General features: G+C 51.8%; 4 protein-coding genes and 3 long non-coding RNA genes across 7 annotated transcripts; 4 read left to right on the top strand and 3 right to left on the bottom strand.

Moving 5' to 3' along the window:
- Positions 1–257: 257 nt before the first annotated feature.
- Hpd (4-hydroxyphenylpyruvate dioxygenase) lies at positions 258–10,828 on the top strand. Its single transcript, XM_059249649.1, has 11 exons — positions 258–353; positions 836–878; positions 1,011–1,093; positions 2,311–2,400; positions 3,655–3,758; positions 4,592–4,669; positions 5,336–5,498; positions 5,600–5,671; positions 7,253–7,375; positions 10,376–10,492; positions 10,567–10,828. Exons 1-11 carry the CDS (start codon positions 273–275, stop codon positions 10,675–10,677), a joined length of 1,065 nt encoding a protein of 354 aa, XP_059105632.1. The 5' UTR covers positions 258–272; the 3' UTR covers positions 10,678–10,828.
- Positions 10,829–16,528: 5,700 nt separating this feature from the next.
- Setd1b (SET domain containing 1B, histone lysine methyltransferase) lies at positions 16,529–38,658 on the bottom strand. The gene is made up of 16 exons (XM_059249477.1): positions 38,418–38,658; positions 38,088–38,186; positions 37,194–37,464; positions 34,809–34,921; positions 32,726–33,958; positions 28,433–29,257; positions 24,693–24,954; positions 24,243–24,592; positions 24,040–24,139; positions 22,773–23,306; positions 20,248–21,531; positions 19,327–19,493; positions 18,319–18,450; positions 18,084–18,203; positions 17,858–17,995; positions 16,529–16,820 (listed from the first exon to the last, which is right to left on the bottom strand). Exons 1-16 carry the CDS (start codon positions 38,586–38,588, stop codon positions 16,647–16,649), a joined length of 5,973 nt encoding a protein of 1,990 aa, XP_059105460.1. The 5' UTR covers positions 38,589–38,658; the 3' UTR covers positions 16,529–16,646.
- Positions 38,659–40,019: 1,361 nt separating this feature from the next.
- On the top strand, positions 40,020–48,045 carry LOC131898370 (uncharacterized). Its single transcript, XR_009375910.1, has 4 exons — positions 40,020–41,179; positions 41,610–41,715; positions 43,599–43,709; positions 47,418–48,045. It is a non-coding gene; the product is annotated as an uncharacterized LOC131898370 (long non-coding RNA).
- A 1,558-nt stretch (positions 48,046–49,603) lies between these two features.
- Positions 49,604–65,956, top strand: Rhof (ras homolog family member F, filopodia associated). Its single transcript, XM_059249172.1, has 5 exons — positions 49,604–49,744; positions 50,024–50,111; positions 62,975–63,084; positions 63,168–63,302; positions 64,302–65,956. Exons 1-5 carry the CDS (start codon positions 49,607–49,609, stop codon positions 64,464–64,466), a joined length of 636 nt encoding a protein of 211 aa, XP_059105155.1. The 5' UTR covers positions 49,604–49,606; the 3' UTR covers positions 64,467–65,956.
- A 700-nt stretch (positions 65,957–66,656) lies between these two features.
- On the bottom strand, positions 66,657–109,178 carry Tmem120b (transmembrane protein 120B). Its single transcript, XM_059249173.1, has 12 exons — positions 109,079–109,178; positions 88,601–88,719; positions 86,878–86,994; positions 82,969–83,028; positions 82,284–82,379; positions 79,735–79,824; positions 70,604–70,669; positions 70,067–70,128; positions 69,387–69,479; positions 68,350–68,414; positions 67,775–67,843; positions 66,657–67,336 (listed from the first exon to the last, which is right to left on the bottom strand). Exons 1-12 carry the CDS (start codon positions 109,145–109,147, stop codon positions 67,223–67,225), a joined length of 1,020 nt encoding a protein of 339 aa, XP_059105156.1. The 5' UTR covers positions 109,148–109,178; the 3' UTR covers positions 66,657–67,222.
- Positions 103,059–104,127, top strand: LOC131898097 (uncharacterized). Its single transcript, XR_009375845.1, has 3 exons — positions 103,059–103,132; positions 103,602–103,621; positions 103,682–104,127. It is a non-coding gene; the product is annotated as an uncharacterized LOC131898097 (long non-coding RNA).
- Positions 109,179–116,319: 7,141 nt separating the features above from the next.
- LOC131898396 (uncharacterized) lies at positions 116,320–129,245 on the bottom strand. The gene is made up of 4 exons (XR_009375920.1): positions 129,160–129,245; positions 120,426–120,554; positions 116,910–117,022; positions 116,320–116,413 (listed from the first exon to the last, which is right to left on the bottom strand). It is a non-coding gene; the product is annotated as an uncharacterized LOC131898396 (long non-coding RNA).
- Between the last annotated feature and the right edge of the window lie 236 nt (positions 129,246–129,481).

Below are 129,481 nucleotides of genomic sequence, written 5' to 3'. Positions count from 1 at the left end.
TGGCTACTGCGAGGGGAGGATCCGGGCCAGGCTAGGACTGGCACTTTGGATCCTCATTACACAATCAGGGCCACAGACCCCAGCAGGGACCTTTCAAAGGGAGGTGGGGGGGGACGGGGGTAGCCTTTCTTCCTAGGAGGGTCCACAAATGAGGAACGAGAGGGCAGACAGAGGACTGGGGCTCCCTTCTAGGGATCTCCGGGGTGGTCCCCACACCCCTCTGAGCCCCTTGCCACTCTATCATCCAGGCTGCCTCCTTCTACTGCAACAAGATGGGCTTCGAACCGCTGGCCTACAAGGGCCTGGAGACGGGCTCCCGGGAGGTGGTCAGCCACGTCATCAAGCAAGGCAAAGTGAGTAAACGCCGAGGTGCTTTAGTGTCGGGGGCTCCAGTGTGGTCCTGCGTGGGGGACGCTGTCATTTCAGGACACACCCCCAGCCGGTCCCAAGATGCATGGCAAAGCTGCCCCTGACTTTCGGCCCAGGCAATGGCATCTTCCTGGTTTCACGCCCTTCTCAAACTGGTCTAGCACTGGGTCCACAGAGGCTCTAGAAACCCAGGATGTCAGAGAAGGGTGTTTAAGGGGTCTCTGGTCCGTGGGATCCTTACAGGCACGGACCACTGAGGACCCAGTGCATGGCTACGACAGGGGAAATCTCCCATCTCTGAGGACCAGTGGGGGAAACTGAGGCAAAAAAAGGAGCTGGAACACATGCTCCAGGGATCCCGTATGGTGGAACCTTGTGTCCCACCAGGAGCGCCATAGGGAAGTGGGAGGGCACACACTTCACCCTCTCCTGGCCACCAATTCCACCCCCTTGTCCACTTTTTTAGATTGTGTTTGTTCTCTCTTCTGCTCTCAACCCCTGGAATAAAGGTGAGGGGCATCACAGGGGCTGGCAGCGTGGCTCTGACAGTTGGCTCAGAGCATGGGTGGGGGTAAGGGTGAGGCTGGGGCCGGGATAGGGGCTAGGAACTCCACTGCCTGTGTTTCTCCTGCTGGCCACAGAGATGGGCGACCACTTGGTGAAGCATGGTGACGGGGTGAAGGATATCGCGTTCGAGGTGGAAGACTGTGAGCACATTGTGCAGGTGAGAAGCACCTGGGCGGACAGAGCAAGCCTCTGCCACTTGGACCCCACCCGTCAGGCTGGATGCTAGTGGGACCAGCAGTGACACGCACCCCATCCTTTCCTGTGTGCCTGCTCTCTGTGTCTCTTGTCCACATCTACAAAATGGGGATGATCATAGCCTCGCTGAAAGGTTGGAAAGAAAATGGATTGAAAGCCAGGCGGTGGTGGCACATGCCTTTAATCCCAGCACTCGGGAGGCAGAGCCAGGCGGATCTCTGTGAGTTCAAGACCAGCCTGGGCTACAGAGTGAGTTCCAGGACAGCCAGAGCTGTAACACAGAGAAACCCTGTCTCGAAACAACAACAATAATAACTACAAAGAATTGAAATGATCATGTCTGGAGCATGGAGTTCTTAAGAGGCAGTCTAGAGCCAGCCTGGTGATACACTCCCTGAGCCTCAGAGGGGAGATAGAAGTTCGAAGTTATCCTCAGCTACATAGAGAGGTTGAGGCTAGCCTAAGCTACATGACACTCTCCTTGAAAAAGTTTCCTTGTTTGTGGGTTGGGCTCAGTGGTAGAGCACTTGCCGAGTAAGCATCCCTAATAAGGCACCGAACGAAAAAAAAAATGGGAGCTTAGAGGTTCAGTGAGCAGCTGTGTGACTTTGAACTCGTGACTTAATTTCTCTGTCCTTGTTTCCTCGGCTACAGAATGGAGGTGGCAATACCACCTCTGTATAATGTTACAGTCAGAACTGGAGAGGTTAACCCCTAGAATAGTGTCTGGCCTGTGATATGAGCATATCATGCAGCCCATGAGCTCCTTCTGCTAAGAAAATGTGCGAGCCCGGGTGTTCAGAGCGCTGGGCACAGGGTCTCTCTGACACACTAAGTGCTCAGTTAACGGCAGTTCATGGTTTGCTATGTGACCACTCCTCTTTTAGGAGGGGAAACTGAGGACTGGAGAGAGGGCTGGTCCAAAGAGTCAGTTGGCAGCGGCAGGGCAGACAAGCGCGCTCGCCTGTTTTGCCTCCAATCAGCACAACCCCGAGCTTGGACCTGTTTCTCTACCTGCCAGCTGGGCGTGAGGCATGGTTCCAGAGGATCCAGCTGGAAGCAGCTGGCTAGGTGTCCTGCTTACGTCAGGACCACGCAGAAGCCCACAGCGGGAGCAAGGCAAGATGTCTCTGCGAGGCTCCAGCCCTTACCGTTCTCCCAACTTGGTCCCCCATACAGAAAGCCCGGGAACGGGGAGCCAAAATTGTGAGGGAGCCCTGGGTGGAGCAAGACAAGTTTGGGAAGGTGAAGTTCGCGGTGCTACAGACGGTGAGTGAACTCTGATGCTCCATTCCCACTGTTGTTGGGACCCACCGGGACACCAGGACACTCCCTCCCAACTTACCCATTCATTATACCATCCTATCCTCCTGCCTCAGAGTACAGCCTTCCTCTAGACTGACCTCTGGTAATGCTTGGCCAATGTTCAGAGGCTGCTGGGAGCCACCAGACATCCTCCCCAGTGAGAAGCGACAGCTTGGGGGGGGTGTCTAAGCTTCAGCAGAGGTGGGGGCTTTAAACAAGAGGGGAGCTGTGGCGTCTGAGGAAGCCATACCCCACCCTAGCAGGGCATCTCTGAGCAAACCTCCCCCTCTGGGGCATGGCTGAAATGAGCAAGAACTGGAGTGGGGACCCCGCCCCGCCCTCCCCCCCCCCCCGTCATACCGAGCCTCCTCCCATCTGTCTCTTGGGCTACGACCCCTCCTATGTCTGGAAAGCACCTAGGGGGTCAATGTCCAGCCTACGGTCCCCTCTCCACAAGGATGGCGAGCCTGTGACGCACTCCTGTTACCGGGAGACTGAGGCAGCCACGAGTCCCGCTTCCTCAAAGTCATATTCAAGATGGCTAAAATTGATGAGGAAGCCCTGTGATCTCAGCATCTGGGAGGCTGAGGCAGGAGGATGACCAATCCCAGGCGCTTAGGCTCACATCCAGCCTGAGCAACTCAAAATCTGAGAAGTGAAAGGGGGGCTGAGGGGGATGAGGAGACAGCGGCGCTGTGGGGAAAGGGTCCGCTGTGTAAACAGGAGGACCTGGGTTCAGATCTCTAGCACCTATATACAAAGCCAGGCACAGTGGGGGCTGGGGATGTAGCTCGGTGGTAGAGCACTTGCCTAGCATATGTAAGGACCCAGGTTCAATCCCCAGCACTGGGGGTAGGGGTGAGGAAAGGCAGGCACAGCCAATACGCACCCTGTCACGACAGCCTTTGGGGTGAGGGGCAGACACAGGGAAATCCCTGGAACTTGGTGACCAGTAAGCCTAGACTCAATCTCAAACATAAAGCCATGAAGAAGGAAACTGAATCCCCATGTCATAGTTTCTGGACCTACAGGCAGGCTGACGAAGACACTACCCAACATGGCAGGTAGCCATGCATTCCAGGAAGGATCGCCCACGGAGTCAGGGGCAGATTCATGGTGGAACTCAGGAGTTCGGCTGGTGCCTTGAAAACACCGGGACCTTGATAGGGTTGGGAGGGTAGGGGCTTCTCCCTGACTCCAGCCGCTTCCCACCCCCAGTATGGAGACACCACACACACCCTGGTGGAGAAGATCAATTACACTGGCCGTTTCTTACCCGGATTCGAGGCCCCAACGCACAAGGACACCCTGCTTTCAAAACTGTGAGTGCCCTTCGCCGGGGGAGTGGTAGAAAGCTAGGTCCCCTCCCCACTCTGTGGAGTGGGCTTCTCTGGGAGGTTGGAACATCTGGAGGCATCTGCCGAGGAACTTTTGAAGGTGGGACAGGCACCGAGCAGTGGCATAGAAGAGGAAGGCCTGGACCGCTCCCCCACCCCGCACCCCTGCGCACCAGACTGTCCGCGTTCACATGCCAGCTCTATCACTTCCTAGTCAGCCGCTTAACCTCATGCAAGAATTCTATTTCATGTCTATGTTTCTTCCTCATAAGATGGGGATGGGGAGAGCTGGGCAGTGTTGGCGCACACCTTTAATCCCAGCACTCAGGGAGGCAGAGGCAGGCGGATCTCTGTGAGTTTGAGGCCAGCCTGGTCTACAGAGCGAGATCCAGGACAGGCACCAAAACTACACAGAGAAACACTGTCTCGAAAAAATAAATAAATAAAATAAAATAGGGGCTGGAGAGATGGCTCAGTGGTTAAGAGCACCGACTGCTCTTCCAGAGGTCCTGAGTTCAATTCCCAGCAACCACATGGTGGCTGACAACCACTGGTGCCCTCTTCTGGCCTGCAAGGACACATTGCAGGCAGAATACTGTATACATAATAAATGAAATAAATCTTTAAAAAAAAAAATAAATAAAATAAAATAAAATAAAATGGAGATGTTAACAGCTGTTGAGTTAATTGTGCCTAATACACAGCAGGGATGGCCACCCAAATGTGGGCTACTAGTGTTGTTGAAGGGTTTGTGGCAATGGAGAGGTTTGGGGGGGAGGGGCTAGTCTTTTCATCTTCCAACCCCTTCCCTCTTCTAGGCCCAGCTGCAACCTCCAGGTGATCGACCATATTGTAGGCAACCAACCTGACCAGGAAATGCTGTCTGCCTCAGAGTGGTGAGTCCCTGGCCTACCCCTCTCTGTGACAGGAGACAAGCCCCCTCGCCAAATCTACTTATTTAATATTTTTATTTTTTACATGCGCTTCATGCGTGGGGACACACACGTCCCACGGCACAGAGAGGCCAGAGAACAATGGGCGAGAGCTGACTCTCTGCTTCCGTCACCCAGGTCCCACGGGTGGAGCCCATCAGACCTGGTGGCGCAAACGCCTTTATCCACTGAGTGCTCTCAGCAGCCCCCACCTCCCCAGTTCTTTAACGGAAGTGGAAATAGGGTACAAGGTAGTGGAAGGCTGAGCTAAGGTTACAGATTCACTGTGAAACGCTCACCTTCATCAAGGAGTGTCGCTACCGACCTGAGCCTGTTTATATATTTGTTTGTTTGCTTGTTTTTTTGGTTTTTCGAGATAGGGTTTCTCTGTGTAGCTTTGCGCCTTTCCTGGATCTCGCTCTGTAGACCAGGCTGGCCTCGAACTCACAGAGATCCGCCTGCCTCTGCCTCCTGAGTGCTGGGATTAAAGGCATGTGCCACCACTGCCCAGCTGTGATGTCACTTTTTGTAGAGACTGCTTAATGGACATACGTTCCACGGTGGAAATAAAAAGACAGCAAGGGGGTCTGGGCAGGCACTCAAGGGGTATGTCTCCTGGCCACTCTGCAGGTACCTGAAAAATCTGCAGTTCCACCGTTTCTGGTCCGTGGATGACACTCAGGTGCACACGGAATACAGCTCTCTGCGCTCCATCGTGGTGGCCAACTACGAGGAGTCTATCAAGATGCCCATTAATGAGCCAGCTCCGGGCAAGAAGAAGTCCCAGATTCAGGTAGGAGAGAACAGGGAGGGAGGTGTGAGGGCTCCTACGGGGCACAGGACTGAGTGACGGGACAAACAGCTGTGGTCTCCTCCCCTTTTCCCCTCCCCTAGGAATATGTGGACTATAATGGGGGTGCTGGGGTGCAGCACATCGCTCTCAAGACAGAAGACATCATCACAACGGTTAGAACCCTGTTCCTGGGCCACGTGCCCTCTCTATCCACTGCTGGGACAATCTCTGCCAAGTAGAGTAGGAGGGGGTGGTGGCAGTCCCTCTGGAGGGATGACAGGGCTTTCCTTCCAGATCATGTAACTCACAAAGTTTCCATCCCCCACCCCCACCCCCAACACACACACACACACACACACACACACACACACACACACACACACTAGAATGGAACAGTTCATTCTGCAGAAAAATCCAGTCCCAAGTATAAGGAAGCCTCCTGGGCTCTAATCCCAGCCCTACTGGTACTTTGCTATGTGCCCCAGGGGATTCAGTGCGCTCTCTGGGCCTCAGTGTGCCTCACTCTAAAAATAAGACTATTAGACTATAAGACCACTTATGTCCTTTTAGCCAAATTAAACAGGCTTTGCCTATGGATGCAGCCTTTGAGAAGGCCAGGTCCTGTCTAGCCATAAGCAGCACCCCTCCATGGCCTCTGCATCAGCTCCTGCCTCTAGGTTCCTGCCCTGCCTGAATTCCCGTCTTGGCTTCCTTCAGTGATGAACTGTGATGTGGAAGTGTAAGCCGAATAAACCCTTTCCTCCCCAAGTTGCTTTGGTCATGGTGTTCCGTCACAGCAATGGAGACCCTGAGTAGGACAGCCTCCTTGATTACCCTATTTAGATGGGCCGTGCCTTATCTTCCACCCTCTCTCACTTCCCAGCTTTTTTTCCCACAGCTCTTACACCGACCAGTTGTCCATCCTTTGGGCCAGGACTGAACTCAGGCAGGGCAGGAACCTGGAGGCAGGAGCTGATGCAGAGGCCATGGAGGGGTGCCGCTTACTGACTTGCTCCCCTGTGGTTTTCTCAGCCTGCTTTCTTATAGAACCCAGGGGATAGCACCACCCACCATGGGCCGGGCCCTCCCCCATCAATCACTAATTAGGAAAATGTCCTACAGGCTTGCCTACAGCCTGATCTTGTGGAAGGCATTTTCTCAGCTGAGGTTCCCTCTTCTCTGATGACTCCAGTCTATGTCAAGTTGACGTAAAACTAGCCAGGACAGAGGGCCACGTGGAGGAGGGGGCATTTGAGAAGTGATGTCTACAGAATTGGGGAGAGTACTCCAGACAGGAAGGACCACCAAGACAAAGATGAGAAGCAGCGAGGAGAAGTGTGTGGCTAGGACAGAATGAGGGAGGGAGACAGGAAGACGTGGATGGGGGGCAGGTGGTAGAGGCCATGGATGGGACCTTGAATTGTGACTCTGACATGGGGCATCATCGTGGGTTCAGATGAAGTGACATGCTTGGTTTCTATCTACCTAAATCATCCAGCTGCGGTGCTGAGACAGATACAGATATCTTCTGCCTCAGTTTCCCTAGCAACGCATAGAGAGGCAGGCACAGAGTGCATATTCTGTGAGAGCAATCACTGCTATCCTGTGGAGCTCAGACGTAGGGAGGGAGTCACATGGCATCCTGACAGAGGAGCTTGGACGGGGACCCTGCCGCCTCCCGCCCTGTCAGCTCCCCCTGGCCATGGTAGTTGAGCCTAGACAAACAGGCTGACCTGGACCCTGCTCCGTGACAGATCCGCCACTTGAGGGAGCGAGGCATGGAGTTCTTGGCCGTCCCATCTTCCTACTACAAGCTGCTGCGGGAGAATCTCAAGACAGCCAAGATCCAGGTGAAGGAGAGCATGGACGTGCTGGAGGTGAGGCCTGGCCCATGCTTAGCTGGGAGAACATGAACCCTGAGTCCCCTGGGCCACACACACAATGAAAACCCAGACCAGATCCCGCCCAGCATGGGAGTTACGGACTGGGGTGAGGGAATGAGGGTGTCAGGGACAAGCGAGGGAGTTGGCATCATGCAGAAAGTGAAAACAGACCACTTGAGGCTGCTTCGCAGAGAATAGCCGGGAAAGGCCTCTCTGAATTGGCGACTTTAACTGAAATCTATCTATATGAGAAGGTTCTGGCCACGTGAAGGGCTGGGCAAAGAGCAGTCTTGGCAGAGAGAGTAATACACACAAAGGTCCTGGAGCAGGCGCTGTCTCCAAGTGTGTGAGGGACAGAAAGAAGGCTACGTTTGAATTGGGATGGAGGCCACGCAAGTTAGTAGGGGACAGTTCTAATGTCTATTTGTGATTTGGGGTTTTTCTCTTCTTTGGCTAGAAACTATTGGGAGGTTTTGTCATTTTGCCTTTATTTTTTTTGTTGTGTTTGTTTGTTTGTTTGTTTGTTTTTTCTGTGTAGCCCTGGCTGTCCTGGAACTTGCTCTGTAGACCAGGCTGGCCTCAAACTCACAGAGATCCGCCTGCCTCTGCCTCCCTAGTGATAGGATTAAAGGCGTGCACCACCACTGCCCAGCTTGTTTTTTTTTTTTTTTTTCTTTCCGAGACAGGGTTTCTCTGTGTAACTTTGCGCCTTTCCTGGGACTCACTTGGTAGTCCAGGCTGGCCTCGAACTCACAGAGATCCGCCTGGCTCTGCCTCCCGAGTGCTGGGATTAAAGGCGTGCGCCACCACCGCCCGGCCCTTGTTTTTATTTTTATAACTTTAAAATTTTTCATTCCTCCCCCCCCCCCCCCCCCCCGTGTGTGTGTATGTGTGTGTTATATACATGTATGTGCATACTTGCCTGTATGAGCCATACATGTGGAGGCCTGAGTTTGATGTTGGAAACCATCCTTATCACTCTTCTACCTTATTCACTGAGGCAGGGTCTCTCAATCAAACCCAGAGCTTACTGATGTGACTAGTCTGCTGTCTTTTCTTTCTTTCTTTTTTTTAAGATTTTTTGGGGGGTTGGGGGTGGGGTTGTTGTTGTTTGTTTTTGTTTTGTTTCCTGAGACAGGGCCTCTCTGTATAACAGCTCTGGCTGTCCTGGAACTTGCTCTGTAGACCAGGCATGTGCCACCAACTTGGGGGCTGGAGAGATGGCTCAGAGGTTAAGAGCATTATCAGCTCTTCCCGAGGTCCTGAGTTCGATTCCCACCAACTGCATGGTGGCTCACAGCCATCTATAATGAGATCTGATGTCCTCTTTTTGGGTACAAGTGTACATCCAGATAGAGCACCGTATATATACATAAAATAAATAAATCTTAAGAAATTATTAAAAGGGCTGGGGAGATGGCTCCATGGTTAAGAGCAATGGCTGCTCTTCCAGAGGACCAGGGTTCAATTCCCAGCACCCACATGATAGCTCACAACTGTCTGTAACTCAAGTTCCAGAGGATCTGATACCCTCATATAGACAGGCAGGCAAAACACCAAAGCACATAAAATAAATCTTTAAAAAAAAGCTATTAAAAAAAAAGTATCACACAGCTGGCCCACACCTTTAATCCACACCTTTAATCTCGGGAGGCAGAGGCAGGTGGATCTCTGTGAGTTCAAGGCCAGCCTGGTCTACAGAGCGAGATCCAGGACAGGCACCAAAACTACACAGAGAAACCCTGTCTTGAAAAAACAAAACAAAACAAAAACACAAAACAAAACAACCCTCCCAAAACCAAATAAAAGACAAAAACAAACAAACAAAAAACATTTGTTTGTTTGTTTTTATTTGTTTGTTTTTATGTGTGGGTGTGTGTCTGTCTGCATGTGAGTGTGCTCATGAAGGTGGCCGCAGAGGTCGGGGCATCAGATCCCCTGGAGTTGGAATTGCAGGTGGTTATAAGCTGCCTGATGTGAGTGTTGGGAACTGAGCTTGAGTCCTCTGGAAGAGCAGCAAGTGTTCTTAACTGCTGGGCCTTCTCTCCAGCCCCCTAGGCCAGGCCTATGCAGCATTGGATCCTTTTCACGAATGAATAACATCCCGTTGCGTGGGTAAATCACACTTTGGTTATCCCTGCATCGCTGGGTGGCTGTGAGTTGGGTCTATTGTTTGGCTATCATGGCTAACGCTTCTGTGGACTTTGGTGTACAAGGTTCTGCAAGGACATTCCCTCTCAAGTCTCTTGTGTATACAGGAGTCTAACCATCCAGCACACGCGAATATGTTTAAGAAATTCTCTTTGTGTTTATTTGTTGTGTGCGTGGGCATGCATGGCATAAACGTGGGAGTCCTGTTCTCTCCTTCCACCCTGTGGATTCCTGGGACCGAGCGATCTCAGGTGGTCAGGCTCGGTAGCAAGTGTTCTGACCCACTGAGCCATTTCCGGGGCAGAAGACATGGTTAACGTTCCGAGACACTCCCAGGTTCTTTTTCCAAAGTGGATGCAGCATTTTACATTCGCGTCAGCAACACGGAAGAGAGTCCCAGTGACATCTGATGGGGGCTATGAGGGAATGGGATGGAAGGAAGCCGGATCCCCCAAGCAGGAGTTAGCACCGGGGTGGCTCAGGCGGGATAGATTGCAGACACATCTGGAGGAAGATGAAACTGGAGGGGCTGGAGAGATGGCTCAGCGGTAAAGAGCGCTGACTGCTCTTCCAGAGGTCTTGAGTTCAATTCCCAGCAACCACATGGTGGCTCACAACCACCTGTAATGAGATCTGGCACCCTTTTCTGGCCTGCAGGCAAACATGCTGTATACATAATAGATAAATAAATCTTAAAAAAAAAAAAAAAAAAAAAAAAAAAAAAGATGAAACTGGAGCCAGGGGTCTTTTATTGGCTTTGGTGGTGCAGGAACCTTCCAGGTTTCTGAGGATCCCACAAGGGCGGTTGGGCCTTCCTCTAACGGAGTCTGCTCTCCCTCCCAGGAGCTGAAAATCCTGGTAGACTATGATGAGAAAGGCTACCTCCTGCAGATCTTCACCAAGCCCATGCAGGACCGGCCCACACTCTTCCTGGAAGTCATCCAGCGCCACAACCACCAGGTAAGGCCGTACCCAATGGGTAGCACCCGCTACTTGCTAGGTCCCCACCTCATTTTTGCCTTCCATCGCCACAGGGCTTCGGAGCGGGCAACTTCAACTCCCTGTTCAAGGCTTTCGAGGAAGAGCAAGCCCTACGGGGCAACCTCACCGACCTGGAGACCAACGGGGTGAGGTCTGGAATGTAGGTCCCGCTCACACCCAGACCACTGCAAGGTGCCGGGTACATCAATCATCTCCAGCCGGCTGCGGGACAACCCCGGGGTTCCACCCACATCATGGCCACGCCCCCTCAATGGCAAGGGTCCCTCCTTGCTGAGTAAAGCGACCCTCCAAAGCTGTGTCTTGTGTTTGTGCCCGGCAAGGAAGTAGTGGCATCATTTCGCCGCCAGGGGGAGACCAAGACCGCTGAGCTGCCTGAGGCCTCAGTGGGGGGAGCCCCAGGTGCAGGGTGCAAAAACTTAACCGGGACCCTAGTGGTAGGACGAACTTGTGAAACTAGGCACAAGGAACATACATTCCAGAGGCAAAGAGATAATACCGTTTCAAAGAGCGATAAATGCCACTAAGACAATAAGGCGGGTGGTGGAATTGAGTCCAGTGAACATCTGATCCACGAAAAAGTCCCAGAAAGAGGAAACAGACAAGGTCCAGAGGGCTTTAAAACCTTTAAAGATGAGCCCTCCTTAATGTCCTCACTCGGAAAAACATGAAGGGGATCAAGGGACTTTAGGGGGGGATCCTTTCTCAGCAATCGCAGGACATGGTTCCTGGTCTGTGAGAGAGTCCAGACCGAAGCGATCTGAATCCCTCAGCTCCTGCCCTGCACCCTGAGCGTGGCAGTCACCAGTGCCCCAAACCCCGGGGCAGCTGCATTTCCTCAACACTGTGAAACAACGAGGCAGTTGGGAACCGAGCTAATGGTCCAAAAGCTAGGGGATCATTATTTCTTCAAAACCCTAGGGGTGCAGCTCAGAGGCAGAGCATACCCCCTACCCTTAAGAGTTTCTATCCCCAGTGCTGGAAAACAAACAAAAAACAGAGTGGGGTGGACTTTGGTTTCTTTTCTTTTTGCTTTACTCTGATAACCTTCTTGAGCACAAATGAACTTAAAATTAGGCTCACTTTATTTTATTATTATTATTACTATTATTATTAGTTTTTTTTTTTTTTTCAAGACAGGGTTTTTCTCTGTAGCTTTGGTGCCTGTCCTGGAACTCGCTCTGTAGACCAGGCTGGCCTCGAACTCACAGAGATCCGCCTGCCTCTGCCTCCCAAGTGCTGGGATTAAAGGCATCCTGCGCCACCACCGCCCTGTGGTTCACTTTATTTTGAGATGGGGGGGTGGTGTCTCGCTATGTAGCCCAGCTGACCTGGAACTTGCTATGTAGACCAGGCTAGCCTGTAACTTGAGTTCAGCTTGCCTCTGCCTCCACCTCCCCAAAGGGTTGGGAACCAAACGTGTGTGGCACCACGTCAAACTAGAAACACTTTGATCTCTCTAACAAAAAAAAAAAAAAAAAAAAAAAATCTAAGACGGTATCGGTATCATGGGGGAGAATTTCAATAGCTTCTATTTTTGTTTTTTTGCTTTTTCCAATGATAGGAAAAATCAGGGCTTCTAAGATCATGAACTAAGAAGTGGAAAGACTAAGTTGGATGTGGTGGCGTACGCTTGTAATCCCAGCACTCCAGAGACTGAGGCAGGAGGATCAGAAGTTTGAGGGCAGTCTCCATGATGTACTGAGACTCCCAAAGCAAAACAAAAACAAAAGACCAGGAGAAAATGAAGAGGAGCAGGACTGTAGCCAATGCAAAAATTCTCCCTGTTTCCATGGCTCATGCAAAAAAAAGAAATTCTCTAGCCCGGGAGGGTGCAAAGCTATTGCTTGTGGGCCACATCTGGGCGTATTTTGATTGCGGGACTTCAAACAAGTCATTTTTGTTTGTTTGTTTTTTGTTTTTTTTTTTTTTTTGGTTTTTCGAGACAGGGTTTCTCTGTGTAGCTTTGCGCCTTTCCTGGGACTCACTTGGTAGTCCAGGCTGGCCTCGAACTCACAGAGATCCGCCTGGCTCTGCCTCCCGAGTGCTGGGATTAAAGGCGTGCGCCACCACCGCCCGGCCCGTACATGGGTTTTTTTGTTTGTTTTTTTCAGACAGGGTTAGTATGTAGCCCAGGCTGACCTTGACCTCAGAATCTTCCTGCCTCCCCAGTGCTGGGATTACAGGCCTGAATCACCTTGCTTGGCTTTACACCCAGGTTTGTTTTTTTAATTTTTATTATTATTGTATGGGCCATGCATGGGTGAGTGTAGGCCTGCACATGCCACTGCGCATGTGAAATCAGAGGACAGCTCTCAGGAGTCAGCTCTCTCCTTCCACTATAGGTTCTGAGGGCTGCATTCAAGTTATACCCCGCTCAGGTGTCTTGACATCCTGAGCCGTCTCGCTAGCCCTGTTTTGTGTGCAGCAGGATTTTAACACTGGCGGGCCTAGAGCTCTTAGCCATCCCTCTGCCTGCGTCCCAAGTGCTGGCATTACTGAGTGTGGGTTGCCGCTATGCCCAGCCTCGTTCAGGGCTTGAGTCTTTCCTTCTCAGAACCACCTGGAGGCTCATCCCATGACCAGCCACCAGAGCAGGCCACACGTGTCGGTCAGAGGACAATTTCAGCTATCCATTCTTTCCTCCCACCTTGTGGGTTGTAGGGAATCAAGGTCAAGCCACCAGGCTCGGCAGGAAGCCTCTTTAAGTGCTGAGCCCTCTTGCCAGCCTCCCAGACCCTTCTTATACTGTTTATCTTGAGGCAGGGTCTTGCTACGTTGCCTAGGCTGGGCTTGAACTCACTCCATAGCCCAGGCTTTGAGCTTCTGATCTTCCTGCCTCAGCCTCTGGAGTAACTGGTATGATAGGCCTATGGCATTGATTTTTGCTTAATTACAGATCATTAGCAGCTCTAGATACCTAAGGTCTTAAGAAAAATAGCTAGGGAAAAAAAAAAAATCCTAACTGGGCGGTGGTGGCGCACGCCTTTAATCCCAGTACTCGGGAGGTAGAGCCAGGTGGATCTATCTCCGTGAGTTCGTAAGCCAGCCTGGGCTACAGAGTGAGTTCCAGGAAAGGCGCAAAGCTACACAGAGAAACCCTGTCTTGAAAAACCAAAAACAAACCAAAAACAAACCAAAAGGTTAGCTTGACTACAGACGGACCCAGTTCAGAACCCACTGGCAGGCTCAGAATTTAGAACCAATCACTGAACCCGAGCCTTAAGATCAAGTGGAAATGAAACATGGACAGCCTGACCTAGTAGCTCCCGATTACAAGCCCAGCATTTCAGGAGGCTGAGGCTGGAGGACAGCTATAAATTCTTGGCCCAGCCTGGGCCACAGAGTAAAACAATCTCAAATACAAACAAACCCACCACGCCCTCCAGGTACCTGGGCCTGGCCAGCCCTCCCTCTTTGTGAACAGGGCACACTTTCAACAGGGAGGGGAAAAAAAAGGGGGTGTGGAGGGGGGGGGGGAGAGCAAGAGAGACGGCGAATCTGTAAGAAAAGTCAGTATATTTATGGTTTGCTTTATAAAAGTTACTATAATACAATGGTACATAGTATTGAATTCACAAAAATATGAACAAATATTTACAGCAAGACACACCCACAACGAAAACACTTCTCTTCAAAAACAAGTTACATACGGATGACAGAGTCGATACGAACAGACAACCCTAAAGTTGATTGGTTCTCTTCTTTGCAAGGGCAGGGAGAGGGAGGGAAAAAAAGAAAAAAAAAAGACAAAAATCAGAAACCCCCGACCCTTCAAAAGCAGAGAGATCTATTCAATGATAAGAAAAGCTTTCAAAGAAAAATGGGCCCACATATCAGGATTATTGCAAACCATTCTGGGGGTGGGCCAGGGGTTTGGAGAGGGCGGCAGCCTCAACACCTCACCCACCATCAAGGTCAGCCAAGGTTAGTGCGCTCGGATCCCATGATGGGGCTCAATGAGGCACCGCCTGGGACCTGGCAGCTCTTCCCTGGCTTCTGGGCGTCTTCATCCTTACCCTTTTGTGGTAGATGGAAGTAGGTAAAATGAAAACTGCCCCCTAGCGGGGGACTGGGGGTGGGGTGGGAGGTGGGGTGGGGTGGGGTGGGGGCTGCACAAGTAACTCAAATTAGCCATCTCTACACACTACACATTTCTTCTTGTGAAAAATAAATATTTTTTTTTTCCTCATCTGCACCGTTATGCAGAACACTGTAAATGGAAGAGAAGTCGATGCTGTGCCCAGGTTACCCCCCCCTGTGTCTTAATGCCACTGATCTTGACCTTCAGACCTGTGGGCACAGTCTCAAACACAGAGGGCCTGTGGAGAATTCAAAAAGGGCACAAAAAAAAAAAAATCCACAACAAAACCACCAACGACAGAGAGAGAGAGAGAGAGAGAGAGAGAGAGAGAGAGAGAAGTAACAATTCTTTGTACAGAATTTACATATAAGCTTGACACAAGCTGAGATACCACTGAGATACCAGAGGCTCGCCCTGGTCCACGGGTGGGGTCAGCCCCACCAGGAACCCTTCCACCTCGGTGAGGACTCCGGGTCACAACAGTCACGGTCCAGAAGTATTTACATGCCTGCTCTGCTTTCTGGGGGGGGGGACAGGGGACTTGCTGTTTGTGTGTGTCACTTTTTTGTTGTTGTTGTTGGTGGTGGTGGTGGTGGTTGGTTTGCTTTTTTTGGAAGTACAAAGAAATAAGGAAAAAAAAAAAAAAAAAGTCTTCCCACGTTTCTACAAGAAACAGAGTTCCCGAGAAAAAGTCCGTTATGGCAGTCTATCTACAGGGATTGGTTCTGAACGCCCAAAGAAAAATTCTTTTCTTCCCTTCGTTTTGATTTTATACACAAGAAAACAAATTCATGGAAATCAATCCTGAAGAGGGTGGGGACGGAGGCTGGGGTGGGGGTGGGGGACAGGAGCTGTCTTCTAAGACTTAGATTTGAGGTTTAAAATCATTTCCAAGACCATTTTCCTTTCTCTGGAAGGAAAAAAAAAAAAAAAAAACACCTGCTCACTATGGAAATAAATAAGCTCTGGCCTCCCAGGTGGGGGCCGCCAGCAGGGTGACATGGGTGTGGGGACTGAGGCAAAGCTTATCAACAACAAAAAATGTCACGTGCGAACGGTCGGACAACCCGTAATGGCAGAGCTGCGGGGGGGGGGGGGGGGGGGGGTCCCCCCCAGGGCCCTGGCACCCCTTACACCCAGGCAGAGTAGAGGCAGCAGGGAGTGGAGACACCCTGCCCGGTGCCCCCCACCGCACTGGGGATACCCTGGGAGGCTCCATCGTTGCTGGCATCCGAATGAGAAAGTAAACATTGAACCCAAGGACTTGGGGGGCGGGTAGGGCAGCTGGGAGCACCCAGAAAGGAAGTTCCTGTCTGGGACCAGCTTGGCTCCCCCAGGGTCTACCTCAGGGAAAGGCCACCCTCAACCACAGGGGAAGGGACAGACCGGGGGACAGGCCAGGAGAAACTGTGGGGTCTGCTCACTGCATCCGCAGGCAGAGAGGGGGGCCTCTGGGGTATGTAGTGTTCTTGAGGTGGACACCGATGGAGCCCCCTCCTCCTGCAGCACCTGGGCCGGAGTCAGCCTGGACCCTGGGCCCACACACAGTTTCACTGAGGCCGGCCTCCAGGCCCCCACGGGGTTCCTCCTCTGATTCTGCCTTCACATTTTCAACGGTTAAAATGTCTTTTCTTAGGACAAGGAAGAAAAGTAAAGAGAGGACATCGCAACAGAGCAGCATTCACTGGAAAGAGGCCGAAGACAGCGAGAGAGAAGACGAGGAGGATGGGGGGTGAGGTGGGGGATGGGACGATGGGAAGCTAGATACAGATGATGGTAGAAAGCCTGCAAAGAGCATCTTTAAAACGGAAAGACACGGGTGAGACAGAGAAGCCCTTTCCCGCTGCGGGGCTGGGGCTGCGGGTGGGTCCTGGGGTAGTGTTGGGGGGTAAAGGGGGGGGGCGCCAGGCCCTAGCGTGGCTGCTGGGGGGGAAAGGGACAGCACCTGAAATGGGTGGGAGGTGGAGCCTGGCCCAGGGCGAGGGTCCTCCCGGGCTACAGCTGACATCCTTGGCCTTTGGCACCTGGGGACTAGTTGAGGGTCCCCCGGCAGTTCTCGGAGCCACAGAGGCAGGGGATCTTGACGTCCTCAATAGGGAACTTGTAGTCGTACGTGATCTCCTCGTTGACGTTGATGTGCTGCTTGGAGTAGATGACGATCTTCTTCTGCGACTCCACCGTGATCACCTTGGCGTAGCAGTTGGGCTGCAGGGGGGAAGCGATAATGTGGTGAGCCAGGGACCAGGACCCTACCCAGTCCTTACCATCCAACTACCCAAACCCAACTGAGCCTGACTCTGGTCATCTGCTCCAGGCTCAGCTCTCCAGTTAGCGCCTCCCATGCCTGACATTAAATAAAAATGGTGAAGGGCTAGAGAGCTGGCCCGGTGGTTAAGAACACTTACGACCCCTGCAGAGGACTTACAATCGGTTCTTAGCCACCAGGCACGGTTAACTCGTCCTCGCTCACCTGGGGAGCCGAGGTAGTTTCCCACTAGTCTGGAGCTCACCCAATTAGCTATGCCGGCTGACCAGTGAGTTCTAGGAATTCCGTCTCCACCTCCCCAGCACTGGGATTACACCAAACCTTTTTTTTTTTTTTTTTTTTTTGGTTTTTCGAGACAGGATTTCTCTGTGTAGCTTTGCGCCTTTCCTGGAACTCACTCTGTAGTCCAGGCTGGCCTCGAACTCACAGAGATCCGTCTGGCTCTGCCTCCCCTGAGTGCTGAGATTAAAGGCGTGCGCCACCACCGCTGCCCGGCCTACACCAAACCTTTTAACGTGGGTTCTGGGGAACGAACTCCGGTCTCTGTGCTTGCAAGGCAACCAATCTACCAACTAATGAGATCGGGTCCCACTTGTGTAGTCCTGGCTGGCCCAGAATTCACAGAACTCACTTCCTAGACCAGGCTGGCCTCGAACTCACAGAAACCCACCTGCCTCGGCTTCCCGAGTGCTGGGTTTAAAGGTGTGAGCCACCACACCTGGCCCTCAGCCCACCTCTTACACGCTTTCAGTCTTTCACCTGACTCTAGAATTCCCACTGCGCCCATTGTATAGAAGCAACAACTGAGGTCAGGACGAAAGCGCCTTGTCCAGGCTTCTTATCCCCTCCCTCCCTGTCACCTTTGGCCCAGCTGGGGCCTGGAAAGGACGCTGAACATCACGATTGTTGTGCCTAGGAGCGCCTGGGTCCCTGGTACAGAGGTGGGGGTCATCTCGGCCCCTCACCGGACACTCACATTGCAGCTGTGGTTTATGAAGCGTGCAAAGTTGCCGCACTTGGTGGCGTCGATGATGGTGTCGTGGTCGACCCTGAACATGTAGCTGCTTCCGATGCCTTCGTCTTCATACCGTTTCTCCCTCATGTCCGCAATCACCTGGCCGCAAAACAAACAAACAAACATGAGACTGGGCCTGCTCCGCGGCCCCGCCACCCCTCGCCAGTCCCCCGGGGGCGGCACCTACCTGGCGGATGTTCTGGCCCACATATTCGATGACCATCTCATCAGCAGCAATGGGCTCCATAGCAAACAGGCCCCAGTCGTGAATGTGGCTCTTACAGAATTTGAGCTTCTTCTTCCGAAACTGGGGGAGGGAAGGACGGGGGGGGGGGGGGGGGGGGGGGGGGGTTGGGTGAGTACGCTTTCGCTTTCGGATCCCACGGCTGACTCGGCTGGCCCCAGAGAAGGTCTAGCCTCACCTTGAGCTGGTTGAACTTGAGCAGGTCGCTGTCACAGCTGCCAGTGAAGGAGGACAGTAGACGCCGTTGCTCAGATCGCCGCTCTGAGCCCGCCCGAGTGGAGGCGTGGGGCTGCGCCGGGATGCTCATACCCTGCTGACAAAACGGGGTGACCGATCAGAAAGGGGACAGACTCGGCCCCATCACGGCCTCCCCGGCTCTGTCGTCCACGCTGCCTGGCTCTGAGCATCTCTGACTTTCCATCTCGTCAATGGTTTTTCAAGACAGGGTTTCTCTCTGCGTAGCCCTGGCTGACCTGGATCTCGCTCTGTAGACCAGGCTGGCCTCGAACTCAGAGATCCTCCTGCCTCTGCCTCCCGAGTGCTGCCAGGCTCCTATCAGCATTTTGAAATGCTTTTTCTTTCTCTCACAGCTGAGCCTCTCCCTGCCTGACGGAAACCCTTTCCTGTTCTCAGGGGTCACTTCCGACATTGTAGGTGGCTTCCTCCCTCCTCCTCCCTCAGATCCAACATGACCTTCTCCGGCCCTCGGACTGGCCAGCCCGCCCTCTTATCCATGGCATTTGCTCATGATTATTTTTGTTCACGTGAATGTTCATCCCACACCATGAGGCAAAAAAAACAAAAACAAAAAACAAAAAACTTGGTTCTGTCCACTGATGCTGCTTCTCAGCAATGACTAGTACATAAGAGGTACTCAATAGGTATATACCGAATAAAAAAGGGGGGAAAAGGCAACTTTTTGGAAATGCATGTATGTCCAAGGTTAGAACCATCTGGGGCTCTCCACGATCCACAGAATAAAAAGCAGTATTTGTTTGCTTTGTTTTGAATTCTCAGACAGAGTCTACCTATGTAACCAGACTATTCTAGAACTGCTGAGCCTTTTACCTCCCACAGCCCAACTGTGGGATGGAAGGATGCTGTCTGAGCCCCTGCCCGGACCCTCCTCTGGGAATGCTCCTTCGTGACGCTGAGCCCCGGCTCATCCAGGCCCTCCTCACGGTACCTGGGTATCCATGGGGGGCTCGTCGGTGCTGGCGCGGCTGCTGTTGAGGTATCTCAGCTTGTCTTTCTTGTCGATGGTGTAGAAGCCCTCGCTTCGGGCACAGCCTGTCACGTGCTCGCGGATGCCATCGTCTCGTTTCTTCTTCTTTGCTGACGAGAGGCTGGTGGGTGGGTGGGGGTCAAGGGCCACAACAAGAACATTCTCAGAGGTCCTCCCTCCTGATCCCTCTGTCTGGCTTCCCCAGCCTCAGACCCACCTCTTGGGGCAACGATGCCCGGGTCCACCACCCGCTTCAGTACCACCTCTGCTAGCTCCACTGGCCATGTTTATTACTACCTGCTGCCCGTTTCTCACCTGAAAATAGGGGTAACGAGGCATCTATGGATAGTTAAATACATTCAGAGAACTCTAGCAGAGTTCTTGAGGCAGCAAATGATCAAATCAGTGCAGAGACCGGGGAATCATGACAGGTCTGTTCTTACAGTGGCATGGGGACAAACTGGCTTCGGGCCAGCCCTCACAGCAAAGACCTGGCTTCCACAGCCAGCTTTGTCTTCAAACCTCAGCGCTGCCGCCTGGTAGCTGTGTGACTTTGGGCAGGTCACTTAGCCTCTCTGAGCCTCAGTTTCTTCCCGTGAAAGATGGGACCACTCACTGGGCCGCTTGGGATTCAATGCAAGCCAGGCAGAGAAAGGCTGAGGGAGCCCAGGCCGGTATCCTCTACAATTATCGAGTTCTACAATCCTCAACCTACGTTTGGTCCTGAGACTCACTCTGCTGCCTCTGGGAGTGAGACAGGCCGGGCCTGACCGCCACCTGATAGGCGACAGTGACTGTACTACTGCCTCCCTGGTACTGGGATTGCCTGGGGGGGGGGACTCCTGCTTCTGAAGGATGTGGGCCCCACGTCTGGCAGGATATAGGGATGGTAGACCCAGAGCGTATCGTTCAGCCAGTCCATGCCGTTGTCCTGCTGCAAGAGGCGCTCGTAGGTGACGCACAGGAAGCGGATGTCCTCCTCGTCAATGCCACCGTTCCAGATGTCATACAGGATGGTCATCTCCTCAAACTCTGAGCGGGGCCGGAACAGGGGCTGGGGCGGCGAGGGCTCGGGGGAGGCCGATGAGGCCACCAGGTCCTCGTGGCGCTTCTTGGGCGGCCGCCGCCACGGTCCTCCGCGCGCCTTGGCCAGGTCCATGTACTCCTCGGTGACTTCATCGCCGCGGCGAGGTCCCGGGGGGATGGCCTCCGACGGCCACTGGTTGTCCAGCTCCTTGAAGGGCAGCTTGGTGGGCTCCACGGGGGGCGGGGGCGGGGGCGGAGGGGGCTGGGGCGGGAGGGGCGGCGGGGGGGCCGGGAGCCCCGTGTTCCGGAAGTCCAAAGTCACGGCCCGAGGGTCATGTGCGCCGGGGAAGATGGGGGCCTGGGGCTGGCCTGACAGGAGCAGCAGGTCCCTCCCGAGGGCGGGCCCTGGTGGTGGCCGGACCAAAGGTCCATCCAAGGACAGCATAGACGGCGGGGATCGCCGGGGCCGGCCGGGCTTCCTCTTCATGGGGGGTGGGCACGGGGCCAGGGAGGCAGGGAGCAGGGGTGGCAGCTGGGTCGGGGGCCGGGGCTGGGCCCTTAGGACGGGGACCGGGACGGGGACGGGGACGGGCAATGTCAGAGGCAAGGGCAGAGGCAGGGACAGTGGGAGAGGCAGGCCGGTCTCCAGGAGCACCGGGGAGGCCAGGGGGCCAGAGCGCTCGTCGCGTCGACCGGCTGGCAGGGGACAGACGGGGAGAAGCAAGGGTCCGCTGGGCTCCGGGAACGTGGGCGTGAAGGTGAAGTCCCGGCCAGGCGTCCGCGGGAGGCCCCCGCTGCTCAAGCCCGGGGACGGGGACGGATAGGAGAAGGGGCTGCCAGGCACCTGCGGCGAGCTCAGGGACAGGCCACTGCTGCCCCCCGACAGTGGGGGCTCCCCGCCTGGGGTGGCTGGCACCGTCTCTGTGCTCTGTGACTTGGCCAGGGTGCCACAGAGACCCGGAGTACGCGGAGGCTGGTCCTCGGGGGGAGGTTCCAGGGGGATGGGAGGTTTGGGGGGCTCCGGGGTTTCGGGCTCGGGTGGTGGGCTGGGTGGCCGGAGCGACCGAGGGGGCGGCAATGGTGGCTGCAGGGGCAAGGAGAGCATGGGAAGAGGCTCAGGCTCCGCTTCCAGGTCTTCCTCTGTAGAGAGGTAGGGCAAAAACCGGGGCATTGTTACTTGATTGGAGCATCTCTCCAAGCCTGATTATACTCTTACTATCCTGCTAGGCGCATCACATACAGACACTAACTACCCAGTTAAACCACGCAAGGCATCTCGGGAACCAGCCCAGGGTCAGGCACCTAGAAGGGGCTTCCTAAGTGTCAGGAGGAACAGCGCCAGCGTTTCCCCCAGCACTGTAGAAAACAAGACACTCCCTCGTTCCTACAGCCCAAGAAAACCCGCTCCATGGTGGAACAACACTCAAGTCTCATCTGCGCCGAACTGGTCCGTCTTTATATTCTCCTGGCATTTATTATCTCTACTCTCTTGTGCATTTTTCTCGTGCACATGATGCAACCTGTCACTCTGACCTAAAAAATCCGTGCTTCAGGAGGGCAGACATCTCCACCCATTTGATCCACCATTGTATTGGCAATGCCTAAGACAGTGCCGGGGACCAAAAGAACCTTCTTACTGAGGTACTGTTTGTTCACAGTTCACTGTGGTCTGGACCCAGTAAAATGAGATACATTAAAACAATAGCAACAGTTTCCTCTCCTGGATTTCAAAAAGGGACATACTAACCAGGTGCGGCTAGGTTAAATATTCTGAGACGTTAACACGAATTATAATTAAGTAAGAGTACCGAGTCCCAGGAGCTCAGTAGCAACACTGTGTCTAGCAGCTCAAGTTCAGAGAAACCATCTCTGCCACTGCCCGGCATGCCCACACCAAGGCCCCAGCAACGAGCTTTTCACATGCTTTGCCCCACTCTGTCAAGGTGGTGGAGGGTGCAGAACACACTGTCTCCTCACCTGACCTGGTACCCACAGGCTGCCCTACTCACCTGCCACTAAACCGATCACAGGTTTCCACTGAGTGTGTGTATGGGGGCACCTCAGGGACACACAGACTGAGGAATAACCCTTGGGGAAGGGTTTTTTGTTTTTTGGTTTTTTTTGGCAGGGGGTGGGGTGTTCAAGACAGGGTCTCACTATGTAGTTCTGGCTGTCCTAGAACTCACAGAGATCCACCTGCCTCAGCCTCCTAAGCGCTGGCCCGGCGGGAATCTTGTTATTGAATAGTGAGCCCAGCAGTGACCCAGGGGAGTCTGCTGAGGCCCTTCCAGAGGACCTGCGCTGGTTCCATTGGCAAAGACACTACCCAGCTTTCTGCCTCATGCCCCGCCCAACTCTCACCCTGGAGGCTACAGGATTACCTGGACAGTGTTCAGGAGGTGATGGGAGCTGTGCCTCTGTCTCCCTGGCAGGGAGCTCTGGAGACAGCAACATGTCCTCTTGTGTGTTTGGGACTGGCTCTTCCGGGGGCTCTTTGCTCCCTTCCAGCTCCTGAGCACCCACGGGCAAGGGAGGCTCCTCCAGCATGGGAGTCTGCATCTTGGGGACTTCGTCCGCAGCCTCAATGTCCACTTCCTCTTCCGTGCCCAAGGACTCCGCCATGGGGGCTCCTGGGCCCAGAGGCACTTCTGCCCTCTCTTGCTCAAAGTCCTGGCCACCTGCCGGAGGCATGTTCTCATCGGCCATTGCCACCACCATCGCCGTGGCCATTGCGGTCTCCTTTTCCTCCTCCTCTTCCTCTTCCTCCCCAGGTTCGGCCATGTCCTCTTCATCCTCTGAGGATGAAGATGAGGATGAAGACGACTCCGAACTGGATTCATACTCGGAAGACTCAGAACTTTCACTGGATGACGACTCAGCTACTGCCTTCGAGGTGGCGATGCTCTCTGTCTCCTCTGGGTGAGGGACACAGGTTGGGAGGGTTATTTCACGGCCCCTCCCTGCCCCGTGCCAGATATTCCCCCCCCCCTCCCACCCCGCGAAGACCTTGAACGGGATGCCTCCTGAACACAGCCCTCAGACACTGAAGGGGAGGAGCCAGTCCTCAATATAAAAAGAGCACAGTGAAATGAACGTAACACTCTTCCCTTTGAAGCGAACAATCCCAGCACCGCTCAGTATGTTCGTTCCCAATGTGACGGCCACCACCTCCGCTTAGTTCCCAAGGGCTGCCATTGCCACAGTCAGATGCCACCCGCTTCGGAAGCACCCACTTTCTTCCTAACCCCCTCGCCCCCAGCCTTAAGAACCCACTGATCTATGTTCTGGGTCTATGGACTTGTCCATTCTGCCATTCGATGTAGCTGGGATCCTAACACACGAGGTACGTGCTTTAATGAATACACTTCCCAAAAGCACTAATATTGCTGGGGGACGGTGGCGTACAGCTTCAATCCCAGCACTTGGGAGGCAGAGCCAGGTGGATCTCTCTGAGTTCGAGGCCAGCCTGGTCTACAGAGCGAGAGCCAGGACAGGCTCCAAAACTACACAGAGAAACCCTGTCTCAAAAAAACAAAACAAACAAACAAACGCACGCCCTAATATCGGTCCCAGAGTATCAGTAACTGATAACTCCACCTCTACCCTTGGAGGACGGGCTTGGGGCAGGCTGCCCACCTCCCTGCTTACCTTCCTCAGAGTCTCCATTGTCCTTCTCACTCGCCTCTGACAGGGCTATGTCTTGGTCATCGTTATCAGAATCAATCTGGTCGTCACTGTCATCATCATCCTGGGGCACAGGGGTCAAAGGGTACAGGGTCAGAGGGTCAGAGGTGAGCTGAAGGTCCATGTCTCCCCACCCAGCGGCACCCAGGAATCTCCCTGAGCCAAACCTTATCAGAGGTGGACGAGGATGAGGGTGAGGGTGAGGATATATGGCTCCTGGGGCCTTCTTCCTCCTCTTCCTCCTCCTCTGCTTCCTCCTCTTCCTCCTCAGTGCTTTCCTGCTCCTCCTCCTCCTTGTCTGAGGCCGAGGATGAGGGCGAGGTGGAGGAAGATCCCGAGGATGAGGACGCTGATGAAGAGGAGGACACGGACAAGGACTCCTTCTCATCCTCTTCCCCACCACTGTCCAGCTCCAGGGGCCGCGCTGGCCGGCGCCGCACGCCCACGCTTTTGGGGTCTCGCTTGGCGAGTTCGCAGGGGGCATCGGTCATGTCCCGGTCACGCTCCCGTTCCGACTCTGTGGGAACAGCAGGAGTCAGAGCTGAGACTCGGAGATGGGAAGAAGAATAAGAAGAAGAAGAGGGACGGACGGTCGGCCAGCAGCCGAGAGCACAAACCTTCGTCATCCTCGTCCACCGACGTTGAGGGCCGCAGCCGCTTCTGGTCACCAGAGGAGGCTGTGTCTGGCGGCTCCTTCCTCTTGACCTTGAAGGAGGGCAGGCGGATGGCGCCTCGCAGTCCAATGCCAAGGCCCAGGCCCTCGTAACCCAGGCCTTCGCCCTTGCCCCACGACTCCAGCAGACACGAGGCGATTCGGTCTTTAGGCTTTGGCCTATCCTCATCCTTGTGCTCGCCGGACTTCACGGGCGTCAGCGAGGCCTAGGATGGGAGAGAAGGGAACAGTGACCACAATCAGAGGCACTGCGGTCAACCCCTGCAGGTAGCCCCAGGTCACGGTACACTTTCCTCCCACACACCTGGCCACACTGCACTGCCTTCCTGGGGTTCCAGAACCCTGCAATGCCCCTCCATCACGGTCTCCCTAGCAATGCACTACTTATAGCCCAAGTTCTTGGAGTAGCAGTCACCACATGTGGGAGGTGAGACTGTGTGCCCTAAGGTCACGTCTGCACCACTATCACATGGACCAAGGTCCACACTCAATGAACCTTTACTTTACTATGTTTTAATTCCCTGTGCCCTGTAGGTCCTGCATATTACAAATAGTCCACAGTGTTTAAGCAGCTGACTCGATATACCCATAAGAGGAGGGATGGAGCGTTAGGGGTTCCCATTCAGAAATTACTTGGGATCAATTTTATTTCTTGAACTAGTGCTGGCAGTGGTGGCGCACACCTTTAAATCCCAGCCACTTGGAGGTAGAGCCAGGCGGATCTCTGTGAGTTCGAGGCCAGCCTGGCCTACAGAGCGAGATCCAGGACAGGCACCAAAACTACACAGAGAAACCCTGTCTCGAAAAACCAAAAAAAAAAAAAAAGGGACGGAGGGAAGGGGACCAGAGAGATGGCTCAGTGGTTTGTTAAGGGCAATGCCTGTCTTTGCAGAGGACCTGGGTCCCATTCCCAGCACCCATGTGGCGGCTCACAACCACCTGTAACTCTAGTTCCAGGGCCTCCGATGCCATCCTTGGTGGCCATCAGGCAGACACCCGCTTCACTTGCATGGATACAGACCAAACACCCCCACACACATCAAACAGTACCAATAAACAAACAACAGGTGAGGGCTGGGTGTGGTGGCACACACTTGCTATCCTTACCACTTGGGAACACTTAAAGCCAACTCTGTTTACCTTCATAGCAAGTTTTGAGGCCAGCCTGGCTTACCTGAGACCCTATCTCACAATAACGTCAAATAAACATAAAGCATGAAACCAGACCCAAGTTACCGATCTTCTGAATTTGTTATATAATTTCTTTTAAATGTGGTTGTATTTTATGCGTATGGGTGCTTTTTGTCTTTGTGTATGTCTGGTGCCTGGGGAGACGGGAGGAGGGAGTCAGATCCCCAGGACTGGATTTACAGATCAGTAATCCTACTACTATGTAGGTGCTGGGAACTGATTTCTACAAGAGCTGCCCGTGCTTTTCACTGTTGAGACATCTCTCTAACCCCTGCTTTTGTTATTTTAGAGGATAGCATGGAGCTGTGTAGCTGAGGCTGGCCCTAAACTCCTGATATCCTCGACCCCGCCTCCCTCATGCCAGGATTACAGGTATGCTTCACATCTGGCTCAGACACCATCAACAGCTTGAAGAATTTATTGGGAGCTGGGGATGGAGCTCAGCTGGAGGAGTGCTTGCCTAGCATTCTCAGCATCTGCTAATCGGGGTGTGGTGGGGCATACTTGTAATCCCAATACCCAGAGGTGGAAGCAGGAAAATCCTAAATTCAAAATCATTCTCTGTTACATAGGGCATTTGAGGTTAGCCTGCATTAGAGACCCTGATGGTTTTGTTTTGTTTTGGCTGCTTTTGCTTTTTTGAGACAGGGTCTCTCTATGTAGCCCTGGGTGTCCTGGAAATTGCTATGTAGCCCAGGCTGGCCTTGAACTCAGAGAGATCCACCTGCCTCTGTCTCCTGAGGGCTGAAATGAAAGGTGTGCACCACCTGGCTTCAATAAGTATTTTATTTAAACCTAAACCAGATTCAGCTTTAATAAAAAACAAGCCTCTCTACAACACTCATGAAGGCCAGGTGAAGTATTGCATGCCTCTAAAGCTAGGTAGAAGCAGGTGGATCTAGCCGGGCGGTGGTGGCGCACGCCTTTAATCCCAGCACTCGGGAGGCAGAGCCAGGAGGATCTCTGTGAGTTCGAGGCCAGCCTGGGCTACCAAGTGAGTTCCAGGAGAGGCGCAAAGCTACACAGAGAAACCCTGTCTCGAAAAACCAAAAAAAAAAAGAAGCAGGTGGATCTGAGTTGGAGGCTAGCCTGGGCTGCAGAGCAAGTCCCAGACAGCCAGGGCAACACAGTGAAACCTTGTCTCAAAAACAACAGCAAAAAAAAAGCAAAAAATACAGAACATGTCTGCAAAGAGGTTCCTTCACTGTTTGCCCACAGGTGGCCACTCAAGGCTCTGAAATACGGGCTTCAACGGACGGCACGAGAATTGGACAAAATGAGCTGTCTTCGGGGCACGGACACTTTTAAGTTATTGATGGCACAGCTTTAGTTAGCTGTGACTGTTACTCATCCCTGGGGGACAACACAAGCCAAGCGAACTATAAAGAACTGTGTGGTAGAGCTTCTTTCTGGTTTATGACCCCATAATATGGATGAGAAGCGGCCGTGACAGGACTCGCTTACCCAGAGAGCAAAGAGCAGGTTCCTAGTCACAGGAGTTCCCTAAAGTGTAGTGTAGGGACAGCAAAATGGACCGGTGGCCTCCTTCCCTCTGGGGTCGGGGTGAGGAGCAGAGGGGACCAGAGTGAAGGTTTTTCTTGTAATTATTATTACCATTATTAATATTATTTGCTTTTTTGAGACAAGGGTCTTACTATGTAGACCAGGCTAGCCGCAAACTCTTTTTTGTTTGTTTGAGACAGGGTTTCTCTGTGTAGTTTTGGTGCCTTTCCTGGAACTCACTCTGTAGACCAGGCTGGCCTTGAACTCACAGAGATCCGCCTGCCTCTGCCTCCCCAGTGCTGGGATTAAAGGTGTGCGCCACTATTCGTAGCCTAACTGAGAGGATTTCAAAATATTCATTGCAGCTTAAGGGCAAAGAAGCAGGAACATCCTTGAGCCTGGACCACAGGCTGAGACTCCTCCTCTTAAAGAAAAAGAACTCGAGAGAACTTTCTCTCTGAAGTAGAGATAAGGCAGTTAGGGATCACTTCTGAGGGTCTGGATAGGCAAGCCCTCCAGGAAAAGTAGATGTAAAATAAATACATACATTTATAATAATAGTTTAAAAAAAGAAAAAAAAAAGTAAAAGTCCCCACAAGGTCAGACTTTGCGCCAAAGACCTCAGATGGGAAAGGGAAGGCGAGTCAGGTCCCAGGGGCCTAGGCTGTGTGGCCACCTGAGCGGGCAGCCGCTGGACAGGAAGCCACTGAGCTCCTGAAACTCGGCATGGGCAAATGAGGAACTGGGATGGATTTGGACTTTCATTTTACCTTCTCTTATTTCAATGGAAGGAGCTGCACACAGCCAGCCATGCACGGGTCCAGGCTGCTCAGTAAGCCGTGTAAAGGAGCCTCATGCTGGGGGCCTGGGGGCCGAGGCAACCAACCACGCATCCGGTAACACACGTGGGGAGAAAGGGATACCTAGTCTGGTCCTTGCCCCGCCGCCTCTTGTGGCTCTAGGATGCTCCCTGCCCATCCACCCACATACCTTGGCCATCCGCTCCTTCTTGTCCCACCACTCGTCGAAGGCCCGGAAGGCCACCACCTCCACCATCTTGCGGTTGAGATCTCGCTTCATGATGGCCTTGAGCTCCTTGAGGACCACCAGCAGGACCCCATCCACCGTGGCCTTGTGCGGGTCCTCCTGGCGGGGCACGTAGCCCGGCGGCGGCACGGAGGGGTCGAACTTGGGCAGGGGCGGCCAGTGCTGCCCACGGCCTGGGCCGCTGTTGCTCAGCGAGAAGGGACTCCGGTAAGGGGGCAGGTTGACAAACTGCAGGCCAGCCGAGGCGGCGGCGGCCGCGGCGGCCATGAAGGGCGGGTAGGGGCAGGCACCCTGGCCTGTCATCAGCCGGCTTAGCATCTGTGTTTGCATCTGGAAGGACATGGGCATGCCACCCCACTGGCCACCCAGTACGTGGCTCATGTCCACCTGCATCACAGGAAACAGTCCCGGCGGGAAGGGGGGCAGGGGAGGCAGGATGGGTGGCGGGGGGACGCCCGGTGGCGCTGGCAAGGGTGGCGGGGGCACTGTCACTGCGGGATGGGACGGCGGGGGCGGGGGCGGGGGAGGAGGCAGAGGTGGGGGCATGGGGAAGCCAGGCTGTGGGGGTGGGGGCGGCGGGGGCGGGGGCAGTGGAGGGAAACCAGGGGGCGGGGGTAGGGGCAGGTTTGGCGCCAGCACGTTGGGGGCCGCCACGGCCCCCGCCCCTGGGGTCACCACCATGGGCTTGGGGCAGTCAGCGCTGGTGATGGGGGCCGAGGGCATCTCGTCATCTGAGATTTCCATGTCCTCTCCTGAGGACTGCTGGCCCTGGAAGAGAGCAGCGAGGGTGAGAAGCTCACAAGCACTTTCCAAGCACCAGGAAGCTGGGGACTTGGGATCAGCACTAGCGATTCCCAGCTGCGGGACAGGGCCTTGTGCAAACCAATCAACAACCCCCCCCCCAAAAAAAAACAAACCATACTTTCCCCTTTTGTATAAGGGGCATCCAAACAGACATTCATTCAACAAACATCTGTTCAGCACCCGTGTGCCAGGCACTGTTCCAGGCGTTGAGAACGGGAAAGTGGTGAAGACAGACACCAGTCTTGCTTTGTATGGAGCGGAACTTGTAAACGGTGGAGTCGAAGCATAACTAGACCAATAGTGTATCGTGGAGAAATGGAAAGTGGGGGCGGGGAGGGGGAGATGGGACGAGACACATGGGACAACACTCCTTAAACTGAGAGAGAACACAGACAGACACAGGAAAGTTAAAAGTTAACAATGGTGTAGCATTTCCCACACGCCAGGAAAATTTACATCCATTAGGTAGTTCTTAGAACAACCCTTGCAAAGTAGGTTTCTGATCCCCACTTTTACCAATGAGGAAATGCGGACACAGGAAAGGCTGAAGCAACTTCCCTGAGGCCACACAACCAATAAGAGGCACAGCCTGGATTTCAAACAGGAAGTGGCTCCCCAACCTGGCCTCAGTCAGCCAGTGGTCCTCTCTGTGGCCCGGCAGGGCCTGGTACAAAAGGTGACAAGTGCTGGCTGGGTGGCTGAGGGCAGCAGCAGCCTTTCGACTCATAGGGGATTTGGGTTTGCTTGTTTTGAAGTGCTAGGGACTGAGCCCAGAGCCTTGAGCATGCTAGGTAGGTGCTCCGCACAGCCCTAGAGCTGGGCAAGCATGCTCCCACTGAACCTTTTATTTTTGGTTTTACAAGACAGGGTTTCCCTGTGTAGCTTTGCGCCTTTCCTGGAACTCGCCTTGTAGACCAGGCTGGCCTCTAACTCACAGAGATCCGCCTGCCTCTGCCTCCCAAGTGCTGGGATTAAAGGCGTGCGCCACCACCGCCTGGCCTGAACCTTTTTAATCTTTGCTCATGCTCTTTTCACTTAGGTCTCTCTCCTGGGGTCTTAGCAAGGGCTGGCAAGTGGCTGCGAGCGACAGATGTCAATGGTCTGGTTCTTTAACTGCAGGGAAACCTCCCACGGAAACCTCACAGTGGGGCTCCACGTGGGTCCCTTTTGACAGATGAGGAAGTGAACCAGAGAGCCACAGCTGACAGTGAGAACCAGGGCTGGGACACATGCTCCAGACGCCTGCCCCATGAAGAGCTGCTGTCAGAACATGAGGAGGTGGAGGGGGGTAGAAGTCAAGGTCAACTTGGGCCAAAAAAAAAAAAAAAAAAAAAAAAAAAGCGCCACAGTGAGGAGGGCTCTTTACTTTGACATTAGCGTCAGAGGCTGGGAACTGGAGAGAGGCACTGAGCTCCTTTGGTACAGCTGGAGCTGGGAACAGGAGGTAAGGTAAGGCAAGATGAGTTCCAGTCCCACACCAGACCCTGAGTGTGGGTCAGTCCCTACCCGGGGTGAAACCGGTAAGAAAACCAGGCTGGACAGACAGCAAGTACTCTGGAAGGCTGAGAGGGCGCTGTGAGGTCAGAGGTCACACCACCTGGTGGGGAGGGTCTCCGAGGGGACATCGGTGGGGGAAGGAGCATCTGGTCTCTCATCCCCCACGCCTCTACACTCACTCACTCACTCTCGGGTACCCGTATGAGGGAGGGCCAGGCAAGCTCAGCAAGAAGAGACAGGACAGATGCCCCACCGTCAGCTCTGGACAGCACCTAGCACTGTGGCGCAGCGCACAGAGGGTTAACCCAGGCCGCTCCAGTCAGCCAATCACAGGAGCACCAGGCGAGCTCTGGCTCTGCCCGCCCCCCCTCCCTGGGCACAGCGGGTAGGAACCAGCTGGCTGCAGTTCCTGTAGGGCTAGGTGAAGGACGCTTGGACTTCCCAGGCAACGCCACTGTTTCCATGGCGATGGTGAAGCCGGGCCTCTTATTGACCCACTCAACAGATGATGAAACTGAGCCTAGAAGGGGCACATGCCTTCCTCTAGGTCACGTAGGCAATGCGACAAGGCCGCTAAGGCCCTGGGGCTGGAACGTTTGTGCTTTTTTTAATCACCAGCCTCTGCCTTTCCCGTCCCTCCCCACCGGTCCCCTCCAGGCTCGCCTCAACCTCAGCCTGGTGCAGGCAGAGCTCTTTTTTTTATCATAAACAGACACCATACACTACCAGACACAGAACCTAGTACTGCTCTCCCGGCGGCCAGCAGGGGGCGCCAGAGGGCTGGCCTGGTGCTCAGCTCTACTTCCAAAGCATCCCTGGGCTTCTATCCTGGGGCGCCCCAGACTCCGGCCTCAGTTTCCTCTTCTCCTCCTACACCCAGGGAGTGAGCGTGGGGGTGGGGGGGAGAGGCCCATTCCCTCGAGCTACCCCTGAGCTCCTGAGCCCTGGACCAGGTGGCTGGCATGATAAACATCCGCCAAACCTAGGCTGCCTAGAAGGGATGGGGGAGGGCCCACAGCCCCGCTAGTTCTAGTACACCTGTCACCTCCCTCTGCCTGGACCCTTGAAGCCAGAAACCACATCCCCAGAACTGCTGGCAGGCTCCCAGGAGCCTCTGCCACCTGTGGCCCCCCGGACAGCCAAAGTTCTCTGTTCCTTTCCAGGCAGCCAGAGGGGCTTAATGCCAGGGGCCAGGGGAGGGAGAACCTCATCTCTGTGCCCACAGGGGCAGAGGGGCTGTATCGCAGCTTCTACTTGTTCAATGCCTGCTGGACCCAGTGATGCCAGGGGCCTGACCCATGGTGAGGAGTGAGTGGAAACCAGGGGGATGACATAACCCTTCTCTCCTCTCCCCCCCCAAGACCTGGACATTAGCACCTTCACCTTCCCAGCTCCGAACGAAACTTCTGATATTGGTGGTCTGAGTAACGAGATGGGAGTGAAGAGGGAGGGCGAGGGGAAATTATGCCTGATTTACACTATGTTCCCTCTCCAAAGCTAACCTGAACGCCTTCCCTCTGACCGCCTTCCCTCTGAACGTCTGAAGCGGAAGGAAAAGGAAGCCGACTACACCACTTGCATGCATGCTTCCTCATCGCCTCAGAGCACTAGATTCCGTGAGCGCTTGCTTGCTGGGCCAGCTCCACACGGCACCCTGGCCAGCCTCCAATACTCCTGAGCAACAGGACTGATATCACTCCTAAGCCACTAACAGAAAATGGACCTGGAACGGTGACCACAGCTCACACTCCTTCAGGTCTCCGAAAACTCCGCTCCAACTCCAACTCAACCACGTTGAAGAGTCTGGGCTCTACGTCCAATCGAGGACAGCAGAACTGTCCCCTGGTCCCATTGCGCCCCCCGTGTCTTAGCTAGTGAAATGTATCAAGGAGTGGAACACAGACAAGACAGACAGAACAGACATGGTGGTGGTACCTCATCCATCCTCTCTGAGGTCGGGGTCCTGTCTCCTGCCAGGTCCAAAGCCGCCTCAGCTGTCTGGCCTACAAGACCCATAGGGTCTGGGGGGCCCGGCTCAGGGGGGGGCCGAGGCCCCAGGCCCAGGCCCAGGTCATCATCCTCATCAGAATCAGGCAGTGGCGTTGGGCTGATGTCCTCTAGACCCGTGCTGGAGGGCCGGGAGGAGGGCGGTGAGGGACCACGGAAGCCAGGCTGCGAGTTAGTGCCGAAGTGGGTGAGGGGGGAGAGCTGGGAGGAGGAGGAGGAGATGGGACTGCCCTCCATCTGCAGCTCAGTGTCCGAGTCCTGCTCACGCAGGAAGGGCAGCTTGGTGCGCTGCTCTTTCAACAGCATCTCGATGCGGGAGTCCAGGCTGTCGTGGGGCTTCTCCGGCCCTGCAGGAGATGACTCCAGAGTCGGGGTGCCCGGGCTGTCACAGGGCTCAGGACTCCAGCCGAAGGTCGGCCTACCACCCAGCTCCATGCTGTTGTGGTCAGGGGGCGGGGGACCAGGAGGGGTGCCTGGCTTCTCCTTGGCTGGAGGTTCAGAAGGTGGGAGGGGTGGGGGTGCAGGTGCCCTCCGGAACTCCCCGCTGTCACGGGTCCCAAAGGCTGCGGTGGCGGCAGCGGCAGCGGGCTCCTCAGGGGGCGGGGGGAACGGGGGTGCTGGAGTCTGATACGGAGAGAAAGCTGACTTGAATCCCGGTGCAGGGGCTGCTTGGGCAGGAGGTGGAGTGTGGGCAAAGGAGGCCGAATCCTGTGACTGGGTCTTGAAGGGGGGGCCGCCGCTGCCTCCGCCGCCGCTGCCAAAGGGAAGGTCTGAGGAGCCTCGGAAAGTAGTTGTGGCTCCAGCCACGGCAGCCACAGCCGAATTGTGGACGTAATGGTGCTCGTGGCGGCGGTTGTAGGCGTCGGTGAACTTGCTCTCATGCCGCCGAGCCTTGAAGGTCGCCGTGGGGTCCTGGCTGAAGAGGTAGGAGGGCGTGGGCTGGCGACTGGAATAGCTGGAATCTTGGGAGAAAGGGGTGCCCAGGCGAGGCGTGAGCGGGGTGCCTTGTCCGTAGGAGTTGGGCGTGTCCAGGCGGCAGCTGGAGTAAGCCGTGTCCTGGGAGAAGGGGGTCCCGCCGCTATTGGGGGTGACAGAGGAGGAGCCAGAGCCACAGCCTGCCGATAGGCTGCCATCCTTGAGGCGCTTCAGAGCATCTGACAGCTAGAAAGAGAAAGAAAAGAAGTCCAGGAGTGGAGGGAGGGCAGATCCATGCAAGGAAATACAGCGTTCTCCCACTAAAACTCTGGCTGCTGGGGAGCTTGGAGCCCACGACTTTCCAGCAGAAGGAAAGAAGTGTTAGGAAGCTCTTAAGTTTTTCTCTCTCCCTAGGTATAGATGTTTACCCTCTGGACACTTTGAGGGCTTTCTCTAATCCCCCAGGCAGAAAGAGAAGACCCTGTCAGCCTGGTAAAAGCTGGCATTTCCTTCCCACCTCAGGCTATCTGACATAAAGGGCGTTGGGACAGAGGTGTAACCAAAAACTGTGGTCTTGGGCTTGATGGACTGTCCTGAAAAGTTCTAGAGATTTAAACAGCGTGACATAGGACGAGTGCCTCCTGCCTGGCAGGTAAACAGACTTTAATAACCCTCTGAGGGGTCCCCAGAGCAGGCTGAAACTGTGGCTGACTGGAATTGGCCAAGTGAGTGTCCTGGTAGGCAGGGGGGCTGAGAAAGAGGCAGTCTGTTCTGGAAGAGGCTCTGAACTCTGCTTCCTGGAGACAGGAGTACAGGGAAGCCAGACACCAGACGCTAAGACCGGAACACAGCAATGGTTTGACATTCATATGGAAAAGCAACCCCAGGTCTGTGGGAATCCCAGTGTAGGTGCAGGGTAGAATGGGAAGAAGGACTCCCTGTGGACTGAACGCTACAGAGAGCAGAACCAACCCCAGGGGAGACATGTTGTAGCAGATCTTGGGAAAACAGGGTTTTTAGACCCGACACCTACAGGTGTACTCAGGCCTCTAAAGCCAGAGGTGCTGAGCCAGAGAAGCAACCATGATAAGCCTACCTGCAGGGTCTCGTTCACAATTGGAGAAACAGCATCCAGCTCACCCACCGGGAGGGTCTGGGGGGTGTACCGGCCGGTGACCAACAGATCATAGAAGCGCATGCGAGTTTCCCCTGTAACAGGCAGGGGAGAGGGGTATTCCATGGAGGCTCCAACAGGAGACATAACCCATGGGGATTCCAACTTGCTTATTAGCATCTTCATGGGTCCCCTGTGCCTGAGACCACAAGCTTGGGGACACTGCATGTCCCCTTGCTTAGGTTCCTACCCTCTCTTGTACTTCATTCAAGATTCTCATCTGTCCAACAAAGCTACAACCCTGGTTGTTCTGACCCTGAGACTCTAAGGTTAACACCTTATTGAGTAGAGACTCCCCAAAACCCAAAAATGCCATCCTCGGTGCAAAGTCCTTTTCATTACCTAGACCATAGTTCCCAAAGAGCCATTATAACCCCCCATCTCCCCACAATTCAGTCTTTCACCAAGCAATAGTGCTCATAGCAAGGACAGAGGAAGTCAGGTGACACACACAGATGACTGTCAACTATCTGGGGCCAGAAGACCAGCAAAGTTGGTCAAACACACATATTCCTGTGAATCAACTGCACAGTGCTTTTCACCAGCTGAAGCCTCCAGAGGGCCCCAGGTCTGCCTGGGGGACTACCTGGGGCCCACATGGTCCCAGTGAGCCCTAAGTTTAACTCCCTACCCATCAGAGAAAGATTTTTTACCAACCAGGCCCCAGATCATTGGTATTTATAGCCTTAGAGGTGGTTGCTTACATATGCAAAGGAGGTACATTCCTTGAGCTACACTTTACACTTTGCTGGTCTCTTTCTCGAAATACAATCTCAAACTTAGGTGGTAGTATCTGAGGGTTGGTGTTTTTTGGTTTTTTTTTTTTTTTTCCAGAAATGAAATTGTGGTAAGACTTAGGTGCTCTTTAAGATGTGGGCAGGTGATGGGGGAGGGGACTGCACGCTTCAGTCTTGGGGGAAATTAGACTTCAGCTTATTGTAAGAACGGGGAGTAGATTTAAAAGCCTGTTCACACATACACACACACCACACACACACACACACACACACACACACACACACACACACACACACACGAGCTTTATTAGAGAGTGAGGAAATGGGAAAAAGGAGAGCAAGAGAGCTGTAGATCGGACAAACATAACAAGCTTCTGACATACGACTAGGCCCCCCACCCAGGCTCTGCAAGCCGGCTAACCGAATTCACTCAGAACTACGACAATCCTTTGCAACACCCAGAGACGTTTGCAACACAACATCTTACAGATGTGGCCACCACATAGCCATCACGGAAAGCAAAACAAAACAGATTAAGTTTTCCTCTCTTGCCTTTGCTGTGCTCAGGTACTCACAAACCTGTGTACAAAACACTCCTGGAGCTGGTCCTAAATCCTCTCAGGCAGGGTTCACCGGTCTGCCACCGCCTCCCACACCCCCACAACTCTGGACTTAACCTTAGGACCACGGGACTAGGGACTCTCTGGTTCCAGAGCACCCTGTACTTCCCTTCAGATCGGAAGGAATCTCTCAGAAAAGACACAGGCAAACAAATTTAGGGGGAAGGCTCTCTAGAGTCTTTGCCAGGGCTTTCTACCTGAGTCTTGAGCCAGGACTGAGGCTGAGGGGAGAGCCAGCAAACCCTGGAGGTAGGAGGTGTGGCTCCCCAGCCCGGCTCAGCACACCAAGGTGCTGCGGTCTCTTTAAGAGAGAGAGGAGGGAAGACAAGTGTCAACCCTTGAGCACCCAGAGCAGCCCGCCCCCAAGATCCACTATCAGCGCTATCAGAACATTATCAATGAAACACTCCACGGCTCAGATTGGTTCAAGGAAGGGGCACCGGGAGGGACAGGGGCTAGGGGGAGGGGGGCATAGCACCCTAGATCCTGAAGGAATGACTTTTACGAATTTAAAGGCACATGGTTCTTCCTCTGCCCCCTAACAAATAAACAAATACTTCCTTCTCCCCGAACGCAGGCAGTAACACTAGGGGCTGTCTAACCCCAGGCCACTGGGGCTCAGGGAGAGGGGGCCCACGGGGCTGTCATAGGTAGGGAAACCTCTGGGTGGTCCCTAAGGGTGCCGTGGCCAAGGACTGGCACATTTGGTAAATTATAGCCTGTCTCCTAGCAACAGACAACACATTTGGCTCCATGTGACTTTGCCCTCCGGAGGGGACAAAAAATAAATAAGGTGATGGGGCGGGGGTGGGGGAATCCCAAGGAAGAGGGGACAGTAGGAAGGTTCTCCTAACTCTGAAGGGAGGAGGAGATTTCAAAGGAAGGGGGGTCAGGCTGACAGGTGGCCTTCCATCTCCTCCCCCATGGGCGGCCTACAGGCCTGTACTAACCTTTGGTGTCCAGCTCCACGTGGATAATGTTGCCCATGACAGAAGTACTATGCAGGTGCTGGACCGCCTCCTTGGCGCCCCTGACCGTGGCAAAGACCACCTTGGCAATACCCAGGTGTTTCTTGGTCTTCGGGTTATACAAAATCTCCACCTCTTCCACCTCCCCATACTTTTTGCACATGTCCCTTAGGAAGTTTTCGCGGATGTTGTCATTCAGCTTGGCAAATGTCACCTGCTTTGGAGGCACAGGGCCCACGTAGAACTCATCGATCTGGCAGGGGCCGCGGGGGAAGGGAGTTTGGAAAACATTAAAACCAAAGAGAAAACACGACACTCCTCTCACTTGCCCAGCGGTTAAAAAACAATAAAGGGTGAATTTTTTTTTTTTTTTTTTTTGAAAAAAGAAAAAAAGCATGCGGGCGGGCCTGGGAAGCGGAGGATTAAATCGTTTGGAACCTGGAAGTCCTCTGGGTTCTAAAGGAAAGGGGAAAAAGAAACAGTTTCTCCTTCCCCACCCCCTATTCTGGCCTCCTGTCCTTGCTGCTGGTTCCGGGACGACCCCCTGGTCTAGGAAGTTGTCCCCTTAAAACCCAAAGGGATGGGAAAGGGGGCGGGTCCCTGAACCAGGCCCCTGGGCGCACAGGACCCAGGTGGGGACCCAGAGCCCCCCGGCTCCGCCAACAGGAGACTGTATCAGCGCCCTCGTTACAATTTCTCCCAGTGTTATTTTGTTTACAGTGGCCGGGAGGGGACACCACTCTCCCCCTCCCCGCCAAAACTTCCCAGTCCTGGACGGCGGGAACTCAGAATCCGGCTGGGCTTGGTCAGGACTGGCGTTATTTTCGAACTCGGGGAAGGGGGGAGGGACCAAAAGACCGAGAGGAGGGGTCTTACCTTGAATTTGGGCACCGACAGCTCCAGCTCCTTGGTTTTGGTCCAGATTCCGACCACCCGGGGATCTTCCACGATTTCCACCGGGCGGTTGCTGGACATCTGTGGGCAGGGACAGGGGGGCTCAGCATGGAAGGCTGGCACCCTCCCCAGGGGCAGGGGCAGATAGATCCCCCCCTCTCCAGGCACCAGTCCCACTCCAGGCTGAGGGGGGGGAGCCCTGGCTGACAGTTGGCCAGGTGGCTGGGAGAGGGGTCTCCCTTCCATTCGCCTCTGTCTGGGGGCTCCACCGGAGATGGGTGGGGGTGGCGGGAAGGCGCGTCGGCCACTCACCGCCAGGCTGAAATGCTGCCCATCGTAGCGGTACAGTTTATGGTGCCCCTTTTTCAGCGCCGGGTCAATCATCAACTTGTAACTTCTCCAATGGTGGTTCCTCCTCTCGCCCGACGGGCCGGGCTGCGGCGGGGGCTGCTGGTGGTGGTGGTGGGGGTGACTGTTCTCCATGCCGTTAACCCAACCTGAAAACCATCAAGTTGTTGTCCCTCTCCGCCGCTTCTACACATTCGCCAAAGAATCCAATCGGCTGGCCCCCACCCCCTCCCACCTTACCAGCGCGCCCCGAAAGCTTGTCTCGCTGGCTCTTTCTCCCCCCCCCCTCCCCCGTAGGAAAAAAAAAAAAATAAGAATGGAGCGAGAGAATAAACCCTTTCCGGAGAAATTTACGCGCCCGCCCGCTCGGCCACCGTCTCCGGCTGCCAGCGAGGGGCTGCCCGGGGCCCCCGCTGCGGGCTGGCGCGGTCCGGGGCGCACGGAGGACGCGGGCTCCGGCCCATGGTGCTGCCGGCTGCCCGGCGTGGCGCTCGGCCCGGCTCGGGCTCGGGGCGCGCGGCAGGCCTGGCGTCGCCCGCCGGGGCGGGGGCCGGGGGCTCGGGCCGCCCGGCTGTTGTAGCCTCGGCCTCTCTCCCTCCCCAGCCGTGCTTACATCCCCGCCGGGCGCCGGCCTCCCTGCGCCGCCAGCCAGTACATGGTGTCCCCCGCGGGAGCCGAGGCCGGGGCGGCCGGACCGGGGGCCGGGATGGGGGGGACGCCGCCTTAGCGGCTGCCGGGCCCCGGGCTGCCGCTGCCCTTGCTGCCGCTGCTGCTGCTGCTGCTGCCGCCGCCGCCGCCGCCGCTGCTGCTGCTGCTGCTGCTGCTGCCCGGGAGGCGGCTGGCGGCGGAGGCTCGGCTCCCAGTAGCCGCACATCCCACAATACACCGCTAAGGAGCCCGACCCGAGCGCTCACCCTCCTCCTCTTCCTCCTCCTCCTCCTCTTCCTCCTCCCCTCGCCTTCCTCGCCGCTTCCCCAGGCACTCTCCCGGCGGCGGCAGCTGCACCGCCAAAGCCCCGGGCCCCAGCGGCCCCCCACCCCTCACTCGCGCGCTCCCACACTGCCTCCCCCCCCCCTTCCCCGGGGGGAAGGCCTTTTAATTTATTTATTCTGCTGGGACTGAGGTGGGGGGCTTGGCTGGCGGGGGGGGGGGAGGAGAAGGGGGTCTCCTCGGTCTCTACCTCCCGCGGCTGGGGCTACCCTTCCAGCTACCGGGCACTCCACGGCGTGCGCCCCCGGGGCCTCCCAAACTGTTTCCAAACTGCCCAGACCGGAGGTGGGCGCGGGGAGACTCGGCAAAAGGGCTGGGTTTGGAGGGGGGGGTGATTGTGTGCTTGACTACTAGGAGCCTGGGGGAGGCAGACGTCGACCCCAAAACGAGTTGCAATCGAGGTATCTCGGATCCCGCTTCCTCTTCGGCCCGCACACCCCCTTCCTCCCTCCCTGGAGCTGTACTGGGGAGGGGAAACCAAGACTGGGAACCACATTAGCCTTCACATTCCTGGGAGGATACAGCCCTCGCCTGGACATGGAAGATAGCTCCCTTTTTTTTTTTTTAATTTTTTTTTTCCTTTCTGTTTTTTTTTTTATTTTTGGAGGGGAGCGCCCAGTAATTGTCCTGAACACATGCTTCTTCCTCCCTCCTTCCTCCAGCCACCAGCGACAGAGAGTCCCCTTTTTTGCATTTATCATTTTCCTTCCCCTTTCTTTATTAAAGGTCCGGGAGTGGCGGCGGCCAATCAGCGCTCGGCTTCCATTTTGTGAGTTCAACTCGGAGGCTTCCCCGGCTTCGCGTGGAGCTGTTTGCAGACCCCTCGCTCTCTCTTCTCGGGCTGCCGAGGCGAAGCAGCCGCCTGGCTGGGGCTTCGTGGTGGTGTATTTCATATTGGGGCTCTTTTCGGGGTTTGTAATTTGGCCGTGGGTAGGTAATTGGCTGGAGCAGGGCGGCAGGGCGCGGCAGCCAATCAGCACGCGGCTTCTATAGGGCTTGAGTTATTAGACGCTGATCTCAAAACATCCTTCATCAGACTCCAAGGAGAGGCCAACAGATGAGGGGAGCCATTTTTCTGCAATGGAATTAAATGGCCAAGTGGGTTTTTCCTTTGTTGCAAATGGGGAATGCTTTTCCTTTGACTCCACCATCCAGTTCAGGACGCCTGAATGTGTTTAACATTTGCCAAAGGACTCACACTTGGAAGAATGAAGAAGACCTTTTAAAAAGATCTGGATTTTTCCTTATGACTTGGAATCCATCTTTGTCTTGTATAACTAGGTCATGGCACACTATTAATGTCAGCAGTTAACAGTTTTGAATTCAAAAAAACCTAAGTAAATGACATATTTAATTTTTTTCCTCTTTTTTTTTTTCTTGGGTGGGGTGGAGGGGGGAAGAGCTTGGAGCTGTCTTAATCTGTATTCTCTTGACTGAACAATAAATTTTTAAATATACTTTCCTCTATTAAACACTTAACCTGGGCCATCTTATTAACTACTCTTTTTTAACAAGGTAATGTTTTAAATGTATACTTAATAGGAATAGCGAAATGGCAGCAACAACCAAACATCGTGAGCTGTTGTTACTGTTAAATTTTCTTAAAAAAACCTTTTTTACATTGTAAGTACCCAATCCATTCTGTCCTTACTGCACTGCAGTTATGTTAATGTCGCCTGAGATGTCCTGAATTTTCGGAACCTTCATCTGCATGTCCGTCTCTGTCTCTGTCCGATGTAAGTCAGTTAAAATGCTCTTAAGACGTTTGCTTTTATGAAGCTACGGTGTTGAGTGCAAGCTTTTGAGAAAATGTTTACAGCAGTAGATGCTGCTCAGACTCCTTCCCAGTGACTCGTACACTTTCTTTGAAAATCGATCTATTTTGAAGAATAACAGCTGTTTTTCTCGACTTGGGTGGAGTGGGGGGGGGGGGTGAGAGAAAGGAAGATTTTCTTGACAAAAGACTAAAAGCCGCCACTGAAAACTAGATTAAAACGGGAAAACAAGCCCTAGCTGGTTCAAGCCAAGCACCTCCATGAACTCGGTGGTATTTCCTATGGTGGTTGGGAAGGGCTTGGTGAGCTCTTTTCGCCTTTTCTTTTGTTTGACTTGACCGTGTTTTTGCCTTTTGTTTCTTAATGACGATCACGCCATGGCTAAATCCAGAGCGGTAAACAGTCCACAGCGAAGCCGCCTTTTTGCCAGCCCAACCCTGGAAAGTTTGCAGGTCGTGGAAGGAGCAGAAAATACCACGAGTGTAACTTACAAAAAGGTAACAACAAAAGAACACCATAGCCCCAGATCTTTTTTTTTCCCCCAACTAAACAACCAAAACAACAACAACAAAAAAAGTTGTTTTTTATCGTAACATCTCCAAAAACACCGCCCAGCTTTTTCTTCTAGACTCCATGGCACCGGGCTGAGCGGGTAAGTAAAAGACTAAAATAAAAAAGAAAAATTTTTAAGTGCTTTTTGCCCCCTTCGAGGAACTCTCGATCGAGCAGGCCATGGGCTGCAGATGATGGGAGCTGAGGTTTCTTGGAGCTTGAGTTTGGCAACCGGTGACAGTGGGCGGGTGAGGGGACAAAGGCTCTCCAGACCCCTTTGCCTCTTCTGCCCCAAAGGCGGAGAGAGCATCTCCCCCAGTATTCTGGGGGGGGGGGGGGCCTCCATAGAGCTGTCTGCGCTAGTCCCTTTGGCTGGCCTCGGGGTCTGAACCTCGGTGGCAGGGAAGCCATTGAAGTGCTTTGGAGACGGAGGGGCTGAAAAGGCGAGGAAACCTCCCCACCCGTCCTAAGGTCTCGTCCCCCTTCGATTGTGGGGTTTCTGCCCCCTTTAAGTCAGCTTTTCGGGGCTTCGGGGCTCCGGGGCTCGCCTGCTCTTGCAAAGAGAAAGAGGACAAAAGGCCGGCGTCCATGTTGGCACCATGACGCAGCATCTCTCCCGCCTGCAGCCCGGCGCTGCCTGTCCTTCTCTCCCGGCCGCGCGGGCTCCTCCCTCCCAAACATGAGTTTTATTTTCAGATTTTTGAGCCGAGCCCCGGGCTGGGCCCGGTTGGGGCCAAAGGCTGGAGCCGCCCGGCGGTTCAATACTGCGGTGGCTAATGGCGGCCGGCTCTCCTCCTCCTCCTCCTTCCTTCCGCCATCCTGCTTTTCCCCGGTTGTCGCTGGGAGCCCGGGAGGCAGTCCCGGGTCCTAGGAGCCTGCAAAGCACGGCACCCGGGATCCTGGTGACGGGTCTCGGGGGAGTGGGGGTCCTTAGGCCTCGGGGGCGTCGCGCATCACAGTTCCTGCACTCGCTCCCCCCCCCGCACCCCCCTGCGCCCTGGGCGCGGCGTGCGGCTCCAGCACTGGCGATCGCGATCGCGGGAGGAGCCGGGGCCGGGCAGGGCGAGCCGCTGGAAGCGGGTTGGAGACCCTGATCTCCTCTGCAGCCCCGGACTCCCAAGGCCCAGGCGGGCACGAGGCCTCGCTCTGGCTGCAGTGTCCTGCTTGCTTGTTCTGCCTCGGAACAGGAGCCAAAGAAGCCAAGGGCTAAGAGGCTGCCCAAGGCTCCCTCCACTGCCCACTCGGCTTCGGGAGACCCACCCCTGCCTCCCCCGGTCGTCCTTTGATAGCCGAGCCGGAGGGGCGGGTCTCTCCTTTTGTCCCCACTTTGGTTTAGAGGCCCTCGCAGTGCCTGAGTCCCTTCACTTGGAAGCCAAGGGGCACAGCCTCCAACCCAGCTCTGCTGGTTGGAGGTGTGTGTTGGGGTGGGGTGGGGGGGCGGTCGGGGCCTGGGAAAGCCGAGTGGGGCCTCCCCCTCGGGATCTCCCCCCCTACACCCCCCCCCCGCCGCGATAAGTGCCGGAGGGTTAAAGCCTTAGATCTCGGCCTTCCTGGGGGAGGGGATGCGGACAGGGCGGGCCTTTGGAAATGCAGATGAGTCGTCTCCTGCTGCTTGTCGCCCGGGCTGAACCTTAGTGACTCAGCCACCCCCACCCCACCCCCATCCATTCCAGAGTGAGGGCCGCCTTGTCAGCTGGGAAAGGGGGGGGGGGACAGCATTTCTGAGGCTCCCTTTCGATCAAGTAGACCCTGTCGGTTTGCATTTGGCCAGTCCATTCTCTGACCTACAAACTGAGGGACTGCCCTAACAGATCGTCCGAATTCACAGGTCTTGGCCGGAGACCGGAGCAATGTCTGGGTTATCCCCACAGTAGACAGCCCTTGCTTCCTCTGGACATCTGGAGCAGGCCTAATTTGGCTTGACACCTTTCCCACTAAGGTAGGTTAAGAGCCCTTTCCCCAAGTTCACAGAGAACTGTACCAGGGGGCTTTGGCCTGCGGCCTTCGAAGGGCGGGTTGGGATCCCCAAACTCGCTGGGCTGGTTCTGCAGCCCCTCCCCCACGCTGATGTGGCGGTTGTGTGTGTGTGTGTGTGAAATGGGCGGCCTGCTGGGTCCATCCAGCCCCGCCTGTCAACCTCTGTTGTCAGGCGTTTAAGGGCGGGCGATTCTCTGCCGAATTTAGCTGCGTACTAGAGCAGGACTACGAAGTATTTCCCAATGGTGTGTTTTATGGTGGGTGGGAGGGCCTTGGAAGCTTCTGAAGGCATTGCCGTGCTGGCAGGCTTGCCGATGGCGCTTCAGCCATTCCTCCTGAGCCCCATTAGGAGCACCAAATGAGCCACCCTCTGAGGGTCTGGCGGCTTGCTGGGTAGACAAAGAACCAAGAGACCTAAGTCGTCGGCAGCTTGCCCAGAGCAAAGGCTTCCTTGACTTCTCCGTTTCCTGGATTCTCACAGTGGCCTCCGTGTCCCAACCAGGCCAGGTTGTGAGAGCCTGGCTTCCAGAACATGCAAGTAGGCTGGCCCTTTCTTTACGTGTGATGGTGACCTTGCATAGTCTGCACAGAGTCGCTGAGCCGGGCTCCCTGTCTGTAAAAACTAGACAGCACAGGCATCCGAAGTCAGTTAGGGGAACTCATTAAACCTGGCTATGCCCGTCTCTTGAGTTTCTCACTCAGGAGTTGCATCTGAGAATTTGCACTCCGTGCAAGGTCCCAGGCGCTGCCAGTTTTCCTGACTCTGCCTGCTAAGTGACACCTGAGATATTCCCTGGTTGGGTAGCCAGCAAGTTGGCTTGCCCTCCGGCCCAGGAAGCTTCACAGCTGAAGGTGGTGTGGCCCTTGATCTCTGACCCCCTGCCCTCCCCCACCCCAGTGTGTTCCTAGTTATATGTTACTTTGATAAGCCATTTGGCTGCAGGTGCCACGGATCACGCTGCTTCCCTTATTTTGCCCCGGAGCGTCCAGCTTCTTGTCTTCCCCCTTGTTCCTCACCCCTGCAGTGGAGTGCTGGAAGGGTGCCTTGGGGAGCCTAGTAGGCTTCACGGAGGTGGTGTTGGAGGCACGTCGGTGCCTGGTCAGGGATCTTCAAGTCTGGCAGCTGTGGGCTAGTGACCTTGGACCAGTGTTTCCCCTGTTTAAAAAAAAAAAAATCATAATAACTGCTGGAAAAAGGTTGGTGGGAGGATTAATGGAGATTAAGGGGGCCGCACTCCTTCCTGCTCTGGGCTCGGCAACCAGTTGGCCTCCATTATGATAGGGATTGTTGCTGGGAGTGGCTGCGGGGGTGGGGGCTGGGCTGTGTCCTGGGCTCCTCCCCGCCAGCCCACTTCCTGAAGCACGTGCTGGAGCCTCCAGGCAAAGGAGAGAGAAAAGTAGCTCTGCTTGGGAAGGAGGCCAGCTGTTTTTCTTCCCGTGCAGTTTTGAGTCCAGGCTGTTCCGGGGCTGAATGGGCTGTTTTGGGGTGGGGGTGGTGGTGGGGGTCATGATTTTTAAGGGTTGTCCCACCAAAGGCTCCAAGAGAAGAAATCTCTCACCCTAGGTTACGAGGCCACCCCCCCCACCCCACCCCACCCCCGGCAGAGCCTGGACAGGGTTCTAGGTATCTTGATTTTCGGCCCATAAGCCTGGGCCCCTGACACCCCCTTGCCCAGCTGTCTGGGTTATTTTAGGCACCCTCCGGTGCCAGCTGTCTGTTTTCCTCGCCGCCAGAGAGCGAGCTGTCTGGTAGCCTGGGAATCTCAGAATGGCCCCTGTGGCTCCCGCTGGGTGCCGGAGGGCCAGGCGTCCGGTTGAGCTGGCTTGGTGCTGGGGAGAGAGGACTGAACCCCTCACCTCAAGTGGGAAGAGCCCGGAAAAGCATGTTACTAAGTGCATTCGGTTCATACTGTCGATATATATACACCCTGTAAGCCTCGGAACCTACTTGGTCGGCCTAAGCGCTCTGCTTCTCTGGTTCCAGGCTTCGGGTCTGCGGGTCTCTTATCTCCTCCGGCCTCAGACTAAATAATTGACAAGTCGCGCGCGCTGTGTCAGCTGTACCCTGGAGGGCTACAGCCTTTGGGGGACAATTAGGTGCTAAACTGTGTGGTGTGATGTTTGAAAGGGAAAGATGGACGTGACAGGCGAACTTGTGACTGTCCCCACTCCAGGCTCTTTCACCTCCCCCCCCCCCTTTTTTTTTTTTTGCCCTCTTATCACCTCCTGGGCAGTAGGGTGGGGCAGTTTGTCCCTCTGTCGTCCCTGGCCCTGAGGGGTGCCCCGCCCACTGGTCACCCACTAAGCTTGGGGCGGGGCCGCTTTGGGCTGCTGAGAGAGGGCCACGCCAGCGGAAGGACTGCCTGAGCCGGGAGGTGGCCGGGGAGGTGGCCGGACTAGCTTCTCTACCGATTCTGGCGTTCCCCGCCCCTTCCGTCTGCTCCACCTGGCCTGGAGCCCTCCTTTGGAACTTGACCTTTTGGAACGCTCCAGGTGGAGACAGCAGCCAGGATGGGTAGCGATACCCCCCACTCTCCCCAGCCCCCAGTGTTTTTCTCCGATGTGCCCTGGGCCCTCAAGCAAGTTCCTGCCGACGGGAACCAGGAGGGGAAAAGTCGACGCAACCATTGTTTGGGGCTATTTCTAACATTTTGGTTTGACAGAGGAGGGTCTTGCCCCGTCCAGGCCAGTCCTCTTGACAGGCTGGGACCGTAAGTACACTCTCTTTGCGCCCAGGTTTTAGCGGGTTTTTTTCCAGCCCGGCTTCTAGAAATGACCTGCCTGCCCATTCCCCACTTGTTCCCTAGAGCTGTTAGGTAGCTGAGACCTGGGAGGGAGATGGCCTAGCCAGGTGGATAAGATAGCACCCCCAGGCACCCTGGTTCCCCCCCCCCCCTTTATCTGTTAAGGCTCTAGCTGGAGTCTTATCTCTGGCTGCTATCCATACCATCTGCATTTGGATAGCTAAATAATTGATTTATGGTGCCTCAGTGTTAGGGGAGTGCTATCTCCCCTTCCAAATTTGTACTTTGTCCTGAAAGACTGAAGGCATTCTGTCTCTGCTCTCCTGGGTTCACGGTCCCTGTTGGCCTCTGGGGCATAGTCTTCCCTGAGACCATCCTGCGGCTCCCTGAGAGGTTTTGTGGCAAGAACCAGCCGAAGGAATCTCTCACTTTCTTAGCTTTCCAGGAATTCCTGGAGAATCAGAGAGTGACCCAGGGGCCCCCCAGAACATCTTGCAGGTGAGGGAATCAGCCACCCCGGGGTGGGAGAGTGTGTCTTATCTCCTCAGCGGGGCCGGCCTGGCCTGACCTCACCTCTGAGGAGGCTCTCCACGGCAGCTGGCTAGATTCCTGGGTATTTTTAGCTACCCAGATCCAGCCCCACCATCACCATGAGAGCTGGCTCCAAGTCCAACACTCCAGGCCTGATAGTGCTGGGGTTCTGCCAGTCTCCTGGTGCGGCTGGGGTGGGTGGGGAGGCAGGCTGGAACCAGTTAGCAGCCTGAACCCACCTGAGCCAGAATTAATTCGCTTTTGGTGATTTCCTTCAGACTTGCTCAGTCACTGGAGATGGAGAGTGCAGACACAGGTCTGGGGCATTTGTGGAAAGTCCGGAGCCCTCTCTTGGCTGTATATAGTAGAGCAAGTATTTTTTTTTTCCTTCTAAGTGAATTTTCTCCTAGCACATGCAGCCAGCCAGCCTCCTGGGCCCAGGACCAAGCCCAAAGCAGCCCCAGAGAAGAAACCTGGAATCCCTGCAAAGGTAAGTGGGTCCCAGCGCCCTCCCAAACTCCCCCTCTTTGTGCGATTTTGACTCCACGCTGGAGTGGCCTGCTCTGCCTTCTCTGGGGACTCGTGCCTCTGGCACGCCATCTTTCCTTTTTTTTTTGCCGTCCCCAAAGAGCAGCCACTGAGCTCCAGCCCCAGTGCCTCCTCCTCTGCCTGGTTTTGACAGCACGCCCTTCTCGACTCAACCAGCAGTCAGGCCCGCCCTGATTTAGCCGGTTACCTTGACAACCATTTGGGCCCCGGCTCCCTCCCTCCCTCCTCACCACTGAAAACCTGAAGAGGGTTTTCCAGCTGCGGTACATTGGTACATTTGCCCAGGTTGGGCACCCCTCCCCCGCTTCCATTGCCCCCGCCCCTCTGCCCAGCTGTACCCAGTACAACAAACACCGCCTTCCCTGGTCCCTCTGCTGTCGCCTTAAAATGGATCTCACTGATGCTGGGAACTCCGATCACACTGCTTCCTCCAGACCGTTCCCCACAGGCAGGAACACGGTTTGCTTCTCAATAAACAAGTTGTAAAAAAAAAAAAAAAAGGAATGAACGAGTTGCTGAACATTTGTCTGGGGGACCTTTGATCCGTTGACATGAAGGGGGCCCCCTGGCCCCAAAGCTGGAGGAGGTTGGGCCAGGTCTGCACTGCCCGCCCAGGTCTCTGTTGTCTTTTGACATCCCACGGGCGGTCGCTGCTGCCCTCTGGTGGTGTGGCTTTGCCTTGCGCCTCCGGGAGGAACGGGGAGGGGGCGGGGAAACAAGGAGAAACGAGCTGGCGTTTGTGGAACCTCCCGGGTTGGTAGTGGACTCCATAAAGTGACATTTTTCTGGATGTTCGCCGCCGAGAACTTGAAAATTCGGCATCTTCAGGGTGGGGAGGGTCAAGAAAATCCCTGAGCCCTGCCCAACTTTGCTCACTGAAGACGTGAACTTGACTCCAGCTAAGAGGATTGCACTCATACTGTGCGTGCCCCGGGTCCGCCTGCTGCGGGCAGCCTGCAGGGGTCCTACCAACCCCTGACCACTTACCTGCTTTTTTGGGAGTGGACCCTCAGCTCATAGTAACAGGGAAAGGATGGGTCACAGTGACGTCAACCAACCGTATCGCTAGTACTTGTTTGTATGAAGCTCTTAGCCAAGAGCTGTTTTTGATGGGAGTGGAATTCCTGGGATGAAGGCCATGGGGCCGGAGGACACCAGAACACTCCTTGGTGGAGATGGGGAGGATGAGTTTCCAGGATTTATGGAAGGGCCAGATGCTCGGACCTGTCAACGGTCGCGACAATGTCGTGCTTGGGTTCACCCCTCCGAGCCTTGCTCAATGCTGCCTGTGTGTTTTTTTGTTTTTTTTGTTTTTTTTTGAGTCACCCCTGGAAAACAGGCTGTTTGTTCACCTGAAGTCACTGTAGAAGGCGTCCCCCGGCAGGGGGCGCCCCGGCCCCACGGTGTGGGTCAACAGACCGCGCGTGGGGAGGGCAGGAGAGCAGAATTCCTATGATCGCACCCACCCGGACGAGGGCCAGGCTCAGACTATGTGTGGACGCACACGACCAACGTTCTGGCGTCTTCTCGGGCACGACCGTGGCTACCACCTGCAGGAAAACAGGCCCCTCTGGCCGACTGGCTGCAAGGGCTGGATGCGAACCCCGTGCGCCGGGTACAGCCCTCTAATCCAGGAGTCTCTCTATGGGGGTGGGGCCGGCCAATCAAAGGGTCCTCGCCAGGAGGCGGAGCTTGCCAACCAAGGGCTGTCGGTGGTGAAGAGGCAGAAACCACGAATCTAACGGGCTGGGGGATGCGCAGGCACACGTGGTGATGGGGATGCGCTGCTGCGCTCGCGGTTCAGCATCCGGTTCCTCCTCGTCCCCCCGGGGACCGAGAGACAAAAACCCAGGGCGGGACCAGAGCAGAGAGTAATTGAGGCAGGCAGGTGAACCCGGGAGGCTGCCTGGCAGAGGTGGCGCTGGCGGCCCGAGGGGCGGAGCCTCGTGGCCCCGCCCCGCAGCCCCGCCCCCTCCCTGTCGCTCAACTGGGCTCCGGCCAGAGCGCAGCATCCAGCGCTCCGGGGCTCTGGGCTATGGACGCCCGAGGTGCTCCGGCCCCAGCCGCCGCCCCCAGCTCGGCAAGGAAGGAGCTGAAGATAGTGATCGTGGGTGACGGCGGCTGCGGCAAGACGTCGCTGCTCATGGTGTATTGCCAAGGCTCCTTTCCCGAGGTGAGGCCTGGTAGGTGGCAGGAGGGGGCGAGGAGGGGCTTGGGACCGCAAGGAACAAGGGGTGTCCTCCAGCCAGGACCCAGGGCCCAAAGTCTGGGCCGTGCAGTCCTGGGTGTCTCCTTCAGGCAGCCCTTTGAGAATTCCTGGGCCCAGTGGTTTGCCAGGTCGGAGCTGGATGGAGTGAGGGTGTTAGACAGTTGTGGGGGAGGGAGCTGTCTGGGACTCTGAGCCTCCTTTGCACCCCTTAAAAGACCAACCCGACCTCCTCCTCTCTCACAGCACTATGCCCCGTCGGTGTTTGAGAAGTACACGGCTAGTGTGACCGTGGGCAACAAGGAGGTGACCCTGAACCTCTACGACACTGCTGGTGAGTGCACCAGAGCCCAGTGGGTCCCCCGTGGTCATCCCCAAGGGTTTCCCCTGTCTTGCTGGGGCATTCCCTTCCTGATACCCTACCAAGGCAGAAGGTCTCTGCAGGGAGCTGGCTGGCTGGGAGGCCCTGAAAGGCAAATGGACCTCTGCGGTCTCAGCTTTAAGGGGAGGTAATAGGTTGAGGTGAACTCTGATGCACCCCCCCCACCCCCCAGCATTATGTTCTGTTCTCCAGCCCTGTTCCTCTCCTGCGGTTCTAGAAAACGTGGGGCTGTACTTGTACCTCGCAGTGTTACAGAATTCCTCCCTTACTGTGGTCTTAGATTTGAGTCCCCTGGGGCTTGGATTTCAATGGGTTGTGTTTCTGGGTCCTGTAGTTTTACGTTAGCAAGCTCTCTAGAGCACAGCTTGTGAGTCCAGGAGTCTGTGTTGAGACCCCCAAGGTCCTGTGAGTGGACCTCCTCCTGTGTCCCTGGCTTCTGGGATCCTGGGGCTACAGTCCGATCTGTCTTTTCTTGGTTTTTCTGTGAAGAAACAGGAACTTTAGAAAAGAACCTAAAGTCTAGGAAATGGATGAAAATAAGGCTCTGTCTCCTGCTGCTAGCCCCTCAAAGAGCAGGACTCCGGCTCATAGTTCACCAACACTGGGGTTCCCTTTGGGGTGTCATGAGCATTTCCAGGGTAAAGGTTGGACCAGGTGGAGCCTCACCCATCTAGGTGACTCAGTGTCTAGTGACTGGGTGGCACCACGACACTGTCACTGAGTGCCCCTTCCCTGCTAGGTCCATCCCTGTGTGCGTGAGGCAAAGTCTCTGCTCTTAAATGGAGCCCCAATCCAGGCATTCTTCCCACCCCACCACCCCCTGGAGAGGATCAGGAGAGGGCTACCCCCACCCCGGACCTCTACCTCATTCCTGTCGTGGGCAAGTTCTACTGGAGAGACTCCCTACCCCTTGAGTGGCCCACTGAGGCTCCCCACCCACCCTTTCCTCCAACTCCAGGTGTGTGAGGAAGGAATTCTGAGGTGTGGCCCAGAGAGCAGTAAAAGTCTGTCTGGAAAACTTACTTTCACACGCCTCTGATCCAGGAGCCGGGGAAGGGACAGGACCATTGACCACACTTTGGGGGAAGTACTCTTTGAGCAGAAGTATTGCATGCCTCCCCGCAGCTCCAGGAGGGGCCAGGAAGTCTGTTTTTTTTTTTTTTTTTTTGCCTCCCTCTGCCATCAGCCTTTCCTGACACATCCCAAAGTTCCCTGTTCAGGACCATTTCTCCCCTCAGACCAGACCAGAGCGGAGACCATTTTGGATGTTTTCTGGAAAAAGATGCCCGAAGGACATGTCAGGCGATATGATGATGAGGGTTCAGAAAGCTGCTGCTTGTTAGAACAAGTTTGTTCCTAGAGGCTGTGCAGGGATGGAGGGGGACCCCAGCGGCTGTCATGGGGAGGTGGTGATGATAGTGTGGTGTACTGAGCTATCCTGTCTGTAACTTTCTGCTTCCTGCTTGGAGTCAGACCAAGACCCTGACTTGCTTCCACTCAGTTGTGGCACTGGGGGCATCCAAGCCTCATTTTCCTTATCTTTCATCAGAGCTAAAATAGTCAAAAGAATTCAATCAAAGCCGGGTGGTATAGCACACGCCTTTAATCCCAGCACTGGGGAGGCAGAGCCAGGCGGATCTCTATGAGTTCAAGGCCAGCCTGGGCTACCAAGTGAGTGCCAGGAAAGGCACAAAGCTACACAGAGAAACCCTGTCTCGAAAAACCAAGGGGCGGGCTGGCTTTGGGGCAGCTCAGCACTTTAGACTTCTTTTTCGTTTTGTGCTAGGGCTGAAAATCAGACCCCTGTGCATTCTAAGCCCTACCACTGAACTGCCTTCCCAGTCCTCAATCTGAGTTTGTTTGTTCCAGGCAGGGGTCTCTGTTCCTCTAGCTGACCTCAAATACTGCCAAGCAGCCCACGCTGCCCTTCAATTCTCCATCCTCCTGCCTAGCTGTCTGAGGTATAGGCACTATCACACATGGCTCTGGCCCCAGCTCCTTCAGTAGGGGGTGGAGAATCTAGGTGCCCTCTCAAGGAATATCCACTGTTTTTTTTTTTTCCGGGACAGATTCCTAAGTCCTAGAGCTATGTTGAAGAGTGGCATGTTATCAGTCACTCGGGTGACTGGGGAAGTCTTAATGGTTGAAGGAAATTCCCTGGCCGGTGAGCAATATGCTTATGAAGCTGGGTCGTGTGTGTGCGCGGTGTTTGTCAGAAGGAGGCTCTAGCAGTGACTGTGGAGTAAAATGAATTCATTATCAGGGAGATGAGTCAGCTCTACCTGTGGCTGGGTCTTGGGATAATGTGGGGAAAAAGACGATGGCCAGTAACTGTCTAGACTAGAGAAATGTGGAGGCTAAGGGGGTGTGGGCAATGACCCGAGTTAGAAATGGCTCTAGGAAATGCCATAGAAAGTTCTAGAACAGAGCCGGGCGGTGGTGGCGCACGCCTTTAATCCCAGCACTCGGGAGGCAGAGCCAGGTGGATCTCTGTGAGTTCGAGGCCAGCCTGGACTACCAAGTGAGTTCCAGGAAAGGCGCAAAGCTACACACAGAAACCCTGTCTCGAAAAACCAAAAAAAAAAAAAAAAAAAAAAAGAAAAGAAAAAGAAAAAAGAAAGTTCTAGAACTGGGGAGAGGGACCTGCCATCCCAGTCAGCACTGATCAGAGTTATGGGACAGGAACGACCCCAGAAAGTTGAATTTTTTCCAAACCCAAAATGAACGATAGCCATGGGCAGTGAGTGCTACGTCGATGCCCACAGGGCCCACATGTAAGGCCTGTCTGGCTGCTTGCTTCCATCCTGCGGAAGCGGAGACACCACAGTCCTCTACCAAGTACTGGGTGCTCAGGAGGGAGAGGGGGTGGGGCCCTAGCACCCACAGCCCTAGTGGCCTCCCCTGAGCCCTGACATCTTCAGACAGGAAGCTGTGGTGAGGCCAGAAGGTTCCTAGGCAGAGGGGTGGTGTTATGGTGGCAGTGGGGGTGTTCAGACACCACCCAGAGAGTCTCGTCTAGTCTTAGAGGCGCATGGAGGCATGGGGAGCTGTGTGAGAGAATTAATGGAGGGTAACAGCTGCTAAGACAAAGGGTCAGGACAAGAGGGGCCATTACAGCCCTGGAGCTGGGACCACGTCAGGCCTAGAGTAAGCCAAGTCAGGTACCATTGTCGTATGTTAAGAAGGGACTTCCCTGTCTCTTCCTGTCCCTAGGAGGGAAAGAGGGGGGTAAAGGGGGCCCTAGCAAAGCTCGTAAAAGTGGGTTCCTCCTTCAGCAGCTTCCGCTTCGCACACCGCCAGCAACACCCCTTCTCTGACCAATGCTTTGGTCAAAACGGGTCACCTCTTGCCCTCCAGTAGATTTGGGGAGCACTGTGTCCTGAGGACATGCCACCCCTCAACACAGCTGTAGGTCTCAGGGACCCTGTCCCGGAAAAGGAACGTTGTCAAGGGAAAGCCCCACTCCACAGAGGAAGCACGTCAGGTGGGGTGACAGCCTCACTTCCACCTGCCTCACAAACTGCAGGAAAATGGGCGGGACTTCAGAGGAGCCCTGGCCCATAGCCCCATCCCTCCCTAGAACCCAGGGCATGAAGGAGATTTGGGGCTTGTGACTTGGCCTCTTCATGGGCAAAACAGGATACCGGACCAACCTAGTGGGTGGGAGGCCCCCTTAAGGGGTTCCGAGATTCAGGGGTTGGAATTTGCACCCAGGTCATTCACCTGCCTTGGCAATTTCTGTTTCGGTATTGTAACCACAATAGCAGCGGTCACACCTCTGTCCAGCCCCTAAGTCCTTTTGTTTCCAAATCAGGGCAGAGCCGGTCACTCTCTCCCAGATAAGGGTATTAAGATTTAGGAAGGAGCTGGGCGGTGGTGGCGCACGCCTTTAATCCCAGCACTCGGGAGGCAGAGCCAGGCGGATCTCTGTGCGTTCGAGGCCAGCCTGGGCTAGCAAGTGAGTTCCAGGAGAGGCGCAAAGCTACACAGAGAAACCCTGTCTCGAAAAACCAAAAAAGACTTAGGAAGGAAAGCTCTAGCGAGGCTCCAGAATGTGTGTCCAAGTCATGCCTGCCGCTGATTCAGTCCAGAGAGGGTGTCCAGTACCCACCCTCCAGGGTAGACGGGGCCGCAGCAGTACCTAAATTCCTTGTATTTTTTTGGTTTTTCAAGACAGGGTTTCTCTCTGTGTAGTCCTGGCTGTCCTGGAACTCACTCTGTAGACCAGGCTGGCCTCGAACTCGCAGAGATCCGCCTGCCTCTGCCTCCCGAGTGCTGGGATTAAAGGGGTGCGTCACCACCTCCCGGCTCAAATTCCTTGTGTTTATTATGAAAGGCCCACACCGAATCCTAAGAAAAGCCATGCCGGGCAGAATGAAGCCTGAGAAGGAAATAGGGTCTCAGTTGGCCCCCCATTCCTCACTAAGGCCCCTTTTTTTCTTGAGACGGCTGTTTATGCCACCATTCTCCTGTCAAACTTGCCAGGGCTGGGGTGTTGTCGTAATTTCGTGTTCTGTTGCTGTACAGAAGCAACTCTGGAGGAAGAAGGGATTCATTAGATTTACAGGCTCTAGTCTATCATTGAGGGAAGCCAGGGCAGGAACTAGAGGCAGGAACCGAAGCAGAAACCATGGAGGAGCGCTATCTACTGGCTTGCTCAGCTGTCTTCCTAACATAGCCCAGGACTACCTGCTCAGTGGGCACCACCTACCGTGGGTTTAGCCCTCCTCAATCAACTGGCCAATCAAGATACGGCACCATAGACACGCCCACAGGCCAATCTGATGGAGGCAATTGTCAACTCAGGTTCCCGATTCCCAGATGTGTCCAGTTGACAACCAAGATTAGCTATCACGGGTGAACAGAAATGAAGCTCTCCCCGCTGCCTTCTGGGGGAGACTGAACAAAAAGCACCTGAATACCCTTTATCATTTGCAGAGTCTACCAGCTTTTTTGGTAAGTCTTTTCACCTGTCTGGGTTTTTTTGTTTGTTTCTCTGGCTGGAAAAGGTAGGTAACTAATGACTACCTTGTGTGGTGTGGTTGTGCGGAATGATAAATTCATCCCATAAATTGTTTTGAATGGGAAGGAAAGGGGTAGAGACGGCTCTGTGATTTGGAGTGTATACTACACTTGTTGAGGATCCGAGTTTGTTTCCCAGCATCCATGTCAGGCGGCTCACAACTGCCTGGAAATCCAGCTTTAGGAGCTCCAATACCCTCTCCTGGACTCCATAGGCACCCACGTTCTTAAGTGCACAGACCCATTCATTGATGACAACATTAAGGGTTTTTTTTTTTTTTTCATGTGCATTCATGTTTAGCCTGCATGTATGTCTGTAAAAGTGTCCAATTCCCTGGAACTGGAGTTACAGTTATGAGCTGTGGGTGCTGGGAACTGAACCTGGGTCCTCGGGAAGAACAGCCAGTGCTCTTAACCACTGAGCCATCTCTCCAGCCCCCAAAATTCAGTTTTAAAAAAGCGTTTTGACGGGGTAAACATTCACAGATAAACGTCACTCTCATTAAGTAATTTTGTCTTCACTGTCCTGAAGAAGACTCACCTGCTTTAAAGCTCCATGTCACAGATAAGGAAGCTGAAGGTGGGATTTATTCCTAGTGGGAAAGCGTTTGTGGGGGACTCTGGGTGCTTTTAGATTTACTGGGCAGGCAGCTGACCTTGGCAGTGGGAATTAAGTTGTCTGGCACTGCCCAACTGTGACCTTGACGGGGCTGCTCCCCTCAGCCACCTGGGCTCTTAACAAGAACTCTCCTGGCCAGTTTACCTCCTGGGTGCTGCTTGGATTAACTTGGGTCAGGAAGTCAAAGGCAGACACCACCAAAGGGCTGTGTGCGCTCAGCGCTGGACTTAGCTTTCTCCCTTTCTTCACTCGATTTTTCCTGAGCTCACCTGACTTCCAAGGCTTGCAGGGGCCCCCCTACTTAGGGGAAGAAACAAAAGTCATAAAAGTCATGTGACATCAGATGGTAAGATGTATTTTAAAGCAAAAGAAAAGAAAAAAAAAGAAAACCTTTGTTATGGGGCAGATAGACACCAAGAGGCCATTGGTTCAGGGTGGTTGAGAAAGATTTCCTGGAGGTGACATTTCTGCATAGACCCAAAAGTAATGAGAGAGGGAGAGGGAGAGAGGGAGAGAGAGAGAGGTGGGGTGGGGAGAGAGAGAGAAAGCACCAGCCAGCTGCAACCTGTTGAGAGAACCTTCTGGAAGAGGGAACAGCAGTGTGTGTGAACACTCTCCGCCCACTGTGGTTCCTCTTTTTCCAGCCCACAGCAACCCGACTCCACCCACATCTCTCCCGTATCTCTGACTTTAAGGTAATAGTGGAGCTGTAGATGCTCAGCCCAGCACATCTCGGCCCTCGTCTCTGCTGCCGCCTGAGCCACAACCAGCCAACCATTAGCTAGGATTTCCTGAATGTCTCCTGGGGGCCGGGAATTCATAAGGATAGCGGTGGCCAGTCTCTGTCCTCATAGTGTCTCTGTCCTCACAGTGTGCCCTGCCACATGGAGACAGTAAACAGGAACCTGTCTGAGCCAAGCAGCATGGGACACACTTGGAAGCCATGCTAAGAGCAGGGAGGGCCTATCAGAGGAGGTGTCCTTCAGAGTCACAGCAGGTGACATGCAGAGAAAGACACAGTACCTGGACCTCAGTTTGTAACTGTTGGTGGAACCCTCTAGACAAAACTTTGGAACAGAGTGTGTTTGTTATTGTAGATTTATGCACACCATCCCTAACCCCATCTACAACTTAAAGGCCCAGAGCGTGTCTTTACACAATACAAAATAAAAGCTGTTAATTTGTATTAATTCCACTTAGAAGGTTTGGGGTTGGCTCCTGACTGTGTCGTTAGGTAAATTGCTTCTCATCTGTGAAACCGAGACCCTGTATATGAAATCTGAGTATAGTTATCCCCCCAGTACGCACAGAGGATGGGTTCCAAGACCCCCATCCATACCTCATTGAGATTCAAATTTAGGATGCTTATAGAAAATGGTACACTATCCATCGTCACATAGCCTGAATTTCAGTTACCCCTGGGTTACTCAGGATACAGTATCAGTGCTATGTAAAGAGTTGGTACCTGTATTATTTAGGGAATGTGACAAGAAGTCTGTATTTGTTCAGTACAGATACAGTGTTTCTTTCTGAAGGTTTCCAGTGGAAGTTGCTTCTGTAGACATAGGTGAGGGAGATCAGCTCCCACTTTTTCCTCCAGGGTACTCTTGAGGAGGGAGAAGTGAGAAATACTTAGATAGAAATATAGAGGAGAGAGACACTTAGAAACATAGGCTAGCCTCGGGAGGGCCTGGGTCAAAACCCACCAGCCCCTTCTGTCTCTACTAAAGGGCTTTTAAAGGAATACCAAGGGATGGAGCAAAAGACCTCCCCCCAGCACAGTCAAGTGCAGACCGTTCCAATCACCTGGTGACCACACACATGGTCAAGCTATCCCCTAATGCAGCCCTGCTGTGTAAAACAAGCTCAGATCTCACTAGGAAGCCTTTGTGGGCTCCCACACATAGGATCCAAAGATACTAGGTTGACTGTATTTATACTTTCCCTTTCATATTGGGATGTAATTAAGGGCATCTATTTTTGAAGAACTGTTTATGTGTATGAGTGTTTACCTGCATGTACTTATGTGTAGCACATGTGTGCCTGATGCCTAAGGGGATCGGAAGAGGGAATCAGATTCTCTGGGACTAGAGTTAACTGAGCCATGTGAGTACTGGGCACAGAACTTGGGTTCTCTGCAAGAGTAGCAAGTACTTCTTTATTTTAAATTAATGTTTAGTATGTATGTGTGTATATGTATTTGTATGTGGGTGTGTGCATGTGATGGCAAGTACCCCTAGAATCCAGAAGAAGGCACTGGATCTCCAGGAGCTGGAGTTATAGGCAGTGGTGAGCAGGGAATCCAACCTAGGTCCTCTATAGGAGCAAGTGCTCTTAGCCGCTGGGCCATCTCTCCAGCCCCTGTAAAGAACCCTTAAAGATGAATAGGCAACCTAGGGCTGGAGAGATGGCTCAGTGGTTAAAAGCACTTGCTCCTCAGGCAGTTCACAACTGCCTGTAATTCCATCTCCATGGATTCCAGCACCCTCTCTGGCCACGAGATGTAACATAGATATACAAATACACATAAATAAAATTTAAAAAAATACATGCAGGCAAAACATTCACACCTGTTATGAATGAAAATGGCCCCCATAGCTCGTGGGGTTTTTTTTATAGCTTTTTTTTTTAATAGCTTTTTGTTTGTTTTTGTTTTTTGTTTTGTTTTGTTTTTTCCTCGAGACAGGGATTCTCTGTGTAGTTTTGGTGCCTTTCCTGGATCTCGCTCTGTAGACCAGGCTGGCCTCAAACTCATAAAGATCCGACTAGCTCTGCCTCCCGAGTGCTGGGATTAAAGGCATGCGCCACCACCGCCCAGCCTTACTTTTACCTTTTATAGCATGCAGTTTTTAAAAGATTTATTTTGGCTGGGCGGTGGTGGCACACGCCTTTAATCCCAGCACTCGGGAGGCAGAGCTAGTCGGATCTTTATGAGTTCGAGGCCAGCCTGGTCTACAGAGCGAGATCCAGGAAAGGCACAAAGCTACACAGAGAATCCCTGTCTCGAAAAAAGAATTTAAAAGTAGAGAGACGATGAATACTGTGAAAAAGCAAATATGTTTGCTTTTTGGATGTTTACACACAAAATACAAAGCTGTTTGGGGTGCTACACACCCATCATCTCAGAACTAGGGAAGCTGAGGCAAGAGAACCTTCAAAAGTTCCAGATCAGCGTGTGCTGTATAGTAAACTCCCGTGTCAAGCAGTAGGGGGGCTAGGGAGCACTGAGTGTAGCAGCCTAACCAGAATATTGTTTTCAGATCTATCCAGCAGCCAGGTGGCAAGTGACTTTACTGAAGGACTGCAGGAGATCAGGGAAGAGGTGGTACCCACTGGTAGCTGGGTGAGGTGGTGCACACCTTTAATCCCAGCACTCGTAGGCAGAGGCAAGTGGATCTCTGTGAGTTCAGAGCCAGTCTAGTCTAGTCTACTTAGTTAGATCCAGGACAGCCATGGCTGTATGAGACATCTCAAAAAAAAAAAAAAAAAAAAAAGGAAGAAGCCATTGGTAGTTTAAAAAGATGGCATGGGGGTAGGGTCACTTAGCAAGCAATAGACAGATCCAAGCTGTGCACAGCACTCTCTGCAGTGGCAGCTGCCAGCCTGGCATGGCAATTAATCACTTGAAATGTAGCTACTGCAACCAAGGAACTCAATTCTGTCTTGTTAATTAGTTGACATTCAAATAGTCACACAGGGCTGGGGAGCTGCCCTGTTGGATGCACAGGCCTAGAAAGACATTGACAGAGATTTAGAGACAAGACTGCCTAGGGACATATGTGGGGTAACATCCTGAGCCAGTGCCCCAGTGTCCCCCAAGGGGTGTCTCCTAGTTGTTGTGGGGAGGGAGGCTGAAGTCAAGCACCCCTTTCTCCCGTGTGGAGGGGGCCTGGACTGAAGAATAGCATGGATGCTTTCCCTGGTCCAGCTGTCACGATGGCTGCTGCATACTCTGATAAACCCCACACATTAGAAGGATGTTGGCTGGTGGCATCCCACAAGACAGGTTTTATTACTTTTCCATGTCCCCAATTGGATGGGCTGGTATGTACCTGTAATACCAGCAAGACTTGGAAGTTGGAGGCAGATGGGTCAGGAGTTCAGGACCAGACTGGGATACATGAAACCCTGTCTCAAAAATCACCCCATATAGATGTGTGTGTGTGTGTGTGTGTGTGTGTGTGTGCGCGCACACACACACACACGTTAAAAAAAAAGTTAACAAGGCAAGTCTGACCTGGTACCACATGCCTTTAATACCAGCATTTAGTAGGCAGAAGGGGGTTGAATCTCTGAGTTTGAGACCGGCCAAGGCTTACATGGTGAGACTGTCTTTAAAAACAACAAAACAAACAGAAAGAAAGGGGCTGGAGAGATGGCTCAGAGAACGAGAGCACCGGCTGCTCTTCCAGAGGTCCCAGCATCCACATGACAGCTCACAACCATCTGTAACTCCAGTCCCAGGGGATTTGATGCCCTCTTCTGGACTCCGATGGCACCATATGCATGTGGTGCATAAACATACATTCAGGCAAAACACTCTTATCTATGAAATAAGTCAAGTTTGAAAAGTTCGATGCTGCAGATTTAACCTGGGTCCTTTCTGCAAGAAAGATCCTAGCCAGTGTGCTTAACCACCAAGCTAGCTCTCCATGCCCCCAAAAGAAGTTCATTTTTAAAAACTGTTTAGATTTATGTGTATCGGTGTTTTGCCTCCACTGTGTGCACATGTGTGTCTGGCACCCCCAGACATCAGGACAGGATTTCAGATCCCCTGAAACTGAGGTAGTGGATGGTTGTGAGCCACCATGTGGGTGCTGGGAACAGAACCTGGGACCTCTGGAAGAGCAGCAAGTGCTCTTAACTGCTGAGCCATCTCTCTAGTCCCAGTAAATCAATTAAGACAATAAAAAAAAAAAGAGAGAGAATGAATGAAAACCTAGCCACTAGGGTAAAGGTTAGCAACTGAACTATCACTTATACTTGCTGGGAGAGGGAAAATCATTTTTCTCCAATAGTGTGGCACTGGGTGTATCAGCCGCTCCAGGACAGGCCTCGTGTTCAGGAGTTGACCAATATATAATGGACTCCATTGGGGTTTTTTGTATGCTTTTATTTGGTTACAGTTTGGGTTTTTTGGGGGCATGTGTGTGGTTTTGTTTTCTTGGTTTTGGGGGTGTTTGTTGTACTGTTTTTGTTTTTTGAGAAAGGACTTAAAAGTTGTATGAGTTCGAAAGGGAAGAATGTGATCAAAAAATATTTAAATTTAAAAATTGCTTTAATGAAAAATATAAAAAAGCAACTCTCAAATAATAAAATTTTTTAACTAAAGAAAGAATAAGAAATAAATGAAAGAAAGGAAAATTAAAAGATGTTGATCACCGGACAGTGGTGGCGCATGCCTTTAATCCCAGCACTCGGGAGGCAGAACCATGCGGATCTTTGTGAGTTCGAGGCCAGCCTTGTCTACAGAGCGAGATCCAGGAAAGGCGCAAAGCTACACAGAGAAACCCTGTCTCAAAAAACCAAAACAAAAAAAAAGATGTTGATGTTTTAGGTGGAGACTCAGCTCCCACAAGTGACTTGTCTAAGTCACACAGCAAGTGAGGGACACAGCTGAGGTCTGAACTTGTGTCTTTCCTGCCTCTGGTGCTTTGGTGGAGCTGGCTGAGGATGTAAAACCAGGCAGGAGAGAGGGGACCTGTGCCCTGTTACCAATGGGGAAGCAAGAGTGTAAATTATCCTGACTAACTGGAGTGCAGGCTGGCACCACCCAGAAATAAGGACAGGGCTGGACAGGCGCCTCCTGGACCTCCATGTTCCCTGTAGTAGATGGACATCACGTTTATACAGAGGCAGCTGAGTGAGGGTCACTGATGAGTTCTAAAGGTGTTCCATCCTCTGTGGGAATTTTAAAAGATACCTCTGCATGGTGACTCAAGGTGGCGTGTAATCCTGGACTAGGGAAAAAAAAGCTGACCTTTCTGGTGAAGTGGGTGAAACCTGAATTCAGAATGGATCAAGGACAGGGTCAGTGTGACTTGCTGGGCTTGGTGCCAGGACCAGGACAAGCTCTTCTGAGGCATTCTGTTATGAGAGCAATGGGGGTTGCCTGTGTGCAGTTGACCAAGCAGGTGAGCCGCACACAAACAGTAACGCTCAGAAGGGTTCTCTGCATTCTCCCGTGCAGTCTCTCTGGAAGTTTAAAACGGTTGACAAAACACGTTTTCTGGCATGATGGTATGCCCAGCACACAGGCAGGTACACCCAGCAGAGGCAGGCAGGTGGCTGTGTGTTTGAGGTTAGCTTGGTCCATATAGAAAGTTCTAGGCTAGCCAGGACTGCATAGTAAGATCCTAAGTCAAACTGGGCAGTGGTGGTGCACGCCTTTAATCCCAGCACCTGAGAGGCAGAGGCAGGTGGATCTCTGAGTTTGAGGCCAACCTGGTCTACAGAGGGAGATCCAGGACACCCATGGCTGCACAGAGAAACCCTTGAAAATAAATAACAGGGTTGGGGATTTAGCTCAGTGGTAGAGCGCTTGCCTAGCAAGCACAAGGCCTTGGGTTTGATCCTCAGCTCCAAAAAAAGGAAAGAAAATAAGTAAATAAAATATAAAAATTGAGTTGCCTCCAAATTTCACAAAAGCATAATGTGCCACACCCAGGCCCAGCTTCTAGGTTCTGATTGGACTGGGCCTAAGGAAGGCTGTGTCTGGAACTGTCACATGTCCCCAGGTGGGCACCAGGTGCAATGGGAGCTGACTGCCCCTGTGAGACATGATCATCAATGTGCCTGTTCCTACCTCATTAGCATTTGCAAGAATGGGCAGGAGGAATCCAGGCAGCTGCCCCAGAACCAAGGAGGCTGGAGCCAGCACATGCTTCTGGGCCTTGGAGATATCTGAATGGCAAAAATCCCAGATCTGAGTCTCAGGCTTGACAGGCGAGGGAACATTCCCGTCTCCGGCAGTATGGCTGCAGTTTACAGTTCTCGGTATCAGTCCAGCTGAGCGCCTGGGTTTGACGGCATATCATCTATTCCCTCTTTCCCCGTCCTGTCCATTTTATAAATGAGGAAGCTAGGCCCTGAGGTCATCCCCCACCCCATCAAAGGCCAGACAGGGACCCCAGGCAGACGGGGATTCATGTCTCTGATCCCTCTCTGGTTTCAGGGCAGGAAGACTATGATCGACTGCGGCCTCTGTCCTACCAGAACACACACCTCGTTCTCATCTGCTACGATGTCATGAACCCCACCAGCTACGACAATGTCCTCATCAAGGTAAAGTCCCGCCTGCCTCTTGAGAGTAAGGGTCAGCGGCAGAGTGACCTCTGCCCTGATAACCCCGCTCTCTCCCTCCTCAGTGGTTCCCTGAAGTCACCCATTTCTGCAGAGGGACCCCCATGGTTCTCATCGGCTGCAAGACAGACCTGAGGAAGGATAAGGAGCAGCTGCGGAAGCTCCGGGCAGCCCAGCTGGAGCCAATCACCTACACACAGGTGGGCCGGGGGCCCAGCTACCACTCAACTTCATGACCCTCAACAGCCAGAGCCAGAGCCCACCTAGGCCTTGGTCTTCTCAACCGGAGTGCCTTAGGAGTCATTCAAAAAACCAAAACCAAACAAACAAAAAAACCTAATATGGTGCACACCTTTTTTGTTTTGTTTTGTTTTTTGTTTTTTGAGACAGGGTTTCTCTGGGTAGCTTTGGAGCCTGTCCTGGAACTCACTCTGTAGCCCAGGCTGGCCTCGAACTCACAGAGATCCGCCTGACTCTGCCTCCTGAGTGCTGGGATTAAAGGCGTGTGCCACCAACGCCCAGTGGTGCACACCTTTAATCCCAGCACTCGGAAGGCAGAGGCAGGCAGATCTAAGTTTGGGCTGAGTTTGAGGCCAGCCTAGTCTACGGATTGAGTTCCAGGACAGCCAGGGCTACACAGAGCAACCCTGTCTCAAAAAACCAAACCAGCCAAACAAACAAAAACTAATAGTCTATGTACGATGATGCGCATGTTTAATCCCAGCACTCAGGAAGCAGAAGCAGGTTGAGTTCGAGGCCAGCCTGGTCTACACAGTGAGACCCTGTCTCAAATAAATAGAAAGGAATAGGCACTAATAATGGTAAAACCAAGGTTTTTAGTTTCACTTCACCAGCAAACTCGGTCATTGAGTTTGGAACTGACAAGGAACAGAAGCCTGAGATGCAGCTAGTCCCAGTTCTCAGAATTCAGCTCCCCTTCTGCTGAAAGCCAGGGAAGAGGGCAGGTAGGGGCCAGCAAGGGCTTTCCTCCATCCAGCCATGCAAACCCCAAACTGGCCAGCACTCAAGCTAGTTTTCCGGCTCTGGAGAGCCTCCAAAGCTAGCCCAAACTCCTAAGACTCTGGGGGCAGGGTGGTGTGTGTGGGTGTGGGTGTGTGTGGGTGTGTGTGTGGGTGTGTGTGGTCAGGAGGCACCGGGCCCTCATCTAATTAATACTGCCTCCCCCCACCCCCTCGCAGGGCATGACTGCCTGCGAAAAGATGCGAGCCGCACTCTATCTGGAATGTTCCGCCAAGTTTCGGGAGAATGTGGAAGACGTCTTCAGGGAAGCTGCCAAAGTGGCCCTCAGTGCCCTGAAGAAAGCACAGAGGCAGAAAAAACACAGGACCTGCCTGCTGCTGTGACCCTGGGCCAGACAGCCCCGAGTGGAACTGTTGTGGCCAGGGACCCGACTGGGGGATTTTGCCCCATCAGAGCCCCGTAGTGCCTGGCCATCTGGGGCCAGACTCCTGGAACCTTCTGGAACTGTCCCCTTTGGGTTCACGCCGTAGTTCCATGGTGAATGGTTGGCGCCAGACCCACCCATGTTCCTCTGCCCCTGGGACTGGCACTTGTCCCCAGGTCGCAGGAGGGCCCTTGTAACGGCTCCTTCTTATCCCAGCCATGCGCGTGTTTCCCTTTCCAAACCCAGTTCATGCTTGGAACTCAGAAGGGCATTGAGATGTGGGCAAATGCGGGTATGCAATGCTGTTCACAGAGTCCCCAGCCCGTTCCTCTGATGCGGTCTCCCTGAACTCCTAAGATAGGCTCAGCGACATCCTCCAGCCTATCCCTTCTTCCCCTCAGGAACCCGGGGCCACAGCCTATCAGGAGACCACAGGCAGCAAGCCGGACATGGGGCTGGCACCAGCTGCTCCCTCTCTACCACACTCAAGACTTTTGTCTTGGCCTGAGACACATGTTCAGGGGAGAAGAAACAGTCTCTCAAAAGGTCAAAATATACTCAGGCCAGCCAGGCCTCCCATCTGAACCCTGCTCCAGGTCTCACCTCCAAAGCCCCAGCTGACTTCCACTGGGGACCCCTGGTGGACAGTGCCCATGCCCCCATCGGGGGCCTCAGGCAAATGGGCTCTCTCCTCAGACCATTCCCCATCTGTCGATGGCCAGGATTGGGTCATTTAAGTAGTCAAGTTCCTCATCTTCCACCCCAGTCTCTGCCTCTACCAGGATGTGGGGCTCAGGAATGGACTGTCCCTGTCTCCTTCCAGAACTGACATGGCCGTCTCTGGCTACACTGGACAATTTTCCAGAACTGACCTGCTGACCACCAGTGTCTACAACAGGAAGATTCATGAATTCTGACATTCCTCCCGGAAAGTCTAGGGTCTGCGGTTCAGAACGTTTCAAGCCAAGTATCCCAGGTGGCTTTAGCGCCCCCAAGAGGAAGTCAGCATCTCCCAAGAAACCATGGCCTTGGCTGGCCCATCTGTCCCAATACCTCTTGACTCAGCCCATAAAGTAAGGTTGCCAAGGAAAGAGACTTCTGATCCCCTTCCCCAAGGCCCTGCTGTCCCCTGCAGAGCCAAGCAAGGACTTCTTGTTCTCTCAGAATCCAAGGCCTTGTGGATAAATTATCGTGTATGTAGGGCAGAGGTCAACAAACCACAGCCTGTGGGCCACACATGGCTGCTGCCTGTTTTTGTAAATAAAGTTTTATTGAACCGCCACGATTAGACAAGGGCAGTTTCTGCTCCACACCTGCAGGCTGGAGTTACCACAGGACTAGCCCACAAAGCCTAAAATACTCATCATCTGGGCTTTAATGGGAAAAGTTTGCTGACTCCTCATCTAGGGCAGTCCTGGGTACCTGTGAAGGACAGGCCGAGGGACCCAAGGACAGGAGACCAAGGACAGAGGTAGGGCAGGGGCCGGTTGTGGCAAACAGGAGCAGGTGCCTGATCTTGCCCTTTGGGAATGTTGCCAGGTCTTTCCATTTTTGTAAGGTAAACAGAAATCTGGATTCTCAGGTGGACTCTCAGTGTGGGAGGGGCGAGATCTTGTTTTTTTATCACAGAACTCAAGAATTTTAAACTCCTGTAAGGACCAAATGAAGCATGTCCGAGGACGCCAGCTGTGAAGTCGGGTCTGAGCGGGCAGCGGAGGCCCATGGGTGGGAAGAGGCAGAACATTCAGCTGGACCTGTTTGCACCTCCACCCTGGCTGCTGCCTGCATCTCACGGGGTCGCAACAGCCCTTCCCACACATACAAGACCCTCTGAGGTGGAGAGAGGCAGGGGATGAATGACCTCCCACCGGCTTAAGTTCCAGTCACACTGGGTCTAGGTCCTACGTCAAGGACTCACAGCAAGCTTGTGAAGGAAGGCTGAATGATGAAGGGCGGCAGTGAGAAACCCCTAAGGGCCCACTGGAACGCAAACAACCCAGAGGCTGGGCGCCCTCTGGTGGAGACCATCCTTAAAACCCTGCCACCTGCTCCGAGGGGAAGAGATCTCTTTAGGTCCTGAGTAGGTTGCGCCCCTTGTCCCCAGTGGCCAGCAGGCAGGCGGTCCAGGAGACACAAAGCAAGAGACAGGCAGGTTCTCTGAGAACTTAAATACTCCCTCATCACAGAGGGTGGGGGATATGGGGGGGGGGGCTTACAACAGATGGTGGCCCAGGGAGGGGAGGCTCCACAGGATGCTGAAAGTTTCATTCCACCCGGTGCCTGGGCCACAGCAAATAGCAGGTCAGCTAAAGCCAACCCCCGTGAGGCACATCTAAACCCCAGGGAGGGGTTCAAATGAAAGGAGCAGGATGAGGGGTTTCCCTGAGGCTTTTCGCCCCTCCCTGGAAGACAGATGCAGGTATGGCCGCTGCCATTACCCAGAGCTGCAGGGAAGGCCGCAGATTCCAGGGACGTGGGGGAAGACCCGGCGTTAAATACGTTATAAATAGGGCGCTGGGGCAGGTCCATACTGTGCGCACGCAGGCGGCCCTCACATTCCTCATGTCTGGCCAGGGACCAGGGCCTTGGTCCTGTTCCCAGTGCTGCTGCTGGCCCCTGAGATGCTGCTGCCAGTGCCCAGCAGCTAGGCTGCTGACTGCTGTCTCCAGCAGTCTTCTCAAGTCCCGAGACCCCCAGGCCCAAGAGTCCGGAGGCTCATGGCTGCTTTGTCTTGTTTCTGTTCTTCTGGAGTTTGGTGTGCACGACTTTGAGTGTGGTCAGGAAATTGCCAAGGAAGAGGATGAGGAAGGTGAGTGCCAGCACAAATACCTGGTCCATTCAGAGGTGCAGCACCCAGCAATGCCCGGGGCGGGGGAGGAAAGAGAAGCTTGAGTCAATTCCCCTGTGGAGGAACCTGCCTCTAACCTCAGCCGCAGACCCTTAGCACAGCCATAGGAAGGACCAGCAAAGCATGGAGGTAGGTGGATAAGGTGAGTCCCCAAGGTCAGGTGGGGTTCTGGAGGAGTGGGGTAATAATCCTCCTTGGTTCAACGACACTGAGGGGCCCCTTGACCTCTTGAATTCCTTCCTACTACTTACTTCCTCTCAGGCCCCAGCAGCCGAGAACTCTAGGCAGCAGGAACCGAGAACCAAGGAAAAAGGGATCGGAAGGGTCCTCCCCAAAGCAGCCCAGCCCTCTTCAAGCCCCCTACTCCCTACCCACAGACAGAGAGACAGACAGACAGACAGACAGATGTAGGCATGTACCTGCCATTCTTTGCATTCTTCCTGGCTGGAGAGCTCAAACAACGTGACGGCATTGTAGAGTTGCCAGAACTGGAGACAGGGAGACAGGCACCACTCACCCATCAGTTTCCCTGCAGATCCATGTGGAAAGCCGGGGAGATGGACCAGGCTCCCCAGCATCCAAGACTAACTACCCGCAACACTGACACCCCCAGCCCATGGAATCACAAGTGTCTCAGACACAACACCGCAAGTCTGAAGGGCCAGATCCTTACTGCCCCTAGATCCTGAGGAAATGGGGAGGCGGCGGCGGGGTGGGAGGGGGTAGTGTGTGTACCTGAGGCTTTCCGCTACTCCTTCGGAGGGACTGGCCCTATCCTCCACTATGGCTGCAAGCAGTGGAGAAGCTCCCAGACTCCCAGGCTCAGACATTAAATACACCCCAACAGGGAGCTAGGTTGGGGTGATAATTGTATGGGCGGCTGTCTCATCCCAGATACCTGGGGACAGATACCTTGTGAGGGAGGGGAGCCCCCAAGATCTTCTGTTCCCAGGGGTCATCCCTGACAGGGGTACCCACACACAGGGGGACTCACATGGCCACAGAAAAGGAAAGGCAGGAGGAAGGTGAGGCCCCGCCACATCCAAGACTGGAACCCTTCTGTGGGAAGAGTGAAGAGGTTACGTGGGTGTGACTACTTAAAAAAAACGACAGGGTCTCTCTGTTGTCCAGGCTGACCTCAAATTTCTGGGCTCGAGTGATCCTCCCATTTCAGCCTCCCAAACAGCTGGGACTTCAGATATGTCCCACCACACCCAGCCTAATATTGTGTATATTATAAAGTTCAGACAAAAAAACACAGGCATTTTCGGGCTGGAGAGATGGCTCAGTGGTTAAGAGCACTGGCTGCTCTTCCCGAGAACCCAGGTTCAATTCCCAGCACCCACACGGCAGCTCGTAATTATCTGTAACTCCTGTTCCAGGAGATGCTCCTACAAACATATACGTAGGCAAAACATCAATGTACAGAAAATACAAATTAATTATTTTTTAAAAAATACAGGCATTTCGCCGGGCGGTGGTGGCGCACGCCTTTAATCCCAGCACTCGGGAGGCAGAGCCAGGTGGATCTCTGTGAGTTCGAGGCCAGCCTGGGCTACCAAGTGAGTCCCAGGAAAGGCACAAAGCTACACAGAGAAACCCTGTCTCAAAAAACAAAAAAACAAAAAAAAAAACAAAAAACAGGCATTTCAAGGGTAAGGTTGAAAGGCCTAGCACTCTGTTGCTACCACACTCGGTGGCTGAAACAGGATCCCTGATGAACTGTAAACAGCAAGTGGGGTAAGAAATGGCAGCCCCAGCCGGGCGGTGGTGGCGCACGCCTTTAATCCCAGCACTCGGGAGGCAGAGCCAGGCAGATCTCTGTGAGTTCAAGGCCAGCCTGGTCTACAGAGTGAGATCCAGGACAGGCACCAAAACTACACAGAGAAACCCTGTCTCAAAACAAAACAAAAACAAATGGCGGCCCCAGTTTTGAGGCCTGGATGATGCCTTGTGCCCTTCTGATGATGCATCTCTATTGCAGGGAGGTAGATCAGTCTTCCCAACTCTACCTGTTGCCCAGTTACTCACCCACCGTGAGGTCCAGGTGGTTCCTCTCCCCCAGGGCTCGCAATCTGTAGAGGCAGCCCCTCTGGTAGTAGTACTGTAGGAACTGAACACAGCCTGTAGGGGGAGCACAGTGCCCGGGCTCAAGGAAAACATAGCCATGGTCTCTCCCCCCAAGGCCAATGACCGTCCTTATCCAATGCAGGCTGGTGGGTGGGCTGAGCAGAAGGGCAGAGAGGGCACCCTGGCGACCTACTTTTTTATTTTAATAAGGCACCACAGCCACGCTTCTCTGTCACTACCTCACTTCAGCGGCTGTCGCCCTCAGCACGGTGCCACTTCCTCTGCACCTCAACGTTGCATGCCGCTCCCAGCATCGTCATCTTACATAGCTTGCATTCCCAAAAGCATTTATTAAGTGCCTACTGCAAGCCTAGGAAAATTCCAGAGGTTTCTACTCTAGCTGGTGCTTTCATGGGTCATTACATGTCTGTCCGTACTGTAAGGGATAAAGCGTGTTCAGACAAGGGCGAGAGACTGTGTGGTGGTGGTGGTGGTGGTGGGGAGATCTAGATTTCTGGCCAGGACTCTCTTCCCTCCCCTCCACACAGGCCAGGATGGACATCTTTCTGGGGAGACCTCCTCCTCAGTAAAATCCCTTGAGAAACCAGGTCCCTCCCCGCAAGCTGGGCTTGAGCACTCACTCTGGAAAATGGAGAAGGCTAAAAACTGATTTCGAAACTTCTGATAAATGAGTCCATTAGGCCTGGAAAACAAAAACAACACACACACACACACACACACACACACACACACACACACACACAGGTGGGACATGCTGTAAAACCAGACACTCATTCATACCCCTCCCCCACCTTTTTTTTTTGCTTTCATTCCAACAGAAAGGGAAGAAAATATTTCAAAGGTAAAACCGAGTCCCAGATTCCTGTCCTTTGTCCTTGAGCTGACCAGGTCACACCCATCACCCTTTCTAAAATGAAGGGACATGAAGATCACTCCGATTCCTCATGCCGCTCCCTGTCACCTCTGCCCCAGCCAACCGAAACTGTGAAACAGTCTCCAGAAAAGCTCCCAGCTGTCTTGGCAGGACCCTGGCAGCTAGGCCTCTAACCCAGTTTTTCAGTTCACACTTGCTTTGTTCCTGACCCGCAAGGCCCTTCCGAAACCCCTTCCCCTGGTACCAGCCCCCAGCTCTGGCTCCACAGGGAGGGAGGACTCACCATGTCAGCATCACTCCAGACAGGAACGTGGAGACATAATGGTGGGACACCCACCAGCCTTTGATCCTTGGTGAGAAGGAGAGAAAGAAAGTTCAGATGAGGCAAGAAATGCAGACACCCTTCTGCTTCCTAACCTCAGCCCTGCAGCTGGAATAAGAAATGGACTCAAACCAGACCTCATCTCTTCCTGCAGAGGCACAGAAACCCAAACACACTACTTGCAGATTAGCCCCGGGACCTGTTCTGTGACCTACAGAACACATCCTCATGTAGCTCCCCAGTACTGAGATACTCCAAGCCTAACGCTGCCTATGACGGACTGAACTATGTGCTCAGATTCCTATGCTGGAGCCGAATCCCCCTGGGCCCTCCAGCATGACTGCATCTGGAGAGGTAACTCAGGTTAAGAGGACACACGGGTGAAGCCTTCATTGACAGTCTTTGACCTAGTGTCTCTGTAACCCGGAAGACCAGAGCACAGAAGACCACACAGAACACAGGATGATGGGAAGGTAGCCATCTGTAAACCAGGAGAGAGGCCCGAAACCAGCACTGATGAAACCTAGATCACAGACTTCCAGCCCTCAAAGCCACAGGAAAGAAATGCCTGGGTTTTTTTTGTTGTTGTTGTTTTTTTTTGTTTTGTTTTGTTTTGTTTTTTAATTTATTTTATTTGTTCATTCATTTGTTTTAAGGAGGTGAGACTTCAACTTTGAGCATTAGGGACACACTACCACCAAGCTTCATTTCCAATCTTAACTTTTATGTGAACTGTGTTTTTACCTGCATGTATGTCTGTTTGGGGGTGTTGGATACCCTGGAACTGGAGTTACAGACAGTTGTGAGCTGCCGTGTGGGCGTTGGGAAGTGAACTCGGGTCTTTTGGAAGAGTAGCCAGTGCTCTTAACCACTGAGCCATCTCTCCAGCCCCGCCTGTGTGTTAAGATGCCCAGTGTGTGGTATCACGTGGCAGCCTCACAGATGGATACAGGCCCTTTGTACATGCTGTCCTTCTGGCTCCTACTCTTTTTTCCTTGCTAGGCTCTGGGGTCCCGAATTGAGGTTCAGACTCCACTTCCACCCAAAGGCCTTCCCTGACTACACTGCCTAAAACAGTTCCACCACCCCATTAGGGATAGAAATCTGGTTTTCATTTCTCTCAGGAGGCAGAGGCAGGCAGATCACTTGTGAGTTCAAGACCAGCCTGAGCTATATAATGAGCCCGTCTAAATAGAGGGGACCATGCGGATCTGCCGTCAGGGAAGGGGATGCTAAGGCTCTCTTTGCAAAAGGAAAAGGAGTCTATGAAGTGGAGCTGACATGGCTCTATATTGTCACCTCTACCCTCCTCTATCAAAGGCAGGTAACAACGTAAGTGTAATCATGTCCAGGAACTGTGGCTACTGAGAGAGGTCGCCTGAAGCCAGGCCCAGTGACACACGCCTGATGTGGGATGTTCTGTATGGCAAATGTGTTGCTAATTAGTCAATAAATAAAACACTGATTGGCCAGTGGCTAGGCAGGAAGTATAGGCGGGACAAGGAGGAGAATAAAGCTGGGAAGTGGGAGGCTGAGTCAGAGAGACACTGCCAGCTGCCACGATGAGGAACAGCATGTGAAGATGCTGGTAAGCCACGAGCCATGTGGCAAGGTATAGATTAATAGAAATGGATTAATTTAAGCTGTAAGAACAGTTAGCAAGAAGCCTGCCATGGCCATACAGTTTGTAACCAATATAAGTCTCTGTGTTTACTTGGTCGGGTCTGAGCGCAGCTGTGGGACTGGCAGGTGAAAGAGATTTGTCCTGACTGTGGGCCAGTCAGGAAAACTCTAGCTACACACGCCTGTAATCCCCACACACAGAAGGTTGTGACAGGAGGATCTTGAGCTCAAGGCCAGCCTGGACAACATATTGAGACCCTTGTCTCAAATATAAAGAAAGAGGAACTGGAGAGAGAGATCAGTGGTTAGGAAGAGCACCCACTGCTCTTCTAAAGGCCCTGAGTTCAGTTCCCAGTACCCGCATTGGGTGTCTTACAGCCACCTATAACTCAACTTCCAGGGGATCCAATAGCTTTGGCCTCTGTCTTAGGGTTTCTGTTGCTGCAACAAAACACCACAAAGCAAGCTGGGGAGGAAAGGGTCTATTCGGCTCACGCTTCCACATGCTGTTCATCACTAAAGGAAGTCAGGACAGGAACTCAAACAGGGCAGGATCCTGGAAGCAGGAGCTGATGCAGAGGCCATGGAGGGTGCTGCTTACTGGCCTGCTTTCTTATAGAACCCAGGACCACCAGCCCAAGGATGGCTCCACCCACCACCGGCTGGGCCCTCCACCACTGATCACTAATTGAGAAAATGCCTTACAGCTGGATCTCATGGAGACATCTCCTCAACTGAGGCTCCTTCCTCTCTGATGACTCTAGCTTGTGTCAAGGAGACACACAGAACCAGCCAGGACAGAGTCCACAGGCCCCTGCACTCACGTGTTCATAGCCACATGCATACACATACTCCTACAGATGATTAAAAATTACGAAAGAGAAAAAAGGGGAAAAAGCAGCAGTGAGTCTAAATGCCACCAACATAGAGGTGACAGAGGGGATCAGGATAAGACATTGACTTCTTTGTCTCCAGCTCCCAGTCAGCCCCAACGTAGCCCTTTCACCTTTTAGCATCTAAAAGACCCTGGCTCCAATTTCCTAACAGTAAAGGCAGTTAGCCAGATCCTCAGACTTTCTGCTTAACAAGCAACCAAGAGGTCTCCCTGCCACCTCCCCAGAGCTTTGCAAGGCCATGCCACAGCCCTCAGATCTTGGCCACCTCCAGGCTCCTTTGTCCTAGTCCCCACAAAGCTCCCCTGAGAAACGCCCTCTCCTGGTGCGGGAGCAGTTTGGGCTTGATACAGACCCTGGGCAACAAGCCTGACTGAGCAGCAGCTTTTAATTTCACAGCTCGCTGTGCCCAGGGCCCAGCTCTGACAGATGCCACCAATAAACACAGCTCGGTGACACTGAGTGAAACTAGAAATCCACCTTTTCCCCCGGCTTCGCACTCATGAGCAACAACCGTCTTCGTCTGCATACCCCAAGGCTCCGGGCCGGCTCTGGGCTTATGTGTTTATGTAACAGCTTCCATTGTAATAGAATTCAGATACTCTACAATTCAGTGCGTTTAGTCTTTTCACAGAGCTGTGCAACCATCACCACGATCAATTTTAGACCTTTGTTTCACCCCTGTTAGACTTGGACCTGTTTGCTATAGAAATGCAGCTTGCAGGGAGCTTGTGGGGCTCCGGGAGGAGCAGGTGCACTTGCGTCTAGAATGTAGGGACAGAATGTACTCTGGGCACTGTGGGGGTGGGGTGGGGGAGCTCACTGCTTCTCCCTGCAGGACACATCAGCCAGTACATATGCAGAGGAGAGGACCACCAGGCACTCACTGTTCGGCACCCAGGTAGCTTCTGGTTTCACGCTTTGGATTTCCAGAGTAGCTGGTGGGATGACTTCTGCATCGCAGACTCTCTCTGCCTGCTCCCTTCTGGATACATCTGTTCTAAGTATAGCCCCTAAAAAAGCCAGCGGGAGCCAGGGACCATGACTGCTACCGATTCACTAGTCATTCGGGCCCAGAAGGAAAGGCTCTCCTGCCACCTGCCAATCACCACACCAGCCGTTCTGGTTCCCAGGCCTCTGCTTCCTTATGGGGGCAGCAACTCACCTAGAGGATAAGGAATTTCGTCTGGACACTCAGCTCAGAGCAAGCCCTCTGGGTTCTACCGCCCTCCAGCCAGTGATTGGCTCAGAAGTCAGCGAGGTGACTCAAGCCTAGCCTATCAGAAGAGTGTCTCAAGACTCCCACTGGCTCTGGGGGAATGACAGGAAGGCTTCCCACTCTGAGGTGGTTGATGAGATAGGGAGCCAGCCTGGGCTGTGGAGAGCAAAGTAGTGGGGGGAGGGGTAGCCAATGGGGCTACCTATGAACCTAGCTGGAACCTTTCATGCACCCTTGAACTTCCCAGCTGAAGAGCAGTAAGTGCCCTTCAGATTTGATCCCTGTTAGGTGGGTTTTGCAAGGGAAAGCTGATTTTTTTTTTGGGGGGGGGGGGGTTCGAGACAGGGTTTCTCTGTAGCTTTGGAGCCTGTCCTGGATTAGCTCTGTAGACCAGGCTGGCCTCGAACTCACAGAGATCCACTTGCCTCTGCCTCCCAAGTCCTGGGATTACAGGCATGAGCCACCACTGCCTGGCAGAAAGCTGACTTCTTTACTGAGCTCACGAGTGTGCCGTCTGCGGTGGGAGGCATCAGACTCACCCAGGATGGCTCCATCTCAAAGTAGGACATTCCCCACCACCACCACCACCAACCCAGGCCTGCTTTCCCTGACTTCCTTCTGTTCCAATTCTGCTCCCAGGTACAAAACAGGGATAAGGAGAATGGGTTTGGGGGTGCCCATCCTGGGCAGCAGGTCTCCAGGAGGCCTGTGTCCCAGGACACCTAGGTATCCCCAAAGACCGCTCCTCACTGAAGAGCCCATATTTCATTCATCTCAGCAAGACTTATGGGTGTTTACTGGACACCAGCCTACACAGGCCCTATGATGTTTAAGGGGTGCGAGGGGCCAGCGTGGGACCGCTCAGTGGGAGGGGCACTTGTTGCCAAGCTGACAACCTGAATTCAATCCCCAGGGCCTTCATGGCGGAGGAGATAACTGACACCCAAAGACTGTGCTTAACCTTCTTTCTACATGCACACGGTGGCATGTGCATGCCACACACTCACAGAAAATAAATGTTAAAAAAATTAAGATGTGGGGTTGGGGATTTAGCTCAGTGGTAGAGTGCCTGCCTAGCAAGCGCAAGGCCCTGGGTTCGGTCCTCAACTCCGGGAGGGGGGGTGGGGGGGTGGGAATTAAGATGTACACAATTGCATATACACACCCATATACACAGAGACAATAAACAACTGTAAAGAATTAAGACATACATAGTTGTACATGCATGCCCACATATACATATAATAAAATAAATAAATGCAAAAAAATTAAGACGCTCGAGGTGGGGGGGGTATGTGTGGCACATGTCTTTAATCCCAGCACTCAGGAGGCAGAGCCAAGTGGATCTCTGTGAGTTTGAGGCCAGCCCAGTCTATAGAGTGAGTTCCAGGACAGGCACCAAAACTACACAGAGAAACCCTGTCTCAAAAAAACCAAAAGACATGCACAATTGCACACACCCACATACAAAAATACATACATAGAAAGCAAATAAATAAATGTAAAAAAAGATGCACAGAGTTGCCCACCTGCCTTGCCCTATCACCCCACAGATTGGTCATAGTTCCTGTGGTCATTCTAGAAGCTAGGGTCCCCTGGGTCTATTCCAGACTCTCCTCCCCCAGGCCTGGAGAAACAGTCCCACCACTGCATGGGACTCTGTGGGAAAGCCTCTTTTAAAACACCTGTAGATGATCCCTAGAGGCGAAGACTGAGTTATCTCAAAATCTCTAACCCAGTGTCTGCCATATGATAAATGGCATAGGGGGGCACGTACACAGCAGACCCGCACCCAAAGCCCGAGGTTATAAACACTGATGCTCGTTCCTGCTCCAAGGAACCCAGAAAAGCTCCTGTTGAACTGAGGCAGGTGAAGTGTGGCTCTGGAACTCCACACTCCTGACACCTTTAATACCCGTGATGAGCCTGGTCTTTCCAGGGGACCCTCTCTTGGTAATTCTGTTCTCTCTCTGGTAATGGCCTGGTCCACAGCTAAGCACACTAAATTAGCAAACAGAGGCAGAGTAACCACTCCAACATGAAAGCCACTACCAAAGACCACCCAGGCTCTCAGGAGTCCTTTATTATGTGTCTGTCTGTCCATCTATCTATCTATGCATGTGTGTGACTGTGTGTGTCTGCTGGACCCCCTGGAGCTAGAGTTACAGGCAGTTGTGAGCTGATGGGTGTGGGTGCTGGGAATCGAACTCAGTCCTCTATAAGAACAAGTCATGCTCTTAACCACTGAGCCATTTCTCTCCAGCCGCCCAGCACTCTTAATGTGTGTGACAGAGACGAGCCTGGCAGCAAGTTCACAGGGACAGGAAGAGACCGGCAACCAGAAAGTTAAAAAAAAAAAAAGGGGGGGGGGGTGGATCCAGGTGTGGTGGCAGAAGGGGGGAAATCTGTGAGTCCAAGGACAGCCTGGTCTACATAACAAGCTCCAGGCCAGCCAGGGCTACGTCAGTGAGACCCTGTTTCAACAATAACCACCAGGAAAAAAGTGGGAGAGCTGTCGCAGGACATGGTGGTGCCCACCTGTCATCCCAGCCCGAGGCAGTGGCAAAAGCAAGAGGAGCCCAGGCTGGGCTTCTTCTACTGAAGACTCGGTCTCCAAAGACAGAAAAGAAAACCAAATAAAGAAAGAAGACGGGGAGTGGGTTGATTGATGATGTGAGGAACCCGTGGCCCGGGTGGTGTACGGAGAGGGTAACAGTGGCATGGACAAGGACCAGAAGGAAGGCAGTTTGAGGACACTGACCTCCTCTGCATGCCACAGGCTATGCCCCTAAGCACGGCTGTGCCCTCCTCAGTAGGCTGCTCTAGGCTCAGTGTTCAGGTTCGAGCACGCAGGAAGAACCTGCTGCAAGAGATCACCAGGCAGAAAGTGAGCTGGTGTTCCATGATTGCAGGGTTGACAGACGACCCAGTTTGGGTTTTTTTTTTTTTTTTTTGGGGGGGGGAGGCGGGGGGCTCTTTGTGTAGCCCTGGCTGTCCTGGATCTCACTCTGTGGATCAGGCTGGTCTTGAACTCAGAGATCTTCCTGCCTCTTGAGTGCCGGGAATAAAGGTGTGTGCCACCACTGCTAGGATATTTCAGATCTTTTAAAAATATTTTAATTACATTTATTTATTTATTATGGGTGGGAGTGTGTGGAGGTCAGAAAGAAACTTTATAGTTGGTTCTCTCGTTCCATTATGTGGGTCCCAGGAACTGAAGTCAAGTCGAGGCTTTGTGGCAAGAGTCTTTACCCAATGAGCAATCTTGCCAGCCCCAAATCATTGATCTTACCTTTTTGTTTGTTTGTTTGTTTGTTTTTTCGAGACAGAGTTTCTCTATGTAAACAGTTTTGGCTGTCCTGGAACTTGCTCTGTAGACCAGGCTGGCCTCAAAGTCAGAGATCCACCTGGCTCTGCCTCCCGAGTGCTGGGGTTAAAGGCGTGCGCCACCACCGCCTGACTTAAAAAACCTTTTTTAAAATGTATTTTTATTTTATGTGTATGGCTGTTTTGCATATATGTGCTCTACATGTGTGCTCAGTGTCCTTAGAGGCCAGAAGAGGGTGTTGAATCCCCCGGGGCTGGAGTTATATAGATGGTTGTGAGCCACCACATGGGTGCTAGGAACCACACATGGGTCCTCTGCAAGAGTAGCAAGTGCTCTTAACTGCTGAGCCATCTCTCCAGTCCCCCAAATCATGGATCTTAACTGGGATCCAAGACTCTGCTCAGAGGCGGGCAGAGCAGACAAAACAAAGGAAAAACAGTAGGTCTTCCTGAATTTAGACGCACTGGGAACCTCCTTCCTAGATTCGTACACTGACATTGAGACCTGGTGGCTCTCCCAGGGACACTGAAACAGTCCAAAGAGGGGCCAGGGCCTGCCCAGCGCTCCAGAGCTGCTCAGAGACCCCCCACCCCCAAGACCCTCATCACTGGTCCACTCTCCTCCTCCCTTCTCTTGTGGAAGACATTCTGCTCTTTTCACCAAAATCCATTCATCTTCCCAGGAACAATGTCCCCTGGGACCCACCCCCACTCCTGACACTTCCTTCTATCTGCTGACGGACCCAGGGGAAGGTAATGCTCACATGTGGGGAGTGGAGGAAGCCCTGAGTGGATGTGTGCTGTTGGCATGAACACAGTCATGTCAAAGGCCTCCAAGTCTCAGACCTCCAAGGAAATGGCAAAGCCAACCCTGAGCTGGGCTCAGAGAAACAGCAAAGCCTTCCCTCCTGGTCCAGTACGAATGCCGGTGGTCATGTGCAGAAAATGTCCCCTGGAGCTTTCTTCCCCCAGGTTATTTCCAGACTGAAGATTGCTCCCCTACAGAGACTGCTCCTGTTGAGATCAGCGAAACCTGTCTCCTTGGTCCAGCTGTATCCCCTAACCCTGCCTCTTTGTTTATCTGTATGTAGTAGCCTGATTCCTTGTTCAGCTGCGTGCAATACCCACAGCTCTGTTCAACTCTGTATCATAAACACACGGAGCTGCTGGAGTGCTGCCGTCCACCTGAGCCCACCAGAGAGCACAGTCCACCTGAACCCGGTTATTTCCGTGTGTATGTATGTATGTATGTATGTATGTATGTATGTATGTGTGTGTCTATGTGTGTCTGTATCTGTCTGTGTGTGTGTGTGTGTGTGTGTGTGTGTGTGTGTGTGTGTGTGTGTGTATGTGTCTGTATCTGTGTCTGTGTCCGTGTGTGTCTGTGTCTGTGTCCGTGTCCGTGTGTGTGTGTGTGTGTGTGTGTGTGTGTGTGTGTGTGTGTCTGTTTGCCGTTTCTCCATTCCCTCGATGGATGCCCCAGTCAGCTCTGTCTCTGGAGCTGTGATGGACACTGCACTCAAGCCTGGCCAATCATAGCCTTGCATTCTCTGGTGACAAAGACTGGTTCAGAGATAGGCACATGGTCCAGCCTGCACCCAGCCAATGGGACAAGGCTGGTGAGACACGCAGAAGAAATGAACGGTGCCGTTTGCTGGGGGTGATGGCGTAAGCCCGGTGTCCTTGTAGCACCCTACACAGAGCCTGAGAACAGACAGCACAGAATGCGAGGGTGAGAGATGGAGAGAAACTGAGTCTCACTCTCAGTGTCTGAACCCTGAATGAAGCCTTACCTGAAGTCAGTCCCGGGGAACCTGTTTTTTTTATGAGACGACAGATTTCCAAGGACATGACATCAAATCTAATGACACGAAATCAGTCCAACTTGGGGTTCCTGTTGCTTGTCAGCAAGAGACTGACCATAAAGTGGGTGACATGACACCAACCGCACCAGCCCTGGGTGTCATCGTTTCTCTTCGGCTCCCTGCTCCCCCAAATGACCGTCCCACCCCAGCCAGGCCTCTAGTTACCTGGAGCCATTGCTGATGAGAATACTCTCCCGAATGGTCAAGGTGCAGTAGTACCACACGAGCAGGAAGTTGAAGACTTCATCTGTCACCCTAGTTGGAAGAAAACAGCCCCAGGGAAGGGGACAGTGTGAGCTCTCCCCTTGGCCTGACAGGACAGCCAGGACCAGAAATGCCAACGGTTTACACCAGTCCTCGGATGCCTCCCCCGCCTACACCCAGACCCTGGGGCTCATCTCTACCCGGCCCCACCTACGTGCCAAGGTCTAGCAGAGGCCCCCTCCCTAGCCATCCAGCCCACACAGCCAACGGAATGTAACAGGGTTAAGCTGAAAAATGCCAGTGACTGATGACAGCCACAGGAGAGAGACGCAGAAGAGCTTTCTTGGGAACTCAGAACCAACATGGTCCTGCAACATCCCTGACCTCTTATTCCGGCCTCCAGGGTGGCGACAGAAAGTGTTTTTGCTGTGTTCTCCAGTTGATGAAACTTTGTCCAAGAGATAAATTAGAGACTTGTGTGTAAGAGGAGGAGGAGGGGGGGAGAAATGGGGACATCCAGGCTCCAGGTGGAGCTTAGACCATGGCTTAGAATGTGACACACCACTGGCTTCCCTGGGAGGAACCCAGAGGCCCCAGTGTAAGGGCCTTGAACTGGACACCAAGAACTCTCTCTTTCAGAGGGGCAGATGAGCAGGCATTACTTGGGTGTGCAGCCTTTGCCCTCGGGGTCACAAGCCGGGCACTGGCAGCAGGCAGGCATGAACTAAGAGCCTGCAAGGGCCTTTGTTGGGAAATTCAAGTAGCCAGGCCAAGAGCTGGACTCTCAGCAAAGTGCACGCCAGGAAATAAACCTTGACACTTAGGCCAAATGCCTAAGCCATACTTGGCTGCCTCCCCCTTCACGGCAGAAAACCCAGGCAGAGAAAGGAGAGGACCAGACCCTCTTGGCAATATGGGTCCTGTCTCTCTATCTGCCCTCCCTCTCTTCTCAGTCAGTGATGGGCAGAAACTGAGTACTACCACACACAGTGTGAGCTCACTGACCGGCTATAACCCTATGAGGCATGGCCTGCTGCCACTGTCCAACAAAGGGGGAGACTGAGGACTCCATAGGGAACCTGCCCATAGACACAGCCGTTCAGTCTCAAAGCCAGAATTTAAATCCAGACAGCCTGGGATGGCTCTTCTTGTTCTCGAATGCACCCATCTCTCTATGTATCAGTCTTTACTCTTTCTGAGGTAGGGTCTCATACATCCTACACTGGCCTCCAACTCTCCTGTAGCCAGTGACGACCTTGAGTTTCTGATGCTCCTGCCTCCACTCTCTGAGAGCTGGGGATTACAGGGATGCAACACCAAATCTGGCTTCTTCGACTCTGGAGACTGAACCAGGGTCTCCCTGCATACCAAGCAAGCACCTGAGTTACAGCCTCAGCCCTATTGATCTACTTATTATGAAATCGAGATGTAATCCACATACCATACAATTTTCCCTTTTAAAGCATGTAATCGAAAGGCTAGGGAGCAAATGCCTTTAATTCCAGCACTCGGGAGGCAGAAGCTGAGGATCTCTGTGAATTCTAGGCCAGCATGGCCTTAAATTTTTTTTTTTTTTTTTTGAGACAGGGTTTCTCTGTGTAGCTTTTGCACCTTTCCTGGAACTCACTTGGTAGTCCAGGCTGGCCTCGAACTCACAGAGATCTGCCTGGCTCTGCCTCCCGAGTGCTGGGATTAAAGGCGTGCACCACCACCGCCCGGCTAAAAAATTTTTTAAAGAAGATGTAATTTGGTCTCTTTTGCTCATTTTTGTTATACCACTGACTAATTCCAGGGTATTCTATCATTCTCAAAAGGAAATGCCGGTGCCCGTGAATGGTCACTCCCCATTCCTGCTTCCCCTGGCAAGTTCTGCTCCCGCTGTGTCTCTGAACCTGCCCCTTCTGGACATTTCCTATCAACGGACATATACAATACACGGCCTTTTGTACCTGGTGTCTCTCTCACTTAGCATGATGCTAGCAAAGCTCACCCATGCATGTCAGCATTGCACTCCATGTTAGGGCTGTGTCCCATTCCAGGGTCTACATAAACCACACTAGACCATCAAGGACTACATCTGGAGGCCCTGCAAGCAGCTGGTCCATGAAGCTTGCTAGATGGATGCGGGATGGGCAGGAATGCTACTTCCTGGCAGTCAGAACTGGTCCTTCCCCACCCTGTACTAGCCATGGGCTGGGGAAAACAACAGCCTGCCTCCCTGAGGACGCCTTCCTCATACCCCCATGCCCTCCCCCACACCTCATGCCCTCCCCCACACTCCCCTGCCCTCCCCCACACCCCCCTGCCCTCCCCCACACCCCCATGCCCTCCCCCACACCCTCTGCCCTCCCCCACACCCCCATGCCCTCCCCCACACCCCCATGCCCTCCCCACACCCCCTGCCCCCCACACCCCCATACCCTCCCCCACACCCCCATACCCTCCCCCACACCCCCGTGCCCTCCCCCACACCCCCATGCCCTCCCCCACACCCCACCATGCCCCATTACCTGTAGTGCAGGACGAAGCGACACGCCACAGCACCCAGAAGCAGGATTATGGTCAGGTAGAGCTTAAACTTCTCATACTCGTCCTTGTACGCAAACCTGCCATGACGGACATCCCAGGAAAGGTCTTGTGTTGCTACCATCCCGCTCTGCCACATCCTGCCCACAGATCTACAGCAGAACCTGACCTTCAACTAGTGACGTCTAGTGAGGGAAAGAGGACCAACTACAGAAGGTACCAGCTCCTGGGCTCTGGGGCCATGTTGGGGGCAGACAAGGGTCAAAGACAAGTTCTCTACCCTCACCTAAAGATTGCAGCAGACACAAGGGCCGATGCCACCTGGACATGTCACCTAGATTGGTTAGGCATGACTCTATTCTCCAGAACAAATGCTGTATCAGGTGTAAGAAAGAATAGATGTCACTCTCGTGGGAACTGGGGTGGCGGGGGGGGGGGGGGGTGTCCTATCCACCAACATACTGACTCTGGGCAAGGAAGAAAGGCGAGGTCCCCCAAGCGCTCCCCCACTGAGGTGGGCAGGGTCAGAAAGCCAGATAGCCAGAGCCTCAACTGCTAACCAGTTTTGATCCATGCAAAAAACCCTCGCTTCCACCCATCGTCCCCCAGTAAACGGCCCAAGAGGCTGGCTTCCTTGGAGTTGGTCGGTCGGGATCCGGGCGTACTCACTTGGCCTGGTTGCTGAGGAGAGTCACATTCACACTGCCAAGAACCAGATTCAAATAGAGCCTGGAAGGAAAGACCTGTGAGGGCGCAACCAACGCTTTTCAAGCTTAGTGGATGCACACGGAGCGTCTCACATCAGAAAACAGGACGCCCAGCTAACGTCAGATGGGCCCCACAATGGCTGAGAACCATGTTTAACCAGAGAGCGTGGTAACCGCACTCCTGACGGTATGACCAGCTGTTTCCCCACTGAAGCCAACTTACAGGCCAGATCTCCCAGCCTCCTTTGCAGTCAGACAAAAGCAGGTAACTAACTTACAGCCAAAGAGTCAAAGACACTTATCCAACACCTAGGTTAATTTTAAAAAAGATTCTAGGCCAGCTGGGAGGCGGTGGCGCACGCCTTTAATCCCAGCACTCGGGCAGGAGAGGCGGGAGGATCTCTGTGAGTTCGAGGCCAGCCTGGTCTACAGAGCGAGTTCCAGGACAGCCAGGAGGGCTACACAGAGGAACCCTGTCTCAAAAACCACACACACACACACACACACAAAAGATTCTAGGCCAATGAGAGTTAGTGGATAAAAGTACAGGCCGCTAAGCCTGATGACCCAAGTTCGATCCCTAGAACCCACACAATAAAAGGAGGGAACAGACTTCTGCAATGTGTCCTCTGACCTCCACATACACGCCAAGGACATGTGTGTGTCCGCAGCATGCATACACATAAACAAACACAGGAACATGAGCACTCATTTCCACTGGGGATGCATGCCAGAAGGGTAGGTTGAAGTCACGGTATAGTATCTGTTCAGCTGCTACAAGACATGGCAGCTGTGTTTTGGAAAAAGGGATTGCTTTCTTCCCTCTTTTTTCCCTTCCTACGACTGTGATGGCGGGAACTGTCTTTGTCTTCATGGAAGAAGACAGCTGCTGAGGGGTAGAGAGGCATCGGTCGGAAGAACTATCGGCCCCTTGATGGCCTAATGAGCCCACGGCGCATGGCCTCTTACCTCCGATTCTTCATGACAGAGAGAAGTGAACTCTCACGCTCAGGTGCGCACTCTCTCGATCTCTCTCTCTCTCTCTCTCTCTCTCTCTCTCTCTCTCTCTCTCACATATGTAGATGGGTGTTTTGTTCCCATGTACATTTGCACACCCCATGTGTGTAGTGCCTTCAGTGCCCAGAAGAGGCCATCAGGCCCCCTGGAACTACAGTTACAGGCAGTTGCCAACCACCATGTGGGTGCCGGGAATTGAACCCAGGTCCTCTGCAAGAGTAACAAGGGCTCTTAACCACCTGAGCCATGGCTCTAGCCCCAGGAGAAGCTCTCTTATGTGAACCATGGCATGGCTAGGCCTCTCTCTGTTCACCAGCCTGTGCTCTAACACACTAACAAAGGTGCATACCAGGGCTCCTTGAGACCCTGAGGGAGAAAAGGTAAATTCCTATCGGTGACGGGGCTTTGGAAAGACCTCACTGAGGCGGTGGCATTTGAACTGAGCTTGGAAGAGTGAGAAGCTGGAGAGGAGGAATTGGGGGTGGGGGGCCTTCGTTCCAGCTTCGGGCGGCTTTTCAGAGCACTGCTAGTCTGAAGGGGATGTGAAGTACTGAGGGGCCATCCGGATTCCTTACCTAGCACTCAGTCCCTAGATCCTGCAAGAGTAATGTAATCCCTTCGGAGACGAGGCTCCACCACGGCCCCAAAGCGGATAAAAGCAGTACCTCCTCCTCCTGATTGGGGTAAGAAAGCTCACAGAACACAGGTAACTCAATAAAAACCCACCCTAGGATTTTAAATCCCCGAGACAACGGAGGAGCCAGATTTTTTTCTATTAGAAAGGCTAGGCAGTCAGGAGCAAGCCTGGCCTGGCTGGGGAGTAGTCTACAGAAAAAGGCTGCCTATGAATAAAACAGACATACATATAGGAAAAGACAGCAAGAAAAAAAAAGTTAAATGAGAAGCAGGTTCTACCAGCATTTAATGGCAGGACCCATTCACACCTGAGCTATATCTGTATTTTTTCTGAGCTATAAAACCTCCTTTCTGGGCTGGAGAGATGGCTCAGGGGTTAGGAGCACTGGCTGCTCTTCCAGAGTACCCGGGTGCTGTGGGATGTATGGCAAATGTGTTGCTGATTAATCAATTAAACACTGATTGGCCGTTGGCTAGGCAGGAAGTATAGGCGGGGCAAGGAGGAGAATAAAGCTGGGAAGTGGAAGGCTGAGTTAGAGAGACACTGCCAGCCGCCACCATAACAAGCTGCATGTGAAGATCCTGGTAAGCCACGAGCCATGTGGCAAGGGATAGGTTTATGGAAATGAATTAATTTAAACTGTAAGAACAGTTAGCAAGAAGCCTGCCACGGCCATACAGTTTGTAACCAATATAAGTCTCTGTGTTTGCTTGGTCGGGTCTGAGCAGCTATGGGACTGGCAGGTGAGAGAGATTTGCCCTGACTGTGGGCCAGGCAGGAAAACTTTAGCTACACCCGGGTTCAATTCCCAGCACCCACATGACAGCTCACAACTGTCTGTAACTCCCATTCCAGGAGATCTCACACCTTTACACAAATGCAAATAAAAAAAAAAATCTCCTTTCTTCTTAAGCAACTCTGAGTTGTCTACCCCGTGTGACACAGGCTCCCACCTGAGGCAAAAATGCCCACACAGGTGAGGAAGTGAGTCTGAGCAACACAGTCCTAGAGGTCATGAACGATGGAGGGAGGTCGTGAATGATGGAGGTAGGTCATGAATGATGGAGGGAGGGTGCTGTTAACAGGACGGCCAACTAACGTGGGGAGTTTTCAATCCAAATACAGCAAGAAAGGAAAACCAAGGGATGGGTCACAATGTCCCGGGGCCACCATATTAATACTCATCTGGTGCCGGGCAGTGGTGGCCACACCTTTAATCCCAGTACTCGAGAGGCAGAGGCAGGTGGATCTCTGAGTTCCAGGCCAGCCTCGTCTACAGAATGAGTTCCAGGACAGGCTCCAAAGCTACACAGAGAAACCCTGTCTCAAAAAACCAAAAAGGGGCTGGAGAGATGGCTCAGAGGTTAAGAGCACTGACTGCTCTTCCAGAGGTCCTGAGTTCAATTCCCAGCAACCACATGGTGGCTCACAACCATCTGTAATGAGATCTGGTGCCCTCTTCTGGCCTGCAGTCATACATGCTGTATACATAATAAATAAATTTAAAAAAAAAAAAAAAAAAAAAAAAAAAAAAAAAAAACCAAAAAATACTCATCTGGCTGAAGCTTAACAGGAATCTTCCCCCTCCAGGAAAGATCTGACTCCATGCCAGGCTAAACCCTGCTTCAAAAACAGAGAGTAAATAAGGACAGACTATGGCACACACCTGTAATTACAGCACTCAAGAGGCGGAGGCAGGAGGATCACCTCGAGTTTGAGGGCAGCTTGGTCTACAGAGAGTTCCAGGCCAGCCAGAGCTATATAGTGAGGCCTTTCCTTTGAAAAAAAAAAAAAAGGGGGGGGTTGGGAGTGTAGCTGAGTCTAGAACACTGCCTAGCATGCCAGGATGCCCTGGTTTCAACCCCTGGGGGAAACAGAGGGGAGAACACTTCAGTCTAATACAGTAGGCTATTGAGAATAAAATGTCTGCTGCCACAAACGGGCATGCCCAGTACAATGCTGGGCATGCAAGATGCACTCAATACATGTTGGCTCTCTTGAGAGAAAACACTTTCCATCTACCCCAGGTGGCACACACAGGTATCAGGTGCCAGCTCCCAAGAGTCACCCTGGGGAGGTCACTCCCAGCCACAGGGGAAGGACGGTAGCTCCTCCTGGATTGGGAGAAGCAGGTACAGAAGTGGCCCCTTGGAATCTTCACACCCCAGCAGGGAGCGGGCACCCGCGCAACAGGAATCAGAGGGTTCCTACTCCTACCCATTCTTCTTGGGCAGGTAGGCCTCCATGTCGAAGAAGACATTCTGCCGCTCCTTGATGTTGGCGCCTATCTGCTGAATGAGCTCCGCCTCCTCTTGACTGGAATGACACTTGTACCTGTAATGGGAGTGATGCTGAGCCCCTGCAGCCTTGGGGCCTTGGTGATGCCACTTCCCGTACCTGACAGATAAGGGTGGCATCCACCAACAACGGCCACGGAAAGATGACGTGAGGAGATACAGTGAAGCATCTGGGATGAATGACACTCAGCCTACAGGAGCTGACGGACTTGCGTGGGTGGCTAAGCTGTTTTCCTCTACTGTAACAGAACTTAAAGCTTCCTAACTGGGGGCTGGTGAGATGGCTCAGAGGTTAAGAGCACTGGCTGCTCTTCCAGAGGTCATGAGTTCAATTCCCAGCACCCACATGGTGGCTCACAACCATCTGTAATGAGATCTGGTGCCCTTTTCTGGCCTGCAGGCAAACATATATAATAAATAAATAAATCTTTAAAAAAAAAAAAGCTTCCTAACTGGACTGACTGAGAGGCACGAGGAAGTACTAGGGGTCAACCAGTCAGGGTCTTCCTGTTGCTCTTTGGAGAGACGCAACTATCAAAACTAGAAAACCAAGTTGGAGGCGGGTGCGGTGGCATGGGCTTGTAAACCCGACACTAGGAGACAGAGGTGGGCGTGGTGTGGTGGCCCGAGCCTTTAATCCCGACACTCGGGAGGCAGAGGCCGGTGGATCTCTGAGTTTGAGGCCAGCCTGGTCTACAAAGCAAATTCCAGAATAGCCAGGGCTACACAAACCAATCCTGTCTTGAAAAAACAAATGCTCTCTGTCTGCCCACCCCCCTCAAAAAAAAAAAAAAAAAAAGGTGAAGGAGCAGAGATACTTGGGAGATGGAGACAGAAGGGATTGAGAGTTCAGGTCATCCTTGGATATAGCCAGTTTGAGGTCAGCTTGGGCTACATGAGACCCTGCCTTTAAAAACGAAGAAAAACAGAACCATATTGGGAGACACCACACCCTGGAATGGGAGAATTGCTCAGTCCAGGACCCTAACTCACAGGTCAGATTTCCTCAGCAGGCGCTTCTCTTGTGGCGATGCTGAGCAGAGTCTATCATAGCCGGGCTGGAAAGCTCTACTGTATCTACTGGGGTTCTGCTGAGCACCCACAGTGTCCAAACAGTCTGAACGGCAGACAATTATTAAAATGACAGAGGCTGAAAGCCAGTCTTCCTCAGTCAGGACGACCAGAGGAGCTAAGCTCAGCATGCAGGTGGCCGCCTCAGTGACCGAGAGAGCAAAAGCCAACCGAGAGAAAATTCAGAGGAAAAAAAAAAGAGTCCTAGAAACACACTCTGACCCCTGGGTCCAGTGATGCCTGAAGTTATCCCTGGGTTTTTTCCATTAAAATTTCCACTTTCTTCTTAAGCCAGCTTTGAGTTGGGTTTCTGTCCTTTAGGTGGAGCTCACTGGTGGAGTGCTCACCTCGCTGGCGTGTGCAAAGCCCTGGGTTCCAGCCCAGCGAACCCAGCACTGCATAAACCATGCTTGGTGGCCGACACCTGTAACCCCAACTCAGGAAGGGAGGAAGGAGGGCCAGAAATTCAAGGTCAACCTCAGAGTGAGGATGAGTCCTACCTATGGAGTGAGACGATGGGGGGAGGGGGGCAGGAGGCCCCGGGGGAGCTTTCAAGCATCGCCCCCTCTTACCTCTGGAGTGTACGCTTCAGGTCCTTGAGGTGCCGCTTCTGCTTGCTGATGGAGGCGCTGCACAGCGTCTGGAGCGCGGTCAGCTCCTCCAGCTTCTGCTTGTAGATCCTGTGTGTCTCCTGAAGGGCAGACACATCATTGTCACAGGGCTGAAGACAGGGCTAGAGAGGTCTCGGGTGACAGCTATCCTGGTACAGCCATCCAGGACTGCAACTGGCCAAGGAAGGAGGCAGGACACAGTGGCTGTGGGATAAGTGCCAGCTCTCCCCGGGGTCATTCCTTCATTCCTAATGGTTTTTTTTTTTTTTTTTTAAAGATAGAGTCTATGTAGCCCTGGTTGTCCTGGAATCACTGTGTAGACCAAGCTGGCCTTGAAAAGAGATTCCCCCTGCCTCTGCTGAGTGTTGGGATTAAAGGTGTGTGCCTATTTCATTCATCTGTTTCATGTTAACAACTAAACACAGTAGGACTGCCATGTGTTTTTGTTGTGTGTGTAGGTGTCTGTGTGTGTGTGTGTGTGTGTGTGTGTGTGTGTGTGTGTCTGTCTGTCTGTCTGTCTGAGGTCTGAGGCTAGCAGCTTGTGCATTCTCAGCAGATTTTCTACCATTGAAGTATATCCTCAGCCTCCTGGCCAAGATTTCCTCTTGATTTTGTGGGACCGTGTTTCACGCATCCCAGGATGGTGTTGAACTCACTACGCAGCTGAGGATGAACTTGGACTTCTGATTCTTCCACTTCTACCTCCTCAGTATGAGAATGACACCCATATGCTAACACACCCAGGCTATGTGGTACTGGGAATCAAACCCAGGGCTTTAGGCACACACTCTACCAAGTCAATGATAGCCCCAGCCTACCCCTTGCCAAGTCTTCATCTACATGGTTTGGAGAGCAGAACATGCCCTGGCCACATATCCAGTGCCAGCCAATCACTATCTTCCAGTCTGACTGGTTCAGAGGTGAACACGTGGTTCCTACTGACCAATGAGAGCCAGTCCTGGGACTCTGGATGGAAGGATTAGATAAGAGGGTATTTTTTTTTCCCCCTGGGTATGCCCACTCTAGTCGGAGCGGGCCAAGTCTTCCTAAGAATAAAGCCAGGCATGAAAAGCGAATCCAGAGACGATATGATGAAATTCTCACAGCATCTGCTATTGCTTGGGTTTAGGTCCAAAGGTACATGCGCTGGGTCCTTAATGTCACGGTATTGAGATGTACTGGGATCTCTAAGAGCTGGGAACAAGTGACAGGTAACTAGGTCAAGGCAGCAGGCTGTCGAAGGACTAAGTTACAGGAGTCAGTTAAGTCTCATGGGACTAGGTCAGTACTCACAAGCACAGACTGTGCGGTATACAAATCTGGTGCTTCTCGCTCAATCTCCCAACGCATGCTCTTCCATATGCACCCACTCATTCACCACGTTCATCGTGTTCCATGGTATTATCTACCCCATGATGCACCGTGTGACCCTTGCCATATGTGGCCCTCGAGCATGGATTCAGCCTACAAAACTATGTGCCAAAGCAGACCTCTTATCCTTCTAAAGTATCCAGTCTTAAGTATTTTATGGTAACAACACAACAAAGATTTCGGCTGTTGGGTTTGAGTTGTAGGTTGTACAGAGACCCGTAAGCTCCTTTCTACTTCCTGTTCACGTTGACTTTCTGGTCCTCGCTATGAAGAGAGCTCTTGCTAAGTCAACTAAGAAAAGCTCCTGTCTGTCTCCCCTCCCACCCCTCCCCCGAAAGCCATCTTCCCTGCCCCAGATAACATCACTCAATAAACTTGATATTTCATTCTTGGAAATAACCCTTCTGAGCTTTATAACAAGAGACTTATCCCGAATCCGGGAGAAGGTGCCACAGTAAGTTCTCAAACGGCTGCTACACTCATCTCCCAGTAAGTCATGTCTGTGAGGTGACGGGAGCAAGGAGGGGGTGCAGAACATGAAACTAAAATCAATGAGCAGTGGGCACAGTTCAAAGAGTCATTCTTCATTTCTTTCTCCTTCCTTCCTTTCTGGCTGATGTACAACAAAGAGCCATTTCCTTCCTTCCTTCCTTCCTTCCTTCCTTCCTTCCTTCCTTCCTTCCTTCCTTCCTTCCTTCCTTCCTTCCCTTTCTAGCTAACCTGCAACTCTATGCAGACAGGAATGGACTTGAACTCAGAGATCCGAATGCCTCTTCATCCCATGTGTTAAGATCAAAGGTGTGTGCCACCATGCCTGGCTTAAACAGCCATTTTCTTAGCTGACACAGACGCATGTTTAGCACACAGGAAAAGGAGGCGACACCAGGTGCAGAGTCTAACTAGTATGTCGGCCAAGCAGGACCGGAAGGTAAGGCAGAGAATTAGGAAGTAAAGGAAGATAAGTATCAGATGGACTGTGAACGCTGATGGGCGTCTTTAATGCAGCACTTGGGAGGTAGAGGCAGGCGGGTCACTGATACTTCAAGCCTGGCTTGGTCTATTCAGCAAGTTCTAGGCCAGCCACAGCTGCAGAGGGAGACCACATCACAAAAAGGAAAAAAGGGAGAAGAATTAGCAATGATATGCAAGAATGTGTGAGCCAGTCACCCTGGACCATTCATTTGCAAGGGGGCAAAGCCAGCAGCCTCCTCTCCTTCCTGGGCCTCCCAGAGAAAAAAATCACGTTTTCCTAATATGCTTATTTCTCCTGAGATGATTTCAAGTTTGCGAGAGCCACAGAAGAACACCCCTCTCTACGCTCTCAGTATGTGTCTGTCTCCCGTGGGTGCGCTTCTCTTTCTGTATCAGTAACCACGAAGCAAACTTGCCATCGAATTCTGTGGAGGCTGTAAGACAGAAGTGGGTTTTGGAGGGTTGAAAAAAATACAAAATTTAAAATATCCCAAGCTCTGTGAACATTACAGGCCACTGGAACTGTGGCAGCCACACACACAGTTTTACTGGTTCTTCGTCACGCCCATCACACATGCCCTGTGGCTGGCTGCTTTGGTACTTCAACAGCTGAGTGAGTGGCCGTGACAGAAACCATACGGCCTCCAAAGCTTTAAAAAAAAAAAAAATTCTCTATTTGGCCCTTTGCCAAAGAAGTTTGCCTCACCCCACCCCACCCCACCCCACCCCTGTGCCAGCTTCTTAGGGAGTTAGTTGTAACCATCATACTTCTCCACAGAAATGTGCATCAGCTGTGATCAATGATATCTGCTCTATTCACATGCAGCTACTAAACCTTGATAGAATACGAGGCTCTCATCTCAGACACCACAACTCACATTTTGGCCAACTGTCCTTTGAAAATGTTTTCGATCACATTTGTTTATTTATCCTATGGGTGGTTGGTTGCTGTCGGCCACAGTGCGTGTCCTGGCTGGTTGTGTGTGTCAACTTGACACAAGCTTGAGTCATCAGAGAGGAAGGAGCCTCAGTTGAGGAAATGCCTCCATGAGATCCAGCTGTAGGGCATTTTCTCAATTAGTGATCAATGGGGGGTGGGGGGCGGTGGGTGGGGGTGGGGGTGGGGGTACAACACCAGCAGTCCATTGTGGGTGGTGCCGTCCCTGGGCTGGTGGTCCTGGGTTCTATAAGAAAACAGACTGAGCAAGCCATTGAGGAACAGTTCAGTAAGCAGCACCCTCCATGGCCTCTGCGTCAGCTCCTGCCTCCAGGTTCCTGCCCTGTTTGAGTTCCTGTCCTGACTTCCTTTAGTGATGAACAGTGCTGTGGAAGTGTAAGCCGAATAAACCCTTTCCTCCCCAACTGGATTTATGGTCGTGGTGTTTTGTTGCAGCAATAAAAACCCTAAGACAGTGCCCACGAGGCCAGAGGGCAGTCCGCAGGAGTGGTTCTCTCTCCTTACATCATGTAGGTCCCGGTAATAGAACTCAGGTCCTCAGGCTTGGGGGCAGGCAAGCACCTTTACCTGCTGAGCCATCCTGCAGCCCAAACTGTCTCTTTTATGGCTTCTGTCCTTCAGCTCTCAGGTCCCATTCAATTTTACACTGAGTATTCATACACATCTTTTTGTCTCTGTAACCTGAACGGAACTTCAACCTCCACCTCTTATGAACTGACATCATTTAGAGAATGTCTCTCGACCTGGATTCCATCTGATGATTCCCGAGGATCTGGTTCTGTTTTTGTAGTGGGCCTGGACGTGATGATGACCTGTGCTCTGAGCTTCCTGTCAGGAGGAACGTGGTGTCTGTGACATCAATTGAGAGTGTTTGGTCACCGTGTCCCTCTGAGTCTCTACTGTTGAGTGATCAACTTTTGCTATTTGTAATTAAGAGGGTATCTCAGGGCCAGGCCTGGAACATAGTTAAGTGCCTGCCTTGCATATGTGAGGCCCCAGCCATAGAAAGGAATAAATAAACACAATGAAATAAACTCTTGAAGAGAGATGGTGTGGAAATGAGTCTTGGATGCTTCAGTGCAACACCTATCTGGAACAAAGGAGAGCCCCCCCCCCCAAGACATCACAGGGAAGGCAGGGGCCCCAGATAGCACTCTAGAAGGTGGGGCCTTTGCAGGGGAGGCTCCAGCATGATAAGGGGCTACACGGCCTCCTGGCCCTCTTCAGTGTCAGCTCCAACCCTGGAGAGATAAGACAAAGGCCGCGGAATCAGCAGCCAGATGCTGACCAGGCCCTCATCAGTGTGAATTAATATTTAATTTCACAAGTCAAACACGAAGACATTATCCTTGTTAAAAATTAAAGCGCCAGCCATGGCTGAAGTCAGCTCTGAAAAGGCCCTTAATCCAGTGGTTCCCAACCTTTGGGTCCCGACCCTTTTGAGGGTCACATATCAGATATCTTGCATATCGGGTATTTGCTTTATGATTCATAACAGGAGCAAAATTACAGTTATGAAGTAGCAACAGAAATCATTTTATGGTTGGGGGGGGATGTCACCAAACATGAGAAATGTATTAAAGGGTCGCAGCTTCAGGGAGGTTGAGAACCATCACAATCGATCTTCTCCCTCTTCCCCAGAAGTCACCACTGTTACCAAATTCTTTATGATTGCGAGGCAGGATCACGCTCTATAGTCATGGCTGACTTCACCTTCACTATGTAGCCCAAGTTGGCCTTGAACTCAAGCAGGGATCCTCCACGGCCTCCCAAGTACCGGGACTACAGGTGTGCTCTCCGGCACCCAGCTACAGGTTTCACCTAGATACTCTGCTCCACGTTCTTGGAGGCTGTAGTCGGTGTGAATGTCTACCACCTTCCTTTCGTTAACAATACATCATGTGTGACGTCTTACGTTCAATGCTCAGCACCCAAATCAAAACTAAAACAAAGCAGTAGAGCGTATGATTGATATAAAAAAAAAAAAACAAAAAAAAACAGGAAACAAATTTAATGTCTAGGAAGTGACGGAGTGGAGATGAGTGTACAGCCCTGAGACGCGGTGGACCTGCCTGTCACCTCCAGAGGTCTCCTCTTACCCCCTTATTATTTACTTCTGTGTAAAAGAATACTCAAGGCCCCTCCCACTCTTTTATTTCCTTATTTATTTTTGAGTGCTAGAGATGGAACCCAGGATACCATGTACGCTGGGCAGGCCTCTATCACTGGGCCACACATTCTCTACACCTGAAACCTGGTCACTCTGAGTAACCCTTCCCCTGCTCCTCCTTCCTTCTACCTGCCTGTTTCGATACACAAGATCGAGCCATTTCTAAATACATACAGAAAACCATACACTGTTGCAAGAAGTAATTGCTCCTAACAGCTCTGGGTGTTTTGTTTTGAGACAATGTCTCCTTGTGAAAACCAGGCTGGCCGAGAACTCAGAGAAGGTTCGCTTGCCTCTGCCTCTCAAGTGCTGGGATTAAAGACGTGCACCACCATGCTTGGCTAAATAAATCTGAGCAGCTTGGCGTGACGACCCAGCAGGACAGGGCACAGGTGACACCACACAGTTCCTAAGACAAGGTCACAGAGGCCCATGCAGCATCCACCTCATTCCCTGGAACAAAGAGTCCCACCACCCCAACGCCCTAATTACACAGAGAACCCAAAAGTCTGAACGTGCATTTGCATAAAGACAAGTTACTCCGGCCAGACACCTGCGGAAAAAAAAAAACACTCCACAAGCTTCTGGCCCTGGCCGCGGTAGTCATGACAGACTTCCAGCAAGGCACAGCTAGTCCTCCAGACCAACTCTAAATTCCTGTGCTCTGTCTAAATTCCCACCCCACCCCCCAGTCCATGAGCTTGAGGCAGTTACTATTATTCTATTCAGTAACACATAATTAAAAGTCAAGGAAAAACGGTGGCCACAACTCTAATAACAGCATTTGCAAAATGGGAGTCTGAAAGATCAGGGTTCAAGGCCAAGATAGGATACAAAAGACCCTGTCTATAAAAAAAAAAAAAAAGTAACCAGGTGGAGTGGTGGTGTACACCTTGAATCCCAGCACTCATAGGCAAAGACAGGTGGCGCTCTCTCTGAGTTGGAGGCCAACCTTGTCCACACAGAGTTCTGGGTTAGCTGGGGATACACATTAAGACCCTGTCTCAAAATACATATGAACCCTCGTTCACACCCCACCTAGAACCTGCCTCAGTCACGTGTGGAAGGAAGGAAGGGAGGGAGGAGCCTCCTTGAATCTCGTTTCACTGGAGGAACCTTTGTTAGAAAAGCACGGTCTTCACGCAAGGGGATCCCCTGCCATGCACTGCCTAACCTCGGGGCTCCCCGAAACCATGTAGGGAGGAGAATCCACACCTCCTTCCCTCTTGCATCCTTCACGCCTCTAAAGCCAACTCCACCTGGGTGACACTGCCAAGTGCCACCTCCAGCTTGGGGTGCAACCTGGCCCCCCTTGAACCACACCAGCAGCTTTATTTAGCTGCTTTCCAGGAGCAGAAATCCTTCACACTCCTTCACGGGTTGGGAGCCTAACGGGGCAGGGTCTCGCCCTAGGACCGAGCGGGAGGCCTGTCCTGAAGGATACTAATCTCATCTCCTTCAACACAAGCCTTGGCTGGACACTGAGTTTCTCCTCTGCTGAGAGTGCATTTTGTACTTCTCTCTGCCCCACTTGCTCATTCTCATCGTAGACGTGCGTATGAGTTAGTTATCAATAACGGCCGCTCCACAGAGTCATTATTAGGCTGCCCTGAAATTGCCTCAGCCAATGAAAGCACTTTATTGCTTTCGGAGTTATTTAGCCTCAGGCAAGTTCTTAAGACGTAGGCAGAAGGCAGCCAGATTCTTCACCAAAATATGCCATGCACGGCCTCTAGCCCAGTTGCTAATATTGTTCCCCTCTGTAACCTCTTGAACTGGATCTCCAATCTCCACTGCCCTCGGCACACTACCACCTTCCAAGCTCCAACGTTCTACTTACAGCATCCAACTGTTTTTCTAGTCCAAAGTTCCCAAGTCCTCCACATTCACCCCAAAAAAACATGGTCAGGTTCTCCACAGCAAGAGCCCACTCTCCGGTACCAACTTCTGTATTAGTTACTTTTCTCCACAGCAAGAGCCCACTCTCCGGTACCAACTTCTGTATTAGTTACTTTTCCGTTACCGTGATACACCACCACAACCAATGCGACTCTCAGAGAGTTCGTTTGGCTTATGGAATAAGAATCATCATGGGCCAGGTGGTGGTGGTGGCGCACACCTTTAATCCCAGCACTTGGGAGGCAGAGCCAGGCGGGTCTCTGTGAGTTCGAGGCCAGCCTGGGCTACAAAGCGAGATCCAGGAAAGGCGCAAAGCTACACAGAGAAACCCTGTCTCAAAAAACCAAAAAAAAAAAAAAAAAAAAAAGAATCATCATGGTAGGGAAGTGTGGCAGCGGGCCAGCAGGGGTGTGTGTGTGTCAGGCAGGAGGCTGAGCGCCCCCATCCTCAAATGCAAGCACAAAGCAGAGCCGGTGAACTGGACATGTTACAAAGCTTTTCATCTCAAAGCCCGCCCCCCCAGTGATGCGCTTCCTCCCGCCCCCCCAACCCTTCTCAAGCACCACCGCCAACCAGGAACCAGGTGTTCAAATGCCCAGGACGATGGAGGACACGCTCATTTGAGTCACCGCACTAGGCAAGCGCTCGACCGCGGAGCCAAATCCTCAGGCCCACAGCTCTCCGCTGACACCCTGTTCGCGGCATCTCTAGCGGGAGGAAAGGGCACTTTTCCTGTTCTCCTTCTGTGCACACAGAGCGCCTCCATCACGCTCAGTCCTATTGTGCCGTGAGCTGCTTCTCCCAGGAGCCAAGACAAACCAAAGATGCCCCCTGTTCCTCTGTGTCGTTAACCAAAATGCAGACAGAAACAACGTAACGGAGGGAGGGTGTTCGGCTCACGGTTCAGAGGATTCCACTTATCGTGGCAGAGAATGTGTGGCAGAGACCTCTCATGTCACTGAGGTTCAGGAGGCAGAGGGGGCTGGACAGGAAGCAGGGGCGGGTATAAACTTGAAAATGCCACCTCTAGGAACCCACTTTCTACCAACCAGGCCCCGGCTCCTAAAGGCTCTATGGCCTTCAGAACAGCATGGCAAGCTCCAGCTCAAGTGAACATGAGCCTGTGGGGGACACTTTGGATTCAGATGACAACATTGTCCATAACTTCCTTTCCTCCAAGTAACCTTGGACTCCTCCTGTGGAGCCAGCTGGCCAGACAGAGACCTTCTGTTGTTTTTGACCAGTGAGGCAGACTTCCAGTGCTATAGATGTCTTTGGAGACCAATCTCTCCCCACGTTCAATCTATGAGATCTGGCTCGGAGTGAGATTGGTCCTGCCTTAGACTCCAGGGCACATGGCCTGGGCCTGGCCAACTAGAGTCTCAACACCCCCCACCGCCAACCCAGCTGGCTGATACAAGGATGGGCATTCAGAACTAAGGACAGTTAGTGTGGGGCTCGTAAGGGACTGTCAGAACAGGGTGGCCTTGTTCCCACTAGCTCGGAAGGTAGTAAGATGGAGGTCCAGAGCTAACAGGGCTGTCCTACCAATGTCTGGATACCTGGGAATGAATCCAGCTAAGGAGAGGAAAGCTGAGAGAGAAATGGAGGCCCTCTTCTGTATCTGGCCCCCTCTGAAATCATGCCCTCGGATGCCCAACTGCACGGGCAAACACACTCCACTGTGCCCTGTGTGGCGTTACCAGTTCTTACTATCTTCACCGCACAGGCAGGGGCCAGAATCCACACTAACGGGACAAGGACCGGAACTTCCCTCCTGGGCAAAGTGAACCACGTCAGGTAAGAAGAGAAACCACGCCGGGCAGCGGTGGCACACGCCTTTAATCCCAGCACTCGGGAGGCAGAGCCAGGCGGATCTCTGTAAGTTCGAGGCCAGCCTGGTCTACAGAGCAAGATCCAGGACAGGCACCAAAACTACACAGAGAAACCCTGTCTCAAAAAACCAAAAAAAAAAAAAAAAAAGAGAGAGAGAGAGAGAAACCACAGACCTTCCTTGGTCTAACGACCAGTCTCTTGCCTAGAGCACTGTTCTCTAAAAAATGCCACAAATAAGGACTTTGAAAGCCACTTGAGCGGTTCCTTCCTCAGGCCAGTAGCTAAGGAGACAGCCAAGCATGAAGATGTCTAAACATTCTTGTGGGGTAGCTTTTCCACCAACTCCAGAAACCAAAGCACTCTTTCTAACAACTTCGCCAATGTGTAAGTTAGGTACTGACAAAGATGTGTACACCATAGACCCTACACATACACGAGCTCACAAAAACGGGTACACGGACAGTTCAGTGACACCTGTTAACTATTATTATTATTATTATTATTATTATTATTATTATTATATGTGTGTGTGAGAGAGAGAGGAGGGTGATGGGGAGACACAGCACGGCATGCACACGGAGGTCAAAGGACAACTTCATGCAGTCAGTTCTCTCCTTCCCCCTTTATGTGGATTCAAAAGATCAAAGTGAGGCTGTCGGGCTTGCCCGGCAAGCACTGTACATCCTGAGACATCTCGCTGGCCCAGTTCAGTGACTTTCAGGCATTTACTAAGGTGTACCATCACCACGTCAAATTTCAGAAATCCCATCACCCACTAAGATTCCCATGTTCTATTAGCAGTCACTGCCCACTTCCTTCTCTCTCCACCCCAGGCTACCACTCTCTTGAGTCTCTACAGAATGCGTCTTTTTGTAGGGGGTAGAGAGACGGCTTGCCCGGTGAGCAAGAGGCCTTGGATTTCATCCTCTTGACACCACTAAACAGGATGTGGTGGCTGAATAAAATGAGGGCATGACTGCTCCGAGGGACGGCTGAGAAGGTTTTTATTGTAGATCTGAGGGAGAGGACAGCCAGAGGCATCTGGAAGAGTCCAGAGCAGGGACCGAACATGGCTAGCAGACTGAACTGGGCCATGACAGGAAAGAGAGAGGGGGAGAGAGAGGGAGTAAGTGCGTGGGGGGTGAGGTGGGGCGGTGTGTGTGTGTGTGTGTGTGTGTGTGTGTGTGTGCGCGCGCGCGCGCGCGCACACACGAAAAGAGGAGAGAGGGCCAAGAGAGAGGGTGCTGAAGAGAACCAAGAGCCAAGAGAGCAAAGAGGCAGCCTGGCAGAAATGGCAGGGGTACACAGGAACGAGAAGCTGGGGGCAGGGAAGCCTGGAAGCTGGAGAAGTTCGTGGTAGGGGGCGCGGCGAGAAGAGCTGGGAGAGCCCGGAGGTCAGCACGAGCTTTGGTATGCTAAGAGGCACCACAGTTAGCCATTTGTCTCGGATTCCTTTGGATCTGACAGTGGCACACACCTCTAATACAGTCTCAGGATTCCAGGGGTGGGGGACAAGAGGATTAGGAATTCAAGACCATCTGGGTGTGGTAGACACTTAGTAATGGGATTGCTGGATGGTAAAGTAAACTCCGTCCTCACCCCGCCACCTGTTTTGAGACAGGGTCTCACCCTGTGACTCTGGCTGACTTGGAAATTGCTATGTAGACCAGGCTGGCCTTAAAACTCCTCTCTGTGAATTCGAGGCCAGCCTGGTCTACCAAGTGAGTTCTAGGACAGCTAGGACTGTTAAACAGAGAAACCCTGTCTTGAAAAAACAAAAACAAAAATAACAAAGAAACAAAAAATCACAAAACAAAACTTTGCCTCCCGAATGCTGGAATTAAAGGCATGTGCTTCCATGTCCATCTTTTTTTTTCCTTCTCATAAAAATAAATTTCTAATTTTTAAAGAAAATACCAGACTGCTGAACTCCATTTTCTTTGTTTATTTTGTTTGTTTTGAGACAGCATTTCTCTTTGTAGCCCTTGCTGTCCTGGATCTCTTGGAAATGGAGGCATGGATGGATGTGAGCCGCCATGTGGGTCGGTGTTCAGAACCAAACTCGGGTCCTCTGTGAGAGCAGCCAATGCTCTAACCACTGAGCCGTCTCTCCAGGCCCCGTAGCTTTTGCTCTTGGCAAGTAAGAGTCTTAGCCTTTGACTCTTCTCTGGCCGCGTTTTCTCTATGACTACCTGCCCCCTCCCAGCACCTCCATCTTTAGGTAGTCTATGATACATCGCATGCTTTTGTTTGTATGTTTGAATTGCTCTCAAACTAGACCGTCAGGGACCTGGGCTTGCTTGGGTCTGTGGAATAGAGTCCTCTACACAGCTGTCTGTCTGCCATGCTACTCCCAACACTCTGGATTATTTTTAGAAGTAGCAACTTGATGTGGGAGTCAATCATGTTTAATAAGCTGGTTTAAAAAGCAAACGGTTATGTCTGCGGAGAGCTAGCTCCCAGTTTGGGGTGAGTTATCTCCCATGTTCCAACCCACTATTAAAGGGAGAAGTAAAATGAAGTTCAGGTCTGGCAGTGGTGGCGCACACCTTTAATCCCAGCACTCGGGAGGCAGAGGCAGGTGGATCTCTGTGAGTTCGAGGCCAGCCTGGTCTACAGAGTGAGATCCAGGACAGCCAGGGCTACACAGAGAAACCCTGTCTTGAAAAAACAAAACACAATTACAGACAACCCCATAGTTAGCAGCCACCTTCCACCCCCAGTGTAAGAACTATAGTGCCAATGTTAGTGCACACCTAGCGTCCCTGCACTTGGTAGGTGCAGGCAGGGGGATTAGGAATTTAAGGCCATTCTTGGCTATCTATGAAGTTTAAACATGTACCGGGCTATGTGATGTAGTGGGTAGCCATTCCAGCTTTGATCTGGAAGTTCCAACCCCCATTGAGACTTCGGCAACTGTCACGCCTACAAGGCGGGGCCAAGGGAGGCGCCTGGAGACCTGAGATCTGGATGGGCTGTGCTCTCACTTGGTTCTGGGACCCTGGACAGTGAAGGTGTGCCAAGCAGAGCTCCAGAGAACACCACTGGACTGCGATACACCTTCCCCAGATCCCGCGACCTACCTATCCCTTAATTTGTAAGTTACGCCATTAAATAAATCTCCTTTTAACTACGTGGAGTGGCCTTAATAATTTCACCAACAATGTGAGACACTCACCCCAAACCAAAATCCTACAGTGCACAGAGAGTTGACAGGTCAAACATCCTTCTTAAACGGGATTCCTACCCTCCCCACAAAGTGAGAGGTGACTCACTTTTGCTGGTTTATTTCTGTACCCCGTTCCCACCCTGGATCAGTTCTACTTTTCTTCGATCCCTATGTGCTGCCCATCTCGGGCTCCCTTGCTCTGCATGCTTGGTCGATGGGCCTGAGCAGAGGACTGGGGGGCAGAGAGAAGAGAGGCTGTGGTGTGGCTTCCTCCTGTGTCCGGCATCAATCAATGATGACAGCTCTGGACTGCAGCTCCGGCCAAGGTCAGAGAGCAGGACCTTCCCAGCCTTCACCCTTCACACTTCCGTCTAGACCTGAACCGGGGGGAGGGGAGGATGAGGGGGCTCAATTTAAACTATGCACATTTGAAAACCAACTCTCACTAACACTTTTTTTTTGTTTTTTTGTTTTTTTTTTTTTTTTTTTTTGTTTTTTTGTTTTTTTTTTTTCGAGACAGAGTTTCTCTGTGTAGCTTTGCGCCTTTCCTGGAACTCACTCTGTAGACCAGGCTGGCCTCGAACTCACAGAGATCCGCCTGCCTCTGCCTCCCGAGTGCTGGGAGTAAAGATATGCACCACCACCGCCCGGCAATCCCTAACACTCTTAATAGATCCATTTGCTTTTTCCCAGGGCCCTCTACACTACACTCAATTGGAATGGTTCTGTTTTTGAGGCAGGGTCTCCAGTAGCCCAGGCTGGCTAATACAGCTGAGGATGACTTTGAACTCCTGACTCACTCTTGCTTTGGCTTTCCCAGTGCTGGGATTTCAGGTGTGAGCTTCCGTACCAGCAGAATGTAGACTTTACTATCTCTTGCAAGTCTTTTCCTTGAGCTACACTACACACACAGTATCATTAGGCAATACGGTGTATTGGTTTGAGTAGTCTGGGCTCCATTATAAATGCCATTTTCTGAGCCCAGGGAATAGCAATATGATGCTATGGCTCAGTGAAGGGGTGCCCGCCGCTAAGCCTGACAACCTGAATTCAATTCCCAGAACACACATGGTAGAAGGGGAAACCTACTCCCACAAGTTGTCTTCCGACCTCCACACAAGCACTAAAGCACACACACACACACATTCACGCACACACACACTAGTTGTCCCCTGACCTCCACACAAGCACTAAAGACACTAGTCCCCTGACCTCCATACAAGCACTAAAGCACACAGGCATGCACACACACACACAAACACTAGTTGTCTTCTGACCTCCACACAAGCACTAAAGCACACAGGCATGCACGCATGCACACACACACACACACACACACACACACACACACACTTGTCCTCTGACCTCCACAAGCGCACTGTAGCCTCTGCCCCATCCATAACAAATCAATTTAACAAAACAACCCACCTAACAACAGCAACATGTAGAAGAGACTGCATTTGAATTAAAAACACACACACCAAAAGGCTAACAGCTCTGTGAGCCAGGACACCCCTAGCATCGTTCCCTCTTGCCTAATTGCCACCTGCCACCCTTAGAGGACACAAACAAGCGAGGTTCCGATGTAGGCACAAATCCAGGCCACCTCTCTGCTCCTCTGAGGCCCCATGTTCCGCCCCAGTGGGAAGGTGAGGTTAACGACTCCAGGTCCCAGCTCGACTGTGAAACATCTGGAAACGCCTTCTCAACACAACAATGCACGCAGTTCAAGATCCAGAACAGGGAAGCCAGACCTCCTCGTCCACATCTCTCAGAGGAACCTCCAGACTGATGAATCTCCTGGCACCTACAGACAAGCACCGGCCCGGAGGCACCAGAAGGTGGTGTCAATCCAGCAGACTGCTTCAGCGCCAGGGCCACCGCGGGAGCGTATACCGCCATATAGCTGTGCTGCGTGCTGGTACTAAACTTCTAAGAGATTACTGTCATATAGCCTGGTGCCCAAGAAAGCATCTTGGAGCAGACTTTCTGATGCTCGCTCTCCCGAAGGAGGACCTATCACCATGGCAACACAACCAAACACGGCAGGTTCACTCCACCTCAAGCATGTCGTTCCCATACTGGGAAATATTCTGAGTCATGTGCCAGGAGTGACAGGTGATGTCTGCCACAGGACAGTGGGTAGGACTACCTGCACGGGTGTTCAGCAAGGGAGGCAGGGTAAGACAATGGGTAAGTGATGACATTCTGCGATCCCACGGGCTGACGTCAGAGGCGCACCCGCCACTCACTAGCTGAGTTAAGGCCACCTCTCTTGCCTCAGTTTCCTCAGCCGGATAAAGGCTGAGAGGCGAGGTCTGTGTGACATGGTCCCCAAGATAGGACGTCATCAGAAAGCTATGACATCGTCAGAAAGCATGGCAGGCGACCCGGGATCTGACATTTCGCTGTTTCCCCGACACTTTCAACTGTCCTCATTTGAGGGGAGGACTATCATGACACACGGTTTGAGAATCACAGATAAAGACAATTTCTATTTTTTTTTTTTTAACTTCTGTTATTTTGGTTTCCTTCTATGGAATCACCCCTCTCCATCCCCACCTACTCCACGGACCACTACTCCCAGACTCCAGAGGCAAACCTGAGGTATGACCAGTGCCTAGTCAGAAAGCTGGCCTTGAGCTCATCATGATCCTCCTGCCTCAGCTCCTGAAGGCTGGGATTTTAAATGTGTGCCACCATCCTGGCTCCAGCGACCATCACCACATCAAGGAAGAAGGGTGACAGGTAAAGAATGAAATGACCAGACAAAGAGAGACACAGACGACCATAAACAGAGCTCCTGGATCCAGCCTTGCTGAAAGTCATTGCAACTGGACTTCCCAACCCAGGAGTCCATAAACTCCCTCTCGGGCTGAAAACCAGCAGAACTGGGTTCTGTCGACAAGAGTTATAACTAAGAGTCTTGATCGGGCATAAGGAAGTTCCACACAAACGAAAGAGACTCGGCAAGTTCAAAACTTTTCTTCGGAGGGTAAAAGTACTTGCCACCAAGCCTGGAACCCACGTGGAAGAAAGAAGAAAACCGACTCCTTCCTATAAGTGGTCCTTGGACCCCCACACATCTGCCATGGCACACAAGCTCTCTCTCACACGAGTAAACAAGTGTAAAAAACAAACAAAAAACATAAAATTTTTCTTCTGGCGCTTTAAGGAATTCTCAGATACTTCGGCGCTTCCTGTGTTAGCAGTACAAGAGCACCTGACTCAAACCATAGACCTGTGTTCAAATTCTGACTTGGAGAATTTTTTTTTCTTTCTTATTTTAAGACAGGATGTCTCTACGTATCTATCCTGGAACTTACTCTGTAGAGTAGGCTGGCCTCTCAAACTCACAGCAGTCCTCCTGCCTCTGCCTCCTGAGTGCTGGGATTAAGGGCGCCACCATGCCCTGACACCTTGAGTATTTTCAAGTCCTCAGCTCTACTCTCCTTATGTCGAGAAAGGAGCGGGCTGTTGCTTGGATTAAACAGGAATCCATGCGGCGCATGGTTCACTATGGCACAGGGTGACATTACTGCTAGCCCGTGTCAAGCCGAGTGGTGGCTTGCTGCAGGTCAGATGATAGCGACAGAGCAAGGACCCCGGCCGGGTAACCCCAACTCCACATCCAGTGTTCTTTCTACTGCGCCTGCTTCTAAAGTGAGAGGTTCCCAGGGCAACCAACATAAAAGAGCAGCCGCGGCCAACGAAAGACACTCACCTCTACACGACTCTGCCTTGTGAACACGTTAGAGTACAGACGTGGCCTGGTAGAGTGGCACACGTCTTTAATCCCAGCACTAGGGAGGCAAAGGCAGGAGACCTCTGTGAGTTCAAGGCCAGCCTGGACTCTCTAGAGAGTTCTAGGACAGCCAGAGCTACATACAGAGATCTTGCCTTTTGCCCCGAGAGAGAGAGACAGACAGACAGACTGACTCCAGGGCCGGACAGACAGCTCATCAGGGAAAGGTGCTTGCCTACCAAGCCTGATCATATGAATTCGATTCCGGGACTTTAAACAGAGAATCATGCCCCACAAGCTGTCCTCTGGCCTCCTACACATGTGCTGTGGCACCCACACACATGCACACACATAAATAAATGTACATGGGAGGGGGTCTTTAAAACAGGGTTTCTCTGTGTGGCCCTGGCTGTCCTGGAACTCACTCTGTAGCCCAGGCTGGCCTTACACTCAGATCTGCCTGCCTCTGCCTCCCGAGTGCTAGGATTAAAGGCGTGCATCACCACCACCCAGCTATAAATGTACATTTTTTTTTATAACTGGTGTGTGTAGAGACATTTCAGCCATTAATAGTGCTTGCTACTCTCCCAGGGGGACCCGAGTTCACACCCTAGTATCCATGTTGGGCAGTTCACAATTCTAGCCTGACATCCTCTTCTGGATTCCATGAACTCTTGCACTCCTATGTGCATAAGCACATACACGTTCACGTGCACACACATATATATACACACATAATTAAATGTAAATGGGGGGGCAGAGAATATGTAGGTGCTGGTGTTCAACAGTCTATGTTCAAATGTCGACACTAGCACTCATAAGACACGTGTGACCTTAGGTAAATGACTCAACCCCGGGCTCTATTTCATGGGGTCTTAAGGAGGTAACACTGACCTTCCTGTTCCTAGGCTCACCCCCTTATTTTTATTTTTTGTGGTTCTGGAGCCAGAGGAACGTCCATTTCATTGGCAGTAAAAACTCCAAATCTTTACAATGGTATACAAGGCCCCAGTGATCCCTGAAGCCAGACATTGAGAAAGGCTGCTTCCTGTGCTGGGGAGGATGGGGTCAGGTGTCCAGTGACGTAAGGCAGGAACTGATCGTTAAATCTATAGTCCCAGTGTCTGTAAATGACCTTCTGTGATCACATCACAGGCCAGGGGGTCAGGTACACACTGATCTCTGATACTCAACTCATGACCACCTAAACGCTAAGCCCTGGTGAGGACTCAGCCTTCCCCAGAGTCCAGCAAGGCCTCGGGAAATGTAAAGCCAAGCGCAAAGGGAAACAGATCCTTTCCAAAGTCCCAGGCATTACCCTGGGGCTCTTTGTAGGTGAAGGGGGATTCCAAAGACCTTTTAATAATAATAATAATAATAAAAAAAGTTCCAGGATCTGAGACACAGGCTTCCTCTTTTTTCCATTCCAAAAAGGGAAGGAGAGGTAAAAACACAGACGAAATACATCTCCCCAGAAATGAAGAGGTGCAAAGTTGAAACCCACAATCCCAGATTCTTAGGCAGATGTTGGAAAACTTTGGCTAATCAGGATTTCCTGATGACAAAAAAAAAGTCCCTCCTATTGTTAACTTTTCCAGTTGCAGCCAGACTCCTGACCCACACAGACACAGCACACAGCACACAGACACACATAGACATACAGACAGACACACACAGACACACAGACACACACACACACACAGCTCTCTCACCTTTGTCCTCCCCATAAATGTCCTTCATCAGAATCTCTGTCCACCACATACACAACATACCCCTGGACTCAGGACACTTTCTTCCCAGAATCCCCATGTGTGCGGAAAACAGGCTGAATTTACACATTTCCAGAGTAAATCCCACACTGACTTTGAGCGGAATAACTGTGGTCCCAGCTAGGACAATCGGCATGCCCAAGTCTCAGTTTCCTGTTTCTTCCTCTTTCAGTAAAGTGGTGGCACACGCCTTTAATCCCAACACTTGGGAGTTAGAGGCACGAGGATCTCTGTGAATTTGAGTCTAGCCTGGTTTCCAGAGCCAGCCAGGGCTACGGTGAGACACTGTCTCAAAAATAAAAATGCTCAACGGTAACTCCAGCTCTGGGGAATCTAACCCCTTCTTCCTCTTCTGGCCTCCACAGGCACCGGCATCTTCATGGCACACACACAGGGACAGGTAAATAAAACTATTAAGTCAATAAATAAATGGGCTGGAGAGGTGGCTTAGTGGTTTAAGGGCACTGGCTACTCTTGCAGAGGACCAGGGTTTGGATCCCAGAACCCACATGGTGGCTCACAACTGTCTAACTCCAGTTCTAGAGGATCCAACGACACCTCCTTCTGAATTCCTCTGGCACACGTGTGGAGCACATATATATAAATGCAAGCAAAACACTTATATACGTGTGTGTGTGTGTGTGTACACACATATATACACATATACATAAATATGTGTATGCATATACAGATGTGTATATATACATGTGTGAATATATATTATATATAAATATTATATATAATATATTTATATATGTGTGTATATATATATATATATATATATATAGAGAGAGAGAGAGAGAGAGAGAGAGAGAGAGAAAGAGAGGGTATTTTGCTCTAGTCTCTGACATTGAGCCCCAGGAAGCCATCCATTACCAGACTCAGACCTAACAGCTGACCACCAAGCCTACACAGTTGACTCAAGTCTGTTCCAGTTCTCCTAGCTCTGAGGAGACACCAGTCGGACACTTGGCCACCCCCACTCAGCAGGTCCTTCTACCACCCACCCTTGCTGCTTGCTCACCACCTGACAATGGTATCCAGATCAACCCCTAACTCCCCTGTCCCTGACCACCCCAGCACCTGACACGTCGTGACATCTTCCTGTCCAAGCCAGAACATAACAAATCAAAGGAGTCCTTTGCAACATCTGCCTGCCACGACTTGCTACCTAATTGTTGTTAATTGCTTTAATTGCAGAGTCCTGCAGTATAAGGCTCCTCCCCCTTGTAGTTTAAAGCAAGCCGAAAGGAACTATGAAGAAAGGTCCCATGCGGGGAAACCTCTTCTCCCACTCCCAACTCTTAAGAGCCACGACAGCCCAGTGGGACAAACTGTGAAGTGGCTGAGTCTTCTCCCGGAGCGTGGAACCAAAAGGGCCCCTAGGAACTACAAGGGACCCAAGGCCTCGATCGGAAAGAGAAGGCACCAACCCACCCATGTGTGCTGGAGAGACCACGAAAGGATAACAGCCCCGGGGACCTTGTACATGCCTTCCGGCTCAGGCTCACCCTGCAGCCTCCCTCTGCACCTACATCAGGATCCACAGCCTCCCTTTAGAAAGACCCATCACAGCACCCCTGACAACATCCTCCCCTGGACAAGGCAGATGGGCAGCTCAACTGACAGAACTCCATGGACAAGGGAAACGGCAATGTGTCTGTGGAGGGGAGGCTGGTGTGGCGGTGTGAACGACTTCAGGCAACCCCATGACTCGAGAGGGTCTCATGTGGTGTTCTTCTTGGACATCCCCAAGGCTTCCCGAGTCTCTATTCCCCAAAGCACACAGCTGAGGCCTCTCTGGACCTATTAGGCAGGACCATTCTCTCCAGAGCCAGCTCTGACATCCACCTTCGATCTACCAGGTGGAAAGCTCTGAGCCAAAAGGGTGAGGGTTGGGTGCAGTCTTCTCTCTGCTGGGTGAGGCAGCCAGCTGTCAAGTGACAGATGCCTGCCATCCACAGTGACAAACTCAGTTTGCAGGAGCGTGCAAGCACAACCACATCAGAACCCCCAAAGACGGGGCTGTGACTGTGATACTTAGGAACTACCTAAGGGTTCAAGGTGAAAACTGCTAAGTGCGTTTCTCAAAGTGCAGCTGCAGGGAAGGGCTGCCCCACTAGCAGAGAGCGAGTAGTTGAGCTGCCAGGGCGGCAGCTGGAGAGTAGCGAAGTTGAGGGGGGACCCCTGCGCGGGGGCTGGTCTGATGTCCTTGGAGCGGGGCACTATTTCCTCATGAACACACCTGGAGCTTACCCTAGGGGGCCAGAGACCAACTTTCTGCAGCGGAAGGGGAGCGTGGAGCAAAGAGCGGGTGAGAGGGCGGGAGAATGGGGGGCTTCCACCGGGCGCCCCACGAGGCTGAGGAGCCGAAGCGCTGGAAGATAAGCAAGGGGCTGCGCCAGGCCACCCACCAGCTCATCGGACGCACAGCCTGGGCCACCCTCTGGGTCCTATCGCCCCACCCCGGGGCTGGGGTGGCTCGATGGGGAAGAAGGCACCACACCGCAGGTAGCAGCAGAGTTGCGGGACCAGGTGGCCCGGCCCTACCTGCAGCTCCTGAAATTCTCCCTCCAGCTCATGCCACTCGCGCTCGCAACGCTCCAGCTGCCCGGACATGGTGCAATGGTGCAAGGCGGCGGCGGCGGTGGCGGCGACTCCCGCAGCGTGGCCCAGCCGGCCACCAGCACCCCACGCCCGCCCGCTCGCTCACTCGCCGCCTCCCGAGGCACCAGCTGTTCCTGCGCAGCCGGAGCCACGCGCGCACCTGACGTCACGGGCCCCGCCCCGCCCCGGCGCCGGCCCCACCCCTCGCGCGTGCGCACGCGCGCTTTCCCCGGGCTCGGGCCGCGTGGAAGGCTCAACTTTCTGATCTTGGTTAGTTAGGTCTGTCTCCGCTCTCCTCCTGCTCCCGTGTAGTACGTTTCTCCTCCGGGTGGGTGGAGGGCTTATCCGCCAGCTGCGTTTCTGGCTCATGTTAGCTTACATTGTTTGTGGGGAGAGTGGGGTGGAGAAAGATGTGGGGGGAGGTGAAAGAAAAAGTCATGTACCCCTTAACCTTGCCTGACCCCGGAGGCCAAAGCCAGTGCCCTGGAACGCGTTGACAGTGACCATGTAGTAAGTAAGGTCAAGGGCAGGGTGGAAAGATGCAGACTTGACTCTGTCATCTCACGTCCGCATTGGTATTTATTGCAACCCATACAGCCTAGATTCCTGTCCTCTGTGACACTAGGTGACTCCTGACAGCTGTTGCTGTCATTCAGAAGACACAGCCACCTCCGAGTTTACTGAAGGCACTTAGCGCCCTTCCCCTGCAAAGTCCTACAAGACCTGCACCAGCCTGGCTTCCCAGTGACACATCCTCACTGCCATGGCTCCAGCTAACTCTCCAGACATGATTCTCGTCCCGACTGGGCATTCTTCCCTCTGAATCTTCATGTAGTGGCTTCTTGTCCATCCCTGGAGCCTCATTCAAATGATACCTGCAGATGGGTGTGGTGTCGCACAGCAGCCTTGACAGCATAGCAAGACTGTTTCAAAATAAAATAAAGTGAAATATCAAATGATGCCTGTGGGGGCCAGAGAGGTGGTGGTTCAGTGGTTAAAAGTGCATTCCGCAGACCGAGCTTGGGTGGTGCACGCCTTTAGTCACGGCACTCGGGAGGCAGAGGCAGGCAGATCTCTTTGAGTTTGAGACCAGCCTGGTCTAACATAGTGAGTTCCAGGCCAGCTGGGACTACACAGTAAGACCCTGATAAATTGATTAATTAGTTAAAATTTAAAAGACACCTGTATTAGTTTCATAGGGCTGCAGTAAATACAAGTAGATGCCCTGAGCAATAGAATGCATTTCTCTCACAGTTATAGAGGCTACAAATCTGAAATCGAAGCCTTGCACCTCCTGAGAGCCTGGGTAGAGCTTTTTCCCTGCTGCTAGCAGCTCATGGCAGTGGCTGTCGATCCCAGGTGCTCCTTGGCTTTTAGCGGCATTCCTCCACCCTCTGACCTGTGGTCCCGTGTGCCCTCTCTTATGAATGGAAGTTCCCAGGAAGAAGCTGCAGCTTCTACTGAACCTTCTGTGAAGCTGGTTAACTGATTAGGATTTTAGCGATTGTGGGGAGGTTGATATGTTGCAGGTCCAGAGCCTAATTACAGTTTATCGTGGGCTATCATTGGCCCCTTAAATAGCCATGCCTTGCCCACCTCTGCATCAGACTGAACATTCTGGGACTAACATAAAACTTTTCAAAATGCATTAACGTAATAAAACCTTAGTTTCTGCTACTCAAGACTACAAGTATCATCAGGTAGTGTCTCAGGCCTAGAATTAGGATGTCTCCACTTGGCTATACCTCAATGTCTTCTGCAATATATTTTCAAGTGTCTTGATTTATGACTTTCTTTGTTCAGTTACTACAAAAACTTCATCAAACGCTAATACATTGGGACATGAATTTTGGGGTATTAACTCTGTGTTCCTATACCATGAGCTATACCATATTTGGCTCCAGAATAAATTATCTTTTTTAAATTTATTTAATGTGCATTGGTGGAAATGTGTCAGATCCCTTGGAACTGGAGTTATAGACAGTTATGAGCTGCCATGTGGGTGCTGGGAATTGAACCTGGGTCCTCTGGAAGAGCAGCCAGTACTCTTAACCACTGAGCCATCTCTCCAGCCCCATTATCTCTCTTTATAAAAACATTTTATATCATGTGTATGAGTGCTTTGCCTGTATGTCTGTTCACCATGTGTATGTCTGGCACTCAAGGAACCCCCGGAACTAGAGCTGATTGTGAGCTTCCATATGGGTGCTCAGAACCAAATCTTTGTCCCTGAAAGAGCAACCAGTGCCCTTAACCACTGAGCTATCTCTCAAGCCCGGAATAGACTATCTCTTATCACCTTTAAGGTGTGTGCTGTGTTGCTATGAGGACAATACCTTTTGCGAATGTAACCTCATTGAAATTAATAACATCCACAAACACCATATATCCACGTAAGGTCATATTGTGAGGTGCTGAATATTAGCACCTCCACACATTTTCCTCTGTGTCATAATGACTCTCCAAAAATAGTCAGAAAACGGGCAATAGAGAATGGCTCAACAGTGAAGAGCACTAGCTGCTCTTCCAGGGACCCAGGTTCAATTCCCAGCACTTACAAGGCAGTTTATACCCACGTTTAACTCCAGTTCCAGGGGAAAGGCTCTCCTATTCCGGATCCTCAAGAACCAGGCATGCATGTGGTACACACACATACACACAGGCAAACAATCATAAACATAAAATAAATTTTAAATAGAGGCAGGTGGATCTCTGTGAGTTCAAGGACAGCCTGGTCTACAAAGCAAGTTCCAGGACAATCAAGGCTGTTACACAGAGAAACCCTGTCTGGAAAAAACAAAAATAAATAAAAAGTCAGAAAGCCACACCTTGTCTCGGTCACTTACCTACCATCTGCTTTCTTTCCTTCATGCAGGTTGTCATTTTCTGAAGTGTTTGGGTGAGTAATCTCTATGAGACTGCAAAGACCTTGTCTCTGTCTTCATTGTCATTAAATCCCAAGAGCTTAGCACATAGCCGACTCTCAATAAATATTTGCTGAATGCCAAGAAGGAATGAGTAATAGAGTCATCTACTTCAGGGGCTCACAATGTTTGGGGTTCAGAGATCAATCGCTCTCAGAACTCAGGAAAAACTCACACGAGTGCATAGGAACATACTTGCAATTACTTTTAGGGCGTGAAAGGGGATTGAGACAGAGACTCATGTAGCCCAGGCTGGCCTCCAGCTTGTCTGACTGGTCCTCTTGCCTCAGCCTCCCAAACACTGTGATGACAAACACACTTCAGTCTTTGTGACGCTGTTTCATCTGGCTTGCAATGAGACTTCTAATGTGTTTACAGGTCCCAGGAAGTTCCTGAAATTTACACAACTCATGAGGCCCCGCCCCCCGGGCCCCGCCCCGCCCCAGTGTTACAGAACAGCAATAGCTGCTGGGAAGAGGGGGTTTTCGTCTTCCAGAGGCCAGTCATGCAAGTGTTCCAGGGGTTTGTGAGTCTTCCTGTGCTGGGATGGACCTTTCAGAGATGCAGCTGCCTCTGAATCATCTATGCTCTTAAGTAACCTCTCTCCAATACTCGGGTGAGTAGTCTCAATAAAGTCACTGCTTCATCAAGACAGACTTAGGCAGAGTCCTTTCTTTGGTCTGTCTGTCCTTGGTGCCCCTATCTGGGATGAGGAAAGGTTTAGTCATGTCTCTTAGGGGAAAAAAAAAAAAAAAATCACACAGCAGGATATCGCAACTGGCTCCTAATTTGCAACTCAGTTTTGTTTTTTGGTTTTTGTTTTTTTTCTTTTCTGGTTTTTTTGAGACAGGGTTTGTCTGTGTAGTCCTGGCTGTTCTGAAACTCACTCTGTAGACCAGGCTGGCCTCCGTCTCAGAGATCCCCCTGCCTCTGCCTCCCGAGTGCTGGGATTAAAGTTGGGTACCAACTTGTCAGTCAGGCATATTTCAATTCGTGAGACCAGAAGAGGAATGTGTTCTATGCATGTAAACTTACGACCCTCTTAGAATTAAGGTTCTCATCCCTGATTCCTTAATCGGTACACTACTAGTGCGGGGTGCCTAAAACTCAGTGGTGGGTTATGAGCAAATTCAGAAACCATTTGTTGCATTGCAAGAAGGTGTTAGCCCCTTCCCTGGGGGTGGGAAGGCACTCCAGGACATGAAGTTTTGTTTTGTTTTGTTTCCGGAGCTGAGGACCAAACCCAGGGCCTTGTTCCTGCTAGGCAAGTGCTCTACCACTGAGTTAAATCCCCAAGGACATTTTTTTTTTTTTTTTTTTTTTTTGGTTTTTCCGAGACAGGGTTTCTCTGTGTAGTTTTGGTGCCTGTCCTGGATCTCACCAGGCTGGCCTCGAACTCACAGAGATCCGCCTGGCTCTGCCTCCCGAGTGCTGGGATTAAAGGCATGTGCCACCACTGCCCAATTGTTTTGTTTTTGTTTTCAGATAAATACTTTCCATAGTCTAATGCTGGAGGGGGAAATTGGAAAAGGAACTGGTTATGGTGGCACACACTTGTAATTCCAGCATTGAGGAGTTTGAGACTGAGGGTGATCTTAAATTCAAGACCAACCTGGGTACACCTGAGCCTGGCTCAGTGGGTAGAAATGCTTGCCACACAGGCTTAACAACCATGAGTTTAACTCCCGGAACCCACAAACTCACGTAAAAGCCTGATGGAGCCCGGGCAGTGGTGGTACACGCCTTTAATCCCAGCACTTGGGAGGCAGAGCCAGGCGGATCTCTGTGAGTTTGAGGCCAGCCTGGTCTACAGAGTGAGTTCCAGGACAGGCACCAAAACTACACTGAGAAACCCTGTCTCGAAAAACAAACAAACAAAAAGATGGGGTGGCGAGCATCCCACTGTAATCCCAGCCTTCCTGGGGTGGTGAGATGGGAAGCAGAGAGTGAACAGGCTGGAAGGCCTCAGGCTGAAGGCCTGGAACACTCACTATACAGGCAGGAGCAGAAGAAAGAGAGACCCTGCTTCAAAACAAGGTGGAAGGGAACAGACTCCCCCGAAGCCCTGTTTTCTACATGTGTGTTGTAGCACACACATACACTAAATAAATCAAAAACAAGTAACTGAATAATCCTTTATTTAATGAAAAAATAATTTGTTGAGGGGCTGGAGAGCTGGGTCAGCAGTCAAGACAGTCGAGAGCACTGGCAGCCCTCACAGAGGACCCATGTGGGCCTCATGGGCTCACAACCATCCCTAGCTGGTTTCAAGGGATCCAGTGCCCTCTTCTGGCCTCCCAAGGCACCAGGCACATACACGATACACATAGAGACATGCAGGCAAAATACTCATACACATAAAATGGATTTGTAATTAAAAAAATAATAAAAATTTCTCTTGATGCTGGCTCTCACTATGTAGCCTTGGCTGTCCCGGTACTCACTCTGTAGACCAGGCTAACCTGGAGCTCACGGAACTCTGCCTGCCTCAGTCTCAGAAGTGTTGGGATTGAAGGTGGGCTGGGATGATTTTTTTTTTTTTAAGAGAAAGGAAGGAAAAGAAAAAAAGGAAAATAAGGAAAGATTTACTTAACAAAATTAATTGAAACAAAATCAAAAGTGAAGGGTCTTGGGGCCAGGCCTGGTGGCGGGAGTCTTTGATCCCAGCACTTGGGAGACATAGCCTGGGTTACAAAGTAAAACCCTGTCTTGGGTGGGCGGGGGGGGGGGGGGGGGGGGAGTAAAAGGCCTTGAAGGATGACAGTGACACCTCTGGGAAGATTTGTGGGTACCCCTTTCCCCTCCTTGCAGCTTCCCAGACTGAAGAGAAGGGGCTGGTCCTGTCCCCAGAACATCTGGACAGGCGCTACATTGTAGCCAGCTGGTCAGGTTACAAGTCTGTCGGACTGTTCTTCCTGAGGGGTTGGGAGTCCACGTGGCTTATCCACAAGCCCTTCTAGAGATGGCCCAGGCAGGCTGCCCCACCAGAGAATCCCATCAGTTGTCAGAAGTCTTACCTAACCACTACCTTGGCCTGCACATGGTGGTTAATTTTGATTGTTAACTTAATAAGAAGTGGTCTACAGAGCGAGATCCAGGACACCAAGGACTAACCAGAGAAACCCTGTCTCGAAAAATAACAAAAAACAAAAAACAAACAAAAAGTCAATGCGATCGCTGTGAGCAGTTCAAATGGAGTGGTGGATCCAAGAGCCCCGGGCAGTGCTGTCAAAGTGGCAGAATTCCCACGGCATCCTGCAGGAGCTGCTGTCACAGCCGCCAGGGGGACAGAGTTACAGCCATTCGTCACCAAGGCCCCGGCCCCCCTACCCAGTCCATCCAAAGTCTTCATTTTCCGCAGTAGTGAATTTTCTAGATTCCTCTTGGAGGCCTCAGAGGACTGGAGAGAAGGCTCCACTGAGACTCCATCCGGGAACACGGCTCTGATAGTAATTTCTTGTCCATTTCAAACACATAGGCTGTGCTGTGTAACATCATCTTGTCGAGTGTAACCGCTGGCTGGTGAACGTCTGGGATCAAGAAGGTCTATGATGGGACACTTCGCACAGCCTTGGGGCAGGGGGAGAAGCTTAGACCTGCCCCTGCCTCTACTAAATGTTCCTCACAGTGGGAGGCCTTACCTTTTTTTTTTTTTTTTTTTTTTTTGGTTTTTCGAGACAGGTTTTCTCTGTATAGCTTTGGAGCCTGTCCTGGATCTCGCTCTGTAGACCAGGCTGGCCTCGAACTCACAGAGATCCGCCTGCCTCTGCCTCTGAGTGCTGGGATTAAAGGCGTGCGCCACCACAGCCTGGCGGCCTTACCTTCTTGTAGGAGAGAATAGGGGGTGGGTTGGGAGGGGGAGGTGGGAGGAGAGAAGAGTGGGATCTTTGGTATGTAAAATTAATAAAAAAAAATTTTTTTTAATTAAAAAGTGTGTTGAAATTGGTTTCCTTTGGCAGCGGTGGATACAACACACACAACTGTGAACATACATGCCACACCATCACCTGAGGCTGGCACGTGGCCTGGCCTGCCTTTGCCCACCCCACCCTCCCATCACAACTGCATGGTGGCCCTTGGAATAGATGGGAAGGCTTTAGGGGGCATCCCTGGGACTAGTAGGTATTGGTGAAATTATTGTGGCCACTCCACGTAGTTAAAAGGGAGGTTTATTTAGTGGTATAACTTACAAATGAAGGGATAGGTAGGTTGCAGGGTCTGGGAAAGGTGTGGCGCAGTCCAGTGGTGTTCTCTGGAGAACTCTGTTCGGTCTGCCTCCAGCATCCAGGGTCCAGGAACCAAGAGAGATGGCGCATCCGGATCTCGGGTCTTCAGGGTCCTCTCTTGGCCTCACCTTGTAGGTGTGACAGTTACCAAAGCCTCCATGGGGGTTGGAACTTCCAGATCAAGGTTGGAATGGCTATCCACTACAAGTAGGGGCTTGGGGGTACCTTGACTGCACTCCTGCTTTCTTAAGTCGTAAGTGATGCCCATCCAAGGCATCGTCCCAACTCCTCCACTCCCACCCTTGGCCAAAGCTGAGATTGTAACCCTCCTCTCCCTCCGAAATTGGCCGTGGGTGAGGATTCAGGGCTTCCCATCTCCCCACCTTTATCAAGGGGTGCTCCTTTCCTGTCCCCCTCAACTCTCTTTTTGCCCATCACCACCCAACAGTGGCTGTGGCCAGAAGCCATCAGATGAGGTGGAAGGAACCTGGCTTCCCTCACGAAGCTCTGGACCACAGGCTTTCTTGCCGCCAGCCTGGGAAGGGAGTGCCCGGTCCTCCACCCTGCCGCCACCATCAGCTGAGCTCAGGTCTCCAAGGGAACAGTCAATGAAGAGATTCGGACCTGCTAGCGTTGAGTCCTGGGTGGTTTTGCCTGGAGACAGGCCATGTGGAGAGTCCTAAGCGCACAAGGTTCTGAGGCAGTTCCTCTTCCCAAAATCGCTTTGCTTTTACACACTGAAGAGGAATGAACACGGGTGTCACCTTGGTCACCCATTGGGTCTGATGTGGAGCCTGACAGATGGAACGCAAGGCCCTGACCCACAAGACTCGGGTTTTCGTGTTGCTGCTCCTCAGACAGAGACCCAGAGGAGCACTGCATTTTCAGATTGGGGGTACCTTGGCTGCACCCCTGTTTTCCTAAGTTTTATGGCATGCACCTGAGACTTTGGATGGACTGGGTAGGGAGGCCAGGACCTTGGTGACTAATGGCTGTACCACTGTCCTTCTGATGGCTGTGACAGTGGGCCTGGCATCCTGGCTCGTTGCCACGTTCCCCACTTTGTTCAGGACCACTAAATGTTGAAGTGTGGATGCATACTGAAATAAAGGCAATTAGTTGTGAGGGGGGTGGGTGGGTATGTAGTCCAGGATGGCCTTGAGCTTGTGGTAGTTCCCGGCTACAGCCTCCTACGTGCTGGGATCACCTGTGTGAGCCACAAATCCATGGCTTCTCCAAGTTTTGTTTTTGTTTTTTTTCGAGACAGGGTTTCTCTGTATCTTTGGAGCCTTTCCTGAAACTCACTCTGTAGCCCAGGCTGGCCTCGAACTCACAGAGATCCACCTGGCTCTACTGGGATTAAAGGCATGTGCCGCCACCACCTGGTGGTTTATCCAAGTTTTAATGTACCCTGGAATACCTAGTGTCAATCTTGTTAAAATACAGAGACACTTAAAATCCTATCATCCTACAGGCTTCAGGCTATGCTGGGTGATGGAATTTACCCACAGCTCCCATTGCAAAACACCCAGGGTCCTTTCCAAAGAAACACAGCTGTCCAAGGTGAAGTCAAAGTGCCAGTGACTCTCCCTTGGTCTGTTTTCCCTAAATGAAAATCGTCCCCAAGACCATACCAAGCCATCTTATAAAGACATTTATAGCGGCACAGACAGAACCATCCAAAACACCCCATGCCAGGCAGTTAAAAGTATAGTCTGAGCCCTGCACAGTGGTGTGTGCCTTTTACTCCAGAATCCAGGAGGCAGAGGCAAGCAGACCTCTGTTGTTCGAATCTTAGATGGTCTTTTAATAAAAAACCCGGTACCAGATATTGGGGATAAAAGCTGAAAAATCAGAGAAGCAGAGCAAGCCACAGCCTCCACCTATTACCTCACAAACTGAAATCCTCTGAATCTTCACCCGAAAGGGTCTCAGCTGAATTGCTTTAGTTCCTGTTTCCTCACACCTTCTATACCTTTCTCCACACCTTCTATACCTTTCTCTGCCCTGCCATTAATTCCTGGGATTAAAGGCGTGTGTGCTCCCCAGTACTGGGATTAAAGGTGTGTGCCACCACTGCCTGGCTCTATTCCCAGTGTGGCCTTGAACTCATAGAGATCCAGATGGATCTCTGCCTCCTGAGTGATAGGATTAAGGGTGTGTGCCACCACTGTCTGGCCTCTATGTCTAATCTAGTGGCTGGCTCTGTCCTCTGATCCTCAGGCAAGTTTATTAGGGTACACAATATATCACCACAGATCTCTGTGAGTTGGAGACCAGCCTGGGATACATACTGAGACCTTGTCTCAAAATACCCCCACAAAAGGATGCTAATTAAAGTTATATGATCATTCATATACTCTGAAAAAAAAAGATCAGGTAAATTTAATAAATAATTTGTATTATATATATTGATGGTATTTTTTTAATTACTCAAATGCTTTTTTGAAATTAAAATCTCCATTTTAGGCAGGCCTGCTGGCACAGGCATGTAATCCCAGATATCTGGAAGGCTGAGGCAGGAGGATCAGAACTTCAAGACCTTCTCTGGGCAGTGGTGGCACACTCAAGAGGCAGATCTCTGAGTTCAAGGCCAGCCTGTGGTTTACAGAGCAAGTCCCAGGACATCTAGGACTCTTGGACACCACCCCCCATTTCAACGTAGGGGGTACAGATCAGATTCAAGGCCATCCTTTGGCAATTGAGTGAGATTCTCTCTGTCTCAAAGTAAAAAGCAAGGCATGAGGTTTAGGACATAGCTCAGTGGTAGAGCACTTGCCTAGCATACACAAGACCCCAGGTTCAAACCCAGCAAAATGGAAAAAAAAAAATAAAGCACTTGTTCTGATGTGTTCGGAAGCTCATAACAGCAGATTCTCTGATATTTATTTTCTGGTTTTGAACATGATTCCTCTAGCCCTTAAAGCCTTCCCCAGGCAGACTCCAGAAAGCACAATCCTCCCCATCTTACCTTTTACCTCTGTGTTTTGGAGATGGGGTCTCATGCAGCCCACACTGGCCTCAAACTCATTATTTAGCCAAGAATGACCTTGAAATCTTTTTTTAAAAAAAATCGTTATTGTTGCCAAGCAACGGTGGTGCACACCTTTGCTCCCAGCCCTCGGGAGGCAGAGCCAGGAGGATCTCTGTGAGTTCGAGGCCAGCCTGGTCTACAAAGCGAGATCCAGGATAGTCAGAAAAAACTTGCCTCAGGGGAAAACAAAATTATTTTTTGTATGTCCAGATGTGTTTTGCCTGCACATTGACTGTGTACGTGCCTAGTGCCCACAGAGGCCAGAAGAGGGCCTCAGATCCCCTGGAACCCTGAGTTACATTTGCCCATAAGCTGTGAGAGCTGGGACCCAAACCCAGGTCCTCAGCAAGAGCAGCCAGTGTTCTTAACCGTTGGGCCACCTCCCCCAGCTCCCCACCCTTTCTATTTTTGAGACAGGGCCTCACTCTGTAGTCCTGGCTGGCACAGAACTTGCTGTATAGACCAAGCTAGCGTTAAACTTAGTTAACTTAGAGTCTGCCAACCTCTGCCTCCTGAGTGCTGGGATTATAAAGGCTTGCACCACCAACCTCAACCTAACTTTGAACTCTTGACCTTCCTGCCACCTCTCAAGTGCCAGAATTACAGGCCTGAATGTCCAGCTCATTTAGGACTTTTTTAACTTTATGATATACAAACCCGGCTTCCATGGTCCTTCTGTTTTGGAGCTGGCCCAGACAGAAATTCTCTGATTCACCTGGTGGCTAGATCATAGGACCTTCCTCATTCCAGAGGAGTCTAGCCTCATGCCCGAGGGGGCAATCCTGCACAGCAAGGCCAAGAAACATCTGGACAGACAACCCTTGCTACACATCCCCATCAACAGAGTTCATTAGGGATTGTGCCTGTGCAATGGACATCTGAACGTAAATGTCTTTTACGGGCCAAGTACAATGGCACACTTCCGTAATTCCAGTTCTCCGGGAGATGGAGGCAGGGGACTAGGTGGGGGGGGTTCAAGACCATCATCATCGACATAGCAAGTTGGTGGCTAGCCTGAACGACTTAAGACCATCTCTTAAAGAAGAAAAGAAAAAAGAAATCAACACTGGTAAGTAGATTGCTGTAAACGAACTCTCAGAACTTACTCAGATTTGACTGTTTCTTTCCATTATTGTCCTTTTCTGCTCCAGGTTCTGACATAACATCAAGCATGGTGTCCTTCTGGTCTGTGAAAGTAGAACTAAGTCTTTCCTTATTTATCATGACCGCGACACCTTCGAAGATATATATGCATATTTGAGTAACAGTTTTATAAACTATTATTCACATGCTATAAAATCACTTAAAAGTAGTTTTTTTGTTTGTTTTCAGAGACAGGGTTTCTCTGTAGTTTTGGTGCCTGGCCTGGATCTCGCTCTGTAGACCAGGCTGGCCTTGAACTCACAGAGATCCGCCTAGCTCTGCCTCCCAAGTGCTGGGATTAAAGGTGTGTACCACCACCTCCCAGCTCTAGAACATTTTTATCACTTCTCCAAACAAACCCATATCCATTAACACACCATTAAAAAAATTATTTATTGCCAGACAGTGGGAATGATGTGCACCAGTGCCGAGGACTCTTCAGTTCCTGGCACCCACACAACAGCTCACAACCCTGGTGTAACTCCAATCCCAGTGGATCTAGGTCCTCTTCTGGCCTCCAGTGGGCATGCAGAGTGCAGAGACACACATACAAAATACCCATATACATAAAATAAAACTAAGAACCCAAGTTCAGTTCCCAGCACCCACATGGCAGCTCACACTGTCTAACCCTGCTCCAGGGGATCCGACACCCTCACATAGACATACATGCAGGCAAAACGCCAATGCACATAAAATACAAATAAATACAAGAAAAAAATAAAAAAGAAAGGAAAGTTAGAGCACAACTTGGGGGAGAAAAGGTCCATTTCATCTTACTGGTTATAAATCATTTTCAAGGCAAGCCACAGCAGAAACTCAGGAGCTGAATCAGAGGCTGTGGGGGAAAACATTGTTTACTGGCTTGCTCCTCCTGGTTAGCTCAACTTGCTTTCTTATACAACCCAGGACCACCTGCCCAGGTGTGGCGCTGCCCACTGTGGGCTGGGCCCTTCCACATCAATCACTAATGAAGAAAATGCCCTACGGTCATGCCCACAGGCCAGTCTAATGGGAGGCAATCTTTCAATGGAGCAGAGTTCACCCTCTTCCCAGGTGACTCTAGTCTGTGTCAAATTGACAAAAACTAACCATCTTTGAGACGGAGAGATGGCTCAGTGTGTACGAAGGCATTTGCCACTAAGCCTGGGAACCTGAGTTTGACCCCTAGGACATACATGAGGAAAGAGACGAGCCAATTGCTGTAAGCGATGTGTGTGCCACAGTACACGTACACACAAATGTAAAATAATAATGCCAGGCGGTGGTGGCGCGCGCCTGTAATCCCAGCACTCGGGAGGCAGAGGCAGGCAGATCTCTGTGAGTTCGAGGCCAGCCTGGTCTAAAGAGCGAGTTCCAGCACAGCCAGGGCTACACAGAGAAACCCTGTCTCGTCAAAACAAAATAAAATAAAATTAATGTTAACTCAGTGGTAGAGAACTTGCCTAGATGTTCAAGGCATCAGGTCCCGTCATCAGGACTACAAAAAAGAAGGAAGGGAAAGAGAGAAGGAACATGAGGATGTATTTATAGATGACAAAAGCCTTTGCTCTCTCATTGGCTACAGATACAAGCAGCCCCAGATCCTGGACCCCAGCCAAATCCATTATTTTGAAGCAAAATTCAATCAGCAGAGAAAACACCAAATGGCTATAGTTTTTGTCTTTGTTACAGAAATAAGAGGAACAATTCTCGGATTAAACCATATTTAGTGGTTTGTTTGTTTGGTTGGTTTTGTAGTTTTTTGAGACAGGGTTTTTCTGTGTAGCCCTGGCTGTCCTGGAACTCGCTCTGTGTAGACCAGGCTGGCTTCGAACTCAGAGAGATCCAACTCCCTGTGCCTCCCTAGCGCTGGGATTAAAGGTGTGCGCTACCACCACCATCCTGCTAGTGGGTTCTTTTGTATTATGGCAGATTCCTCTGGGAAATTCAAGAGAAATGTTTTGCAAACACAAGTTGAAGAAGTCAAGGGCGGAGACTGTGGCCCACACCTATAATCTTAGCATGAGGAATGTGGAGGCAGGAAGCTCAGGGGTGGTTCCTGGCCACCCGGGGTCAGACTACATGATACTCAGTATTGAAAACAAACAGGCAAACAAGGTACAATGTTGGCTGAGCGCCTTGGCTTTTTTTAGAATACAAGCTTAAATCTTGGATCATTGCGCCCCCTGCTGGCAATTCCGTGGAATTCATTTCCTACCACAAAAAAAGCACAAAGGTTATTCAACAAAAATTTATTCAAGAATGTTCTGTAAGGCGGAGTTTGAACCCCAGCACCAGAAAAAAAGAAATGAATTCATCTTTATTGCAACTAAATATCTATCACTCACAAAAAATGAACTATGTTTGGGTACTGGAAATTTTTGAAGTTCACTTATTTATAATAAGGCAAAACATTGACTTTTCTATTTTTCTTATTCATTTTCAAAAATTACTTCAGTTGGTGTACAACATAATTGGTTTTATTATGATATTTTCTTTCATGTACATAGTACTTTGCTCAAGTGCATCCTGTTGTGGAATATTAGTTGAAGGTGTTTTACATTTGTTTTTCTGTGGAATATTTGTTTAATGATGCAAAGATGTGTTGCATTTTTTTATGTTGAATTTGTTTAACTCGGTGAAGCTGTGTTACTTTGCCTGTCTAAAACACCTAACTGGGGGCTGAAGAAATGGCTCAGCAGTTAAGAGCACTGACAGCTCTTCCAGAGGACCCGGGTTCAATTCCCAGCATCCACATGGCAGCTCACAACTGTCTGTAACTCCAGTTCCAGGGGACCTGACACCCATGGCAAAACGTCAATAAACATAAAGTAAAAATAAAATAACTTAAAAAAATTTTAAAAAAAAAAGAGCACTGACTGATCTTCCAGAGGTTCTGAGTTCAATTCCCAGCAACCACATGGTGTCTTAAAACCACTTAAAGGAGATCTGGTGCCCTCTTCTGGTCTGCAAGGACACATGCAGGCAGAATACTATATACATAATAAATAAATAAATATTTAAAAAACAAACAAAAAACACCTGATTGGTCTAATAAAGAGCTGAATGGCGGGGCGGTGGTGGCACACACCTTTAATCCCAGCACTCGGGAGGCAGAGCCAGGCGAATCTCTGTGAGTTCGAGGCCAGCCTGGGCTACCAAGTGAGTTCCAGGAAAGGTGCAAAGCTACACAGAGAAACCCTGTCTCGAAAAACAAAACAAAACAAAAAAAACAACAACAACAAAAAAAAGAGCTGAAAGGCCAATAGCTAGGCAGGAGAGAGAAATAGGTGGGGCTGGCAGGCAGAGAAAATAAATAGGAGGAGAAATCTGGGAAGAGAAGAGAGACAGAAGGAGAAGGGGAGAGGACATCAGGGGCCAGCCACCCAGCTCCACAGCAAGCTAGGGAGTAAGAGGTAGAGAAAGGTATATAGAATAGAGAAAGAGAAAAGCCAGAGGCAAAAGGTAGATGGGATAATTTAAGTTAAGAAAAGCTGGCCAGAAACAAGCCAAGCTAAGGCCAGGCATTCATTAGTAAAAGTATTTATTTCTTTGTGTGTTTATTTGCGAGGTGGATAACAGACCCCCTAAAGAGCCAAAAAAATAATTAAAATAATTAAAAATAAAAATAAAAAAAACAGCATCGCCAACTAGGTGTGATAGCGCACACCTTCAATCACAGCACTCAGGAGGCAGAGGCAGGCAGATCTCTGTGAGTTCAAATCCAGCATGGTCTATAGAGTGAGTTCCAGGACAGTGAAGGCTACACAGAGAAAACCTGTCTCAAAAAAAAAATTATGTTCATGTTTGTGCATTTGTGTACAGGTGCCCACAGAGACCAGACTCCTTCAGAACTGGAGTTACAGGCAGTTGTGAGATGCCAAACGTAGGTGCTGGGAAAAGACCTTGGATTCTCTTAGTGTCCGGACTCTCTCTCCAGCTTCAATCATGCGTTCATTACATTATGTATGTATGTGGGAGTGCACATGTATGCATGGGCATGTGGAGGCAAGAGGTGGACACTGGGCATGGTTCCATGCCTCTCCATCTAATCTTTTGAGACAGGGTCTCTAACTGAGCTGGAGCTTGAACACTCTAGTAGCCTGGCTGGCCGCGACCCCAAGGGTCTGCCCGTCTCCACCTCCCTAGCACCACCCTTACATGTGTGTGCTGGGAACCTTGGAGTCAGGTTGGATTCACGGGCAGTTGTGAGCTGAACTCTGGGTCCTCTGAAGAGCACTGGGCGCTCTTAGCTGCTGAACCATTTTTCTAGCTCTGTATTTGACTTTTTAAATGGGTTCTGGAGATCCAGATTCAAACATGCATGGAAGGCATTACCAAGTGTAGCAGGTCCCAAGTTCCAAAGTCCTTATTATTTATTTATTTGTTTGTTTGTTTGTTTGTTTGTTTAAGACAGGGCCTCACTATGTAGTGCTGGCTGGTTAGTTAGCCTGGAACTTGCTATGGAGACCAGACTGATCTTAAACTCACAGAAATCCACCTGCCTCTGTCTCCCTAGTACTGGGATTGAAGGTGTGTACCACTATGCCCAGCTCAAAGTACTAAATAAGTACTTTAAATCGGGAATATGAAATTTTTAGGGTGGCAAGATGGTTCAGTGGGTAAAGGCACTTTTGCCCAATCGAGTGAGCCTGATGATCCCAGAACCCACAGGGATGTGGAAGGAGAGAAGTGTTTACACAAAATTGCCCTCTGACATCCACGTGCACGCCATGGCACATGAATTCACAGCCACACAATAATAAATTTAAAAAACATTCTTTTTTCAAGACAGGGTTTCTCTGTGTAGTTCTGGCTGTTCTGGAACTCACTCTGTAGACCAGGCCAGCCTTGAATTCAGAGATCTGCCTGCCTCTGCCTCCCGAGTGCTGGGATTAAGGCAGCAATAAATACAGATTTTAAAATTTTAGTGTAGGTATTTCATTTGTAAATTCCCACAGTTATTCCTGCATTTAACAAATACATTCTGGCTGGGCCTTTAATCCCAGCATTTGGGAGGCAGAGGCAGGAGGATCTCTGTGAGTTTAAGGCCAGTCTGGTTTACAGAGTGAGATCCCATCTAAAACAAAATAAAACAAGCAAGCACAAATGCATTCTGAACTCAGCAGCATCAATAACCTTGTGGGAAATGCAAACCGAATTGTAGTGAGATGCTACTTCCTATGACTAGCAAGGTGACAGGCAACACCAAATGTTACCGACACAGATGGAACCTGGCACAGCCACTTTGGAAAACAATTGGACAAATTTAACTATGTGACACATAAGTTCCACTTCTAGCTGGAGGTATGCCAGTAAGAAGAATGAACGCATGTGTCGCTAAGAGGACTTCTGTGTGTTATAAAGGCATCTTTCATGATAGCCAGGCAGAGTAAACAACCGTGGGACACAGGGATGGCTCAGCAGTTAAAAGCACTCGCCATTCTTGAAAGGACCTGAGTTCAGTTCCCAGCACCCGAGAGGCAGAGGCAGGTGGATCTCTGTGAGTTCCAGGCCAACCTGGTCTACAGAGTGAGATCCAGGACAGGCTCCAAAACTACACAGAGAAACCCTGTCTCAAACAAACAAACAACATTTAGTGTAGCTATTTTATTTGTAAATTCCCATAGTTATTCAGTTCCCAGCCCCAAGTCAGAAGGCTCACAGCTGTCTGGAACTGCAGCTCTAGGGGACCTAACACCCTTTTATGGCCTCTGGGAGCACCCACTCTTATGTGCACATACCGATACACAGACACAAACACATAAATAATAAATCTCTTAAAAAATAAATAATCTAAATGTCCATCAACTTATGAGATGAATAAAATGTGACATAAAATAACATGGAATGTTATTCAGCCCTAAAATGGAATGATGCGATATCCACACTAACCCATGGGAAAACGTCGACACAGTAAGTGAAAGTCAGGTTGTGGCCAAGCACCTCTGTCTACCCCAATGAGCCATCATCAGGATCTCCCTATGAAACCCAAGCATTTTCCTCATGCTTGAATCTTTTTAAGTTTATTTTTATTTATGAGAGTGTGTCCCACCTGGCCCATGGTCAGGACAAATTTCTCTCACCTGCCAATCTTGCAGCCGCTTAGACCCAAGTAAACACACAGAGGCTTATATTAATTAAAACTGTATGGCCTAATGGCTCAGGCTTCTTGCTAGCTAGATCTTACATCCTAAATTAACCCATTTCTATAAATCTATACCTTGCCACGTGGTTCGTGGCTTGCCAGTATCTTTAAATCTTGCTTCTTGCGGCGGCAGTGGCTGGCAGCATCTCCTGACTCAGCCTTCCACTTCCCAGAATTCTCCTCTCTGCTTATCCCGCCTATACTATACTTCCTGCCTGGCTACTGGCCAATCGGCGTTTTATTTATCAATCAATCAGAGCAACACATATTCACAGCATACAGAAAGACATCCCCAGCATGCAAGGGAAGATTGTATGCCGTGTGTGTGTGTGTGTGTGTGTGTGTGTGTGTGTGTGTGTGTGTGTGTGCAGGCGCCCTCAGAAAGTGTTGGATCTCCTGGAGCTGAAGTTCCAGGCAGTTGTGAGTTGCCCCTTTAGAAACACAGAACTTAAGTCCTCTGCAAATACAGTGTGTGCTTTTAACCGCTGAGACATCTCATCTTTCCAGCCTGCCTGCTTCAGTCTTGCAAGCGCTGGGATGACGGGCATGCACCACCACACCTGGCTTCTGTTTTACTTTTGTAACCAATATCAGGCTTTCCACTGCTGTATATGACAGCAAACCTCTTCCACAGCTGTGATACTCTACGGTGGTAATTCGCCTACTCCAACACTGACCAACAGTAGGGTGGTTCCCGTTAAGGATTTGAAGAACGGTACAGCAGTGGACATTTGTATCCCTTCCTCCCGGTCCCTAATTGGATACACAATTTTCTCCATTCCCAACCTTTGGACACTAAACTGTCTTTCATGGTGATTTACACTCCCCAGAGGATCCAAGCCTTCTGTTTTCTCTAATTGCCTTTCAAAAGCACATTACATTTGGCTAGTTTTTTTTTTTTTCTTTTCTTTTTAAATATCCAAGTGTGTTTGCCTGAGAGCCAATGTCGGGCTAATTTGCACCGTGCAGAGAAGTACACTGTGCAGAAGAAAGCACCTGAAAGACTCAGGCCTCTTAGCTCACCCCTGTGTTTGACAACAGGGCAAACTCCACCACGGGTACATTTTCCACACACCGTCATGTGAACGGTCGCTAGCTGTTTACAATCTGAGGCACAAACACGACTTCACTCAATCCTTGTGGCTGTCCCACAAGGTCAGCGTGGTCACCGTGTAGTTTCAGGATGATGAAATCCAGCACCGAAGCCCAGCCGCTGTCCAGTGGCTGCCCTGGTCAGCTGCCCTGCCATGTCTGGGTTTGTATTTTCCTTTTGTCCTTTTTTTTTTTTTTGGAGCTAGGCAAGCGCTCTACCACTGAGCTAAATCCCCAACCCCAAGACTTTCTTTTTTTCTTTTTTTTTTATGATTTATTTATTATGTATACAATGTTCTGCCTCCATGTATCCTTGCAGGCCAGAAGAAGGCACCAGATTTCATTACAGATGGTTGTGAGCCACCATGTGGTTGCTGGGAATTGAACTCAGGTCCTCTGGAAGAGCAGCCAGTGCTCTTAACCGCTGAGCCATCTCTCCAGTCCCCCCCTTTTGTCCTTTTTGTTGTTGTTTTGTTTTTCAAGACAGCGTTTCTCTGTGTAGCTTTGGTGCCTGTCCTGGAACTCACTCTGTAGACCAGGCTGGCCTTGAACTCACAGAGATCCGCCTGCCTCTACCTCCCGAGTGCTGAGATTAAAGACCACTGCCCAGCTTCTGTTTGAAGTACTTGAAAAGTTTGCTCTCTGGGCCTAGCACTCTTCTGAACCCCCCTTTCTCAAGGGGTAAGTAGCTTAGGGGAGACAGCAACCACACAAACAAGAAAACCTTCCCTCCCACAGAATGCCCGAGCAACTTCCTCAGGGCACCTAGGAATCCCTAACCTTCCAGGTTTTTAGAAAATTGATTAGGATTCCTAAGTCTCATTGGCCCAAAGGGTTTTGGCCCAAGAATGTATCAGGTCAAGACTTTCTTAGGGAGTGTAGAGAAGTGGTTCAGGGGATAAGAGGGTTTGTCATCAATCCTGAGGCTCTGAGTTCAAATCCTGACACTCATATGGTAGGAGAGAGGCAGCTCCGGGCACGTTGTCTTCTGAACTCCTTGCTCACGCCATGGCATGGGTACCACATACGTATGTACACGAACACAGATAAATAATTGCAAAAATGTAAACAAACTTCCTTAGTTTTTATCAACCTTTCCCTTTTTAAATAGGTCATCTTGGTCTAAAAGTCACTTTCTGCCTCATCTCCTACCACGACTGACTCTTCAACAACACACGTGGTTTCTGACCCTTCACTTTGGTCCCAATATCCTCTCCTGGCACCTAGACCTCCTCTCCCCAAGCCCAGCAACGCTGTATTTATTGGACACAATCTCCCATGTTCGATATTCAGAGCTGTCACCCTACCAGATGTCAACACACTCTCCACAGTGCTTTACTCTCTCATATCTACCTCCAAGACCACGTCCCCATCTGAACCACATGACCTCCCGCCATGAACCCTTTAAGAACAGAGGCTGAATTACAATCTAGTGTCTCCAGCCTTCAGTGCGGTGTCCACACCCTGAACTTTACCTGCTTTCCACACTTGTTTATGGAAACAAGTTGATGATCCAACAGGACACAGAACTCACACGGTTCTAGGCAGACGTCTTTACTAGCCTGTGTTCAACGAATCTGCCTCACAGACCGGACGCGGACTTCCACTTACTAATACTTCTAGGTCTGCCCACGTGGAGGCATCCAAAGGGAGTTTCGGCTCTGAGACATGGCGTCATGTGACAAAGGCTGGCCTCTTGGCTCCCTGTGTAGCTAAGGAGGGTTTTGAACTCTGGCCTCTGCCTCTCACATGCTGCGATCACTGGCCCAAGCTACCATGCTTGGTTCCTAAAACGTT

This window comes from Peromyscus eremicus, chromosome 23, assembly GCF_949786415.1.
Source record: "Peromyscus eremicus chromosome 23, PerEre_H2_v1, whole genome shotgun sequence".
Lineage (NCBI taxonomy): Eukaryota > Metazoa > Chordata > Mammalia > Rodentia > Cricetidae > Peromyscus > Peromyscus eremicus.
Note: the sequence above shows the minus strand (reverse complement) of the source record. Positions and strands in the feature narration are given on the sequence as shown.

What these genes read in the sequence shown, in the direction of transcription:
- Hpd (XM_059249649.1), top strand. Translation starts at nt 273, where the DNA reads ATGGGCTTCGAACCGCTGGCCTACAAGGGCCTGGAGACGGGCTCCCGG. An exon ending in GACACCCTGCTTTCAAAACT is followed by an intron (nt 3,759 to 4,591) that starts GTGAGTGCCCTT and finishes TCCCTCTTCTAG; the next exon opens with GCCCAGCTGCAACCTCCAGG. An exon ending in CAGAAGACATCATCACAACG is followed by an intron (nt 5,672 to 7,252) that starts GTTAGAACCCTG and finishes GCTCCGTGACAG; the next exon opens with ATCCGCCACTTGAGGGAGCG.
- Setd1b (XM_059249477.1), bottom strand. Translation starts at nt 38,588, where the DNA reads ATGGAGAACAGTCACCCCCACCACCACCACCAGCAGCCCCCGCCGCAG. An exon ending in CGTGGAGCTGGACACCAAAG is followed by an intron (nt 34,922 to 37,193) that starts GTTAGTACAGGC and finishes TGCCTGTTACAG; the next exon opens with GGGAAACTCGCATGCGCTTC. An exon ending in AGCCCCCCATGGATACCCAG is followed by an intron (nt 18,451 to 19,326) that starts GTACCGTGAGGA and finishes TTTTGTCAGCAG; the next exon opens with GGTATGAGCATCCCGGCGCA.
- Rhof (XM_059249172.1), top strand. Translation starts at nt 49,607, where the DNA reads ATGGACGCCCGAGGTGCTCCGGCCCCAGCCGCCGCCCCCAGCTCGGCA. An exon ending in GCCAAGGCTCCTTTCCCGAG is followed by an intron (nt 49,745 to 50,023) that starts GTGAGGCCTGGT and finishes CCTCTCTCACAG; the next exon opens with CACTATGCCCCGTCGGTGTT. An exon ending in AGCCAATCACCTACACACAG is followed by an intron (nt 63,303 to 64,301) that starts GTGGGCCGGGGG and finishes ACCCCCTCGCAG; the next exon opens with GGCATGACTGCCTGCGAAAA.
- Tmem120b (XM_059249173.1), bottom strand. Translation starts at nt 109,147, where the DNA reads ATGTCCGGGCAGCTGGAGCGTTGCGAGCGCGAGTGGCATGAGCTGGAG. An exon ending in AGCCTTCTCCATTTTCCAGA is followed by an intron (nt 69,480 to 70,066) that starts GTGAGTGCTCAA and finishes CTCCCCCTACAG; the next exon opens with GCTGTGTTCAGTTCCTACAG. An exon ending in CCACCTGGACCTCACGGTGG is followed by an intron (nt 68,415 to 69,386) that starts GTGAGTAACTGG and finishes CTCTTCCCACAG; the next exon opens with AAGGGTTCCAGTCTTGGATG.